This window comes from Mytilus edulis, chromosome 12 (genome assembly GCF_963676685.1).
Source record: "Mytilus edulis chromosome 12, xbMytEdul2.2, whole genome shotgun sequence".
Taxonomy (NCBI): Eukaryota; Metazoa; Mollusca; class Bivalvia; order Mytilida; family Mytilidae; genus Mytilus; species Mytilus edulis.
The window spans coordinates 290713-404004 of NC_092355.1; the positions used below are offsets into that span (position 1 = coordinate 290713).

At 33.8% G+C, this 113292-nt stretch overlaps 5 protein-coding genes and 1 long non-coding RNA gene across 10 annotated transcripts; 3 read left to right on the forward strand and 3 right to left on the reverse strand.

Annotated features, from left to right (window-relative positions):
* Positions 1-17441: 17441 nt before the first annotated feature.
* LOC139499359 (uncharacterized) lies at positions 17442-18457 on the reverse strand. The gene is made up of 2 exons (XR_011658168.1): positions 18256-18457; positions 17442-17754 (listed from the first exon to the last, which is right to left on the reverse strand). It is a non-coding gene; the product is annotated as an uncharacterized lncRNA (long non-coding RNA).
* A 1824-nt stretch (positions 18458-20281) lies between these two features.
* On the forward strand, positions 20282-31926 carry LOC139499363 (protein toll-like). 3 transcript variants are annotated; one of them, XM_071288045.1, is made up of 3 exons: positions 20282-20422; positions 23563-25682; positions 25745-25843. In XM_071288045.1, exons 1-3 carry the CDS (start codon positions 20387-20389, stop codon positions 25794-25796), a joined length of 2208 nt encoding a protein of 735 aa, XP_071144146.1. In that variant the 5' UTR covers positions 20282-20386; the 3' UTR covers positions 25797-25843. The 3 variants fall into 3 exon arrangements, 1 of the variants encoding a protein (XP_071144146.1); XR_011658169.1 differs by lacking the exon at positions 25745-25843 and adding an exon at positions 31827-31926 and having other exon boundaries at positions 20301-20422; positions 23563-23785; XR_011658170.1 differs by lacking the exon at positions 25745-25843 and adding an exon at positions 31827-31926 and having other exon boundaries at positions 20301-20422; positions 23563-23695.
* Positions 31750-48477, reverse strand: LOC139499361 (putative uncharacterized protein DDB_G0286901). Its single transcript, XM_071288044.1, has 6 exons — positions 48347-48477; positions 40860-40943; positions 39074-39214; positions 34607-36934; positions 32849-32941; positions 31750-31880 (listed from the first exon to the last, which is right to left on the reverse strand). The coding sequence occupies exons 1-6, from the start codon at positions 48393-48395 to the stop codon at positions 31867-31869; spliced, it is 2709 nt and encodes a 902-aa protein (XP_071144145.1). The 5' UTR covers positions 48396-48477; the 3' UTR covers positions 31750-31866.
* A 2953-nt stretch (positions 48478-51430) lies between these two features.
* Positions 51431-60985, reverse strand: LOC139499364 (uncharacterized). The gene is made up of 3 exons (XM_071288046.1): positions 60719-60985; positions 55309-55458; positions 51431-51767 (listed from the first exon to the last, which is right to left on the reverse strand). Exons 1-3 carry the CDS (start codon positions 60972-60974, stop codon positions 51613-51615), a joined length of 561 nt encoding a protein of 186 aa, XP_071144147.1. The 5' UTR covers positions 60975-60985; the 3' UTR covers positions 51431-51612.
* Positions 60986-65464: 4479 nt separating this feature from the next.
* Positions 65465-84052, forward strand: LOC139499365 (uncharacterized). Of its 2 annotated transcripts, XR_011658171.1 has the most exons (4): positions 65465-65885; positions 79009-79164; positions 80460-81045; positions 82837-84052. XR_011658171.1 is itself a non-coding variant. In XM_071288048.1 (3 exons), the coding sequence occupies exons 1-3, from the start codon at positions 65699-65701 to the stop codon at positions 80594-80596; spliced, it is 480 nt and encodes a 159-aa protein (XP_071144149.1). In that variant the 5' UTR covers positions 65494-65698; the 3' UTR covers positions 80597-84052. The 2 variants fall into 2 exon arrangements, 1 of the variants encoding a protein (XP_071144149.1); XM_071288048.1 differs by having other exon boundaries at positions 65494-65885; positions 80460-84052.
* A 7747-nt stretch (positions 84053-91799) lies between these two features.
* On the forward strand, positions 91800-102614 carry LOC139499366 (uncharacterized). Of its 2 annotated transcripts, XR_011658172.1 has the most exons (5): positions 91882-91992; positions 93989-94144; positions 96323-96468; positions 98010-101391; positions 101522-102614. XR_011658172.1 is itself a non-coding variant. In XM_071288049.1 (4 exons), exons 1-3 carry the CDS (start codon positions 92052-92054, stop codon positions 96463-96465), a joined length of 495 nt encoding a protein of 164 aa, XP_071144150.1. In that variant the 5' UTR covers positions 91800-92051; the 3' UTR covers positions 96466-96468; positions 98010-98584. The 2 variants fall into 2 exon arrangements, 1 of the variants encoding a protein (XP_071144150.1); XM_071288049.1 differs by lacking the exon at positions 101522-102614 and having other exon boundaries at positions 91800-92247; positions 98010-98584.
* Positions 102615-113292: the final 10678 nt, after the last annotated feature.

Here is a 113292-nt window from a genome sequence, read left to right on the forward strand (position 1 = left end):
AATTCATTTTTGAATAGCCGAGTATTAAGATAGTCTTCCTATTGGGTTTATATAACATCAAGGTTATATAATGTATGTAATTTAGGCTGTTTTCTGTATGACAGTCCGTATTTGTATGTCCATACTATACATTGGTTCGGCACTTATTGTAATATTTTTTTCCAACTTTTTGTCGCATGAACTTGCGATTAGATTTTTTTTATCATTAGGAAGATTAATGTCAACAGTTTCTAAAAAGATGCCACTCAGTTTGATCTAAATATGTGACATATCACAAACTGTCAGGTTTATATGACAACACAATAGAATATTGAAATATTGATTAAAGTAGATGATTAATTATCCGAACTTTTACATAGAAAAACAACCCCAAACATATCTCTATTATAATACAAAATCATATAAGACAATACAGTTAGCATACTATAAGACACATAATATTTTGTAATTTGGAAAATCTTCCCGTCATCTTTATTTCGCCATTTATTAACACAATATAAAATCGCGCCGTTTTGAAATCGCGATTGCCCTGTGAAATATATACATTTTTCAATGATAATTTAACAAGGCAACAGCTTTACCTGTATTGTAAACTAATGGGTAAAATCAATCAGAATAATTTTGTTTGCGATTCATTAATGTGAAGGTAGATTAAAAGTTGTATCATGTTTACCTCCAAAAATGTAAGCAATAATCAAAAGCAAAAACAGATTCAGAGTGAATTGAAATTAAATGCTGTCAGGAGAATAGCATAATTAATGGATCATTTGTGCTGATTTTTCCATGTAGAAGAATCAATGAAGTAGAAACTATTTGACAGGTGTCATTTACATAATATGTTTTACACGTGCTGTTTACATAACGATGTCCGCATTGTCCTTAAGGTTCTCTTGCTCAAGATGTAGTCAATTTCCTTAACGTCATGATTTCTATCATTGCTTTTCTTTTCGAAAGGACGTTAGAATTTGAGGTATAAATCGAGGAATCAGTGTTTATTCATTATTAGTTGAAAACAGAGGACATTTTCGAATTGCTTGCGATGGAAGACTTTGCCAAAAATATATTCCTTTAACCCATCAAAGGCAACACAAGTTAATAGACTAGAATCATTCATTAAACACGTTAATAGAACCGAGAATAGGTGACCCACCAACACCAATACAAGTGAATTGACTAGGCTCCTTTATTTAAAAGTCAATATTAAAGTTGACCCACCAACACAAACACAAGTGAATAAGCTAGAATCCTTTATCAAAAAGTCAATAGGATAGGAAACCTACCAACACCAACACACATTTATAAACTAGGATCCTTTATTGAAAATTCAATGGGACAGGAGACTAATCATCACTAACACTAGTGAATAAACTAGGATCCCTAATTAAAAAGTCAATAGGATAGGGGACCTACCAACACCAATTAAAATGAATAAACTAGGATCCTTTATTAAAAATACAATGGGACAGGAGACTTACCAACAATAACACTAGTGAATAAACCAGGATCCCTAATTAAAATGTCAATAGGATAGGGGACCTACCAACACCAACTAAAAAGAATAAACTAGGATCCTTTATTAAAAATTCAATAGGAAAGTGGACCCACCAACACCAACACAAAACTGAATAAACTAGGATCCTTTAATGAAAAAGTCAATAGGATTCACTACCCTTTATTATTTACTTGAACCGGAATATGTATATTGTGTAATATGATTATTGTCTTTAATTGTTTTTGGTTTATGTTATATGTGACAAACTGTTAAGTTTATATGGCAATAACATAGAATATTGATTACAGTGTCTGAATAATTGTCCGAACTTTTACATACAAAGTGTACACAAAAGCATAACTCTATTGTAATACAAAATCATTTAACACAAAACAGTAAACGAACTATAAAACAAACACTAGTTTGTAATCTGGAAAATCTTCGCGCCATATTTATTTCTCGATTTATTAACATAATATAAAATCGCGCCGTTTTAAATTCGCGATTTCCCTGTGAAATATATACAATTTTCATTAATACTTTAACAAAGCAACAGCTTTACATGTACAAATCGAAAATCCAGGGAAAAAATCAATCAGAATAATTATGTTTTCGATTCATTGATGTGAAGGAAATTTAAAAGTTATATCATGTTTACAAAGAAACATATAAAAGAAAAGAAAAAAAAACACATTCAAAGTGAAGAAATATCAAAATACAATGCTTTCAAGATAAAAGCAAAATAAATTGGTCATATGTGCTGATTTATCCTTAATTAATAGTCAACTAAGTCGAAACTGATTGACAGGTGTCATTAACATATGTATAACACGTGTTCTTCACATAACAATGTCCGAAATCTCCGTAACGTCCTCTTGCTTCAGATGTCCCCCATCTATTTATCAAGATGATTTTTATAATTGCTTTTTTTTGGAAACAAAGTTACATTTGAAATCTAAAGATAAAGATAAAAAAAAACACTTACACCAACAGCAGTGAATTAACTAGGATCATTTATTAAAAGGGCAATATAACTAAAGTTAGCTGACCTATATAAAAAAAATAATAGAACTGAAGATAGGGGACCCATCGACACCAACAAAAGTGAATAAACTAGGATCCTTTATCAAAAAGTCAATATTAAAGTGGACCAACCAACACTAACACAAGTGAATAAACTAGGATCCTTTGATGAAATAGTCAATAGGATTCAGTACCCTTTATTATTTACCTGAATCGGAATTTGTATATTGAGTAACTTGATTGATGGTTTTTGTTTTTGTTAAATGTCACAAACTGTTAAGTTTATATGGCAATAAAATAGAATATTGAAATATTGATTGCAGTATCTAACTAATTGTCCGAACTTTTACACACAAAATGTACACTCAAGAAAAACTCTATTATAATACATGTAAGACAAAACAGTAAAAAGTAAAATCACAAAAATACTGAACTTAGAGGAAGATCAATTGGGAAAGTCCATAATCACATGGCAAAATCAAATAACAAAACGCATCAAAAACGAATGGACAAGAACTGTCATATTCCTGACTTGGTACAGGCATTTTCAAATGTAGAAAATGGTGGATTAAACCTGGTTCTATAGCGCTAACCCTCTCACTTTTGTAATGACAGTCTCATCAATTTCCGATATTTTTACATTAATGCGTTAAATACACAGACACAATAAATATAATAGTCAAAATATAGGTACATCAGTCATCATCGTTTAACAATTTTAAAAGGAACAATTTAACAGAACACAAAAACATCTACTATCTACGAACACATTTATTGAGTGTCTGACGTCAGAAAATTTTATACGTCACATAAATTTGTCGTTCAATGTGCGTACAAACAATTTTAAAATTTTCATGGAAATGTTAGCATACAGGGTTAAAAAATCAAAAGTATGTAAGAATAAATTTAAGAAATAGACCGAGATTTAAACTAGTCCAAAAGTTATATATAGAATTTATAAGAATCCAAAAATAGTTAATACCACTACGCGATTGAATGATTTTGACGTTTGTGGTTCAACGTATATTGTAATTCATAATAGAAATATATCATAATGACATATAATAGAACAATATCATACTGACGGGATCTTTTAAAGTACAGAGTCACGTTATAAGAACAAAAGAAATACAAAAAGTCGCAAATACAAAACAAACCACAAAAAAATGAAAGCCAATACAAACACATTGACGAGATGTATAAGTACCGAGCCACGTGAAACGGATATCACATGAAACCATTTAACAGTAAAAGTAATATTAATAATAGAACAAAGACAAATGAAAGAACTATAAAACACGTTGTTAAGATGATAAACAACATCAGTACGAAGAATCTATACATCAAGACCATCGTGTATTATTTGAGAAGTTGATACGGAATATTTATCAACAAGGTCTTGGTACCTTCCGATGAACTTTTTTAGAAAAAGAACGAGACGTTCTTTGACATACCCCTGTTTCATCAACTTTCTACTCAGACACTGATGACGTATTACAAAGTCTGAGTAGGAGCTGCAAGCTCTTGAATATCGAATAAGTTGGGAAATATATATCCCATATGCAGGTGAAGTTGGTATATTGCTACTAAGGTGGGGGAAATTTATGATTTCAAAATTAAAATCGTCTCGTTTGTTTAAATGAACTATAAAACAAACAGTAGTTGGTAATCTGGGATTCTTTGTACCATCTTTATTTCTCGATTGATTAACATAATATAAAATCGCGCCGTTTTAAATTCGCGATTTTCCTGTGAAAGATATACAATTTTCATTCAAACATTGACAATACAACAGATTTACATGTACACATCGTAACTCGAGGATCAAAATCAATTAAATAATTAAGTTTTGGATTCATTGATGTGAAGGAAATTTAAAAGTTATATCATGTTTACATAAAAATGTTTACAACAATAGAAAAGAAAAAAAGAACATTTAGAGTGAATTAAAATAAAAGGCTTTCAGGTAAAAAGCAATTAGATTAGTCATTTGTGCTGATTTATTCTTAACTAATATTCAACGAGGTTGAAACTGATAGACAGGTGTTTTTTATATATGTATTATACGTGTTCTTTACATAGCATTGTCAGCAATCTCCGTAACGTCATCTTCCTAACGTGATGATTTCTATCATTGCTTTTATTTTAGAAACGAAGATATATTTGAAATCTATATCTAAAGATAGAAAACCCACTCACACCAACACAGGTGCATCAACTAGGATCATTTATTAAAAGGGCAATAAAACTGAAGTTAGGTGACCCACCAACACCAACACAAGTGAATAAAATGGGAACCTGTATTAAAAAATTATGAGAATTGAGGATAGGGGACACACCAACACCAACAAAAGTGAATAAACTATGATCCTTTATTAAAAGTCAATATTAAAGTGGACCAACCAACACTAACACACGTCAATAAACTATGATCCTTTATTAAAAAAATCAATATTGAATAGGACAAACCAACACTAACACAAGTGAATAAACTATTATCCTAATTAAAAAGTATAAAGCATTGGGGTCCAACCAACACAAACACAAGTGAATATACTAGGATCGTTTATTAATAATCCAATAGGATAGGAAACCTACCAACACTAAGAATACTCAATAAACTAAGAACCCGTATCAAAACATTAAGAGAACTGAGGATAGGAGACCCACCGACATCAACAAAAGTGATTAAACTACGATCCTTTATTTTAAGATCAATAGGTTAGGGGACCCACCAAAACCAACACAAGTGAATAGATTAGGATCCTTTATTAAAAGTCAATATAACTGAGGATAAGAAACCGAACAACACCAACACATTTGAATAAACTATAATTCTTTTTTAAGATATCAACAGGAAACGGGCCCACCAACAACAACATATGGGGAAAAAATTCAATAGGAAAGGAACCAACTAACATATACAACACAAGTGAATAAACTAGGATCCTTCATTAAAATTACAATGGGACAGGAGACTAACCAACACTAACACTAGTGAATAAACTAGGATCCCTAATTAAAAAGTCAATAGGATAGGGGACCTACCAACACCAATTAAAATGAATAAACTAGGATCCTTCATTAAAAATACAATGGGACAGGAGACTAACCAACACTAACACTAGTGAATAAACTAGGATCCCTAATTAAAAAGTCAATAGGATAGGGGACCTACCAACACCAATTAAAATGAATAAACTAGGATCCTTTATTAAAAATTCAATAGGAAAGTGGACCCACCAACACCAACACAAAACTAAATAAACTAGGATCCTTTGATGAAAAAGTCAATAGGATTCACTACCCTTTATTATTTACTTGAACCGGAATATGTATATTGTGTAAGTTGATTATTATCTTTAATTGTTTTTGTTTATGTTATATGTCACAAACTGTTAAGTTTATATTGTAATAACATAGAATATTGAAATATTGATTACAGTGTCTGAATAATTGTCCGAACTTTTACATACAAAATGTACACAAAAGAATAACTCTATTGTAATACAAAATCATTTAACACAAAACAGTAAACGAACTATAAAACACTAGTTTGTAATCTGGAAAATCTTCGCGCCATCTTTATTTCTCGATTTATTAACATAATTTAAAATCGCGCCGTTTTAAATTCGCGATTTCCCTGTGAAATATATACAATTTTCATTAATACTTTAACAAAGCAACAGCTTTACATGTACAAATCGAAAATCCAGAGAAACAATCAATCAGAATAATTATGTTTTCGATTCATTGATGTGAAGGAAATTTAAAAGTTATATCATGTTTACAAAAAAACATATAAAAGTAAAGAAAAAAACCACATTCAAAGTGAAGAAATATCAAAATACAATGCTTTCAGGATAAAAGCAAAATAAATTGGTCATATGTGCTGATTTATCCTTAATTAATAGTCAACTAAGTCGAAACTGATTGACAGGTGTCATTAACATATGTATAACACGTGTTCTTTACATAACAATGTCCGCAACTCCGTAACGTCCTCTTGCTTCAGATGTCCCACATCTATTTAATAAGATGATTTTTATAATTGCTTTTTTTTTAGAAACAAAGTTATATTTGAAATCTAAAGATAAAGATGGAAAACCCACTAACATTTATTTAACAGAAGTGCATCAACTAGGATCATTTATTAAAAGGGCAATATAACTGAAGTTATGTGACCCACCGACACCAACACAGGTGAATAAACTGGGAACCTGTATAAAAAATTAATAGAACTGAGGATAGGGGACACACCAACACCAACAAAAGTGAATAAACTATGATCCTTTATTAAAAAGTCAATATTAAAGTGGACCAACCAACACTAACACAAGTGAATAAACTAAGATCCTTTGATGAAAAAGTCAATGAAAATAGGATTCACTACCCTTTATTATTTACTTGAACCGGAATTTGTATATTGAGTAACATCATTATTGTCTTAAATTGTTTTTGTTTTTGTTATATGTCACAAACTGTAAAGTTTATATGGCAATAACATAGAATATTGATTACAGTATCTGATTAATTGTCCGAACTTTAACACACAAAATGTACACAAAATGTACACAAAATATACACAAAATAATAACTCAATTATAATACAAAATCATGTAACACAAAACAGTAAACGAACTTTAAAACAAACACTAGTTTGTAATCTGAAAAATCATCGTGCCATCTTTATTTCTCGATTTATTAACATAATATAAAATCGCGCCGTTTTAAATTCGCGATTTCCCTGTGAAATATATACAATCTTCATTAATACATTGACAATCCAACAGCTTTACATGTACACATCGTAACTCGAGGATTAAAATCAATTAAATAATTAAGTGTTTGATTCATTGATGTGAAGGAAATTTAAAAGTTATATCATGTTTACATAAAAATGTTTACAATAGAAAAGAAAAAAAAAAGAACATTTAGAGTGAATTAAAATAAAAGGCTTTCTGGTAAAAAGCAAAATAGATTAGTCATTTGTGCTGATCTATTCTTAATTAATATTCAACGAGGTTGAAACTGATTGACAGGTGTTTTTTATATATGTATTACACGTGTTCTTTACATAGCATTGTCAGCAATCTCCGTAACGCCATCATCCTAACGTGATGATTTCTATCATTGCTTTTATTTTAGAAACGAAGATATATTTGAAATCTATATCTAAAGATAGAAAACCCACTCACACCAACACAAGTGCATCAACTAGGATCTTTTATTAAAAGGGCAATAAAACTGAAGTTAGGTGACCCACCAACACCAACACAAGTGAATAAACTGGGAACCTGTATTAAAAAATTAAGAGAATTGAGGATAGGGGACACACCAACACCAACAAAAGTGAATAAACTAGGATCCTTTATTAAAAGTCAATATTAAAGTGGACCAACCAACACTAACACACGTGAATAAACTAGGATCCTACATTAAAAAAATCAATATTGAATAGGACAAACCAAAACTAACACAAGTCAATAAACTATTATCCTAATTAAAATGTATAAAGCATTGGGGTCCAACCAACACCAACACAAGTGAATATACTAGGATCGTTTATTAATAATTCAATAAGATAGGAGACCCACCGACACCAAGAACACTGAATAAACTAAGAACCCGTATCAAAACATTAAGAGAACTGAGGATCGGGGACCCACCGACATCAACAAAAGTGATTAAACTACGATCCTTTATTTAAAGGTCAATACGTTAGGGGACCCACCAACACCAACACAAGTGAATAAACTAAGAACCCGTATCAAAACATTAAGAGAACTGAGGATAGGGGACCCACCGACACCAACAAAAGTGAATAAACTAAGAACCCGCATCAAAACATTAAGAGAACTGAGGATAGGAGACCCACCGACATCAACAAAAGTGATTAAACTACGATACTTTATTTAAAGGTCAATAGGTTAGGGGACCCACCAACACCAACACAAGTGAATAAACTAAGAACTCGTATCAAAACATTAAGAGAACTGAGGATAGGGGACCCACCGACACCAACAAAAGTGAATAAACTAAGAACCCGTATCAAAACATTAAGAGAACTGAGGATAGGAGACCCACCGACACCAACAAAAGTGATTAAACTACGATCCTTTATTTAAAGGTCAATAGGTTAGGGGACCCACCAACACCAACACAAGTGAATAAACTAAGAACCCGCATCAAAACCTTAAGAGAACTGAGGATAGGAGACCCATCGACATCAACAAAAGTGATTAAACTACGATCCTTTATTCAAAGGTCAATAGGTTAGGGGACCCACCACTACCAACACAAGTGAATAGATTAGGATCCTTTATTAAAAGTCAATATAACTGAGGATAAGAGACCCAACAACACCAACACATTTGAATAAACTATAATTCTTTTTTAAGATATCAACAGGAAAGGGGGCCCACCAACAACAACATATGGGAAAAGACTAGGATCCTTTTAAAAAAATCATTAGAACTTAGGCAACGGGACCCACCAACACAAACACGAGTAAATAAACTAGGATCCTTTATAAAAAAAAAGTCAACAGAGGACCAACCAACACATACACAAGTTAAAAAACTAGAATCCATTAAAAAAAATCATTAAAACTTAGGATACGGGACCCACTTACACAAACACTTAACTCATCAACGCCAAAACAAGGTAATAGACTAAAATCCTTTATTAAAAAATCAATAGATTTGAGGATACGGGACCCACTTACACAAACACTTAACTCATCAACGCCAAAACAAGGTAATAGACTAGAATCCTTTATTAAAAAATCAATAGATCTGAGGATACGGGACCCACTTACACAAACACATGTCAATAAACTAGGATCCTTTATCAAAAAGTCAATAGAGGACCAACAAACACAAAAAAAGTAAACAAACAAGGATCCTTTATTCAAATGTCAATAGAGGACCAACCAACACAAACACAAGTGAATGAACTATGATTCTATATTAAAAAGTCATTATAAATAAGGATAGACGACCAACCAACACTAGCACAAGTCAATGTACAAGGATCATTTTAAAAAAAGTCAATATAACTGAGGAAAAGGGGACCAACCAACACCAACACAAGGCAATACACTAAGATCCTTCATTAAAAAGAAATAGGATACTTACGCCGAAACAAGTGAATAAGCTATGATCCTTTATCTAAAAGTCAATAGGAAAGGGGACCCTATACTACTGACATCAGTGAAAAAACTTGAATCCTTTTTTAAGATGTTTACAGGAAAGGGTTCAAACCAACACCAACTCAAGTGAATAAACTATGATCCTTTATTAAAAAGTCAATAAAAGGTAATCTTCCCATTTACTTAAAACATCATGATTTCTATCTTTGCTTTTTATTTTGAAACGAGACTATGATTTGAGGTACAAATCTTTCGTCTGTAAAATCGGTGTTATGTAATGCAGTTGTCCTCTTCATATCATGTCAAATACATACATGTATGGTCTTTATCTTATGAAAGATTTTCCAGGAAATTGTCGCTGTTGTTTAATCTTTGCTTTTCACTTCTTACCGCGAAACAAGCGATACTAAAACTGCCGCGAACAGTAGACATAATATATGGTTGCAGGTATTCTTATGAACAGTAAATGCTTATACATCTCATATATAATTTAACCCTTTTAAAAAAGTTACCTATTCATTAATTATACCTTGAATCGTGAATGAACTTTTTTCATATAAACTATTGTTACATTTACTAAATGTAATTATGACACAAGGTGAACGAAAAAGTTCTCATGAACACACTGAATACACGAGTGACACAATTCATAAAAAGTGTTCGTGTATGAAGTGTCAGTGATACACCCGATATTGAACTGTTTTGTTGTAGCTATTCTGAGCACAAAATGGCCTCATGTGCAAGTGTGCACGAAGGGATTAAGTAAGTAAGTAAGTAAGTATGCTGAGGACAAAGTCGTACAACGGATATATCTGTTAAGTGTCATACTGAAATCGCCATTGACATGTTTATGCGAGCAAATACATCATCCAAATATCGTAGAATGTTATTTATTTGCTGTATTAGATATTTTATTAATGGATATTTGCTGATTTTTGTTAAGTTGTAACAATACCGAGATAGGTAATTTGTTCATAGTTATAGATGTCCATTTGAATTCCAATAAAACGATAATCAAACGTTTTTCACAGCCTTAAAAGAACCCGCTGATGAATCAAGAAGATTATACATGCATTTAACATTGTTCTATATTTAACATATGTGTTATTGAGGACAATGCAACCAAGGTTCAAAGGAGAATAACTCTGATTCAATAATAGAATGTGACATTACTTGAAATAAAATAAATAAAATATCATACATTTATCAACCTCCATCAAAAACCAAATGACATAGACTTGTATAACTTAAGGAAACCATACGACCGTGAATAATTAATACGTCATAGTCAAGATAGCAACTCACGAACGTTAAAGGTCAATGATTCTATTGATAAACACCGGAGAAACTAACGATCTGGTGTATATACGAAAAATACACGCAAAAACAATTATGATATACACCAAAAAAGGAAACCACTGATATACCTCATCATGGACAGACGTCAAATCATATAAACAGTTATAAATAAATTCATCATAGATACCAAGATTGACATTTTAAAATTACGCCAGACGCGCGTTCCGTCTACAAAAGACGCTCGAATAAAAAAAAGCCAAATAAAGTACGAAGTTGAAGAGCATTGAGGACCAAAATTCTTAAAAGTTTTGCCAAATACAGCTACGGTAATCTATTCCTAAGGTAGAAAAGCCTTAGTATTTCAAGAATTCAAAGTTTTGTTAACAGTTTATTTATAATTAGGAAAATATAAATGATAATTCAAGTCAACACAGAAGTGCTGACTACTGGGCTAGTGTTACCCTCGGGGAAATAAATCTCCACCAGCAGTGGCATCGATCCAGTTGCTGTTGATGAATAAATTAAGCTAATTCAGATTCCTGCCTTAGGACAGGTGCAAACATTTGCAGCGGTATTACACGTTTTCATGGTACCAAACCTTCTCTCTTTTTCTGAAACAATATCATAACATCACAACACAGAAAAACACACGATAAAATATCAATTGGCAGACTTACTCAATCAAAAACCGTAAATTAACACACTATGAACGAATAAATATGATCTTCGATAAAGAGATCAAGTATTCAAAAATATTTAACTATATTCTGTTAGACTCATGGCGGTTATTTAGATTTTAGGTAACTAGTTAATAAGGATCTGCATGTCAATCAATGAAAATTATCACCAAACACTAAATGACGTAGAATATAACACCTATAGCTAATTGTTACATCCATTTACCAAAATTTGATTTTTACTTGAACTTAAATAGCTGCATTAAATTTCATTAAAATATCATCATGATAATTTAACCTATAGGCCTGCCTTTAACGAACCCACTAGTGACTAAATTCGATATAACATAAATTTGATATTGTGAAACATATTATGATTCCTTTCACGGATTTGGCTATACTTTTTGGACCTTTTGGATTATAGCTCTTCATCTTTTATATAAGCTTTGGATTTTAAATATTTTGGCCACGAGCATCACTGAAGAGACATGTATTTTCGAAATGCGCGTCTGGTGCAAGAAAATTGGTACCGTTAATTTTATTACTACCACTGGGTCGATGCCTCTGCTGGTAGACTATTAGTCCCCGAGGGTATCACCAGCCCAGTAGCCAGTATTTCGGTACTGGCATGAAAATACGGATTTTTTGTATTATTAAAATTTGCTGATACAAATATAGAAATTATTATAAATTAAGGAATGTATCTCCTTCATGCAAAGCTCTGATTCCTTTCAGGGATTTGGCTATACTTTTTGGACCTTTTGAATTATAGCTCTTCATCTTTTATATAAGCTTTGGATTTTAAATATTTTGGCCACGAGCATCACTGAAGAGACATGTATTGTCGAAATGCGCATCTGGTGCAAGAAAATTGATACCGTTAATTGTATTACTTTTGTACTGTATTTAACATATAACAAATCATAAGGTATTCAAACGGCAGTATACTTTTAAAAACAATACGACGTTCAAAGGAAAATAACTCTGATTCAATTATCGAATGTTGCATTTCTGTATAAATAAATTATCATACATTTATAATTCTCCACCAAAGACCAAATGGCAAATTATTGTACAGCTAGAGAAAACTATACGACTTTGAACGATAAACCTGTTCTGGAAAGCAACCCATCACAAAGGTCAAAGATGATTATGTGATGATTATTTGAAAACACAATCACAAGTTATTGACTGGGGCAATATCTGGAACAACTGAAAACGTAGCATTAACAATACAATTTTAGTCATTAATAATGACATGTTACAGAGTAAAAACTTAGCAGATCAGTGATTAGAAGTTTTTTCTGAGACTTGAATAGTATATTGACATTGGTAACTTCGATAAGAAATAATTTAAAAGAATAGAAAGCGAACTTCGGTTTTAAACTTGAAATCTAATTGTATTTGTAGATGTGAAACACTGCAATAAATATAAACCATTTGCTTAACATGATGTGTTCTTGTGAATAAAAAGTCGTGACAGTTGTTGTTTTGTTTCCTTTTTCTTTTTTTTTTACTTTTTTTACATTTATGTTTCTTTATAGCGTTATGGATTTGTTTTCATCATTTAAGGACAAAACAGTGATTGTTGTTGTTTACACATTAATCTCATCAAAATCAGATTCAGGACATTTTAGAGCTTTTTAGACTATTTCAAGAAGTACAAATATTGTATTAATATGTTGTCCACGCACACACGAGAATGTAACCAACTATAAGTCACCGTACGTTTTTCAGCAAGTAGATAAAAACATATCGTATAGTAAGATACAAAATGCCTTAAACAAACCTCCAATTATAAAAAGAACACTAACGCCGATTTTATAAAACGAAAAACCAATTAGAACAGACAGCACAAAACGACAATTAATTAATTACGTTCCTGACTTCGACAGGCACTTACAGAATGTGGTGGGTTAAACATGTTTGTCTGCGCTCAATCCACACTCAACCGTAACATTGGTATTGCAGGTAGAACATAGAAATACTAAACTTGAAACATCGGTTGGAAAGGGATGTTTACATCCGACTGGTACTAAACCACAACAACTAACACACATTTTTGTGTTCAAAAACATTGGTAGATATTTTTATGATCACCCCAATCTGATGATTGTTTACACTAAACGTAACAGTAAAAGTAAACTGCACCTTTTCATTCTGTAATAGTAATCCAGTGTCAGTGTAATATCATCCCAATGGCCGGAATATATATATGAGGCTGTCGATTTGGTATTGTGGATTGTTTCGAATTTAATCATGCCGAAGCCTTCTTACACTGTGTGGGGTTCTCTATTTGCTAAAGGTTGTAATTGTTTACGTTCTCGTTCTTTGGTCGGGTTGTTGTTTGGTTCTCGCTGCGTTAAAGACCCATGGGAAGCCTTTGACTGTTGTCTGCTAATTGGTCGGGTTGTTGTCTCTTTGACAATTGCCCTTTTCTATTCTCAATTTTATTTATCTCATTTGAATTCTTGAAATACTCGATCATTAAATAATATCGACAGCATTAAACTATGTATACTAGAGCAAACAAAATCGCAGAATAGCAAAGATCAAATTGTCAAAGAGACAACAACCCGACCAATGAGCAGACAACGGTCAAATGCTTCCCATATCTTGTTATTTTATTGCTTACTAAAAAGTATGGAGTTGGTCATTGTTGGAGGTCGTACAGTGACTTATAGTTGTTTACTTCTACGGTATTTTTGGTCTTTTGATGAAGAAATGATTCATGGCAATCATGTCACGTCTTCTTTCATTTTTACGTGTTAAACGCAGCAACCTTTTTACATAAAAACTCTTCTTTTGAACCGCAAGAATCTTACGAAACTAGTATTTACACATGTACAGTATAACACTTTACTTTCACTTTGGAATAGAGTAAAGCTGAGAGGTTGGTTATAAAGATAACAATTCAAAGGTCTTATTGGTGTAAAATATAAACCTTCATGTCTTATCGATTTGTAAAAACCAAAAATGTATTTAAATATTGTCCTTGTGTGTTAATCATAATATCTAATCTGAAAACGATTAAAAATTTACAATTGTTAAAAAGTACTTAAGAGTAACTTAATACTAGAGGGACAGTCACACTCATCAATCGAAAATAAACCTACAACGTCATGGCTAAAAATGAAAAAGACAATCAGACAAACAATAGTACACATGACACAATATAGAAGACTAAAAAATAAGCGACAAAAAACTAGGGTTGATATCAGGTGCTCCGGAAGGGTAAGCAAATCCTGCTCCACACATGGCATCCTTCGTCTTTTGATAAGCCTGCTGAGACTTTTCTGAGATCTCCAAATATTGTATAATTAAGCAGATGTGAAATGATTATAAACTTATCACACAAAACGATGATGTTAACAAATGTCACCGTAAGACCTTCAACAATAAGAAAAAAACGTAACGCATAGTAACATATAAATGTTATCCTTTTGACATAAGTAACATCACAAAAATACTGATCTCCGAGGATAATTTAAAACGGAATGATGCTAATCAAATGGCAAAATCCAAAGCTCAAACACATCGAACAAAAATGGGGGTTAGAACCTGGTGTTATAGCTAGCTTAAACTCTCACTTGTATGAAACTTATATCACGATGCGTGAAAAAAAAGATGATTTGTGTAAAAATGTCGAAAACAGAGGTACACCATTTTGTTATAATCTTATTCTCTATAAGACCAAACAAATATTTAACAAATGAGTTTGCTTTACAGGCGAATTTGATGCGACTGCCATACAAAGAGAGGTTCTACAAAAGAAAATGCCTGTAGCAAGTCAGGAATATGACAGTTGTTGTCAACTCGTTTTATGTGTTGTTTGTTCTATTGATTTTGCCATGTGATTATGGACTTTCCGAATTGATTTTCCTCTAAGTTCAGTATTTTTGTGATTTTACTTTTTATATTCTCTTAATCGGTTTATGACTTTTAAACAACGGTAAACTAATGTTGCCTTTATTTATGAGAACAACGTTTTGTTACATTTTTATCTCACAAAATAAACAGTTTGTTGTCTTACTGAAAATCATACCAAATCTTCCTTTTTGTACGAAATCGACTCCATCTGTCACTCACTCAGATTTTAGCTGTTATCATGGTTATAAGCTAAACATTACAGATTTTACAAGCCTTTTTTCTAAGGCAATGTATACAGTTTGTTTTGTTCAATTTTATTGTATATATTTATCATTATAAGAAAAAAGTAAAATCACAAAAATACTGAACTTAGAGGAAACTCAATTCGAAAAACACATCAAAAACGAATGGACAAGAACTGTCATATTCCTGACTTGGTACAGGCATTTTCAAATGTTAAAAATAATGGATTAAATTGTATTTTTTTCACGTGTTTGAAATGTAGACTGGTGACATAGCAATTTAATTAAAAAATAAAAATACCAAAAAAATATTAGTTCACTCTTTTGTGTGTCATTTGATTTGAAACGTACCACTGGCATACACAGATTACACAGATTACGGCCTGGTATTCATAGTAAGTGTATTGACTTTATATGTTATGGAAACAGAGACATTAACACCGCTACGATACATATATATTCATATTTTTAAATGTGCAAAGGTTTTGTAGTCATCGATGAATTGTAAAAGCATTCATATACATTGATTTGGGATCAGTTTAAAAATGTGATTGCCTCATGGGTCCTTATCTATGAACTACAGACTGTTGAATGTAGTATGAGATGTATAAATTGTAGACTGTTGAACTGTAGTATGAAATGTATGAACTGTAGACTATTGAACTGTAGTATAAGATGTATGAACTGTAGACGGTTGAACTGTAGTATGAGATGTATGAACTGTAGACAGTTGAACTGTAGTATGAGATGTATGAACTGTAGACAGTTGAACTGTAGTATGAGATGTATGAACTGTAGACTGTTGAACTGTAGTATGAGATGTAGGAACTGTAGACTGTTGAACTGTAGTATGAAATATATGAACTGTATACTATTGAACTGTAGTATAAGATGTATGAACTGTAGACTGTTGAACTGTAGTATGAGATGATTGAACTGTAGACGGTTGAACTGGAGTATGAGATGTATGAACTGTAGACTGTTGAACTGTAATATGATCTGTATGATCTGTAGACTATTGAACTGTAGTATGAGATGTGTTAACTGTAAACTGTTGAACTGTAGTATGAGATGTGTGAACTGTAGACTATTGAACTGGAGTATGAGATGTATGAACTGTAGACTGTTGAACTGTAATATGATCTGTATGATCTGTAGACTGTTGAACTGTAGTATGATATGTATGATCTGTAGACTGTTGAACTGTAGTATGAGATGTATGAACTGTAAACTGTTGAACTGTAGTATGAGATGTATGAACTGTAGACGGTTGAACTGTAGTATGAGATGTATGAACTGTAGACTGTTGAACAGTAGTATGAGATGTATGATCTGTAGACTGTTGAACTGTAGTATGAGATGTATGAACTGTAGACTGTTGAACTGAAGTATGAGATGTATGATCTTTAGACTGTTGAACTGTAGTATGAAATGTATGAACTGTAGACGGTTGAACTGTAGTATGAGATGTATGATCTGTAGACTGTTGAACTGTAGTATGAAATGTATGAACTGTAGACTATTGAACTGTAGTATAAGATGTATGAACTGTAGACGGTTGAACTGTAGTATGAAATGTATGAACTGAAGACTATTGAACTGTAGCATGAGATTGTCACGGACGGACGGATGGAGAAGTCTTTCAGTGCTATTTTACAATATTGACAAAAGAATCAACGATTAGAATAAATAAATTATTTAATAAACAAACAAAAAAAATAAACAATTAAGAAGAAAAATACATCAAATTATTATAAATATTAAAGTCCAAATAAATAGTCCAACAGCTTCAGTAGTTTGTATTGTATATCCAGATTACTTCCCTTTATATCGTTATGACGGTTATGGTATCGTTATGACGGTTATGGTATCGTGCACGACAGTTCCACTATAATATGTAGATATGTTGTTTGATGAATTATCATGTATGATTGCGTTCAATCTGTATGACCACTCCTTAACACCGCAGCATTGTATTACTCTGGTGCAGGCTGGAACCTGGTAATAATATAATTGTACAAACTCTTTAGTACGATTATCAATTTAGATATGCTTTTTACTTGCACGTTCATGCAACATAAACATGAACTCTATAATCTCACGTTCATAAAATGAACATATATATTCTATTAATTTACATAGATAAATACGCACATACATTTTATATGTAGCAAAATGTGTCATACTGTAATAAATATCATAACCTTGCATGATAGTATCACGTACATAAGGAAATTCGGAACCTTGTACACATAAATATCACGTACATTCAATATGTACCCGTAATTAACAATCTTGTTCTTGTTCACTAGTAAAACCGCAAATATCTGAATATAAAACATTGTTTTCATATCTTTAAATCCGTTTACAAAATATTCTAAATTATACAATTTACATAATGGAAAATTATCTGCAGAAGTCTGAAAGTTTCGGAAATTTGATAAACAAAGTAACATACAGAAAAGTATATATAAATATATGTAAGAATAAAACACTTACCTCGGAATTGATGCACTATATACAGTAGAACCATTGTAGGTTAAATTTAGCTAACAAATATGAAATGCTCTAACGAGTGTGGCATCCTTCCACACGAAAATCCCAAGCAGAAATGAAATGACAACGTGTCCAAAGAAATCATCTGACCACTGTTTAAAAATAGCCAAACTTGTCCGAAGAACTCGATTGACCACTATTTAAAAATAGATAGTCAACAGGTGTGTAAATAGGCCAAGCCTAATCAGTGTGCGTTTAAACACAGGTGAACCAAACTTAGGCCAAACGTACATATATACATAAAAGCGTATGTTAAAACTATGTATAAAATAAACCGTGAACAATAGGCGTCCTGCGCAAAGACTGCAAGTGCAATTCTCTGATCATGACGACAATTTCACAATCGTTATCTATATACAAGCTCGACTAAATAAATATGTGAATAACTCTATAAAATACATCTGGATCGTGACAGAGATGATGAACTATGGACTTTTGAACTGACGTATGAGATGTATGAACTGTTGAACTGTAGTATGAGATGTATGAACTGTAGGATGAGATGTATGCTCTGTAGACTATTTAACTGACGTACGAGATGTATCGTCGCTGTTATGCAAAAACCTCGTATCTCAATTTTTTGCGGAAATCTTTTTATCGAAGATTTAGAATTAAATATGTATGTTCCACTGTATGCGAGAATATCTGATCTTCTAACCAATCATTAACCCGAATTCTGACATGTGACGAAAAAGTGTAGTCGGATTGGTGGGAAATTTTGTTGTGCGAAAATATCGTATCTCAAAAGAAAAACACTTTGCACGGCAGCTGCCATTATCACAGGTACAGTTTTATCAATTTTAGGTTCTCAAAGCTAATATATTAGCTTAAAAATAATGAAAATACAATATAGGTGCAGAAATATTTGCTCGTCTTGGTAATTGACTGGTTAGAAGATCAGATATTTTCGCATACAGCGGAACATACATATTAAATTCTAAATAATCGATAAAAAGATTTCAGTTTTTACTGCCTGGTGTAAAATTATCAAAACCTTAGATACGAGGTTTTTGCATAACAGCGACGGTATGCTCTGTAGACTATTGAACTGTCGTATGAGATTATGAACTGTAGACCGTTAAACCATTTGATTAAATTAAATACCACTATTACTCATGATGTTGTTACTGAGAGAAACAACTAAGAAAAGAAATGTCATGATCTTTACAATGGATATTGTTATTCGTGACCGCCACTATACCTGATCACTATTTAACTATGGCAATTAGTTCACGAGTTGTTTTGAATATGCACTAATAAATATAAAGAGTGTATCCGTTGATATATATACTTCATAATATCATCCGTTCTTCATTTTAGCAATTCATTCATATATATTATATTTGTTAGTTGTATCCGCACTTGAAGTAGTCCCTAACATAAATAAATATTATATTTATCTTCAAGGAGGATTAAAAGTTGGATGTGTATATTAATGACGAATTCAACACATTGTTATTAATCTTCTTAATATTAGTCTTCGCTGCGGGTTTTCAACAAAACACAAAAGACATTATTACACTCTTAAAGGTGTCATTTGACAAGATATGCTATGGAAATAAAGACATATACATCATCACGATACATAAGTGTTTTAAAAAAAGTAATTAAAAGACACATATTGTCGTATCATTTCCTATTGTGATGCATACATGTAGCTCGCACTTATCCTAGATCAATGCGCATGAATACTATATCAATAGATAGATGCATGTAAAGTTGTATATTTATATTTTGATTGCCTTCATGATGCCCATACTACTAAAATAATTAAAACAAACGTTTCCCTCCGACAAAAGTATGTCACACCCACTTTTAGAAAACAGTACGGGAATATATAGTGAAAAACAAATTATAAAAAAAGGTTTGTGGGTTTTTTTCTGGATCTCGGTTTTTAAAACATAATGGATGACATAATGACGAAAATTGAATATAAATAAATATATGTATCGTTTTGTTATTGTAGGCTCGTTTCCTGTGTGTTAAATGCAAACAGTCACTCCTTATAATTGTCACTTTCTTATCCACTTTTCAGTCTAGATTTTGTGATTAACACAAAAACACGATACTTTTAATGATTTTGTTTTTGGAGACTAAATTTGTCATGGAGGTAAGACTAGTATTTAGCAGCATTATCGTCTTTGGAAATAGATAAAGCCTGAACATGTATAGGCCAATTAAACTGTTTAAATTGTTATTTGCAAAAAATCTAACAGCTTTAATCTATTAAACAATTAGATATATATGAAGTTACATTTTTCAGAGTAAATGCCAGTTGAAACTATGTTCCATACAAACAATAAAATGAGGTATGAATGCCAATGAGACATCTGTCCACACAATGGTTTGATTTATAGACAAACGACAACACTGAATGATTTGGAACATGAACATTCAGAATGTGGCAGGATTAAATATGTTTGCTGTCTTCAAACCATCCCATAAACCTAGGACAGTGATGTAGCAGCACAGCAAAGGACAGTGATGTAGCAGCACAGCAAAGGACAGTGATGTAGCAGCACAGCAAAGGACAGTGATGTAGCAGCACAGCAAAGGACAGTGATGTAGCAGCACAGCAAAGGACAGTGATGTAGCAGCACAGCAAAGGACAGTGATGTAGCAGCACAGCAAAGGACATTGATGTAGCAGCACAGCAAAGGACATTGATGTAGCAGCACAGCAAAGGACAGTGATGTAGCAGCACAGCAAAGGACAGTGATGTAGCAGCACAACAAAGGACAGTGATGTAGCAGCACAGCAAAGGACAGTGATGTAGCAGCACAACAAAGGACAGTGATGTAGCAGCACAACAAAGGACAGTGATGTAGCAGCACAGCAAAGGACAGTGATGTAGCAGCACAGCAAAGGACAGTGATGTAGCAGCACAACAAAAGAATAACCTATAAAACCAATTAAAGTACTAAACTAAACAGATCTTAAAGCACCTGTAGCTACTGAAAGCTATTTCACTGCCAATAGAAACTAATACAAAACACATATTTTAAAGTCAAATATCAAAACTACAAACTTTCAGAAAATAAGAGGTTTAGGTAAATATAACGTCAGGTTTAAACCACCGTTCTCTTAAAAAATGCCGGTAATCAATCAGTTGTTTCATCTGTTTCGTTGACTGACAGCGTTTGTTTTTTATCAGTTTTTATAAACAACCTTTTTGAAACTTCCTTCGAGTTTAGTATTTTTGTAATATAATATTTTCATCTACAATTTCAAACTCATTATCAAATTCAAGGATTTATTGAATAGACGATTGTTACAGTCAGATGGACGCTGACCTTTTGAAATGTCAAACAAATTTGGTAACGACAAATTGTAGGACCGTGGATGTATATATACGTATTACAATAACATTTTGTTTGGTTTAAATTTGTATATCCTAAGATAAAACTTCATAAACAAAACAACATCATTGTTAAAATTAGAATATGTCATCCTGTTTGAAATGAGTACAGTCAAACTTCCAAACAGGATATTAATATATATGAAAGAAATAAGTAAATGTTTAAGTAGTGTGTGGTATTCAAATCCTTGATTTAATCATTTACCAGTAATGCATGAATTACGTTCATTAAATCTAAATAGTGTTCAAAGGTACCAGTATAATAATTTAGTACGCTAGACGCGCGTTTCGTCTACATAAGACTCATCAGTGACGCTCATATCAAAATATTTATAATGCCAAACAAGTGCAAAGTTGAAGAGCATTGAGGATCCAAAATTTCAAAAACTTGTGCCAAGTACGGCCAAGGTAATCTGTGCCTACGATAAGAAAATCTTTAGTTTATCGAAAAAATCAAAGTTTTTTAAACAGGAAATTTATAAAAAATGACCACATTATTAATATTCATGTCAACACCGAAGTGTTGACTACTGGGCGGGTAATACCTAAAACGTCACTATAGCCATGGACGTAGCGAACGATTTGTATTATGTAAATACCGTTAAATGGTGCTAAAGGAATATCAACGTCCAAGAGAGGAACATCAACAACAGGGAACAAAAAATTGATTCTTCTGTCGTTATATTTTTGTGTAGATATAAAAAAGAAGATGTGGTATGATTGCCGATGAGACAACTCTCACAAGAGACCAAAATGACACAGAAATTAACAACTATAAGTCACTGTACGGCCTTCAACAATGAGCAAAGCCAATGAGCATAGTCAGATATAAAAGGCCCCGAAATGACAATGTAAACATTTCAAACGAGAAAACTAACAGCCTTATTTATGCACAAAAGATGAACGCAAAACTAATACATAAAACATAAACAAACGACAACCGTCGAGTTACAGGCTCCTGACTTGGGACAGGCACACACATGCATAATATGGCGGGGTTAAACATGTTAGCGGCATCCCAACCCTCCCCTCAACTGGGACAGTGGCATAACAGTACAACATAAGAACAAATTATAAAAATCAGTTGAAAATGGCTTTACCACAGGAAACAGAAATATCAACATCTATGACAAGACAGCTTTGATGTTGATATTCGGCTGTTGTCAAGTAGTTCCATTTGGTGAATATCATCAATACAATTGGTGCATTTCTGATCCTTTAACTAACAAAATAACCATAAAAATAACAGTAGGTGTTGTCAATGTAATCATTTCGAATTTAGACGGAACTTAACTGCATTGGCCATACCCTTTTCATTACAGTACAGTAATACATCTGATAAAAAAAGGGCGCAATTGGTGCCCATAGGAATACCTACAATGTGTTTTAAAAATAAATTGCCGAAACGTACATAAATGCTGTCATCATCATCTCGTTACTCTTTATATCGAGCATATTAACCTTTTCATTGGAGCAGTGAAGACGACTTTAACAATTCGTAAATGTTACGGACACCATCACGAGTTGATTAACCGCTATGGAATAACCGTTTCACAGATGATATCGGAAATTCTATCAACATCATAATCAGCCTGAATATGCATGCTTCATGTCATGTACATCATGTACATCATCATCCCTTCATTTCTATAAATAGTAAAGTAAATGTAACTTGTTCTTACATTGAAATACAGCTGACAATTGCACACAAATCTGCAAAGCAAAGCATGTAGTATATGCTAATACAAATGTACACGGAACACTTAAGTACAGCAATACTTTTGTGTATACGTACATTACTGTAGCCATCAAATAAAAAAATCAGGTACAAAAAGATCGGGACCAAATTGTTGCGCATTTCTTTTAAACTTTTGAATTACTTTTGTTTTCAGATTGCTATGCTACTACTTTTAGTGATACCATTGACATCAAATGCAACTATAGAGGATAAGATGATTGTACCAGGACATTTTAAGTGGATAACAAAAGCGGTTTCGAGTAAAAACCTTATGTGTCCAATTGCTTGTAAAACAACGACTGTACAATTCAGTCCATTTGGTGGTTCTCCTATTATCCAATGTTGTACAGACCGATCACTTCCCATTTGGAAGATCGGTAAATTTAGAAGTTCAATCTGTAATCTTTACCTCAATGGCAATGGTAAAACTAGGCATTGCTCTACGAAAACAACATTCTATAAGTTAATTTTCAAAAATACAAACTCCACATCTATTCCAAATGGTTTTATGTATTATAATGAGACCGTTGAAATAGATTTTAACAACAATGAAATTGAAAATATAACAGGATCAGATTTTGAATGCTTTCCTATTCTCGATACTTTGGATTTGTCATCTAATAAAATTTCAAAAGTGGTAAATACAACTTTCTTCAAACTTAGGAATCTGAGAAAATTAGATTTATCATATAATGTCATACAGTATATAGAACCGAGAACATTTAGTTACCGACCAGGTTCGATCCTGATTATCAATCTTCGTGGAAACATACTGAAAAGTATTGACGTTACAAATCTATACTTAGGTTACCGGTTTTCTGAAATTGATGTTTCCAGGAATAAAATTTCGAAAATTACAAATCAACTACAGTGGAAGAGTCCAAAATTAATAGGTGGCGGAAGCATAGATTTTATGAATAATAATTTTTCACACTTCCCGTATATTAAAAATGCAGGAATAACAAGTAAAACAATCTTAAGTGTATCATTCAGATATAGCCTCTATTTGGGAGGCAACCCTTGGTTTTGTGATTGCAAGTTTGCTTGGTTTATTCCGTCATTAAAATTAGCCAGCAAACATTTTAACGTAGGAAGTGACTGGGAATGCAAATATCCAATGAGTCTTAGGGGAGTATTGGCTGTTAATGTACCAGATGACCTTTTTGTATGCAATATATCAGTAGAAGAAAAATGCCCACTAAGCTGTAACTGTTTTGAACAACCTTCCAGAAAACGTGTTGTTGTGAATTGTAGTCGTAGTAAAAAGTACAAAATTCCAAGTGCATTCCCTCAACAGGCTAATTTAGATATTGATTTGAGTCATAACTTTATAACGATTTTCGAAAACAGAGCATATTTAAATCGCACGGTTGCGATCAATTTATCATTCAATAAAATTAAAGTTTTAGATCCTCTCGTCTATGGAATTCAAACACTGAAACTTATCAACGTTGAAAACAATCAAATAACAGACCTTCATCGAAATATACAGTTAATGAAAAATGGACGAACAATTGTCATAGGCAACATTACAATTGAGTGTTCCTGTAGAAAGAAATGGATTGCAAATTGGTTGGAATATCAGAACAGGTTACTAGTAAGACATGATCGGATCGTATGTCGACAGAGGAATGATGAGTTAATAACATTATATATGATCGATAACTGTAGTTTTCGAAAGAAGTATTTAGCCTACGAGCAGTATCTAATTGTGGGTTTATTTTTAATTGTACTTATAGCTACATTAACTCGACTTATTTTCAAATACGAAATATACTTATTTTTAAGGAAATGCAGACATAAATTTAGGTTTAATGTTTTCAATCCTGTCGATCAGTCGTCTACATTTGATATTTATATTTCATTCAGGGAAGACAAAGAAGACATCAGTAAATGGGTGATAGGTGTTTTAACGACACATTTAGAAACACGTGGTTTTAAAATTTGTTTACCGCCTAGAGATTTTGATTTGGGTGGAGTCCATGTTGATCAAATAATGACTCACACCGCCAGCTCAAAGAATTATGTAGTTGTGTTGAGTGATGATTATTTAAAAACACAATACCAAGTTATTGAATGGGGCCATATCTGGAACAATTACAAACGTAACATTAACAGTAACATTTTAGTCATTAATTATGACATGTTACACAGTAAAAACATAAAAGATCAGATATTAAAAGCTTTTCTGAGACTTCAATATTCCATTGACTTTAGTAACTTCGATAAAAAATTATTGAAGAAAATTGAAAACGAACTTAGAGTCAAAGCTCCGTGTTGAAGGTCGAACCTTGACCTATAATGGTTTACTATTATAAATTGTTACTTGTATGGAGAGTTGTCTCATTGGCACTCATACCACATCTTCCTATTTGGTGTAAGGGATGAAATGTTGTTATATCTTTAACATTTGCATTAAATATGTATCATTTTGATTGCATGAATTTTATTATGAATAAAAAGTGGTTTCAGGTGAACGTCAATCAGACAGTTGTTTTTCTTTTTCTCATTTTCAATTATTTATTTTTTTGACATTTAGGTTTTTTATTTTTTATATTCGAAGTTTATTCATCATTGAAGGCCGAACAGTGACATTAAGCTGTTATTTGGATCAACTGTATGTGTTATATAGCAGATAGTCATGTCATTGGCAAACACATAAGATTTTTTATAAACAGATGAGGAACATTTCTGATGTGATCTACCGAATGAGAATTTTCACTGAATTTGTACTCACATTACCAACACTACGTATGCCACATGTGGAACATGATCTGCTTGCATTTCCAGAGCACATAAGATCAATCTTAGTTTTTAGAAAGGTTCATTACTTTAGGAATATTTGTCAAAAAGTAGTATTTCAATATTCAGCCCAATTCTACTATTTAGTCAGCCATCAGTCCTACCCTGATATACCCTATCTTTTTCGGGTAATTAATACTGATAGCGTTTGACATTTTTAGCCGAACAGATTTATCAATTTTACATAACTTAAATTATTGTATGCTGGTTCATATTCTGGACGCCAGTCTTTGCTCCTTTATAATATAATTCACTAACAAAAAACAATTATGAAGCTTAGAAATGGAAAAAATTAAATACTAAACTTGTTCAAAGGGTATCTACACGTCTCAATCTTCAAAATCGGTTTTCGAAAAATACTACCATTGCTAACATTTTTAACAATAAAAATCGTGGTTACTCTTCTATCGATAAGTGTCATGCCAAAAAATGACTTACATGTCCCCGTCTTTCAGATCATAAAAAACATTTTATTAAAATAAAGTATGTCAATAAAGGTTTTGATTTTGTAAATATTGCCGGTATATTTAGCGACCATTATGTTAAAGAACAAATTCCTGGATATTTTGACAATACTGAGCTACCTCTTATTTGTTATATTTACAAGAAATCTACCCGGAAATTTGTGTTTAATTATAGTCAACTGTGTAAAGATGTTAATATCAGTGAAAATACACCTACTTCATGTAATTGTAGTACCTCCGAATATATTTATGGACCCATTTCCCATGTTATAACAGGAGATCTTAACATCGTTCAAGACCGAGAGTTAAAATCATTCCTCAGTAAAGGACCTAAATATCGTCCCCCGTCAATTATTAATTGGAATGAGTGTCGTAATATCATCCACGACTCACTCCATACTTACTGTATAAAATGGATAAAACGGGAAAAAGCTGACAAAAAATCTTTGGACTCTTTTTTTAATTCAGTAATGAAGATAGTTGATATACGTATTCAACATTTTAAAGAACATTTTACTATTAACAATAACCACAAAAAATCTCTCGTATCAAACATAAACTAAAAGAACTAGCAAAGAAATTTGTTTTTGTCCCGGTCGAAGCTGCTAATAATATTATTATTGTTTGACGTAAATTTTACATTGAGGTTCTGAAAAAAGAAATCACCAATTCACCAACATTCCAACTGACTCCATTTTCAGAAAACGACATCTGTAACAAACATAAAATTTTAGCTACCGCTTTACAAGCACAGCCAAATACAATGAAAGTCCCAACTATGTACTGGCGTCCGAAGCTACACAAAACACCTTACAAATATAGATTTATTTAGTCTTCAAGCCATTGTTCCACTACTAAATTGTCTATTCTTCTTACCAGCACACTTGGTACAATTAAAAACCTGATAATAAATTGTTCAAATAAGGCCTTCGAAAATAGTGGAATTAATTACTTTTGGAGTGTCAAGAACTCGTTGGAAGTACTTGATAAATTGCATGCTTATATTGGTGATTTTAAATCTGTTCAAAGTTTTGATTTTTCTACCCTGTATACCACATTGCCTCACATTCTCATTAAGAAAAAATTCACACACCTAATTAAATGGGCATTTAAAAAGTCAGAATGTGAATATATATGTTCAAACTCTTTTAGGTCATTTTTTAGTAGCAATAAACAAAAAAAACTATGTCAATTGGACATGCTTTGATACTATATATGCCCTTGAATTTTTACTAGATAACATTTTTGTTCGCTTTGGGGATTCCGTATATCGTCAGATTATCGGAATTCCGATGGGGACTAACTGTGCACCACTTATTGCGGACTGTTTTTGTATTGCTATGAGTTACAATTTAAGACAAAAATAAGCAAAGACCCATCGAAACAACATCTGATAAACAAATTTAATAATACTTTTAGATATTTGGATGATATTTTGGCTCTCAATAATGACGACTTCAGTATATATATATATATATATATATATATATATATATATATATATATATATTAAAGAAATTTATCCTGTTGAACTTACTTTAAATAAAGCTAATACTAACAATGACCACTGCCCTTTCCTCGATCTTGATATCTATATCACTAACGGAAAGCTGAATACTAAAATTTATGATAAAAGAGATGATTTTTCATTTCCTATCGTTAATTATCCATTTTTAGATGGTGACGTTCCCTTGTCACCATCTTACGGTGTTTATATATCTCAACTTGTACGATTCGCTCGTGTACGTAACAATGTTTTAGATTTTAACGAGAGAAATTTATGTATTACTGAAAAATTATTACACCAGGGTTTTCGATATCACAAACTAGTCAAAACATTTACTAAATTTTATCATCGGTATAAGGACATCATTCGTAAATATAGCTCAACATGCAGACTTCTTATACGTTCAGGTATTTCACATCCAATTTTTTTATGGAAATATTCTTTATAAAGCACAAAGGTGTCAGTATTCACCTCAAAAACTAACAAAACCTTTGAATAGACTTATTAAGAAGGGATATAGTTACGATACTGTTGTTAGGTCATTAAAGATTGCATATTTTGGCGTTAATATTGATTCACTTATAGGGTCTTTGCATCGGAACTAAACACATTTATTCAAAAACCAGTTGTTGGCATGACACGGGTTATGTTCTTCTCATATATGTTATGATGGTATGATACTTAACCCCTAACGGGAAGGATTGTGCCTGATGTTCATATGATGAAATCATAATCTTTCAGTCAGTTTAATTGAAGTCTGGAGCTGGCATGTCAGTTAACTGCTTGTAGTCTGTTGTTATTTATGTATTATTGTCATTTTGTTTATTTTCTTTGGTTACATCTTCTGCCATCAGACTCGGACTTCTCTTGAACTGAATTTTAATGTGCGTATTGTTATGCGTTTACCTTTCTACATTGGCTAGAGGTATAGGGGGAGGGTTGAGATCTCACAAACATGTTTAACCCCGCCGCATTTTTGCGCCTGTCCCAAGTAAGGAGCCTCTGACCTTTGTTAGTCTTGTATTATTTTAATTTTAGTTTCTTGTGTACAATTTGGAAATTAGTATGGCGTTCATTATCACTGAACTAGTATATATTTGTTTAGGGGCCAGTTGAAGGGCGCCTCCGGGTGCGGGAATGTCTCGCTACATTGAAGACCTGTTGGTGACCTTCTGCTGTTGTTTTTTTTCTATGGTCGGGTTGTTGTCTCTTTGGCACATTCCCCATTTCCATTCTCAATTTTATCATGTTGCTTAATGTTTGGTTTTCTATTTAATTCTTTTTGTTCTGTTCTTTGTCTGATTGCCGTTTTCTTATTTAGCCTTTGAGTTGGTAGTTTATTTTTGACTTTGGAGTTTGAAGGTCACTTAGGTATCCTTCGCCTGTTGGTAAGCCTTTTGAGACTATTCTCTAAATATTGTATAATTACGCTGATGTGAAATGATTGTAAATCAACCACAAAAAAACGATGATGTTAACAAACGTCACCGTAAGACCTTCAACAATAAGAAAAAACAAAACGTTTGGTAAGATATTAAAGGCATCACTTTTCCAAAAGTGCAAAATGTCAAAGGATAAACTAGTACTGATCTCTTCTAAATAAAAGTTAATGGAAAACAATTACGACAAAAAGCAGAGGAAAATTCAAAATGGAAAGTTCCTTATCAAACGACAAAATCAAAAGTTCATACACATCAAACGAATGGATACCAACTCTCATATTCCTGACTTGGTACAAACATTTTTTTATGTAGAAAATGGTGGATTGGACTTGATTTTATAGCTATCTTAATCTCTCACTTGCATGACAGTCGTATCAAATTCCATTATATTGACAACGATGCGTTAATAAAACAAACAGATGATTTGAGTAAAAATGTCGAAAACAGAGGTACAATATTGTGTTATAATCTTATTCTTTATAAAAACAAACAAATATTAAACAAATGTGTTTGCTTTATAGTGAAATTTAATGAGTCTGCCATACAAGTGAGAGGTTTAGATACATGTAGCTTTCAAACCAGATTCGATCCACTATTTTCTACACAAGAAAATGCATGTACCAAGTCAGGAATATGACAGATGTTGTCCACTCGTTTCATGCGTTGTTTGTTCTATTAATTTTGCCATTCGATTAGGGACTTTCCGATTTGAATTTTCATCGGAGTTCAGCATTTTTGTGATTTTAAAAGTTCTTTATAACATGTTTAACAATGTATATTTACATCAGGGTTACTAAAACCCTGTTTTTAATATTCATTGTTATACATTTTATAAAGAACTATTGTGTAAAAACAAATACTGTGTTAAGTGATACTTTAGTGTATAAGTGATACATAAGTGTATAAGTGATACATAAGTGTATAAGTGATACTTGAGTGTATAAGTGATACATTGTATACGCATTGACTAGGTATGAGTGGAATAGTAAGTTTATTGTCCCGAGGAACAACTATTGTCCTAAGGCGCAGCCGAGGGCAATAGTTGTATCCGAGGGACAATAAACTTACTATTCCACGAATATTCAGTCAGTAAGTGTTTTATTATATCGAAAAAGACAACAGACAATAAATGGCGGTGATAAATCAACTATCGTAATATTAAAAAGAAGAAACCAAACCATAACGTACGTTTACTTCATAGATATGTTCAAATGCTAAGGCTAGCACGTTTTGCACTGGTGTCAACTCTATAATAGATACAATAGGTAAAACGCGACGTCGTTACTCCCGCGTTATTTTTAAAATCCTGCAATCGCGTAGCTGCATTTAAAATTCCGCGAAATATTATGACGCTTGCGGTCAAATAGTTTCACCCAGGTCCAATAGTTGGAAATTTTTGACCGGTTCAATAGTTCAAAGCTTGTAATTTGCAAAATAGTGAAAATATTGTGTACTTATTTTATATAGAAAATGATAACTGAGGTATAATAAAAGTGTATAAGTGATACTTGAGTGTATAAGTGATTGTACACGGAAATCAGACAGGAGTAGGTTGAAATGCATTAAGTGAAGGAAATCCATTTTAATAAAAAAGACAATTGTTATAATGTCAAAAAACAGTTGAAATATAAAAATTTCTGGCCTGTTAGAACTTATCACAAAATGAAATGAAATGAAATATTACAAGGTTCAACCCACTATTTTTTCTTATAATGTCCTGAACCAAATAAGGAAATCGGAATTGTTATCTTATAGTTCGTTTCTGTGTGTGTTGCGTTGTCGTTTGGTTTATTTTTGCAAAATAGTGTTTCTAGTGTTTCGTTGTTTTCCTCTTATATTTGATGTCTTTCCCTCATTTTTAGTTTGTTACCCGGATTTATTTTCTCTTAATTGGTTTATGACTTTTGAACAGTGGTATACTAATGTTGCCTTTATCTATAAGAATTACATTGTGTTACATTTTTATGTCACAAAACAAACAGTGTGTTGTCTCACTGGAAATCATACCACATCTTCCTTTTTTGTACGAAATCAAACTCCATCTATCCCTCACTCAAATTTTAGCTGTAATAAGCTAAACATGACAGATTATCTTACAAGCCTTGAATCTAAAGCAGTGCATACAGTTTTGGTTTTTTTCAATTTTATTTTATATATTTTTCATTATAAGAAATTTCATTTTGTTCACGTCTTTGAATTGTAGACTGGTGACTTGTTGTACAACATGGCGCTACCACGCTACATTATGGTTTGGTTGCTGAAAGAAAATAAAACGAAATAAAAAAGTTAATGTTCTCTTTCAAGGATATTGTTACTTGTATCCATCAAAGGTTTTTATCACTTAATGTTAAACATTGCTATAGGCCTTTAATATAAAAAAATTAATAATGATAATATAAGTTCACTCTTTTGTGTGTCATAGGATTTGAAACGTACCACTGGTATACACAGATTACACATATTACGGCCTGGTTTTCATAGTAAGGGCTTTTCCAAAGGGAAGGAAGGCACTTTTATTTAAATTTGATGGGTGGTTGTTATTTAAGAAAGATTGCTTGAACATTTAAATAAAATATCCTATTTAAAATGTATAAAATAAAAAGTGCCTTCCTTCTATCCCCCCTCTTTCCCCCATTATATTTTTTTTTGGAACAGCCTTAAGTGTATTGATTTGATTTGTTATGGAAACAAAGACATTAACACCACTACAATACATACACTTTTTCATATTTTTTGATGTGCAACGTCTTTGTAGTCATCGATGTATTGTCAAGATATTTATATAAATTGGTGCAGTACAAACATTAAAATGTGTACTAGTATTGATCAAGATATTTATATAAATTGGTGCAGTACAAACATTAAAATGTGTACTAGTATTGATCAAGATATTTATATAAATTGGTGCAGTACAAACATTAAAATGTGTACTGGTATGTCTTTATGTTTTTGGAAGGGTTCTTTGTTTTTAGAGGCGTTGGCTTCAAACCGTTTTTGAACAGAATACATGACTTTATCTGTATCATTAATATTATACTAAATCGAAAAGTATAACAGTTTATATATACACATGATACAGTAATACAGTGAATCAGTCACCAATGAATCTTCGTTCATGACAGACACTTTTTCACATTCATCATGAAACTATGTTAAATTAAAGAATGCACGAATTTGAAAGACGGTGTAAAATTATGTTGTTGATGTTGTAGTATGGCTACTTACCACTACAAATAGAATAGTCACAAATTGGACAGAAATCCATGTCATATGACTGACAATCTGCTGGGCATGTGGCACCATCATACGGGGGACAGCCTAATTAAATAACAAAAACAATGTATGTTCGTTAGAGGTAAATGGCAGTTTGCTATTGTAACATATTTGCTGTTGATTTCACTTAATGTTATAAAATCTTGCTGTTCTATATTACATGAGTGAGAGAAGAAAAGACTTAAAGTCTCGTGGGGTGTTGGCAGTCATACCACATCTTTGTTTTCTTGTTAAAGTACTTTTCAGCCTTTGATTAGTATATATGTGTATTTATACTTTTGATTTGCATTACAACAAGTGTTCATGTCCTTCATTTTAAATTGCATCCTACCTTTGAAATGTAATAGAAATTTCAACGTAATAAAGTCTGCAGACCTTTATTATAAGAATGATGGTGAAATCAAAAATATGAAATAAAACGCGAAGCCGAATGGTGCACAGGGTATTGAATTATACCAGCCGTTCAGTCGATAAGTGTGACGATTATAAAAAAAAGTTATCTTCGATAAAATCTCTTTATGTTGGGAATTTTTAAAAGTATGGAAGAACCTCCGTAACAAAAGATTAAGAGGTCTGACTTTTTTTTCACTTTAGAAGGCATGCATTTCTGCTCATATGGTATGCATCGCTTCCTTTCCAATCAAGCCGACCTGTCTTCGTAAAATCAAATCAAGATAGGTAGTGTGAAAGCAACTTTATCGTATAGGTTTCAACTTTATTATTATAAAATTCAATATGAATACTCCAAGAGAAGTTACATTATTTAAGTATCAGCAAATACGTCTAAGAGATGAAAATGTAACTGATTAACTTTTATTTTAATAATCTACCTTTTATTCTTATAAAAAATAGAATGCGTAATTATCTTACATTTTCTAATAATTACATTAGATTATGTTTCTTATAATACTTTATTCTGATTGGCTAACAGCACATCACGTGTTATTCCGTAAGCAATTGCATCACTCAATAAAACTTTTCATTCATGATAACACGTGGTCCCACAATAAAGTGCACAGGTGAATTAAATAAAAACAATATAAAATTCGTTTTTTCTTGATCATAGCTAAAAAATGTAATTATAAGTATTGAATGCTTCTTTTTGTAACTTCATAACTTTCACAATCTACTTCGGTCAACGCTTTTACACCCCAATGAATTTACAAATTCTTAAATGTTTGTGCTGTTTTCACACTTCTTGAGCGTTGTGAGAAAAATATTTCTCCTCACTAGTGAAAAATCTGTTCTCGGCAAATGATTTGTAGAAATTTAATGGTGACGTTAAATTTTCTTGGTTTCTTCTGATATTCCCTATTGTGACGTCACGAAAAAATTGCGACCATGCCTGATGATGTCACATAAAATTACACAGCTGTCTTCAAATTGTTGAAAAGAAAAGGGTAAAAATCATTAGAGAAACAGATTCCATCACTATATCTCGTGTATTACAATATTTCTCCACTCTCAACAGTTAAATTTTAATTATTTAAAAAGCTCGTCAAGCCTCGCACTTTAAATATTAAAATGTAAATGTCTCAAGTGGAGAAATATCGTAACACACGTGTTGCAGTTGTCGAATCTATATTTAATCTTTCTATGTGTTTGATACATGATAATATTACTGTTAGTTAATTTTGACAAAAAGTGTCTTTCGCTATCTTATTTAAATATTTCCAAAAAAAAATTTCAGATCCTCATTTATATACTGACCTGGTGTTGTTGTTTTAAGGATAATATTTGCCATCGGTGTTGTAACTTTATTTTTAATTACTGCATCAGTATTTGTAACAACTGTAGGTGGAGTTGGTCCGGCGGTATTTCCAGGCATTGTGGGTGGTGTCGGTCCAGCAGTACTTCCCGGCATTGTAGGTGGCGTAGGTCCAGCACGTGTTGTTTGAGCTTGCGTAGTTGGGGGTATGGTTGGTGGCGTTGGTCCTGGGCGATGTGTTTTCACCATTTTATGTGTTGTAGACGGTGCAACGGTAGTTGGGGGTATGGTTGGTGGGGTTGGTCCTGGACGATGTGTTTTCACCATTTTATGTGTTGTAGACGGTGCAACGGTAGTTGGGGGTATGGTTGGTGGGGTTGGTCCTGGACGATGTGTTTTCACCATTTTATGTGTTGTAGACGGCGCCTTCGTCGTTGGTGGGATGGTTGGAGGTGTTGGACCAGGGCGGTGAGTTCTATGTATTTTATGAACTGCTGTTGTTGGTTTTGGTGTTGCGGTTGTAGGTTTGGTAGTCGTTGGTTTTGGTCTCTGAGTTGTAATTATTTTCTGTACAGGCTTGGTCCGGTGGATATGATGATGATGGGGTCTAGGTGTTGGTTTTTGAGTTGTTGTAGGCTTTGAAGTTGTTGTTGGTTTTTGGGTCGTTGTCGGTTTTGGTGTAGTTGTGGGCTTTTGTGTAGTAGTCGGCTTCGGTGTAGTTGTAGGCTTTTGGGTCGTTGTCGGTTTTGGGGTGGTTGTAGACTTTTGGGTCGTTGTCGGTTTCGGTGTAGTTGTGGGCTTTTGGGTTGTAGTCGGTTTCGGTGTAGTCATTCGTTTCGTTGTATGCATTTTTACAGCTGAGGTTGACGCATGAGCACTGCTCGATGATTGTTTGTTTAAATTGTTACTATTATTAGCTGTATTTGAATTTTGGTTGGTACTTTGGTTAGATGTACTATTCTTTGAAGCTGCATTTTGATTTGCAGTATTTGAATTAGAATTTGCGTTCTGTGCGGTTTGTTTGTTGTTATTTGACATTTGATTTGCTGTATTGCTGGTATTTGTATTCGTTGTCGTAGAATTGTTGTTAGAAGAGTTTGCTGAATTCGCAGTATTTGTTTTCGAAGAAGAATTGTTTGTATTTGTACTGTTTTTGCCAGAACTGCTGTTGCTCTGGTTGCCAGAATTGGAGTTTGTATTTTTGGATCCACTATTGTTCGTGCTTGATTGCGAAGCATTGTTGCTACTACCGGAATTATTAGCTGACGAATTGAGTTTACCAGAGTTATGAGCATTATTCTGCGTCGTACTGTTGCTATTATTTGAATTATTATTAGAAGAGGTCTGCTTTCCAGAGTTATTTCCCTTATTTCCATTGTTATTCAGACTGTTGTTAGTAGTACTGCTGTGTGTTTCAGTGTGTGTACTAGTATGTGAACTGGTATTGTTTCCTCCCTTCCCACCATGACCATTCGTGCCATTAGTATTTGTACTGCTGCTAGTAGAACTACTACTACTGCTGCTGCTGCTTGAACTACTGCTGGAGCTAGTTGAACTAGAAGAATTTTTACCTCCATGACCCCCTGCGCCACCAGTGTGTGTTTCTGTGTGTGTATTACTTGTATGAGTCTCCGTATGTGTGGTACCCCCATTAGACCCATTGGTATTTCCATTAGTGCCATTATGGCCGCTGGTGCCATTGTTATTAGTAGCAGTACTAATTTGACTACCATTTTGGTCAGTATTAGTTACAGTTTGCGTACTGTTGTTTCCATTACCCCCATTTCCACCCGTGTGTTTTCCACCGTTAGTATGGGTTTCAGTGTGTGAACTGCTGGTATGTGTCTCAGTATGACTTGTTGTTCCATTATTCCCATTGCCATTCTTAGTACCGGAAGTTCCGCCATTATTCGAGGACGAGCTGGAAGAGCTATGACTCTCGGAATGCGAACTGCTAGATTGAGAAGATGAATTCCCATTGCCACCAACTCCACCTGATCCAGTGTTAGAAGATGAACTATTATTGCTACTTGTGTTGGCCATGTTCGCTTTCGAGTTACTTTGGTTTTGCTTGCTTCCATTGTCATGTGTATTCATATTTTTTGTCGTGTATTGTGTCTTGGTTGTTGCTTGCATCGTCGTCGTCGGCATTGTTGTTGTTTCAGTCGTAGTCGACATTTTTGTTGTAACGGTCGTCGTCGGCAGTGTTGTTGTGATGGTCGTCGTCGGTATTGTTGTCGTCTCTGTCGTTGTCGGTACGGCTGTTGTTTCTGTCGTCGTTGGTAATTCTGTTATCGGTGCAATTGTCGTAGTTTGATCATTTTCTCTACCTACAAAAATAGAATAAATCTAATAATTTAAAAATATGATATCAGAGATTATATCTCTCTCTGGTGATATTTACATAATAATTTATAAAACACAATACTCAATTATTTAATCGGTTATCTATCTTTGTATATATATGTTAATTTATTTGCCTTACTCTCATTGATTTGTTCCTGTTTTAAAATGTTTATCTTTTGGTCTATTCATTCCTTTTACTTTCTATTCTTTAATTTATTTATCTTTTATTCATTTCGGTCAATATTAAACTAATATTCATTATACAAAGAATTCATTTCTTTCTAACCAGTTCGTAAACGTTATTTGCAGTTTGTTATAGTTTGTTAAACGTTAATTGTAAGTAGACAGAAATGCATCGTTTAATAAGTGTTTACTGGCTCAGTTTGAACTGTCACAAAATGCATGCACGTGCTATCTATACTATTAAACGAGAAGACCTCATTTTGTGTGTCGCTTCTCTTCTTTCCACAATAAATTAATCAACACGCCTCTGTGTCCTATAGGTACAGTACATAGTCGCATTTGTCATCCATTTCATATGATTATTCAGATTGAGTTATTTAAGGAGAAAAACGAGAAAAAGGGCATCCGGATATTATCCCGTCAATGGACAAAATTTTAAGTCAGATTAGACTTCCGGTTTGCGTTTTTCTTTATACTTTAAACTTACATATACTACGAATAAAGTGTATTTTCAGAATTTTATCTGCTATCATTTTCAAGTTTACTATCCACGGCGGTCACAGAGTTTATTAAATAAAGAGGGTCTGTATGTCTGTATACTATATCAATGATCACGGGTGACCATGGATCGATTAGTAAACTTAGAATTGGAAGTAAATACGCTTTATTTATAAATGTTCATAATATACAGATAAGCGCTAAAATTATTCATGTGAACTTTTGATACCTTTTCTGAAATTCTCCAGTCATTAAATCTTTTACAAAATTCATTGATTACAAAAAAAAAAAGAAGTTACATATTCTACAAATAAAGTGTATTTTGAGAATTTTATCTGCTATCATTTTCAAGTTTACTATTCACGGCGGTCACAGAGTTTATTAAATAGAGAGGGTCTGTATACTATATCAATGATCACGGGTGACCATGGATCGATTAGTAAACTTAGAATTGAAAGTAAATACGCTTTATTTATATGTAATGAATGCTCATAATATACAGATAAGCGCTAAAATTATTCATGTGAACTTTTGATGCCTTATCTGAAATTCTCCAGTCATTAAATCTTTTACAAAATGCATTGATTACAAAAAAAAAGATGTGACATGATTGTCATGTTGAGACAACTCTCCACAAGAGACCAAAATGACACAGGAATTAACAACTATAGGTCACCGTACGGCCTTCAACAAAGAGCAAAGCCCATACCGCATACTCAGCTTCAAAAGGCCCCGAAATGACAATGTAAAACAATGCAAACGAGAAAACTAGCGGCCTTATTTGTGTACAAAAAATGAACGAAAAACAAATATGTAACACATAAACAAACGACAACCACTGAATTACAGGCTCCTAACTTAAATGTTCATAACATACTACATGTATGTTCATATTGAAATTAATAGAAAACCAAAAATTGGCAACTTTGGAAATAAAGGTGGAGGGTAAAAAAAAAACATTTTCCTGTCCCTAATAACCTTTGACTTATGATACTTTTGCTGAAATTCTCCAGTCATTCTATATTTTACAAAATTCTTCCAACAACACTTTACATACTTTAAACTACGCTCTGAATGCCCGCGATGTCGCGGGTGTGTTCTAGTTGTTATTTAAACTTATTATACGGAATAACGCATATGTAGAAGATGTTACAGACACAGAGGAAATCGTTCCCCTAGGCATATCTAACTTCATTTTCAGTTCATTGTATTCATTAGATGGATGTATGAAGATACTGCATGATGATAAAGCCTTTTTTTTAAATTACAGCAATGAAATAAAGGAGGGCAATACCTAAGTTTGAGTAATTTTAGACATTATTTTGAGTTATTACAATCAAAAGCATACCTCTTTTTTAGTGGGAAAAGCATGTTTAGATAATAATAATAAAAAAAATTATAACGGATTCACAGAGTTATCTTCCCCTTAAATGACTACTTACCGATTGATTCTTTACACTTCATGCATCCTTTAAGAGGGTCTATAGTGACGTTCTTTGCTCCACATCTGAACATGGTAACTAGAGAGTTCATTTCACAGGGACTATTCATCATATTCATCAGAGATAACAATTCTAATATATCTGAAATGGAACATTAACATGAAAACACAAAAAACGGTTGTAAAAGTTTTAATTTCTTACAAAATTGTACTTGACTCTTTCTTTGAGTTAAATTCCCAGTTACCGCTCTCCAATTATCTATCCCACTTGGAATGCTGCAGCATTCGTTTTTCTTCAATGTTTTTACTGGTTAGTGTTCAATGCTAGGTCTCTGGCAAGACATTAATATCAAATACTGTGTCACTAAATAAACTGATAGTCAATTATGCCATTGTACTGTTACTACCATGGTAATTAATACATTTATTGATGTTGACCTCTTAATCATTTTTTGTTAGTAAGTCAATGTTCTTTAAATGCTTTTAAGCAAGTTCGCTACTTAGTTTCAAAATAAGAAGCTTTTCATAACACTAGTATATATAGGAGATAAATAAAGGAACAAAAAGGCCAATAAAATATATAATAGGTCAATGTGCATGTTTTCGAGATATAAGCCATTGAAATTTTTGCGGGAAAACGTTCTCTCTTGATTTTTCATTGTTTTATCATTGACAAGTCTAAGTTCCCAAAAACTATTAAAAAATAACAAAGATTTTATAAGACTTTTTTACAGATGTCTTTACCACTATATAATGGGGGTCAATGGGCAAAATTTTATAAGACATTAAAATAGATAAAACCAGAGGATTCCTAAAATCTGACACAAATCCCAAAAACATGACAAGCGAACATCCTTAATTGTGCAGCACATATTATTTACCGTGTAAGTAATTTGTATTTATGTAGGTGTCATACCACCCACCAATTAAAAGTCCCTATCTGTTCAACCAAATTTTGCAATTTTCACAGCTCTCTAAATATTTTACCTTAAGTTTAACTTCATAGAAACTAGGTATATCCTGAATCGTACATGTATCAGCTTTCTACATGCCAATTTTCAACAGATGTTTAAAATCATATAAAAAAGAAAAGGTCTTCCGAATAGAGGTACCACTAAAAATAACCCCTGGTTTTCTAGAAATCTTAAATTAGTATACTATTGAGTGCATTAATCCTCAATTTTGAATGCAAACTCATAAACAAGTAAATTAAAGCTCAAAATGGTCTTAACATATTTCTCTTTCGCCAAAAGGTTTATTTCTGCCAATTTGTTGGTTAGGTTTTAAGTAAACAATGACATCAAATGCACTATGTCTTGTCCGAGTAGGCCTACTTTCACAGAGGGAGTAATTGGTGGTGTGACACCTTTACACTCTTTCTCTCAGCTATTTGCAGCGGTGTTTTGGTTTATTTAAGGTGGTACCTAACACTACAGGGAGATAACTCTGTAAAGTCATCTAAACGTTTTAATTACGTTGTGTTGCAAAAGGAATATTAAGCTTCTCAATGATCAAAATTGGTGTTTGTCAAACTGCTATATAACCAGTGTAATTTTTCTGACAAAACGGTTGGTTCAAAATTTTTGAAATTTTTATATTTTTGTTAAAGGATCAAAGTTTAAATACTTTGACCAAATTTTATGAAAATTAAACGAGCCGAATTGATTTTAGTGAAAGTGTTGGGTACCACCTTAAGATACGGATTTTTAAAGATTTCCAGACATGCAATTAGAACATGTTAATTGTTCTGACAAAAGACCAAAAGATCAATATAACAACAAACGTACTATTATTATTATTGTTGCATCCACATCCACAACCTCCTTGAGGTTTCATCAGGTGACATAATACGTTACCACATAAATCCACTTCTGAAAAATAAAGTTATTCGTCAGGTGACATAACATATTACCACATAAATCCACTTCTGAAAAATAAAGTTATTCATCAGGTGACATAATACGTTACCACATAAATCCACTTCTGAAAGATAAAGTTATTCATCAAGTGACATAATACGTTACCACATAAATCCACTTCTGAAAAATAAAGATATTCGTCAGGTGACATAACATATTACCACATAAATCCACTTGTGAAAAATAAAGTTATTCATCAGATGACATAATACGTTACCACATAAATCCACTTCTGATAAAAAAAAAAATTTCAATGACTTAATTAGTAATCGTTATTTCATAAGTTGTTATAAGAATTGCATGTACACCACACTGATCATTAATTTGGTCATCAAAGTGTACATGCGCGTAGCTACGTTTACGTCTAAACGCCCGGGCGTACACTTGAATTTGGTAAAACAAAATATTTTCATCTAGATATTATTAAAAGAATTGGTTAACGTACAGTACGTCAACCTTCTAAGTAGTTCTTCAATTGCTTGTAATTTCGAATAAAAATGACAAAATTGGTGTCATATTTATATATTTGTTCATTTTCTGTCAAAGTCTATATCGACCGTGACTTCTATACTCGCTTTTCTTTTTTAAAGTAATTCCTGATGTACTTAGATTCGAAATGTGGTTTGCATTTTTTTTTTTAATTATAACTGTGTAGATGTAGGTTCAGTATGTGGTTAAAGTTTTAATATATCAATAACTTTGTCAAACAATCGTATGATTTTACGATAGCTGGACAAAAACTGTTTATGTTCAAAAGAGTATCCAGCGCATCATGACGAAATTATATATGAAGAATTTCCCGTAATTTATGGATTTTTAAAAGAAATTTCTTGAAGTATTTACATTCTGAGGTTAAAATTTGGTTTATATAAATTATTTGTAAAACCGTATCAAAGTTAATGAAACTCTCATGGAGGAAAACGCGTATAGCGCAAGAATAAATTTCCATCCTGGTATCTATGACGGTCCTACTAAAAACCGCCCGGGAAAAGAAAATGCGCCCGGGGAAAAGAAAAAGCGCCCATAGAAGGAAAATTAGCGCCCGGAGAAGAAAATATTTGATTTGTTTAAATCCTGTAATGGACTGATAAATGAATAAACTTTTCGCGGGGAGAAATTTCTATGAGCCTTGTCTCTTCGATTATTGTTTTTGTTATTTATTAGGAGAGACAAAATCCTAATTCGATCAGGATATCTGATTACAAATTAATGTCTGTCTATAATCCTAAGTCTAATTTATTTACTGATAAGGGTAAAATATGGATCAAGAATACTTGAAAATATATCAGTACAGATAAGTTTGTCAGTTTGTCGTGGACCACAGAAACTGATAGGAGTAAAATATGCTTTACTACGGAAGCCTTTTAGGGCCATGCTAGTCTACTTTTTACAATTTGATATAACAAATTATAAATTTGATATAACAGATTTTCGATTTTGATATAACAGATTATTCATTTGATATAACAGATTATCAATTTGAGACAACAGATTATTAATTTGATATAACAGATTATAATTATTTGATATAACAAATTTTAAATTTGATATAACTTATTTTAAATCTGATATAACAAAAAACAAAATTTGATATGTCAAATTAATTATGCATTGATTAGGGTTATCCCCCTTCTCTATTTAACATAAAGGATATATATATATATATATAAGTGAAACGTTTTACCGTTTAGAGATAAAGACCTAATGTTTTTGCATTACTCATGATCTGAAATCCTTCTTCTATATATACAACGTTATTAAGGTGCTCAGAGTATACTTGTGTGGTATTTTTTTAACAGAAATTGAAATTCCACAATCATTCAAAATCTCACGCAGGTTTATTTTTAATAAAATATTTCAAAATCAAAAATTAATTTTGAAACAAATTTATTCAAGACAATTGCAGTGATGAATTGAAGGATGTTTAATAAATCCTGTCATAAATGCAGGAAGGTGAACTTGCGTTAAGAGTCCCAATGAGACAACTCTCCATCCGAGTAATAATTTGTAAAAGTAAATTATTATAGGTCGAGGTACGGCCTTCAACATGGAGCCTTGGATCACACCGAACAACAAGCTATAAAGGGCCCCAAACATTGCTAGTGTAAAACCATTCAAACGGGAAAACCAGCTACATACCAAAAATGAGAAACGGGAAATACGTATAAATTACATAAACTAACAACAACTACTGTACATTAGTTTCCTGACTTAGGACAGGTGCAAACGTTTGCAGAGGGATTAAACATGTTCCTATTGAAATTAATAAAGCAACATGTCAGGGTTTTTTTAAGAAGAAAGAGCATTATTTTTATTCTTGCATGTTCCTATGTTCTTAAAAAACTAACATCTCAACAGAGCTCTTCGTTTCGCTTTGACATGAAAATATGTAATATAAATTGATCAAATAGACCCCCCTTTTCTCTCTTATATTTGTTCGTTCTAAGGCACCAGGTCCCATATTCGAAATTGAGAAAGAAGTCCCAAAAATTGTCTCAATTAAAAGGGAAAGATGGAAGGGGTTGGTTATAGAAACATGAAGAATTTAAAATCTTTGTCTATTTGTGTCCTTGTAAAAAGTAGACAAGCATGGCCCTACAAGGCTTCCGTAGTACACTTTACGAATACTTGTACATTTATCGGTTAATATAAGCGGTCAGCTAGTCGTGGACCACAGAAGCTGATTAAAGTAAAATATCCATCACGAAAAGAAACAACAATGAAGTGGAAAATTCAATTTTTATCACCAAATATAAATGTTGACAGAATTAGAGGAAATAGATCTAGAATGAAGTTTATTTGACAGTAAGTCACAGATACAAGGAGATAAGTTTATCTTCATTTGTTCCCACCTGTATCTTTGCACTCATGATGTACATCTAAAATTAATAGTGGTTGTCGTCTGTTTATGTGGTTCATAAGTGTTTCTCGTTACTCGTTGTTTATATAGATTATATCGTTTGTTTTCCCGTGGGAATGGTTTTACACTGGTTATAATTTTGGGTCCTTTATAGCTTGCTGTTCGGTGTGAGCCAAGGTTCTGTGTTGAAGACTGTACCTTGATCTATAATGGTTTATTTTTATAAATTGTGACTTGGATGGAGATTTGTCTCATTAGCACTCATACATATGTACCACAAATTCTTATATCTAATTGATAAGTTTACCACATATTAGGAATAGGTTTTGTTATGGTTTAAGAATGTAATAACAAGTGTGTTAATATGTTCGTTAAACAATATACTAGTATATGATGAACTTTGTCTAAAACATTAAATTTCATTCCCATAATACGTACACTCTTTATACATATATAATAATTAAATGAAAGACTTTTGAGGAAGACAACACATTATATGTATATAGACGGTCATGCATGCAGTTTGCTAAATCTATTTGTAATTTTAAAATAACAAATGTTTGGCGTAAATGTACACGGACGCAGACCTGTTCAGATTATATTGACCGACGACGAAGGCAATGTCATCTGAACAAGACTTTATTCACATTGTCAGAAGTCCTTAATTTATATAGCATATCAGCAGAGGCGGATTTAGGGGTGGGCAGAGGCCCGGGCCCCCCTTTTCTGGGAAAAATTTGGTTGATTATATACGGAATCACTGAAGCATGACCGGAGAGGACCCCCTCTTAGGCAGTCAGTGGGTCCCCACTTATGAACATTTCTGGATCCGCCACTGATCAGTATATGTAAATACTGTATTACGGAAATGGACTTTCATACTCTTTGTGTTTTTGATAGTAATTTCGGACCGGACCGTCTTATATCTGCGTCATTCTCTACCAAAGGAAGAGGCTGATTTCATTGAGCAGCAATCCCTCTAAGACATATTAATACAAATTTGAAAATATTTGTGTTATGAGGTATAAATGTAGTGTTGTGTACTTCCTTAAATTGTCTTTGAAACAATTTTTTTCCATAGAAAACGCCATTTTTCTTTTAATATCCAAATTTTGAGATCGTCATCAATCAGTGTCTCATACGATTTCGCGCATGATCAGTCGACGTGCGGGTGTTGTTTTTCAACATATTTTAATGGAGTTTTATTTACTGCTAATAAAGTTCTGTAACTTGAGTATGTCAACAGAGATTCTAGAGGGGTTGACTCCTAATGAATAAAGTGTTTTAGATTTTATAACCGGATTTTTGTGACAAAAATGTCGATTATTGATTTTGGGATGTACTGCGGTCGGTCGGGCGTTCGTGCGGGCGGCAACCAAATGTTGTCCGTGCATTTACTCATGAACCATTCATCCAAAGCTTTTAAAATTTAATATGTTGTTACTGACAACAAAATGAAGGTCAAGTTCAAGAATGTCGATTTTGACTTTTACCGTTCAGGAGTTATGGTTCTTGAAAGATTGAAAAATCTTGTTTCGAGTCGTGTCCGTGCATTTACTCATGAACTGTTCAACCAAAGCTTTTCGAATTTTAATAGTTGTTACTGATGACGAAATGGAGGTCAAGTTCAAGAATGACGATTTTGACTTTTACCGTTCAGGAGTTATGGTTCTTGAAAGATAAAAAAAAATGGCGTTTCCATTCATGTTGTTGCATTTACTCATGAACCATTCAACCTAAGCTCTTTCATATTTTAATATGTTGATACTGATGACAAAATGGAGGTCAAATTTGATATTGACGATTTTCACTTTCACCGTTCATCAGTTATGGTTCTTGTGATATTGCCCGGACACAAATAAATGTTTATAAATCCGGTTTGCTGTCGTTGTGACAGCCTCTTGTTTTTTATCCGATTAAGATGAGTGTTTTTCCATTGTGTTACTCATTTTTGTTCCAGTCGGTAAACGGATTGGAAGTTCCTCATACGGTTATTGAGCTTATAGGGTAAAAGTGAAAATCACACTCTGTCACACTTAATTATGGTATCTTGATATGCTATTTTCAAACAAAGATAAGTGGGTGTTTTTTGCATTATATTCCAGATTTTCATCTCTTTAATGCAAAAGAATTAAATGCATTAATCGTGTTCTAATCATTTAATTTTTTACTGTGTCCACCTTATTACTGTGCTCAACTCTTCGTTTCAACACATGTCTAATTGTATCGCGATTCCGCGGGCATCTTTTAGTATACTTTAAAAGAGAAGCAAACCTTCCAGTTCATGGAATACTCTTTGAACCACGTGATCGTAATAACCAAAACATGGAATACTCTTTGAACCACGTGATCGTAATAACCAAAACATGGAATACTCTTTGAACCACGTGATCGTAATAACCAAAACATGGAATACTCTTTGAACCACGTGATCGTAATAACCAAAACATGGAATACTCTTTGAACCACGTGATCTTAATAACCATAACATGGAATACTCTTTGAACCACGTGATCGTAATAACCAAAACATGGAATACTCTTTGAACCATGTGATCGTAATAACCAAAACATGGAATACTCTTTGAACCACGTGATCGTAATAACCAAAACATGGAATACTCTTTGAACCACGTGATCGTAATAACCATAACATGGATTACTCTTTGATCCACGTGATCGTTATAACCAAAACATGGAATACTCTTTGAACCATGTGATCGTAATAACCAAAACATGGAATACTCTTTGAACCACGTGATCGTAATAACCAAAACATGGAATACTCTTTGAACCACGTGATCGTAATAACCAAAACAAATGATGTTACATTGTGGACAATATTTGGTAGCTTATATGGGGAATCACTGATGTATGACTGGAGAGGGAGAGATATCCATATGCCATCGCCATCGATTCAATGTTTTATGTGACTGTCCATTGAGACTTAGAGCTACATGCCACTGAATTAGAATATAATTTGTGTAAGGACGGCATGAATAAAATAGGTTTTCGTGGATCTTGCGTCATGCTGTCAGTGAAAGTGTCAACCGATTGTTATCCTTGTCGTCTTGAACTGTTGCGTTAATATTGCAACAGAATATCGCAATCCTTCTGATTCGTGTAGTCTAGAAGCCCCAGTTTTGGGTCTATAGGTTCATGTAAGATTTGTGTAGTTTGTTCTTTATTATTAAAATATGAGCATGTGTGAATGTTTTATGTAAATAATTTATAAGACTTCGCAAAAAAATATTCGTGTGCATATCTTCATCTTAATCGTCAGTGTAAAATTGCGATACGTTATCATTCACGAATTCCTGTTATGAAAAATGTTTCAAAAATTGGGGCTGACCGTGCAAGACCCTCGTAGCAGAAGACTTATAGACGTTTACAAATGCAATTTAGAACAACTTTGAGACAAAATTAAAAATTAAATTAAACGTAGATATAAAAAAGAAGATGTGGTATGATTGTCAATGAGACAACTGTCCACAAGAGACCAAAATGACACATGCAGAAATTAACAGCTATAGTCACCGTACGGCCTTCAACAATGAGAAAACTACGGCCTTATTCATATAAAAAAATTTACGAAAAACAAATATATAACACATAAACAAACGCGACAACCACTGAATTACAGGCTCCTGACTTTGGACAGGCACATACATAGCCATGTTTTGCCCCTGAAATTGATAAAGCGTACATTCAAAAACTTTCAAATTTGTGTTAATTTGATGTAAATAGATATAAGAAGGGGGTAATATAAGAAGATGTGGTATGAGTGCCAATGAGACAAATCTTTATCAAAGTCACAATTTATAAAAGTAAACCAGTATAGGTCAAAGTGCGGTCTTCAACACGGAGCCCTGGCGTACAGCAAGCTATAAAGGGCCTCAAAATTGCAAAGTGTAAAACCATTCAAACGGGAATACCAAAGGTCTAATCTATATACAAAAAAAACGAGAAACTACTACTGAACATCAGATTCCTGACTTAGGACAGGTGCAAACAACTGCCGCGGGTTTAAACGTTTTAATGGGTACCAAACATTCACCCTTACCTGAAAAAAAATAGTGTTAACCTCACAACATAGAAAGACACACTATAAAATATTATTATTTAAAAAAACAAAGGTTTTTTTTAAGCAGTTAATTTATAATTATGACCATAGCTAAGATAGCAATGATAATTCATGTCAACGCAGAACACAACACAGAAGTGTTGACTACTGGGCTAATATACCGTATAGCGGGTTATTTTCGCGGAGTAAAAATTTTCACTTATTTTCGCGGACAGAACAAAATCGCCAAAATATATGCAAAATTAAATGTGTACATACAAGGTATTGATAAAAGTTTTGAATCCGCCAAAAATAATAGCCGCTAAAACATTACGTATACCTTATGCAATGAAAATCGCGAAATTTTACTCCCGACAAAATAACCCACTATACGGTATACATAATCTCTATTTAAAATTATATTTTTTCTTACCTTGCAACAACAATCCCGAAAAGAGAACAATTGCCAAAATCAACTTCATTGTTTCGATTTTTTGCAAAAACTGGTCTCTTGTTGGTCCAAGTTCCACTTGACGTTTGATCAGTTCACGTTTCTATCTCTATAAATATATCTCTAATGTTGACCGCAGTGTCGTAACGTTCAACAGGTGCGTGTAAAGATACAGGGGTGTATCTCTTATTGTCAGTGAAGATACAGGGGGTATCTTTATATTATCAATAAGTACTTCTATAGTACTTGTGTGCACTTTTATAGTTAGAGATGTAAAGGTCAGAAGGTGATTAAGGACAAAAAAATACTACATTACAAAAGTCAAAAGGCACAACCTGTACATCTTTTGTGAAGAAGCTGGCTTTTGTATTTCTCTCGGAACAAATTTGTATAAGACTTTCTAGTCAAAAACTCTTTATATATAAAAAAAAAACAGTTCGAGATTTGTTTTTGAAACACCAGGATAAAATTATATTTATTTTCCATTATTCTCACACAGGAACGTTTTGCATTTTTCATTTTCCTTCATTTTTGTCTTTTAATTTTTATAGAAAATATAGCTCAATATTTAATTCAGATCTTGAAAACTATAAATGAGGATAGCATGAGTACATTTCTTACTGTAGAAACGTAAGGAAAAGAGCAAAAACAAATTTTATAAGTTAAAGTTCTAAAGGATGGTACACAAAATGTACTAAAAGAGTACAAAAATGTACGAACAACCGTCTCCTCTGTAAAAATACACATACACACAAAGACAAAGACAAACAACAAAAAACAACATCAACTGATTTTTATAGTTCGTTCTTATGTTGTACTGTTATACCACTGTCCCTGGTTTTTAGGGGAGGGGTCCCGCTAACATGTTAAACCACGCCACATTATTTATGTATGTGCCTGTCCCAAGTCAGGAGTCTGTAATTCAGTGGTTGTCGTTTGTTTTTGTGTTACAAATTTGTTTTTCGTTCATTTTTTTTATTTAAAATAAGGCCGTTTGTTTTCTCGTTTTAATTGTTTTACATTGTTTTATCGGGGCCTTTTATAGCTGACTATGCGGTATGGGCTGTGCTCATTGTTTAAGGCCGTACGGTGACCTATAGTCATTTTGGTCTCTTGTGGACAGTTGTCTCATTGTCAATCATACCACATCTTCTTTTTTATATGTATTCGAGATAGCTAGATTTAGTACAAACACAGGCATATATCCTAGGAAATCGGAAAGTACGATCTCTCATTCACTATGAAACTGAATTAAGGACAGCCATAGACAATAATGAATGTAAATTTGAAAAAAAAATATTAAAAAATCTACTTATACTGATAAATGAACGTCTGTAGAAATGAGGTTAAACTAGCGATCATGCGTCAAATAAACCATCGCACATCAGCGTACGGACCATCGCACTTTGGCGTAGAACATCGCACTTCAGCGTGACCATCGCACTTCAGCGTCCCCATCGCACCTCCGAGTCCTACATATATACCATATGGAGAAATACAACACACCCTTTGCTTATATGTCTATATACACGAAACGCGCGACTGTCGTAACAAACAATAAGCATTAAACCTTTGTTTATTAACTCTCTTCTCGTACAATTTTGAAGGAAAAGGAACTCTTATGTGCTGTGGTATAACACGACTCACTGTGCACAGAGGAAAAGGACTCCAGTCAGTTAAAATACAATATAAAAACAATTTAAATATGTATACATTGTTTTTTAGCCCTGGTGTTGTCAGTTCATTTTCGATCTATGAGTTTGACTGTCTCTCTGGTATCTTTCGCTCCCCTTATATGATTTCCAATTTCCAACTATCCACCCAAACATCGATAAAGTGGATGTAAGCAATTATAGCAACCGCTTTGCCGTCTACAAACATGAAAAATATGTAACAATTTAAACGTGAAATCAGACGGCCAAATGTATAACGAAAATCACGTGACAGACAGGGACCAACAAATGACCTACAGGTTCCTAACTTGAGATAAGAATATAAAGAATGCGGAGGGTAGAACATGTTTGTGAGCGCTCAACGCTCCCTTAAACTGGGATAGTATTGTTACAGCACCACGTAAAAACAAACTACGCATCAGCAAGGGAAAACACAACATTATAAACAATTCAGAAAACACAACATTAAAAACAATTCAGAAAACACAACATTATAAACAATTCAGAAAACACAACATTAAAAACAATTCAGAAAACACAACATTAAAAACAATTCAGAAATCACAACATTAAAAACAATTCAGAAAACACAACATAGAAATTTGAAGACTGAGCAAAACATACCCTACCAAAAACCGGGGGGGGGGGGGGGGGTCTTAATTTCAAAATCTGAAATAATAAAAACAATGACGAAGTCCAATACAAAAGTCGCATGATATGGTGGGTTAAGTGTTTTGTTTGCAGAAATCATTTGTATCTTTATTGATATCGATAAGTGTTTTTCTTTTCTTATCATGTAAGGAGTTAACCTTATATATGACCCTGGAAAAATATTTAACCCTCTAAAGACACAGATATCATAAATAAAACGAGATAATTTGAACAGATATAGTTACGACTTATGATTTTCTTATCCAAAGCATAGATTACCTAAGTCGTATTCGGCACAACCTTTTGGAATTTTGGGTTTTTAATGCTCTTCAACCTTGTATTTGTTTTGGCCCTCTGAATATTTTTATCTGAGCGTCACTGATGAGTCTTATGTAGATAAGACGCGCGTCTTGGGCGTATCAAATTATAAAATATGTCAAACAAAGGCATCTAAACCTCAAAATCTAAACCTCAAAATGAGATATATTTTGATTGCCAACCATACGAGGGCTGTATATCCAGTCAAGGTCGTTAGAAACTTTCATATTTTAATTTAAAATGTAACTTATATCACAGTATCTTATGTTGCAATTCGCCGTTTTAGAATCTTATGCATTCTGGGTAATATTTTTAAAAGCGTACAGTAAAACGTTGCGATTGGTTTAAAACGTTCTAACAATGGAAATTCAACCAATGACGTTACGTTATTTGTATTTTGGTGTACGAACAATGAGATTACCCATAGTCCTTTATAATTTTATTGATCACATGTCAGCTGTACATATTCCAGGCGCCAAACCATAGGCATTTGTAAAGTATATATTAGGAATGTTTTATCTGAGACAATTCCCTGTGCGATAAACACATTTCGAGAGTTCTAAGTTACTAGTATTGTCTCCCTCTCTTTTGGAAACACTCAATTCGTCAAACGTCCTTTCTTCCCGTGATAAACGCAATCAATAGAAGTAAACCGGAAACGACGTGGACCGCACCACTAACCGTCACCATGACGAACGACCATGCTAGTCCCTCTTTTATAATGGCGCCATATATCATAATAGAGAGAAACGTACATCCAGCTGTAATGAAGAAAAAAAAAACCAATGTAAATATTTTTGGGAATTCATCATGTGATCTTTAGTGGAAGTGTCTAATGGGCAATCATACCACATATTCTTGTAATTACATACATGGAATCATTCTTACACGTTTCTGTGTGTGTTACATTGTGTTTTGGTTTGTTATTGCACTTAAGTGTTTCTGTGTGTATTGCATCGTCGTTTGGTTTTTTGTTGCACTTCAGTGTTTCTGTGTGTGTTGGATTGTCGTTTGGTTTTTTGTTGCACTTCAGTGTTTCTTTGTATGTTACATCGTACTTTGGTTTTTTTATTGCACTTCATTGTTTCTTTGTGTGTTATATTGTACTTTGGTCTTTTGTTGCACTTCAGTGATTCTTTGTATGTTACATTGTACTTTGGTTTTTTTTATTGCACTTCAGTGTTTCTTTGTATGTTTCATTGTACTTTGGTCTTTTATTGCACTTCAGTGTTTCTTTGTATGTTATATTGTACTTTGTTTTTTTATTGCACTTCAGTGTTTCTTTGTATATTACATTGGACTTTTGTTTTTTTTATTGCACTTCAGTGTTTCTTTGCATGTTTCATTGTACTTTGGTCTTTTATTGCACTTCAGTGTTTCTTTGTATGTTACACTGTACTTTGGTCTTTTATTGCACTTCAGTGTTTCTTTGTATGTTACATTGTACTTTGGTCTTTTATTGCACTTCAGTGTTTCTTTGTATGTTTCATTGTACTTTGGTCTTTTATTGCACTTCAGTGTTTCTTTGTATGTTACATTGTACTTTGGTCTTTTATTGCACTTCAGTGTTTCTTTGTATGTTTCATTGTACTTTGGTCTTTTATTGCACGTCAGTGTTTCTTTGTATGTTACATTGTACTTTGTTTTTTTATTGCACTTTTCAGTGTTTCTTTGTATGTTACACTGTACTTTGTTTTTTTATTGCACTTTTCAGTGTTTCTTTGTATGTTACATTGTACTTTGGTCTTTTATTGCACTTCAGTGTTTCTTTGTATGTTACATTGTACTTTGTTTTTTTATTGCACTTTTCAGTGTTTCTTTGTATGTTACATTGTACTTTGGTCTTTTATTGCACTTCAGTGATTCTTTGTATGTTACATTGTACTTTGGGTTTTTTTATTGCACTTCAGTGTTTCTTTGTATGTTACATTGTACTTTGGTCTTTTATTGCACTTCAGTGTTTCTTTGTATGTTTCATTGTACTTTGTTTTTTGTATTGCACTTCAGTGTTTCTTTGTATGTTTCATTGTACTTTGGTCTTTTATTGCACTTCAGTGTTTCTTTGTATGTTACATTGTACTTTAGTCTTTTATTGCACTTCAGTGTTTCTTTGTATGTTACATTGTACTTTGGTTTTTTGTTGCACTTCAGTGTTTCTTTGTATGTTACATTGTACTTTGGTCTTTTATTGCACTTCAGTGTTTCTTTGTATGTTTCATGGTACTTTGGTTTGTATTGCACTTCAGTGTTTCTTTGTATGTTTCATTGTACTTTGTTTTTTTATTGCACTTCAGTGTTTCTTTGTATGTTTCATTGTACTTTGGTCTTTTATTGCACTTCAGTGTTTCTTTGTATGTTACATTGTACTTTGGTTTTTCATTGCACTTCATTGTTTCTTTGTATGTTACATTGTACTTTGGTCTTTTATTGCACTTCAGTGTTTCTTTGTATGTTACATTGTACTTTGGTTTTTTTATTGCACTTCATTGTTTCTTTGTATGTTTCATTGTACTTTGGTTTTTTATTGCACTTCAGTGTTTCTTTGTATGTTACATTGTACTTTGGTCTTTTATTGCACTTCAGTGTTTCTTTGTATGTTACATTGTACTTTGGTCTTTTATTGCACTTCAGTGTTTCTTTGTATGTTACATTGTACTTTGTTTTTTTATTGCACTTCAGTGTTTCTTTGTATGTTACATTGTACTTTGGTCTTTTATTGCACTTCAGTGTTTCTTTGTATGTTATATTGTACTTTGGTCTTTTATTGCACTTCAGTGTTTCTTTGTATGTTACATTGTACTTTGGTCTTTTATTGCACTTCAGTGTTTCTTTGTATGTTTCATTGTACTTTGTTTTTTTTATTGCACTTCAGTGTTTCTTTGTATGTTACATTGTACTTTGGTCTTTTATTGTACTTCAGTGTTTCTTTGTATGTTACATTGTACTTTGGATTTTTGTTGCACTTCAGTGTTTCTTTGTATGTTACATTGTACTTTGTTTTTTTTTATTGCACTTCAGTTTTTCTTTGTATGTTTCATTGTACTTTGGTCTTTTATTGCACTTCAGTGTTTCTTTGTATGTTACACTGTACTTTGGTATTTTATTGCACTTCAGTGTTTCTTTGTATGTTACATTGTACTTTTTTTTTTATTGCACTTCAGTGTTTCTTTGTATGTTACATTGTACTTTGGTCTTTTATTGCACTTCAGTGTTTCTTTGTATGTTACATTGTACTTTGGTCTTTTATTGCACTTCAGTGTTTCTTTGTATGTTGCATTGTACTTTGGTCTTTTATTGCACTTCAGTGTTCCTTTAGTGTTGCATTGTAGTTTGTTCTTATAGAGATATGTATATCATAGGTGGTATAAACTATACTGACTAACAATAAACGAGGATATAGCCGAGGTCTGATAGAGATATGTATATCTTATGGTATAAACTGTACTTACTAACAATAAACGAGGCTATAGCCGAGGTCTGATAGAGATATTTATATCATAGGTGGTATACACTGTACTTACTAACAATACACGAGGCTATAGCCGAGGTCAGATAGTGATATTTATATCATAGATGGTATAAACTGTACTTACTATTAATAAACAAGGCTATGGCCGAGGTCTGATAGAGATATTTATATCTTATGGTATAAACTGTACTTACTAACAATAAACGAGGCAATAGCCGAGGTCAGATAGTGATATTTATATCTTATGGTATAAACTCTACTTATTAACAATAAACCAGGCTATAGCCGAGGTCTGAAAGAGATATTTATATCATAGATGGTATAAACTCTACTTACTATTTATAAACCAGTCAATAGCCGAAGTCAGTTAGAGATATGTATATCTTATGGTATAAACTCTACTTACTAACAATAAACCAGGCTATAGCCGAGGTCTGATAGAGATATTTATATAATAGATGGTATAAACTGTACTTACTTACAATTAACGAGGATATAGCCGAGTTCTGATAGAGATATGTATATCTTATGGTATAAACTGTACTTACTAATAATAAACGAGGCTATGGCCGGGGCCTGATTGAGATATTTGTATCATAGTTGGTATAAATTGTACTTTCTAACAATAAACGAGGCGATAGCCGAGGTCTAATAGAGATATGTATATCATAGATGGTATAAATTGTACTTTCTAACAATAAACGAGGCTAAACCGAGGTCTGATAGAGCTATTTATATCACAAGTGTTAAAACTATACTTACTAACAAAAAACGAGGCTATGGCCGAGGTTAGATAGAGATATTTATATCATAGGTGGTATAACTATACTTACTAACAATAAACGAGGCTATAGCCGAGGTCAGATAGAGATATTTATTTGCTGATAGTTTCTCTATAAGCATAAACAAGATGAGTGATACAGTCGCTATAAAGGATGACAAAACACCGAGGCAGGCGAAAAATCTCACTGCTTGCATCCAATCTGAAAATATAAAATATGAATATTCAAATAAAGTCAACAGTAGTATACCGCTGTTCAAAACTCGTAAATCCATGGACAAAAAAACAAAATCGGGGTAACAAACTAAAACTGAGGGAAACGCATAAAATATAAGAGGAGCACAACGTCACAACATAAAAATGTAACACACACAGGAACAGACTAAACATTAGACAAAATTAGACAAAAAGTTGTTTTAAGGAACGGTAATACATTTGTTCATTTACACCGTTGACTGCTCAGATGCGTCGTCAGCATTTAAAAGAATCTTCCAGGGAACGATATTCAAAATTTGTTCATCAAATGCGATTCTCGCTTATAGTTTTACTAACTTTTGTACATATTAAAATGATTTTATTTCTTGTAATTTCGTCTCCTTATTCATAAACGAAAATTCTTCAAGAAAAAAAAATGACCCATACGAAAGTCATATGTCATATTGAATTGTATGCATGCTGTAGATAATGCACTTTCTTTTGTAATTGATTATTATCTATCACTATCACTATCACTATCGCTAGGGCAAAAATAATCACGAATATAATGCCTACCCATAGTTTATAAAATTGAGAATAGAAATGGGGAATGTGTCAAAGAGACAACAACAGGACCATAGAACAGACAACAGCTATAAAGTATAGCTTGCATCAATTATTTCTTAAATAAATTTCGGATGTATATTCTGCTTTATTCAAAGTTATTTTCATAGTAGTTGTCAATCAAATTCTGTAGGCTTGACGCCTTACTAATATGTTAATTTACAACTCAGTTATATGACATTTTAAACACCTTTACGTTTATTAAAAAAGAAATAAGTAAATTGATGTAAATTGAAAAAAATAAACCAGTGTAAGTTTAATGATCTAGCAAATTTACATTTGATGTATAACATTTCGTTGTCCTCTTTTTCTTTAGGTACTAGTATTTCGCGAAAATAAGGCTCTGGTGCTTTTCTCAAAAAGACTCTTCGGTACCGTCAATCAGTAGTCAGAGCTATGATATTGAAATAACATTTTACCATCAGAAGGTTCCAAATCCCTCACACAAAGTTGAATTTGGACGACTTAAATGTTTAGCAGTGGATAATCTAAAAGGGGGAAAGGGGGGCAGCGGGATGGAACCCTTCATTTTTACAATCAATGCTTTTGAATGGGACATATGATTAGAGCCCGTTCTTTAATCTTGTCCCCCCCCAAAAAAAACCCCTTTCCTCTTTTTAAAAAATGGTTGGATTCTTGTTCTTCATATAGCTCTTAACTTGTTTCAGTACATCTATGTCGTTTAAGGTGGTACCCAACACTTTCACTAAAATTAATTTCGCTTGTTTAATTTTCATAAAATTTTGACAAAGTATTTACTTTGACCCTTTGACAAAAATATAAAAATTTCATAAAATTGTAACCAACCATTTTGTCAGAAATATTAGACTGGTTATATAGCAATTTGACAAACACTAATTTTGATCATTGAGCAGCTTAATATTCCCTTAACAACACAACGTAATTAAAACGTTAAGCTGATTTTACAGAGTTACCTCCTTGTAGTGTTAGGTACCACCTTAACGTTACATGTACCAGCAACGGCGATAACAATTAATGCTGCCACATAACGTACATTTACAATTATTATTATAGTTAATACATCCGAAAATTCGTTATCTATATAAAAAAAAATTGAGTCGGTCATGTGGACATCATCTTCGCTAGTCAAGGCGGTTACGATACACTCCCCCTTCTGGATGGTAACTTGTCGACACTAGTCAAGGCGGTTACGATCGACCCCCCCCCTTCTAGATGGTAACTTCGCTAGTCAAGGCGGTTACGATCGACCCCCCCCCTTCTGGATGGTAACTTCGCTAGTCAAGGCGGTTACGATCGACCCCCCCCCCTTCTGGATGGTAACTTCGCTAGTCAAGGCGGTTACGATCGACCTCCCCCTTCTGGATGGTAACTTGTCGACACTAGTCAAGGCGGTTACGATCGACCTCCCCCTTCTGGATGGTAACTTGTCGACACTAGTCAAGGCGGTTACGATCGACCTCCCCCTTCTGGATGATAACTTGTCGACACTAGTCAAGGCGGTTACGATCGACCTCCCCCTTCTGGATGGTAACTTGCCGACACTAGTCAAGGCGGTTACGATCGACCTCCCCCTTCTGGATGGTAACTTGTCGACACTAGTCAAGGCGGTTACGATCGACCTCCCCCTTCTGGATGGTAACTTGTCGACACTAGTCAAGGCGGTTACGATCGACCTCCCCCTTCTGGATGGAAACTTGTCGACACTAGTCAAGGCGGTTACGATCGACCTCCCCCTTCTGGATGGTAACTTGTCGACACTAGTCAAGGCGGTTACGATCGACCTCCCCCTTCTGGATGGTAACTTGTCGACACTAGTCAAGGCGGTTACGATCGACCTCCCCCTTCTGGATGGTAACTTGTCGACACTAGTCAAGGCGGTTACGATCGACCTCCCCCTTCTGGATGATAACTTGTCGACACTAGTCAAGGCGGTTACGATCGACCTCCCCCTTCTGGATGGTAACTTGTCGACACTAGTCAAGGCGGTTACGATCGACCTCCCCCTTCTGGATGGTAACTTCGCTAGTCAAGGCGGTTACGATACACTCCCCCCTTCTGGATGGTAACTTCGCTAGTCAAGGCGGTTACGATCGACCTCCCCCTTCTGGATGGTAACTTCGCTAGTCAAGGCGGTTACGATACACTTCCCCCTTCTGGATGGTAACTTGTCGACAGTTGCATTACAGTAATATCAATTATACAATGCAGTCTTGTGTTACTGTGTATCATATTTCATCTCCATTTCGTGTTTTTTTGTACATAAATTAGGCTGTAGTTTACTCGTTTGAATTGTTTTACATTTTGTTACGCCAACGCCTTTTATGATAGCTTGCTATACGGTATTGGTTTTGATCATTGTTGAAGACCTACGTCGAACCGCCCGTCAATCTAAGATTGCTAAGATTTACGTCATATGGTTTTTGTGGATAGTCGTATCATTGATAATGATACCACATCTGTTTATTTTAAATACACTGTATACATAGTGTTATCACACTCATAACTCAATATTCGAATGCTAAAGTCTTTTACAAGCTCTATAGATTAACAGTAATGCGTTTACTTTTCTACATTGGCTAGAGGTATAGGGGGAGGATTGACACATCACAAACATGTTTAACCCCGCCGCATTTTTGCGCCTGTCCCAAGTCAGGAGCCTCTGGCCTTTGTTAGTCTTGTATTATTTTAATTTTAGTTTCTTGTGTACAATTTGGAAATTAGTATGGCGTTCATTATCACTGAACTAGTATATATTTGTTTAGGGGCCAGCTGAAGGACGCCTCCGGGTGCGGGAATTTCTCGCTACATTGAAGACCTGTTGGTGACCTTCTGCTGTTTTTTTTTTCTATGGTCGGGTTGTTGTCTCTTTGGCACATTCCCCATTTCCATTCTCAATTTCATATCATCTCCATTCCGATAAATATAGTGCAATTTCTACTATTTTTAAATATATTTTCATTAGGTTTATACATTCATTTTTATGCCCGACCTACGATAGTAGAGGGGCATTATGTTTTCTGGTCTGTGCGTCCGTTCGTCCGTTCGTCCGTCCGTCTGTCCCGCTTCAGGTTAAAGTTTTTGGTCAAGGTAGTTTTTGATGAAGTTGAAGTCCAATCAACTTCAAACTTAGTACACATGCTCCCTATGATATGATCTTTCTAATTTTAATGCCAAATTAGAGTTTTTATCCCAATGTCACGGTCCACTGAACATAGAAAAAAATGAAAGTGCGAGTGGGGCATTCGTGTACTGAGGACACATTCTTGTTTATTATTAAATTTGTATGAAATAATCTAAATTTTCGAATACTTGAATCTAAAAATAAAGTTTATCAATTCGTATATTTTAACAAATTTGATTCGTTTATGGATAGTCACATGTTAAACTATATTTTTGAAGGTAGAGAAAAAACGGCGGAAAGCAAAAAGCATATTTCACAGCAAAAAGCATATTGCACGGTTATTTTCAGAACATCTAAAAACCGATACTTTGTTACGTCATGAAATGAATTTCAGGATATTTTTAAACGATCTTAAACGTTTTGAAACAAATGATATCTGTGATCGATTTGACCTAAACAATCTTCAAATACATTAGGTGACAAACAAACAAACAAATAACAACTAATATTTTGTTATTGTCAAGGAGACAATATGATATATATAAAATTCCAACAAAATCAAATGACGCTTGGTCCGAAATTAATAATATAGCCTTTGTATGAGGTCAATATACTTCTTTCAGGTCAATACATATATCCTTGTATCGACCTCATACAAAGGCTATATTTGTATAATATAATGTCTCTGAATGATTGTATAAAAAACTATAACACAACGGAACAAGAGAAACACTGAGCATTCGGCAATCCTCGGTAGAATCCGCTACTCTCCTTGTTAGATGAGGGTACGGAATCGGCCGAGTTGAGACGAATGAAACACTGAGGTGTAAAGACGTCGGAACTTTTTTCTCGTAGTTCTGATGTATTAACATAGTATCGCAATGTCCTCTAACTAAAAAATCATTTCCGAAACAATTTCAGCAGCCACCAAAACTGATGTATCTTGTTATACATTGGTTTATTACTGCATACTTTCACTGAACTTCAACTCTGATGGATAGTTGTCTCATTTGCAATCATACCACATATTCTTATTTTCAAATTATAAACTAGTGTAGAACACCGTCAAACGTAAATATCAAGGATAAGAAATCGGAAAGAGGTAGCCAATGTAAATGCTAAAAAACAATAGGATATGTGATAAAAAAAAAGTGTAAAAGAGGGGCGAAAGATACCAGAGGGACAGTCAAACTCATAGTTTGAGAACAGACTGACACCGTCATGGCTAAAACAAGTCTTACATACAAAGTGTACAACCTTTCCACACACAATGTAACCATACTTTCTCACAAACTTGACAGCATAACCTTCTTGCAAACAAAGTGTAACATTGTTTCACACAAAGGGTAACCTTCTTACACACAATCTTTTTGAAAGTGTAACTTCCTTTCACACAAAGTGTACCCTTCTTGCATGTACAATGTGTAACATTCTTTTACTCAAAGTATAACCTTCCGACACACAAAATGTAGCCACCTTAGATCACCTTAAACAAGGTGTAACCTTCAGTAATAATTAAACTCCCACCACCTCTTCATACCTCTTCCCGCCAAATCAATATCTGCACAGATACTATTAATACATCTTCTCCAGAGTCCTTCGTCAAATCCTTGAATCAGTAAACCAACTTCGTTCCTCGACTCGGCAACATATTCAAAATGTATAGCTCTCCAGTATGGAGTCGATAATCCTATTACAAGAATAAGGAAACCACATATTTGAAATATCAAAGATATTTTAACAAAACTTTGTACTTTCTCATGGTCGGCCATTTTGTTTCGGACAATTGTAAACATAGATTTATGAATAATAATGCAATTATTAGCACATGCATTGTCATAAGGCGTGATATGAATACAAAAAACTAATATATTGGCTAATAATTGTGTATATGTAAATTACATCCCCGAGGACATTAACGTGTCTTGTCGTTGGTTTATACTAATTATAAACACATCTATAGAAATCAATTTTATTGTGACAGTTATTAAATACTAAAGAATATAAAAAGAAACATGATGTTCATTAGGGAGCTACCATTTGATTTTGAGGGGGTGAGGGGGGGGGGGGGTGTGCGGGCTAGGATGAAATTTGAAAAAAAGGCAGGATGAGTAACTTGGCAAAAAAAAAAAGGCAGGATGAGTAACTTGGCAAAAAAAAAGGCAGGATGGCAATTGTTGTAAAAAAGTCAGGATAAGCTAAGAAAAAAAAGACAGGACCGAATAGCCTGAAAAATAAAAAGGCAGGACAGAGATTACAACTAAAAAAAAAGGCAGGACACAATTTTTCATCCTAGTCCCCCCCCCCCCCCATAAAAATCAAATTGTAGCTCCCTTACCGTCGCCTATATCGACAAAGTAAGAGTCAACTATAATAGTAATTGAAAAGTATTTGACAAAAAAAAGGTTCTTCTATATAAACATTCCTGGTTACATCAATTCTTTCATATTCTGACCATTTTAATTTGCATTCAACATTTAAACACAGAAATGAAAGTAATTGGTCTTCAACACTGCGAGAAAATTCTGTACCTAGTAGCGGACTACAAGTGTCCCATAAACAAAAATGTGTACTAGTCCAGTAAAAATGGATATCATACTAATCTCCAAAATATACAAATGAACTAAAATAAAATTTAGATAAAAACAAACATACATGCATGCACAAGACTAATTAAGACCAGATGCTCTTGACTTTGGACAGGCGCACAAAGGCGAACTTTTTGCAGTGGGGTTAAACATGTTTTGTAAAATCTCAACCCTCCCCCTATACAGATGTAGGATAAACAATAAACAGCAATACGCACAGTAATGCTCCACAGGCGCTTTGGTATATGAAGCAGATATTTTTTTTGTTTGTTGATTAAAATATTCAGTTTCTATAGTTATAATATTCCGTGCATGTCTCACCTTGCTAGTTGCAATTGATTTAAACGACTCAGAGAAAACCCCAAATGTTAACGTTATTATCCATACTAAGAAATCTGAGTTTCACTGTCCCTCTGATATCTTTCGTCCCTCTTTTACTGCTTACACTGATTCAGAGTAAAAATCCCGTGAAAGTAACACGTAATGATTTTACCAAAAATGGTCTTACTTAAACCATAAAATACTTAAATACTTAAATTATATAAATATTTTCAGCTTTCGTTATATGATTAATTTAATATTTAAGCTAAATCCTAATAAATTTGAATAAAATATCACTGAGAGTAGTAATTTTATTTTTCGTGTTGAAGATGATCTGTATGGTGCGGTATCTTTGGGTTTATCTTTGGGTACCATAAGAAACCATATTTTTTTTAACGTGACCACGAAGCTTAATACGACGACATTCATGATTGGAAAATATAATGGTTTTCCAAAAGTTTGCATACAAATATACCGTGTGTTATCCGTTTACTTAAACTCGTTAACTAGACGCCTTTTTCGATATACTTTGCACCCTACTACATGTAATTAGCTCCTGTAATGAATTGACAATACTACATGTATATTATTAACAAAATGAATTATTAAAACAAAACAAAAAACAAAAAAGACAGGAAAGATTTTGAAATTCACGTAAAATATATTTGTATTGACATAACTTAATTATTTAAAGTGTCAAAGCATGACACTTTCGATAAGCGGAAACACATTGATATGATTAAATGTCTGAGGTTAATTATGTCTCATAATTACAGAGGTCATATGAGGTCAAAGGATACTAGAAGGGGCGAAGGGGGTCAGGAAATAACTAGCCATTGTTTAGACGGAATCAAACAACATTTTAACCGGTATAAAAAGTTCCTTGTAAACGTTTGACCAATATTTCATACATGACACTCTTTAGGTAACATATTGATATAGTTAAAAGAATAAATGCATGAATAAACAAGAATGTGTCCATAGAACACAGATGCCCCAATCGCACTATCATTTGATATGTTCAGTGGACCGTGTAATTGGGGTAAAACTCTAATTTGGCATTAAAATTAAAAAGATCATAGCATAGTGAACATGTGTAATAAGTTTCAAGTTGATTGGACTTCAACTTCATCAAAAACTACCTTCACCAAAAACTTTAACCTGAAGCGGGCTAGACGGAGGGACGGACGGACGGACCAACGTACACACAGACAAAAAAACATAATGCCCCTCCTCTATAATGCAACTCGTCTAAACATCAACCCAACAATGTTTGATCTTTAAATACAGTACATGACATATAAGGCATGGAGATGTTATTGTTACAGATCAGCTCAATTTTGTTTGATCTAACATTGTTGGGTTGATGTTTAGACGAGTTGTATATACATAATGTACACAGCCATGTATCATCATCATTGCTGGTGATCCGATGGATAAATCTGTGGTAGAGTTGTCACTGATTCAGACGTACTTAAATATGATTATTTTCTGTGCCTGTATCTTGCATTAATTTGTAGGATCCTTTACTATAGATAATTGAGCTGATCTGTAACAATAACATCTCCATGCCTTATATATATCATGTACTGTATTACGACGCTAGATTAAAACTGACGAGGAAAGGTAACACCCGGCCACCGAAAGCTTTATTATTGTGAAGCCATGGTAGTCGTGTGGTCTAGCGCACCGGATACATTACAGGCGATTTGGTGTCACGATATCTCAGTAGCATGGGTTCAAATCCCGAACAAAAATTTACGAAAGCAAATTTACAGATCTAACATTGTTGAGTTGATGTTTAGACGAGTTAATTTCTAGTAAAGATATTTTTAGTACGAAAGAAATAAAAGAAGGGGAATTATACACAGTAGCAGTTGTTTCGGTTATATCAATTACACAATGAAGGACGATCACCTAAAGAAGAAGAAAGGAACTCCAAAGACCAAAACACTTCTGATTTGCCATTTGAGGATATAGGTGTTTTATAAATTTCCAGTTAACAAAACATTGAATTTTTGGAAAAACTGAGGATGTTCTTATCCCAAGAGTAGATTACCTTAGCAGTATTGGCACAACCTTTTGGAATGTTTGGTCCTTAATGCTCTTCAACTTTTTACTTGCTTGGCTTTTTAAGTTTTTATCTGATCGTCACGGATGAGTCTTATATAGACCAAACGCGCGTCTGGCGTATTGAATTATAATCAAGGTACCTTTGAAAACTATTTGATCGGCAAAAAAAACATGTTATTCGCGAAATATCTGTCTATGAATTTCTTGTACCAGTAATGTATAACATCGTTCAAAATATATTCGTCTTCGCTTGGCGGGAAATTATTTATCTGTTTCAAAGTTCGTATATCTGCTCCTTGGGGGATAGGACCTTAATCGGGACTCCGGGATCGGGTGTTTTTAAGCTCGGGATTTCGGGATTGACCCTTTCGAAATCCTGGAATTCTTTCTTCGAATTTCAAGATATCATTACGGGACCTTGGGATTTTGTTCTTTTTAAGCCCGGGATTTCGGAATCAGGATCCCTCCTATCGCTCCTGGTATTGTCCATGTTGTCACACAAAACGTATATATAGCATTATAATATGTAAAATTGTTTATTAACATATTGATATGAGATAGATTATATTTGTGTCACAAGTGGTAGTAGTTCAAGTGAATAAGTCGTCTCATCTCTTTGTATACATACACATCAAACGTTTTATATCTATACATAAATCATTCGCCATCTCCAGCATCACAATATGAGGTTCCGAATGGGGTTTATAGAATAGAATTTGTTTTTAGAGAAAATGGGTAAAACAAAACAAAAAAGAGAAAATAGAGTTGTGCCTTAATATATAGATTTAAAAATATTGGGCAGTAAAAAATAAAGAACGGTGAAAAATTGTACCAGAAAATGCTATGTACAGAGATGAATCGATAAATTACTTCCTCAGCGCTTATAAATTCCTTCATAGTTAACTCTCCGGCATATAAAAGTAGGAATATTTCATCTCATAACAAACAGATACATATATAAAATTGAGAAAAAAAGTTTACAATAACTGTTAGTACGGCTAGGACAGAACCACATAATTAAAATGACATCTGTAAAACTCAGCTGTAAACATGGTAAAATAAGTATACGTGTGTGCAAGGAATTGCATAATATTAAATATACAATTCCTTTGTGTGGGCAATGGCTTGTTATCTTTAAACTTGTCTTTATGTCCAGACAGATCAGATGTTTAGATAAATACTTTCCCAAACAAAAATTAAATAGTCTTCTAAAAGTTGATAGATTAATCATTTCTAAGAATGAAACTTGTTGCAAGTTAGTGAAATTTCAGTAAACAAATATATCATCAGCTACCTTTCGAATGCCTCTCTCTATAAACATCGTACAACAACACGAGTACCTTTGAATGCCTCTCTCTATATTAACATCGTACAACAAACACTAAAATCTGGGTCGAAATTAATGTGATTTTTGTAGTTGTGTGTAGGCTGTCGATACGTACGGTGTATTGGGGCGTCGGCTTCACATCGCTGTGTCAGAGAAGTGTGTGTGATATTACAATAATCGATTTGTATAATTCAGTTTTACATCTGACAACATGGGTCTCAGTGATGCAGCTTTGGCTATTAAATTATCTTTAATTTTTATAATCGTCGGATTTCTCCTGCATATAATTGGATTTGGAGCACCTTACTGGTCATCTAATTCGGTTGTTCACAGAGGATTATGGCAGTATTGTATTATGGATTCTTGTAGCTCTATTGACACAGATATCAAAGTTGGATGTGAGTACATTTAGACTGGTCAACTTAGAGGGGGTCCCGGGGTTAGATTACTCCTTACTTGTAGATTGGTCAATGTTTAGCGTGTCCCGGGTTTATATTACCCCTTACCTGTAGACTGGCCAAATTGAATGTAGACATGGTAGAGGGGGTCCCGGGTTTATATAACCCCTTACTTGTAGATTGGTCAATGTAGAGAGTGTCCCGGGTTTATATTACCCCTTACTTGTAGTTTTTTTTAGTTTTTAATGATTTAGATAATGATATTAGTAAAAAAGAAATTTCTGATGCTATTGCGAGCTTAAAATCAGGCAAGGCCTGTGGACCTGATTTGATTTCATATGAAATGTTAAAATATAGTCAGTCATATTTGATAGGTTGCTTATATAAATTATTTAATTTGTGCCTCAAGAATAGTGTCCAGATCCCCACCCTTAAACAATATATATTTTTGTAGGGGACAATAAAACAAATGAAATGATATAGAAGGGAAGTTGCTAGGGGGTCACCCCACCCCTCTTGTTTGAAAACTTGTAAACGGTCAACATCCCCACCCCTAAACCATATATATTCTTGTATGGGACAATAAAACTAATCAAATGAAATTAAAGGGGAGTTCCTGAGGGTCACCCTTACCCCGCTCAATTTGAGAATGTGCTATTATCTTGTAAACGGTCCAGATCCCCACCCCTAAACCATATGTATTCTTGTAGGGGACAATAAAACAAATGAAATGATATAAAAGGGAAGTTCCTAGGGGGTCACCCCACCCCTCTTGTTTGAAAACTTGTAAACGGTCAACATCCCCACCCCTAAACCATATATATTTTTGTATGGGACAATAAAACTAATCAAATGATGAAATTAAAGGGGAGTTCCTGTGGGTCACCCTTACCCCGCTCAATTTGAGAATGTGCTATTATCTTGTAAACAGTCCAGATCCCCACCCCTAAACCATATGTATTCTTGTAGGGGACAATAAAACAAATAAAATGAAATAAAAGGGAACTCCTGAGGGGGTCACCCCACCCCCTCTTGTTTGAAAACTTGTAAACGGTCAACATCCCCACCCCTAAACCATATATTTTTTTGTAGGGGACAATAAAACAAATGAAATGAAATAAAAAGGAAGTCCTGAGGGGGTCACTCCACCCCCTCTTGTTTGAAAACTTGTAAACAGTTAACATCATCAACCCTAAATCATATATATTCTTGTATGGAACAATAAAACAAATCAAATGAAATGTACGTAAAGTACCTGGGGGTCACCACCACCCCTTCCTGTTTAAATACTTGTAAATGGTGGAGATCCCCACCCCTAAGCCATATATATTCTTGTATGGGACAAAAAATCAAATCAAATGAATATGGGACCATATGAATGGCGAGTTATGGGAGCTTTGTTTGGGAGACTTCGTAACAGCATCCTGTTACAATTACTTCTTGTTTTACTTGTAAATACTGACTGTGGTGTTAATAATGGGCTGTTTTTGCTCAGCCTTCACCCATCATGCCCGCCCATATGGGTATATTACTGTTCAAATGAAATTATTATTATTAACATATTTTGTTGATGAAATTGAAATATTTCTTTTGCTCCCTATGCATGCTATGTATTTATTATTACAATGTAAAGTACAAGTATGTCAATAGGGATGACGCGTCTGGCATATTTATAAAAATAACACCAATATAAACGAATATGTTTTATGATGTTAATTTACTAATACTAATAAACATACCACAGCCTGTATTAGTGAGTAGTCAAGGTCATAGTACGCAGTTGTATATTATCAAAGATTGCGGTTTAATTAAATGTACACGATAGACTAATTTAGCGGTTTTTATCTATTCATTATTTTGTCAATGTTTTCCATTTATTTGAATTGTGACAAAAATAGAGCCACAGCTACATGTATGGCTTGCAAGAACCAACCTTTCAGTAAAACGAAAACGAAAAGTCCGACTTGGGTTTGAATTTTGGCAACATAAGATCCACAGCTACATGTATAAATTGCACTATTAGATGTTTATGTACTGAATGGATGTGACAAATTGCCCCGGTATTCATTACGAGTGGTTTAAATTACACCTTTATAAATAATAGCATCCGAATTATATATACTTATATATGGTATAAAAAGTGACATTATCTATATTTAATCTATAATGTATTATGATAACTATAATTGTTATATGCATCAGCCACGAAAAGCTAATAAAGGCTTACATGTACGTAATGATGAATATGATGCTGCTTCTAACAGGCCCGGAGACAGGGGATTCGAGGGGATTGTAAGAACCCCCCTTTGAAAACGAAAAAGCACTATAAAAGTCAACGTTGTGTTTGGATTGCGACTCTTAAAGTTAATGTATCGTTTGTTGCGAGTCGACAACAGTGTACAACCCCCCCCCCCAAAAAAAAAATTCCGAGCTACGATCCTGTATGGTAAATAGTCATGAACAAAAAATATTATGGTCAACTCAATATGTTTATATAATAAACTGTCCACGCCTTGTTTGAGCTGTTTTTGTCCTTGATTTCTTTGTCATGTTTATGGGTGTTATTTTTATTGCAAATGTTTAATATACTAATCATTGAATTTATTTTGCCCACTATTTAGAAATCAAATTGATCTATATCTAAAATTAATTTTTAATAAGATGTACATGATGGTAGCCTGAGATTGTGACCTTTTCCTAAATAAAGACAACAGTAGTATACCGCTGTTCAAAACTCATAAATCCATGGACAAAAAACAAAATCGGGGTAGCAAACTAAAACCGAGGGAAACGCATTAAATATAAGAGGAGAACAACGACATAACACTAAAATGTAACACACATAGACAAAATCCCACGAGAATAACAAATATAACATATACATGTGTTACGAATTTACTGTTTAAGAATATAATAATAGTTTTACAGTTATATATTTTCCGATATCTCTATTAGTTTCCCATTTAACCTTTTTATCGTTGAAAACTGTATCTAAAATCATCCCTTTATCCTTGGTTGCTATCAGACGCTTTACCTGTACAGTTGTTGCTAGGGTGCTCTCTTCGAGGTCCGCGTTAGAAGTATAAATAGTGGTTAGCTATCCAGTGTAAATTGTCATTCTTATCGGAGACGTTGATAGAAGAAGACTAGAAAGGTAGGACCGTTAATGTTTGAAGACGAGAAGCAGGATTTGTCAAACAAAGTGGAGTGTTTGAAACCTGTTGAGAAAATATAAATAGTTTCGGTTCCGTAGAAGTTGTATAAACAGGGTTAGTGCTAAGGTTTTGCGTTCCACATCTCTCACTATTGCAGTGAGTGTTTGCTGTTAAACCATACCTTAGTGCTACCCTGTTCCAACAGTTATATAAATATATTTTAATAAAGTTTCATACGTCGAAAGTTTACAACAGTTTGAATAGTTTCCATACATTCGTTTTATTCAGGTTTCAGCCTGTTTGATAAATTTCGGTTTCAAACTAGTTCCAAACATTTCGGTTTCAGACCAGTTCCAAACATTTAGGTCTAAGACTAGTTCCAAACATTTCGGTTTCAGACCAGTTCCAAACATTTCGGTTTCAGACCAGTTCCAAACATTTAGGTCTCAGACTAGTTCCAAACATTTAGGTTTCAGACTAGTTCCAAACATTTAGGTTTTAGACCAGTTCCAAACATTTAGGTTTCAGACCAGTTCCAAACCGTCAGACCAGTTTCATACATTTAGGTTTCAGACCCGTTCCATACATTTATGTTTCAAACCAGTTCGATACATTTAGGTTTCAGACTATAGTTTCAAACTGTTGGTTTTAAACAGTATTAGACTGAAAGTGTTTTAAACAGTTTTCAATTCAACAAGTTCGGGTTAGGTTGATAGGTGTTGAAATTCGTTTTATGTAGTATAGTATTTGTTTCATATTTGATAGTGATAGTGTAAACTTTTTATTGACTTTAGAACTTTTGAATTGCTTTTCAAATCCCAGGAAACTGGTACGAACCCGAGGATAAAAATATCTAAACGTCCCCGCCCGGTTACACGTTACAAATGGTGGCTTAGCGGTGGGATTTGTCTAGCATTTCTCAAGCGTATTTTGTACATGTACATATAAATTGTATTTTATCATGAATTCAAATAGGAAAGATAGTGTTTTATATGATCCTGACATAAGTTTAACTGAGGAACAGTTAAGTCAGGAAATAGATATTTTAACTGCCGAATTAGAAAAATATCGGCATGTTAAAGACAGATCAATTTCCCATGTTGATACACCCCGAACAGTGTTTAGACATAGTGATTCGGGGATAGGTTCAGTCAGGCGTTCCGAACAATTGTCAAAACAAACAAACTCTCCGATTTATGAAAAAAATGTAAGTAGTAGTGTAAATGGAGCCCGACCTAGATCTTCAGTCAGGTTTGAAACATCAACACCTGCTGCGGAAAAACAAACTTCGAAACATTTTACTGAACAATTACAATTCCCAATTAGTGACAAATTTGTCACAAAAAGAGCAAGTAAAACTGGTTTAACTCGTGATACCGAGTTTTGTGAAGATAAACAATCCTATGCTTCGGATGGATACAAAAATAAAAACATAGTTAAAACTGCTACCTATGATGGGAAAGGTCCTTGGCTTGACTTTAGGTCACATTTTGATGCCTGTTCCCAAATTAATAACTGGACAGACAAAGAGAAAGGTCTGTATTTGGCCGTTTCTCTCAGGGGTCAGGCTCAAGGTGTTTTGGGAAACTTAACCCAGGAGTCTAGACAAGATTTCAAAGAATTGGTTAAGGCATTAGAAGAGCGTTTTTCTCCGTCTAACCAAACGGAGCTGTACAGAACTCAGCTCAGAGAGAGACACCAGAGAGCTGTAGAGACGTTGCCTGAGTTGGGCCAAGACATAAGAAGGTTAACTAACCTTGCATATGCAACTGCACCAAACGAAGTGCGGGAGACTTTGGCGAAAGAACAATTCATAGACTCGTTAATAGATTCGGATATGAGGCTCCGAATAAAGCAGGCAAGACCTACTGACTTAAATGACGCTATCAGACATGCAGTTGAGCTTGAGGCTTTTAACAAAGCTGAAAGCAAAAGGATTGAAGGTCAGGGATTTTTACGAACTGCGTCTGAAAATAGACACAGTGCTGACAACATGACAAGTCAGTTTTTGAAAACCATGTCAGAGACATTAATAGAGTTGCAAAAAGAAATGAGAGACTTGAAACAAAACAATAAAGGTAGGAAGCAGGGTGGTGCCCCGCAGCCCTGTTCATTTAGGTGTTATGCTTGTGACGAGGTAGGCCACAGAGCATTTAACTGTCCTGCTTATCCAAACTTTCAATATAATTATCAGAACCCTAGATATCAGAACAAACCTAAAACAAGGTATACTAACCAAAACTATGAAAATTCAGATTCGACACCGGGAAAAGTGGGGGTTCATAAACTATTTCCTGATGCAGGTATGTTTCTGAAAGCAAAAGTAAACGGAATTATCACAGATTTGTTGATAGATACTGGAGCTACAGTTACAGTTATCTCCACTAAAATGTTTAAGAAAATGTCAAATATGCCTTATTTAACTCCAACTGAAAGGGATATACTTACAGCTAGTGGACATTCGTTGCATGTGTCAGGCAAAACTGAACTTGAAATTGAAACTGACACGTTCAAATGTGTAAGCGCTGCCATAGTTGCTGACATTAATGTAGATTGTATACTAGGGTTAGTTTTCTTGAGAACACATGAAGCTAACATAAATATATACAAGGGGACTTTAACTATTAAGGGACATGAAGTTAGATTCTATGTCCAAGGTCACATAGGCTGTGATAGGGTTGCTGTATCAGAAACTATCAACACACACCCTAGACGTGAGATTGTTGAAAATGGAGTTATATTCAATGAAGTTCCTGACTCATTTAAAACAAAACTTGTTCAACTTAGAGATCACTATAAGAGAACTGATCAAGCAATAGTAGGTAGGGCTCTTGTTGCAAAAGGTAAAAATCATTTACTTCTCTGTGTAGAAGGAAAGTCTGAGATCAGATGTGAAGACTGTGAAACAGTTTTTAAGAAGCAGGAGTATCTAAAAAGACACACGAAAAACATTCACAGAGTGGAGACTATTAAAAGGAGTAACAAAGTTGTTGAAAAGAAGGTTGGTGTTACAGAAAGAGGACAAGATGATTTTGATCAGTATGATCCTGAAAACCTGAAAGAAGATATTTCGGATGACATTAGCAGTGTAGATAATCCGGATGATGCATATAGCGATGGACAGGATTCTAAACTAAAAGCGTGCTATAGTGAACAAGGCACAGACGGATCAGTCAATGATAAGGATGAAGAGAAGGAAGCGGTTTATCATTGTACGGTATATTCTGAAGAAGACACGTCACAAAAGAAAGAAACTAAGAAGGTATATCAAACGCCGAAAGACAAAAGCAGTGGCCCTACAGTAAGGAAAAGGTGTGCCCCATTACTAGTGTTGGCACCAACAAAGAGAAAGTGTCAGTCCTTCATACGAAGGGACAATATTGAGAAAGAAGTAAGTGAAGAATTGGAACATCCGAAAAGACAGAAGTTTGTAACAAAACAACAGGCCACACAAACCAACGTAACAAAAGAATGGAAAATGGTGAAGATTGTAACAAAGTATGTTGAGAACGGTCACCAGATAGAAAAGGTTGAGGAGCATGAGACAGTTTGGATGGTTTAAGAAATAAATATTTGTTTATTGATGCAGGAAGCGTCATATATTTTGAAACTGTATTATAAAACTTGTTTTTGATTTCTGTTGTATATAAATGTATATGTCCGTCCGTCGGATGGGGACGTTAAATCCGAGGTCCCGTGTTCAGGGAGTACCACGCCTTGTGCACGTTAAAGAACCCTTTACAACAACTCTTATTGAGGGGTCCATAAGTGGCCTGTTGTGAGGCGAAATTGTTTTCAACCGGTTTTTGGCAACACAACTTTTCTAGTGGTATTCAAAATAGAATATTTGAAACGGTTATATCTGGTCAAAATTTAATTTAAGTTCAGTATTCAGTTGCTTGTACAAATGTGAATTAAAGTAGGATATTTTGAAAATAGAAACTTAACAAACAAAAGCATGGTGTCAGCTAGTGTTAACGAGAACGGTTTTGATTGTGTTTTGATTTACTCAGTACAAAATTGTAAACTCATGCGAGGACGCATGAAATCGGAGGCGTGGGTAGTGTTACGAATTTACTGTTTAAGAATATAATAATAGTTTTACAGTTATATATTTTCCGATATCTCTATTAGTTTCCCATTTAACCTTTTTATCGTTGAAAACTGTATCTAAAATCATCCCTTTATCCTTGGTTGCTATCAGACGCTTTACCTGTAAAGTTGTTGCTAGGGTGCTCTCTTCGAGGTCCGCGTTAGAAGTATAAATAGTGGTTAGCTATCCAGTGTAAATTGTCATTCTTATCGGAGACGTTGATAGAAGAAGACTAGAAAGGTAGGACCGTTAATGTTTGAAGACGAGAAGCAGGATTTGTCAAACAAAGTGGAGTGTTTGAAACCTGTTGAGAAAATATAAATAGTTTCGGTTCCGTAGAAGTTGTATAAACAGGGTTAGTGCTAAGGTTTTGCGTTCCACATCTCTCACTATTGCAGTGAGTGTTTGCTGTTAAACCATACCTTAGTGCTACCCTGTTCCAACAGTTATATAAATATATTTTAATAAAGTTTCATACGTCGAAAGTTTACAACAGTTTGAATAGTTTCCATACATTCGTTTTATTCAGGTTTCAGCCCGTTTGATAAATTTCGGTTTCAAACTAGTTCCAAACATTTCGGTTTCAGACCAGTTCCAAACATTTAGGTCTCAGACTAGTTCCAAACATTTCGGTTTCAGACCAGTTCCAAACATTTCGGTTTCAGACCAGTTCCAAACATTTAGGTCTCAGACTAGTTCCAAACATTTAGGTTTCAGACTAGTTCCAAACATTTAGGTTTTAGACCAGTTCCAAACATTTAGGTTTCAGACCAGTTCCAAACCGTCAGACCAGTTTCATACATTTAGGTTTCAGACCCGTTCCATACATTTATGTTTCAAACCAGTTCGATACATTTAGGTTTCAGACTATAGTTTCAAACTGTTGGTTTTAAACAGTATTAGACTGAAAGTGTTTTAAACAGTTTTCAATTCAACAAGTTCGGGTTAGGTTGATAGGTGTTGAAATTCGTTTTATGTAGTATAGTATTTGTTTCATATTTGATAGTGATAGTGTAAACTTTTTATTGACTTTAGAACTTTTGAATTGCTTTTCAAATCCCAGGAAACTGGTACGAACCCGAGGATAAAAATATCTAAACGTCCCCGCCCGGTTACACGTTACACATGTATATATCAAAACCAAATACATGAATTTGGGATAGACAAGTACCGTGACACGTCTTATCGCAATGTGAATTTACACTCAAAAATAAGAGAAAACAAACGACACAACGTTATAATGTAATACACACAGAAACGAACTATAATATAACAATGGCCATATTCCTGACTTGGTACAGGGCATTTTTAAAGGAAAAAATGATGGGTTGAACCTGGTTTTGTGGCATGCCAAACCTCGCACTTTTATGGCCATGTGAAATATAACATCAAAATGACAACGCAGGACTACAATATAAATAAATTGGAGAACACATTTGACAAAGAATTACACGAACAATAGCCAACAAAAGGCAACAAGTTCAAAATTTTAATACGCCAGAAGTGTATTTTGTCCACACAAGACCTACGTGTGACGCCCAGATACAAAAGTTTGAAAGCCGATCTAAGTTATACATGAACATGATGAACGCCTGTACAATATAATGATATATTTCGCTACAAATCTAAAATCTATTCAATGCATTTCTTCACATGCACATGTTTTCACGTTGTTTTTACAATCGAGTTAAGCCCAGCACAAGGCCATTACGCTGCACAGATTGTTGTTCCCATGATAACTGAAACATTTATTTGTGTAGATAAGGGATGCATGACAACTTCTTGAATATTTTATTATGCACAATACATGTATTGTGTGTAGTGTGTAGTTTGGAATGATTGATGAGTAACACATAAACCACTTTGACATAAACAAGGCGTGCACTTGTTTTTCTACAACTTTTAACTTAATTTTGATAAAAAGGCGAAGTTTGGTGTGGGTGTGAATTGAATCAGCGGATTAAATTGATTCTGTCGTTTAATTTATTTAAAACAGATGAGGGGGGGGGGGGGTAAATAATAGAGAAAAATAGTAAAAAAATAGAATAATGAGATGTTTAAATGTTATGAATTAATAACAGAAGGAAATTTTTTATCAAGAATATCTAGAGAAAAGGAAAAGCGTAACCAAAATAAAATAAAGAGTTAAAGGAACCTCATCCAGAACAACGCCGCGTAGCTCTTTGATTTCAAATATGATGTCCTAATCTTGGTCTTATCGTTATTCCTTATTATCTAAATTTTAACAAATGCTTATAATCATATTAATATTTATTTTAAATCAATTCCTATTCTGTATTTTATTTTGTCCTATTTTTCAGAGCCGTAAATTATTACTTGTTATATTGGAAGCAATATAATTGACGTGGAAAAGGGGGTGGGGTACGTCCGGCTATGTATACTTTATCATGTTCACAGAAAAATCATTATCCTTTTACTATAATTCCCAGATATTAGACATATTATCATTGACAATTGACATTTAAAGTAGATGTTATCGCCATGAATCATTCATAATAATTATATCACAAGATAAGGACATAGTTTTTACAGACAACTTAACATGAGATGAATATGTATGATCATGCGACATTTAAAACTCATTGTTATATTAGGGAGAAAACCATTCAACTTGAAGGGAGTTGTCTCAGAAATATTTTATATACTTTGATATATAACACCAAGGTTGTGGTTTGTTTTTTAGTCAGAAAATATAGATTTTTTCGTCGCGATTAATCACGTCTATCACATTATATTTTTACATCAAATTGGGGATCAGAATAATTAATATATAAAAAAAAAATACCCCCCCCCCCTTTGGAAGTTCAATGGTAGCTCCGTTATCACCCTGACATATACAAATGTACGCATACCTCGTTTGCGTTGATAAAGGGTCTGGGGCAGCCACCTCCTGAAAACAGTTGAGCGATTATCCAAATTAAAAAATGATAGAATTTGTTCATACTTTTAGTCTTTGCCAAAACGTTGTAAACATGATATTCATATGATGAAGACATACTTTTTCAATCAGTTTAATTAAAGTTTGAGCTGGCATGTCAGTTAACTGCTAGATGTCTGATGTTATTTATGTATTATTGTCATTTTGTTTATTTTCTTTGGTTACATCTTCTGACATCAGACTCGGGCCATAATAAATAATAGGTTTGTTTGCCCAAACGCTACCTACCCAGAAAAAAGCTGCCTACTCAAATTCTTTTATTGTCCTGATTTGAAGAAGTTTTTTTTAATCAAATAGGCATGAAGACTTATAAACATCTGATACTTCAATTTCTTCTTTTAAAAAAAAAAAGAAAATGCCTACCTACCTACCCACTGTCTCAACCTTTGGGTAGGGTTTGGGCAAACCAAAATATTTTTAAGTGTGGCCTCGGACTTCTCTTGAACTGAATTTTAATGTACGTATTGTTATACCTTTACTTGTCTGCATTGGCTAGAGGTATAGGGGGAGGGTTGAGATCTTACAAGCATGTTTAAACCCGCCGCATTTTTGCGCATGTCCCAAGTCAGAAGCCTCTGGCCTTTGTTAGTCTAGTATTATTTTAACTTTTAGTTTCTTGTGCACAATTTGGAGTTTAGTATGGCGTTCATTATCACTGAACTAGTATATATTTGTTTAGGGGCCAGCTGACGGACGCCTCCGGGTACGGAAATTTCTCGTTGCATTGAAGACCTGTTGGTGACCTTCTGCTGTTGTCTGCTCTATGGTCGGGTTGTTGTCTCTTTGGCACATTCCTCATTTCCATTCTCAATTGTATTGATATAGTAGACTTGATATATGTCAAAAATATAATAAAAATTTTAAGCCAGGCCAACAAGCATTAATTTTCCTCAACTACAGGTTGTGACACAATGACACATTTTGATTTTGTGTAGGAAAAAACATCATTATGAGATTAGAAGTAAACTAATTCCTGTTTTAAACCATGATACATCTTCGCTAGCCAAGGGAATTACGGTCCACTCCCGTTCTCTTCAAGAGAACGGGAGTGGATCATAACCCTTGGCTAGCGAAGATGACCATGATAGAATGAGAGGTCTTTCAAGTTGATTTAAGCAATCAATTGTGGTAAAAAGTTTCGAGAGAACATATAGTTTTAATTTTTTTAATTATTTTGCTCGACTATCTCAATTTGTCAGTGAACATTTATAAACTTGAAATACAGCATATGACAATGTATGAGGGAATCAAACAAACTAGCATATATGACATTTTATGTCCGGAATCATAGGTTATAAAAGGTCACAAATATCCTTTTCTGAAAGTCAGAGAGTATCAACAAGGAAGAATACATTTTCTTGGTTTTAACATACATTTTGTTGGTTTTAACATACATTTTGTTGGTTTTAACATACGTTTTCTTGGTTTTAACATACATTTTGTTGGTTTTAACATACATTTTGTTGGTTTTAACATACATTTTGTTGCACTAATTTTCTAGTTTGTGTTTGGAAATTTTTTTTTTTTTTTTTTTTTTTGTCATTACTATTCAAAACAGATTTATTGACGGATGATTTATCATCTAATTTGTTACTATGCCAGATGTTACTTGTGGAGCAGGAATACCTTTTCATAGCACACGAGATCGCCCCAGGTTTTAAGCATTGTTCGTCTTGCTCAATGTATAATTTTGTATGCAGGGTTGTTGTCTCTTTTGCACATTCCCCATTTCCATTCTCAATTTTATTTTGATGATTTGTTTGTCTTTATGCCTCTGAAATGTTCGTTTTGCCATGGTGTTTGTTGTTTTTTGAATGTTCCATGGCAGGAGCGGAGATTTAAAAACAATATACAAAGCTAATATAAATATGTAATCAGCACGTCTCTAATAATCTATAATTTTGCGCACCAAATTATTGTCTAATCATTAGCTTTAATTTTTCGGCCTATATTTGCCTATATTTTTTTACTCTTTTTTTTACTTTTTTTCTTCAATTTGGCCCATTGTTTACCATTATGATAGAGCTAATTTCCTAATGCTTTGAAAGTAAAACATAAGTTAGCTTACTTGTTTTGTTTGTATACTTGTCTTGTCTATAAATGTTTACTCAAGCTGTATATTAAGATTGACATCTTCAAACAATATACATGATATAAATATATTAAGCATAGTTTCGATTATCTGATTATAGCTGTTCCTCCTCTTAATAAGCTATTGATTTTCAAATAGTTTGGTCTAGATCATCACTTAAAGAGACATTTATTGTCGAAATGCATATCTGGTGCAAAATAAAATTGGTACCGTTTATGTTTTATTAAACCTTTATATATTATATTTAAATGTGATTGGATTTACAACTGTACAATATTCAAACAAAGAAAGATAACTTACCAAAGTCTTTCTCTATATATGCGTTAGATGTAACTCCATGATGGCATATACAACTTTATATATCATCTAAATGTATAAACCCATGCATATATATATATATTTATATTTCTGTGACTGTATCTTACATTAATTTGTAGGATCCTTTACTATAGATAATTTAGCTGATCTGTAACAATAACATCTTCATGCCTTATATATCATGTACTGTAGTACGCCGCTAGATTAAAACTGACGTGGAAAGGTAACACATGGCCAGCGAAAGCTCTTTTTTTGAGAGCCCAGGTGGTCGTGTGGTCTAGCGGGACGGCTGCAGTGCAGGCGATTTGGTGTCACGATATCACAGTAGCATGGGTTCGAATCCCGGCGAGGGAAGAACCAAAAATTTGCGAAAGCAAATTTACAGATTTAACATTGTTGGGTTGATGTTTAGACGAGTTGTATATATATATATATATATAAAGGAAACATTAAGTATAGTCATAGCAACATGATCAGAGATAATTAACTGATTGTATCTATTTCAGTTGGAGACTGGTTGACGGCCACGAAGACCTTCGAATGTTTCGGATTAATTGGATCTATTGCCTGTTTAGTACTCATTGGAATATTTATCTGCGTAGGGAGATGTTCCGGAAGTAAATGCATTGCCGTTTTCAATGTCATCGTATTATTAGGGACTGGTAAGTCTAATACGAATAGATTCATGTGTATTCACTCATGCGTAAAGAAATAAAAAAAAATTGTGAAGAAAAAGTCACTTTAACCCAATAGAACAACACATACAAATGGAAGACATTCAACGGACAACAAATGTTCAACGAAAGACAATTTCTATACAATATATCTAGAGCTTTACCAGAAGAAGGAGGCTATTAAAGTATTAAGTAGTGATTGATTTTAACGGAAGCAATCAAAAATATGCTAACAACAATCATATCTGTACATAACGATTCATATTAAGATATTCTAACAACAATTTCGACTATCATGACTTTATCAAACATTAGAAAGAATGGAAAAAAAAACTCATATTATTGGCTTGGTATAGTCATTTTCCAAACAAATGCAATAATGCAGTTGATAAAATATCTGTCATATTTTTCGCTTGGTATATTCATTTTCCAAATAAATGCAATAAGACAGTAGATAAGCTGACCGGAATGGAGGACACAAGTTCGGACTTTAATTTAAAAAAAATACTAAAACATCTTAAGGCTTTCATAATGTACTTTTCTTTGAATATATAAGATCTTCACCTAACATGCTTTTAAAGCACTTACATCTAATTAGCATGAATATGTACGCCCTATCAGTACTATTGGTACATTGTACAAGAAAATTTAAAAAAACGTCAGTATAAGTAGATTTAATTGCATATCTAAATTCATCATCCTTTTGAAGTTTTCCACCTTAAGCTTTAATTTTCGTATCAAATGCAACTGCATCCTGTGATGTAATATTCAACCTTTTTAAGTTATTTCTTGTCAAATATAAAAGTCAACGAGACATATCCTCTATCAAAGCTTTAAATGTACAAGGAATTGACGACTTCACACTATTCTGGTAATGATTAAATCAGCCAATGAAATGTAAGCCATCATTTAAGTTGTGTATAATATCCGACAAAACTAGAGTATCTCTAAATAGAAAAAAGAAAGTAGAACGTGTCGTTAGCTTAGATAAAGCATTTGTATTTTAATCAGATTCCACTAACTGCATTGTTCTTGTCTTCATCATGTTCATAAATCGTTATTAATATACTATTCTAGATATAAAAAAAGAAGATGTGGTATGATTGCCAATGAGACAACTCTCCACAAGAGACCAAAATGACACAGCAATTAACAACTATAGGTCACAGTACGGCCTTCAACAATAAACAAAACCCATACCGCACAGTCAGCTATAAAAAGCCCCGAAATGACAATGTAAAACAGTTCAAACGAGATTTATAGTCTGTTTATTCTCTTTGCAGGTGCTTGCATTCTGATTGCCATCATAATCTATGCTTCCGAGGCCGGTAACTTAGCCTGGGCATTTGGTCTAGCCACTACTGGAGGTGTTTGTTTCGCTCTAGCCGGAATATTCATGATCGTGTCTATGTGCCAGTAAGCACGTGACTAAGTAGGGAAGACAAAAATTATCATTTTAATGGTTTTCACGTGACAAATTTAATATCTAAGGATAAAAATATAGAAATAATAGTATGTAAATACTACAGATTATGTTTATAATCTAAACTTTCTTCAAAGATATAACCCTTTTTAATTGTTTTTCTTAAAATAATAATACATTTTACACAATTGTTTGCTTTTGTTCAACATGTTCTGTAAATTTCTAATAGATTTATATCTATAGTTTTGAAAAGATGTTAAAACTTCTGTGGCCTTCGTCAATAGCTAATTCTGCCTTACTTGATACCCATCATTCATCTTTTGTGTGGAGCATAATTAACAGATACATTTGGCAATCCTCGGGTGAATACGGTACGGAATCGACCGAGTTGTGACGAATTTGATAATTGCTTTCGACTCGAAAAAAAAAAGTCAATATCCCTTTTGGTGTCAGACCACCAATTAAAAATCCCTATCTGTTCAACCAAATTTTGCAATTTTCACAGCTTTCTAAATATTTTTACCTTAAGTTTAACTTTAAGGAAACCAGGTATATCCTGAATTGTACATGTATCACCTTCCTACATGCCAATTTTCAACCAATGTTTAAAGTCTTGTAACAAATTTCTGATTTTGAAAAGACAGGTACTACCAAAATAACTCCCGGTTTTCTGGAAATCTTAAATTAGTGTACTATGTAGCGCATTAATCCTGAATTTTTAATGCAAACTCATAGACAAGTGAATTTTGGCTCAAAATGGTCTAAATATATTTCCCTTTCACCAAAAGTTTCATTTCTGCAAATTTGTTGGTAAGTTTAAGTAAACAATGACATCAAAAGCACTATTTTGTGTCAAAGTAGGACTACTTTTACATACGTTCTAAATTGGAGGGAGTAATTGGTGGTCTGACACCTAAAGAGCCAAAAAAGTTGCTCAGAAATCTTTGCTTTGCTTTATTCTTAATCCTTAGTCAATTTGAAGTCAGAAACATCCTATCTGAGCATAATGTGACTTATATTACAAATTTCACAGCTCAATTTAAACTGACTGTAATTTATGACTTTGATAGAAAATACTTGAAAATTTCATTTTGGACTACAGGAACATAAACTTTCAATATCAAGATCAGTTTTGTTGATTTTTTTCTTGTTTGTTCTACTTCTTAAAAGACTTTCCACAATTTTTACAATGGGTTAAGTAAAAAATTCAAGGTATTGAAGAGTCAAGGAATATTGACCCCCCTTTTTTACACCTGGTGTAAGTAATGGGACTATTAAATGATCAAAAGTGCAGTCATGGTCATTTAAATGTTTTTATTTTCTATCAGTTAATACAACTTAAGGCATAAAACTTTCATTTGAGATAATAAATGGGATTTTTGTGTGTTTTTGCAATGTTTACATCAGGCTATGTTATCTGCCAAATTCATGCTATGACGCAATGATATAAGGGATAAAAATCAAATAATTTCATTAAATCTTGATGACAAGAACTTTTTTTGGTGGTAAAATAACCATGTTTTAATGTTAATACCACAGAAACATCTTGCTGTGCATTTATAACAATTTGGGACATTTTTTTATGTGAAAGCATATTGTCAGGGTGGGAAAAGCTAAAAATAGCACAAATTCAGGTCTAAGGCTCTAAATTTGCAATATGTGACTTTTTGCCCCCAAAAAGATTGAAATGTGACTACTATCACTTCATATGATCAGTTAAGTAAAAAAAATCAATTGTTTTCTGAATTTGGGGTTTCACCGCATTTCCCTTAAAGGTGTCAGACCACCAATTAAAAATCCCTATCTGTTCAACCAAATTTTGCAATTTTCACAGCTTTCTAAATATTTTACCTTAAGTTTAACTTCAAGGAAACCAGGTATATCCTGAATTGTACATGTATCACCTTCCTACATGCCAATTTTCAACCAATGTTTAAAGTCTTGTAACAAATTTCTGATTTTGAAAAGACAGGTACTACCAAAATAACTCCCGGTTTTCTGGAAATCTTAAATTAGTGTACTATGTAGCGCATTAATCCTGAATTTTTAATGCAAACTCATAGACAAGTGAATTTTGGCTCAAAATGGTCTAAATATATTTCCCTTTCACCAAAAGTTTCATTTCTGCAAATTTGTTGGTAAGTTTAAGTAAACAATGACATCAAAAGCACTATTTTGTGTCAAAGTAGGACTAAATTGGAGGGAGTAATTGGTGGTCTGACACCTTTTTAAAAAAGTTATTTATTTTTCTAAGTAATAAATGAAAATTAACATTTTTTTTTCATTTCTCATCTGAAACCGTATTTTAAACTGTCACATGTACAATCAAGTAATTTATTAAAAAAAAAATAAAGATACCACTATCCCACTAAAAATGAATGGTCGGTGACTTAAAAACTATTGTTGATTTGCATAGTTTATAGATTTTTTTTCTCTCCAGAAAACTGTTTATATTTTGTATATGTGTATAAATGGTACATAACTATCAATGCATATATAGCGCTATACGTTGTCTTGCCATATAACTGTATACTATTTTTGAATATATAATATTATTGAACATTGTTTTGCAGCATTTGAGTGCAATACTCAGTTCATTACCTCATACATGTGTAACATGTGCTTTAATGTCTGTATAGTGTGTATACATACATCATGTACACTCAGCGTATGTACAGGGTAACAGGTTGTATTACTGATACCACATTAATAAAGCTACTGTTTACTCTCTATTATTTTATCAAGTACACAAAGGAACCAGATTTCTTATCACCGCATTCACTTCTCTCCGTCAAAGATTTGTCATGTGTTTATCACAAATTTGTTATTTCCTAAACATTCTGTTTTTATTTTTAAAAAAGATCGTTTGAAACTGATTTTTTAAAGATTTAAAAGAATATGCTGGGGAAATATTATTTGTTTCTGTTTTGAACTATTTCTAATTGAAAATGCAAATTGGAAAAAAAAGATTTATTAACGAATTATAGCCCTTGGCCGCTCTAACATTGTCTAAACTGTTGTTTTCAACCTATCTGATTATAAAAATGTAGGCATTTTTGTTTTTGTTTACATGAGTTATACACTCAGGCATATTTGTGATAAAACGTTCTCTGTTTAATATTATTTTTTATAATGAAAAACATTATACGGCTTCCTATGTACGATTGAGAGCATGTTGGACGGAACGAACGAAAAAGAAAGGAAACCAGCTGAAATGATGTGTTTTTATATAGAACATGTATATTAGAAAGGTAAACTAAGTCCAAACGCCCTTTTTATTTTTGTGTATGTTGGTATATCGTTGTATTTTTTATTATACTTTTTAGTGTGAAATATAGTGTACAATATTTTTTATGATATATATATGCAATCGTGTTTTATTATTTTATGTAGGCATCTATTATATATGCATATTACTTTTTCTTACTTTAAAATAAAGGCTGATTAACCAAATGTATTTATTTACTGTTAACCACAAACATTGCCTTTTGCTTATCGAGACTATGTGTCGTAAAAATAAAACACACAAAAGAAACTGTACATATTGTGGCTATTATTAAGATGATCACTCAGTCTGACTCACATAAAGAAACATGCCGGTATACTGGTCAGTTATACTAGTGGACATCCTCAATATGTTCTACAAATTCATGTCAAGTCGGCATGACTGCTCGTTTTTTTTTGTCCAAGTGGTATTCGACCTTTATTAGCGCTTCCTTAAATTATATACATTTTACAGTATAAAACTTTGTGTAGTTTTTGCTTTATATAAAATTAGGAGATAATCACTGAAAATGAGACAACTATCGACTAGAGCTTTTAGCAACTATAGATTATTGTTGGACCTTTAAAGATGAGCAAAAACCATATCACATAGCAATCTATGGAAGGCTGTGATATAAGAACATGTAAAACAGGTTAAACTTTTTGTCCATCTGATGAGTTGAGCCTTTTTCAACTGATTTTTATAGTTCGTTCTTATGTTGTACTGTTATACCACTGTCCCAGCCAGCAGAGGCGGATTTAGGGGGGGGGGGGGGGGCCCGGGCCCCCCCCTTTTTGGGAAAAAATTTGGTTACTGATATAGGGAATCACTGATGCGTGACTGGAGCGCCCCCCCCCCTAGGTCAGTCAGTGGGCCCCCTCTTATGAACATTTCTGGATCCGCTACTGCCAGGTTAGGGGGAGGGTTGAGATCCCGCTAACATGTTTAACCCCGCCACATTATTTATGTTTGTGACTGTAATTCAGTGGTTGTCGTTTATTTATGTGTTACATATTTGTTTTTCGTTCATTTTTAGCTCACCTGGCCTAAAAGGCCATGTGAGCTTTTCTCATCACTTGGCGTCCGTCGTCGTCGTCGTCTGTCGTCGTTAACAATTTTTCAAACATCTTCTCCTCTGAAACTACTGAATGGATTTGAATGAATCTAACATGTTTAACCCCGCCACATTATTTATGTATGTGACTGTAATTCAGTGGTTGTCGTTTGTTTATGTGTTACATATTTGTTTTTCGTTCATTTTTAGCTCACCTGGCCTAAAAGGCCATGTGAGCTTTTCTCATCACTTGGCGTCCGTCGTCGTCGTCGTCTGTCGTCGTAAACAATTTTTCAAACATCTTCTCCTCTGAAACTACTGAATGGATTTGAATGAATCTTAAAATGATTGTTCCTTAGATTATCCTGCACAAAGTGTGTGCTTCGATTTTTGATCCGTCAAAAAACATGGCCGCAGTTACTTAAAATAGAACATAGGGGTCAAATGCAGTTTTTGGCTTATATCTCAAAAACGGAAGCATTTAGAGCAAATCTGACATGGGGTAAAAATGTTCATTAGATCAAGATCTATCAGCCCAGAAATTTTCAGATGAATCAAACAAACCATTGTTGGGTTTCTGCCACTTAATTGGTAATTTTAAGGAAATTTTGCAGTTTTTGGTCATTATCTTGAATATTATTATAGATGAAGATAAACTGTAAACAGCAAAAATGATCAGCAAAGTAAGATCTACAAATAGGTTAATATGACCAAAATTGTCAATTGACCCCTTAAGGGGTAAATGTCCTTTAATGACAATTTTTCACAATTTGTTCATCATATTTGCTAACTTTAAAAAATCTTCTCCTCTGAAACTACGGAATGGATTTGGATGAAACTTACCATGATAGTTCCTTAGATTATCCTGCACAAAGTGTGTGCTTCGATTTTTGATCCGTCAAAAACATGGCCGTCCTTACTTTAAATAGAACATAGGGGTCAAATTTTCAGACGAATCAAACAAACCATTGTTGGGTTGCTGCCACTTAATTCGTAATTTTAAGGAAATTTTGCAGTTTTTGGTCATTATCTTGAATATCATTATAGATAAAGATAAACTGTAAACAGCAAAAATGATCAGCAAAGTAAGATCTACAAATAGGTTAATATGACCAAAATTGTCAATTGTTTTATTTGAACTTGACCTCATTTTCACAGTCCATTGCTAAGTTTTAAGTGTTTGTGTTTTGGTCTCATTTTCTTTATTTATAAACAGTAAGTCATATATATTTGTAATATTGAAGAATTGTTAGCTGTACATGTTTGCCTGGCATGGTTCAATATGTTCAATAAGGCATTGTTTACCAGGTGAGCGATTCAGGCTCTTGAGAGCCTCTTGTTTTACATAAATAAGGCCGTTAGTTTTCTCGTTTGAATTGTTTTACATTGTCTTATCGGGGCCTATTATAGCTGACTTTGCGGTATGGCTTTGCTCATTGTTGAAGGCGGTACGGTGACATATAGTTGTTAATGTCTGTGTCATTTTGGTCTTTTGTGGATAGTTGTCTCATTGGCAATCATACCACATCTTCTTTTTTATAAACTAGAAAACATACGGCCTGATGTATGTACATAATCATAAACTGGAAATAATAAAACATATAAAGCAACAAACTACAGCCAAAGAAATACAGACTCCTAATTTTGGACAAGCACACACAGAATGTAGCGGAGTGAAGCATATTGTCGAGCACAAACCCTCTTCCATTATGGGTAAGCGATATAACAGCAAAATATAAAAACAAACTGTTTATAAAACAAAAAAAAAACCAAATGTATGATATTCAGCAACAAACGACAACAACCGAACCATTCGGCAATCCTCGGTAGAATCCGCTACTCTCCTTCTGAGGGTACGGAATCGGCCGAGTTGAGACGAATGCAACCGAACTACATGCTTCTGAATGGCGTATATAGAATGCTGCACTTGTTCATAATGTTTGCGGGCACAAAACTTTCTTTCAAGTCTGGGGAAGTGACATAACAACATAATAACAAACAATAACAAGAGGTTGTCAGAGTGACAAGCAAACCGACTTGGTTAACATTTAATTGTGTCCTGGCATTTTTTCAATAATACAAGGACAATAACTTCTGAATGGAGAACAAAGGCAATCATCAAAATTGAAATGTTTCTATATTTCACACAACTCTTAAACGGTGAAAATCGTCAATCGTCAGTCTAAAGACTTGTCGGAATTTCTATTTTTCAATGCTCATTTAGAGAATGAACGCATAATGCATATAAATTGTTAGTTGCCTCCGAATATTATCGATTCATTGATAGAATATGTAAATGTATGTACACAATTTACTTTGCAAATCATTTTAAAACTTGTATGTCGCTGCATGGGATAAATGGATACTTTATGTTATCAATATAGTCAGAGTTCTAAAATGTCAATCAATTATTTCTGAGTTATGATGTTGATATGTCAGTATATGTTTAAGAGTATTGTTTTCATTAAAGAGATCCATATAGGCAATAACTCAGATATATGTATATATATATATATATATATATATAAACGAGTCTAAATTGAAAACTACGTTCAAACCTATGATTGCGTTAGATAAAAACCGCAATTTTTATACGTGTGCATGTAAAACAAATTTCGTTGTAGAAGGGTCAAAATACAGCACAAACAACATTTTCCAAAAGACCAAAAAAGTGAAAACGCATTTGACTAACAGGTCGAACAACTGATGTTCTTAAACCCTGCTGACTGCCATTGGCGATTGCCAAATAAAATGGATCTTGATATAAATTTAATACTAAACAGAAAACGATAAACTTGTGGCCAAGATGTTATGCCACAAACACAAGGTGTCAATATTTTTTTTGTACACCAGATCTAGATTTCGACAATATATGTCTCTTCAGTGATGTAAGGGATCGAAACGGTATTTGGAAGGCCATATAATTTGGTGGGCACTTAAAGTTAACATAATTTACCCTCGATTTCAGATACACTTAAATTTTAAGAGTCAATATAGGATGAACGGATCATATAAACCGGAGGGAGAATGTGATAAAAGCCCAAACGAAAAAATATAAACGAGTCTAAATTGAAAACTACGTTCAAACCTATGATTACGTTGGATAAAAACCGCAATTTTCATACGTGTGCATGTAAAACAAATTTCGTTGTAGAAGGGTCAAAATACAGCATAAACAACATTTTCCAAAAGACCAAAAAAGTGAAAAAGTATATTTAAACAAAACGCATTTGACTAACAGGTCGAACAACTGATGTTCTTAAACCCTGCTGACTGCCATTGGCGATTGCCAAATAAAATTGATCACCGAGATGCAACAAAATGGATCTTAATATAAATTTAATACTAAACAGAAAACGATAAACTTGTGGCCAAGATGTTATGCCACAAGCACAAGATGTCAATATTTTTTTTGTACACCAGATCTAGATTTCGACAATATATGTCTCTTCAGTGATGTTAGGGATCGAAACGGTATTTGGAAGGCCATATAATTTACCCTCGATTTCAGATACTCTTGACTTTTAAGAGTCAATATAGGATGAACGGATCATATAAACCGGAGGGAAAATATGATACAAGCCCAAACGAAAAAAAATAAACGAGTCTAAATTGAAAACTACGTTCAAACCTATGATTGCGTTGGATAAAAACCGCAATTTTTATACCTGTGCATGTAAAAACAAATTTCGTTGTAGAAGGGTCAAAATACAGCACAAAAAACATTTTCCAAAAGATCAAAAAAGTGAAAAAGTATATTTAAACAAAATATATATATATATATATATATAATTGAGCAAGGAAATGGGGAATGTGTCAAAGAGACAACAACCCGACCATAGAGCAGACAACAGCCGAAGGCCATCCACGGGTCTTCAATGCAGCGAGAAACTCTCGCACCGGAGGTGTCTTTCAGCTGGTCCCTAAACAAATGTGTATACTAGTTCCGTGATAATGGACGTCATAATAAACTCCGAATTATACACAAAAAAATTAAAAATGATACAAGAATAACAAAGGCTCTTGACGTGGGGACAGACGCAAAAAAGCGGCGAGGTTAAACATCTTTTTGAGATCTAAACCCTCCCCCTATACCTCTAGCCAATGTAGAAAAGTAAACGCACAACAGTACCATTCGTCTCAACTCGGCCGATTCCGTACCCTCATCTAAGGATAGAAGGAGAGTAGCGGATTCTACCGAGGATTGCCGATTGATAACAGTACGCACAGTACAACCAGTTTAAGAGAAGTCCGAGTCCGATGTCATAATAGGAAAAAACCCAAAATGACAATAATAGTTTAGTTTAAACATATTTTATTTGATCAAGTACAAATTGGATAGGACACAAGTCAAACAGACTTATGAAGTCTTCTCCATTTAACATTTTAAGTAATATAATACAAAATATATGTATGTGCATGCATGTATATAATGGTATATCTATATTATATGGATTTATATATGTCAAAAGACAGAAATGAAAAAAGAAAGAAAAATAGTAATAATACAGAAAAAAATATATATATAAAAATAATGAATATTTAGAAAACAAAAACACAAAAATTAAAATGCAAGATAAACAAACGAAAAAAATAAAAATTGATACACTTTTACTTAAATGTTGATGTGTGTACGATCATTGTTTACTATCTAGACAATTTGAAATCTTTCCGAGCTTTTACAGACTTTCAAACATTTTATTTCGTATGTTTGAATATAATATACATTTAAAAAAGAAATGATAGGAATTTTCACTATTATCACCACAGCGGAAAGAAGGGTCAGAAATAATATTGACCCTACATAGATTATAAGGATGATGCAAAACATCGACGTTTGGTGAGAATTATATTCAGTTTTCGAATTCCCAAATCATACTGCTTCGGTTAATATGTTACTCTGAGGACAACCAAATTTTTCTAATATAACGAAAGGGGGGAGGGCGGGCCCCCAAAGGCCACCCCCTGGATCCGCCTATGGAGGATAAAGTTTGTTTAGTTCAGTTTTATGTTTATTAATTGATTCTGCATCACGAGTTGAATCATCAAGATTACTCCGCATCACGAGTTGAATCATCAAGATTATTCCGCATCACGAGTTGAATCATCAAGATTATTCCGCATCACGAGTTGAATCATCAAGAATATTCCGCATCACAAGTTGAATCATCAAGATTGTTCCGCATCACGAGTTGAATCATCAAGATTATTCCGCATCACGAGTTGAATCATCAAGATTATTCCGCATCACGAGTTGAATCATCAAGATTGTTCCGCATCACGAGTTGAATCATCAAGATTATTCCGCATCACGAGTTGAATCATCAAGATTGTTCCGCATCACGAGTTGAATCATCAAGATTATTCCGCATCACGAGTTGAATCATCAAGATTATTCCTAATCACGAGTTGAATCATCAAAATTATTCCGCATCACGAGTTGAATCACCATTCCAAAGACGTATTGTTGATGGTATAAATAACAACAGACTACAAGCAGTAACTGACATGCCAGCTCCAGACCTTAATACATAAATAACAACAGACTACTAGCAGTAACTGACATACCAGCTCCAGACCTTAATACATAAATAACAACAGACTACTAGCAGTAACTGACATACCAGCTCCAGACCTTAATACATAAATAACAACAGACTACTAGCAGTAACTGACATACCAGCTCCAGACCTTAATACATAAATAACAGCAGACTACTAGCAGTAACTGACTTACCAGCTCAAGATCTTAATACATAAACATGATAAATAACAACAGACCACTAGCAGTAGCTGACATACCAGCTCCAGACCTTAATACATTATAAATAACAACAGACTACTAGCAGTAACTGACATACCAGCTCCAGACCTTAATACATATATTATATATCTGGTCTGCATGACATGATATAGAATTCTTGTTGCTTTTTCGCTGAATGGAGGATATTTCTTGACCTTTCTCTGAATACATACTATTGTGTATTCCGGACTGAAATGGGCGTTTCTTGACCTTTCTCTGAATACATACTATTGTGTATGCCGGACTGAAATGGGCGTTTCCACTTCCTTTCTCTGAATACATACTATTGTGTATGCCGGACTGAAATGGGCGTTTCACTTCCTTTCTCTGAATACATACTATTGTGTATTCCGGACTGAAATGGGCGTTTCCACTTCCTTTCTCTGAATACATACTATTGTGTATTCCGGACTGAAATGGGCGTTTCCACTTCCTTTCTCTGAATACATACTATTGTGTATTCCGGACTGAAATGGGCGTTTCCACTTCCTTTCACTGAAATGCTTGATTGTTGACCGTTTACAGAAATGGGCGTTTCTTGACCTTTCAATGAGATGGGTGTGTGTCGATCTTACAATATTTAAGCTGCTAAATTGTTTTTAATTTTCCTGGTATGACTACTCGTTTGATTTTACACTGACAAAATTGTAAGTTGACCTTACATTTATATAACTGCTTCTAGACATTAACCTGACTTTCATTGCGAACGCCTAAAAACAAAAATAGAAAAGTCAAGGATTACTTAGTATATAAATACAAGAAGAGAGATATCAATTAAAAGCAGACACACGAACAAAACTGTTCAGTTAACCCCTCATCGGCCTCAATTAAATTGTATAAATTCCAGCCGGTGAAGTTGACCGTACGGTGACCTATAATTGTTAGTTTCTGTTTCATTTGATCTCTTGTGGAGAGTTGTCTCATTGACAATCATATATACCACATCTTCTTTTTTTATAATTAGAGTTCGACATTACGTTAAGATCTTTTTTGTTTTACAATGCATTTGTAATTATATAATTTAGCACGTACACCTCCTATTAGTACCATTGAGACGTTAAGAATCTACACCTATAGCTCGTTCAGGTCAATGTTAGCCGTGCAGACGATTGTTTGTACACTAATGTATGTAATGCAGTACTGTGTTCTAAATTTAACTTTCTATAACATACATTGTAAGATATAGTTGCAATTATGATGAAGTTTTAGACTTATATTAAATATTGATCTTACGTCACAGAATCGCAGGATTTCCCAGAATTGTCGTGTGTGGTGAGATACTTGTTGTAAACAACATAAACCATAAACCTTCACTCATACCACTGGAAAACATGGGGCTCACAGATGTAGCTTTCACCATCAAATTAGCTTTTTATTTTACATTATTTGGATTTGTTCTCCATACAACAGGATTTGGAGCACCCTATTGGTATGCTGGATTTAACACTCACGCTGGACTATGGCAATACTGCTCTAGATCTACAGGAGTATGTGTTACCGTAGATATCTCTGTAATGGACCGTACACGTAAGTAGATTTATCCCCCATGCAATTGGATGTGGCGCCCCCTACTGAGCTACAGGATATAACCGTCATGCTGGACTATGGCAATACTGCTCTAGATCTACAGGAGTATGTGTTACCATAAATATCTCTGTAATGGACCGTACACGTAAGTAGATTTATTCTCCATACAATTGGATGTGGCTCTCCCTACTGTGCTACAGGATATAACTGTCATGCTGGACTATGGCAATACTGCTCTAGATCTACAGGAGTATGTGTTACCAAAGATATCTGTGTAATGGACCGTACACGTAAGTATATTTATCCTTCATACAATAGGATTTGGAGCACCCTATTGGGCTACTGGATATACCACTCACGCTGGACTACGGCAATACTGCTCTAGATCGACAGGAGTATGTGTTACCATAGATATCTCTGTAATGGACCGTACACGTAAGTATAGATTTATTCTCCATACAATAGGATGAAGCGCCCCCACTGGGCTACAGTACTGGATATAACAGACATGTTGGACTATGGCAATACTGCTCTAGATCGACAGGAGTATGTGTTACCATAGATATGTCATTAATGGACCATACACGTAAGTATAGATTTATTCTCCATACAATAGGATGACGCGCCCCCCACTGGGCTACAGTACTGGATATAACGGACATGCTGGACTATGACAATACTACTCTAGATCTATAGGAGTATGTGTTACCATAGATATCTCTGTAATGGACCGTACACGTAAGTATAGATTTATCCTCCATACAATAGGATGTGACGCCCCCTACTGGGCTACAGGATATAACAGACATGATGGACTATGGCAATATTGCTCTAGGTCTACAGGAGTATGTGTTACCATAGATATGTCTGTAATGGACCGTACGAGTAAGTAGATTTATCCTCCATGCAATTGGATGTGGCGCCCCCTACTGAGCTACAAGATATAACCGTCATGCTGGACTATGGCAATACTGCTCTAGATCTACAGGAGTATATGTTACCACAAATATCTCTGTAATGGACCGTACACGTAACTGAGAAACGTAAGTATAGATTTATCCTCCATACAATAGGATGTGGCGCCCCCTACTGGGCTACAGGATATAACAGACATGATGGACTATGGCAATATTGCTCTAGGTCTACAGGAGTATCTGTTTCCATAGATATCTCTGTAATGGACCGGATACAGGATTTTTTTGAAGGGGTATGTGATTCCATAAATTAGTAAATAGTGCAAAGCGAAGCAATTCAAACAATATATAGGACGATTTCATGCCCAAAATCATATAGATGGAGTAAAACCCCATGTTATGATGACGTCGTCTTTTGACGATCTAAGAGGGGATAGCAAACGCCCTGTCCGCCCCTTGGATCCGCCACTGGCGATAATGCATGGGCTATCTTAACATGCTATTTAAACTGTACAAAAGTAAAGAGATAACTGTTCATATTACTTTCCAGCAACAGGTGTCATCAACTTTATATATTTAAAGTACATAAGCTAATTAAAGCCAAAATCTTACCGTGTCAATTTTCTCAAAGAAATGACTTGTTTTTCTTTATATTTTAATACTCTTATAATTAAAACGTTGGTTCGTCATGACATGATGACATAGCAGGTGTTGTTCTGTGGTTATTACACACACAGTACATGAAAATCATTTGAAAATGTACCTTTATAAATGAAAGATCCTGTTATCGCTTTTTCTTTTCTTTTCATTTTCTTTCTCTTTTTCAGAGGTTGACAAATTCTTAGCAGTAAGAGTGCTGGAATGTTTCGGATTAACTGGATCTGTAGCCTGTTTGATATCTATTTGTCTTTTGATCTTTGGTGGAATGTGTCTTGAAAATAGATTTATCACCATGTGTAATATGTTCTTATTCTTGGCTACTGGTAAGTACAATACATACTTTGATAGAGAGATATCGTTTGACACAGTTTAAACAAGAGTTACTTCCCTTTTACCGCCATGTTGGAGGGTAAGGTTTCAACTGACACATTTAAAACAATAGTTACTTCCCTTTTACCGCCATGTTGGAGGTAGAGGTTTCTACTGACATAGTTTAAACCAGAGTTACTTCCATTTTACCGCCATGTTGGAGGTTAAGGTTTCTACTGACATAGTTTAAACAAGAGTTACTTCCATTTTACCGCCATGTTGGAGGGTAAGGTTTCGACTGACACAGTTTTAACAAGAGTTACTTCTCTTTTACCGCCATGTTAGAGGTTAATGTTTCTACTGCCATGTTGGAGGGTAAGGTTTCGACTGACACAGTTTAAATAAGAGTTACTTCTCTTTTACCGCCATGTTGGAGGGTAAGGTTTCGACTGACATAATTTAAACAAGAGTTACTTCTCTTTTACCGCCATGTTGGAGGGTGAGGTTTCGACTGACACAGTTTAAACAAGAGTTACTTCTCTTTTACCGCCATGTTGGAGGTTAAGGTTTCGACTGACACAGTTTTAACAAGAGTTACTTCTCTTTTACCGCCATGTTGGAGGTTAATGTTTCGACTGACATAATTTAAACAAGAGTTACTTCTCTTTTACCGCCATGTTGGAGGGTAAGGTTTCGACTGACACAGTTTTAACAAGAGTTACTTCTCTTTTACCGCCATGTTGGAGGTTAAGGTTTCGACTGACACAGTTTTAACAAGAGTTACTTCTCTTTTACCGCCATGTTGGAGGTTAATGTTTCGACTGACATAATTTAAACAAGAGTTACTTCTCTTTTACCGCCATGTTGGAGGGTGAGGTTTCGACTGACACAGTTTAAACAAGAGTTACTTCTCTTTTACCGCCATGTTGGAGGTTAAGGTTTCGACTGACACAGTTTTAACAAGAGTTACTTCTCTTTTACCGCCATGTTGGAGGTTAATGTTTCGACTGACATAATTTAAACAAGAGTTACTTCTCTTTTACCGCCATGTTGGAGGGTAAGGTTTCGACTGACACAGTTTTAACAAGAGTTACTTCTCTTTTACCGCCATGTTGGAGGGTAAGGTTTCGACTGACACAGTTTAAACAAGAGTTACTTCCCTTTTACTACCATACTGGAGGTTAAGGTTTCGACTGACACAGTTTAAACTAGAGTTACTTCTCTTTTACCGCCATGTTGGAGGTTAAGGTTTCGACTGAAACAGTTTAAACAAGAGTTACTTCCCTTTTACCGCCATGTTGGAGGGTAAGGTTTCGACTGACACAGTTTTAACAAGAGTTACTTCTCTTTTACCGCCATGTTGGAGGTTAATGTTTCGACTGACATAATCTAAACAAGAGTTACTTCCCTTTTACCGCCATGTTGGAGGGTAAGGTTTCGACTGACACAGTTTAAACAAGAGTTACTTCCCTTTTACTACCATACTGGAGGTTAAGGTTTCGACTGACACAGTTTAAACAAGAGTTACTTCTCTTTTACCGCCATGTTGGAGGTTAAGGTTTCGACTGACACAGTTTAAACAAGAGTTACTTCTCTTTTACTGCCATGTTGGAGGTTAATGTTTAGACTGACTTAGTTTAAACAAGAGTTACTTCTCTTTTATCGCCATGTTGGAGGATAAGGTTTAGACTGACACAGTTTAAATAAGAGTTACTTTCATTTTACTGCCATGTTGGAGGTTAAGGTTTAGACTGACACAATTTAAACAAGAGTCACTTCCAATTTACCGCAAAATTGGAGGATAAGGTTTCGACTGACACAGTTTAAAAAGAGTTACTTTCATTGTACTGCCATGTTGGAGGGTGAGGTTTCGAGGTACTTTCCTTTTTTCGTCATATGTGTGAGGTTTATGTGCATAAATTCCTTCATGATTTCCATACATTGTTTGTTGTAGTTTTTAAATCTCATTTCATTGTTAACGTCTTATGTTGTCAGTCCCTTGTCGTAAAAGTTGATGCTCAGTCCCAGTTCTTATTAACATGTGAATAAGCACTAAACTACTGATATTCTATTAGACGTATTTCTTCTGATTTGCATTATAGTGTAAGAATTGTTGATGTTTTTTGTAGTTATTTCATTTCAGAAATTTTGAGTTGATTATTTTATTTTAATTTATTTTTTATAACTTTCAGGAACTGTAATCGTGATTGCTACTATAATGTTCGCTACCATGATAAGTGATTTAGATTGGGCATTTGGTCTGGCCACTGTTGGTGGCGTTTGTTTCAGTCTTGCCGGAATATGTCAGGTCGTTTACCTTTGCCAATATGAATAGCAAGTAAGTTATGAATTAATAGAAGAAAACTCGAAATTGTTGTACTGTAAAAATTACCATATGAAAATAATTACATTAGATGTATGTTTCATTAAAATACTTTAGTCTGATTGGCTTATTGCACATCACATGTTATTCCTTCAGCAATTGCATCACTCAATAAAACTTATCATCCATGTTTTTTTTTGTAATTTATTTCATAGGGTTGTAAAAGCGTTGACCGTGCGCACATTTTTAGTTTTAAATTTATCAAATATGAAAATGTACTGTACAGACTACACGGGGAGGAAACGAGAACAATCAAACATTTTTAAGGTATTTTCGTGCGCTTCGACCTATATAAATACTGTATGTGTCCCAACGCTCAGTGTAAAATATCGACAAATATAATGCCTACCCATGTTAAAATGCGCATAGAGGAACGTACCCCACCGAAAAATCAGAGGTGAGGTAAGATGCTTTGGAAGAGTAAACGTTTCCTGTTCCACTATATAGCATTTGTCTTGTTACTCATTACAACATCTGAACGGCAACAAACACACCATTGTGCTGTAATCGCCCTTATAAAAAAGATCCGTTCAATGCACTTTATACATCTTTTTATCTTATTTTTTTATAATCAATTTCATTCTATAAATACTAAAACGCATCAAAGATGTGAATTTGATCAGCAAAGTCCAATACATTTCAGAATTTCAAAATAGACAAGGGTGCCTTCAGACTGATTTCGTTAATTATTTTCTGCATATATTAATTCGTTAACAGTTTTCTCGTTTGAATTGTTTTTGTTTTACATTTGTCATTTCTGGAAATTTTATTGCCGACTATGCGGTATGGGCTTTGCTCAATGTTGAAGGCTGTACGGTCTGTGTAAGTTTGGTCTCTTGTCGAAAGTTGTCTCATTGAACAATCATATCACAACTTCTAGTTTATATGACATTCGTGTCGATTATACGATTTCGATGAAGAAAGTGAGAATATGCAAACTGTTGGATGAAATGCAGATCCGCAGAAATACAAGAAAATATCTACGCATGTGAAAGAACAAAAAAAAAAAAGAAATGCAAATCTAGCGCAAATAACTATATCATATAAAGCCTAAAAACTTTAATGAATTTTGTTTACCATATAATAAAAGTAAAGTTGTTACATTGCAAATATGACACACACCCGTTTAAAAAATAAGGCCTGTACGATCTTAAACAATACTCATTTTTATTGCAATTACAGTATACAGTAGTAAGAGGGTACCAAACTGGAAGTCGGAGAAAGGTAGACAACTCTGAAAAGATTTTTATCATTTTTTTTTATACTGATATTTATTTGCAGATTATTGTTTTTTTTTTTGCAAAAGTTTACTTTGAACAAATCAAATAGACCACTTTCGAGTTCATCCGTCACCGAAAAAAACTCGTTAATTTGACAATGCCCCTAAACGCACGAAGGATGTTCACTAAAACCAGAGTTTTTGACGGAAATGCATCGAACTCGAAAGTTGTCTATTAATTCACGATTAAGTAAATTTTCAATTATATATTTTTTAGGTAATTTGTTTGGTTGGCATCATTCTTCAGACATTAAGTTTGCTGTTTGGCGGAATTAAATGATCGATTACAATATATTCATATGGAAGTCTTAAGACGTATGCTCCGGGGATTATCAAGCATCATGAATCGGAAACCATCAAAGGAAAAAAAGACGAAAAGAAAATAGTCAACAAAACTCGACGAAACCCCTTATTCTTAAAGCCAGTCAGCGATCCCCATCTAGACTCTCAAGGATACGTTAATTCTAGAAAGAAAAACAAACATTCATACATACCAGTACATGTAAGACTGAGTTATCACATTCAGTTTTTTGGGGGAACTCAGTCTTGCTCGTGTGGATTGTTTTCTACCACATCTCCTTATTTTTACATACAAACTCAACAAAGTCAAATATATAACATTTCGTCATTTTGCTGATATTAGTTTTCATATATACTATATATATAGAATGCCTTTAGACTGCTCATACTGACGGAGGATCATGTGTTATCTGAAATATTTATTGACTTTTGTATGTATTGCTTTATTTTTGTATAATGGTTTTGGTGTTATTGTAAACAGTTTATACTATTTCTTTTATTACTTATATCTGACACCCTAATAAGAAGAATTATTGATTATAACATAGACTTTCTATACTAATGTAGGAACCGTAATGGCCACGCTGATTTCAATCTCCCATACAGACAGAGTTGTCGTCCTTTCCTCCTCAATCAATCTCCCATACAGACAGAGTTGTCGTCCTGTCCTCCTCAATCAATCTCCCATACAGACAGAGTTGTCGTCCTTTCCTCCTCAATCAATCTCCCATACAGACAGAGTTGTCGTCCTTTCCTCCTCAATCAATCTCCCATACAGACAGAGTTGTCGTCCTGTCCTCCTCAATCAATCTCCCATACAGACAGAGTTGTCGTCCTTCCCTCCTCAATCAATCTCCCATACAGACAGAGTTGTCGTCCTGTCCTCCTCAATCAATCTCCCATACAGACAGAGTTGTCGTCCTTTCCTCCTCAATCAATCTCCCATACAGACAGAGTTGTCGTCCTTTCCTCCTCAATCAATCTCCCATACAGACAGAGTTGTCGTCCTTTCCTCCTCAATCAATCTCCCATACAGACAGAGTTGTCGTCCTTTCCTCCTCAATCAAACTCCAATACAGACAGAGTTGTCGTCCTGTCCTCCTCAATCATACAGCCAGAGTTGTCGTCCTGTCCTCCTCAATCAATCTCCCATACAGACAGAGTTGTCGTCCTGTCTTCCTCAATCATACAGACAGAGTTGTCGTCCTGTCCTCCTTAATCATACAGACAGAGTTGTCGTCCTGTTTCTTTCAATCATACAGACAGAGTTGTCGTCCTGTCTTCCTCAATCATACAGACAGAGTTGTCGTCCTGTCTTCCTCAATCATACAGACAGAGTTGTCGTCCTGTCTTCCTCAATCATACAGACAGAGTTGTCGTCCTGTCCTCCTCAATCATTGAGGAGGAAAGGACGACAACTCTGTCTGTATGGGAAATTGCGCTGATGAACGATGGTCTGATGTACGATCGTTTTTTCATCACACTGAAGTTCTGTCTTGTTGAAGTACGATGGTGGTAACGTTAATGTGCTGCATAGTATAAAAAATAAGAAGTGGCATAATTGCTAAAGATATAACTCTTCACAAGAAACCAAATGACAGAGAAATTAACAATTAACAACTATAGGTCACCGTACTGTGTCCAACAACAAGCAAACCCCATACCACAAAGTCATATGTGTTATAAAATGCCTCGAAATGAAATATGTTTTAACAATTCAAACGAGAAAACTAGCGGCATAATTTATGTACAAAAAAATTAACAAAAAACAGATATGGAGCACAGCAAAAACGACAACCACTGAGTTACACGCTCCCGACTTGGGACAGACACATGCATACAGAATATGACAGTGATGAACATGTTAACGTGATCTCAACCCTCACTCTAAAATTGGACCGGGTGTAGCCGAACACCTTAAAAAAAAAAAGAACTATAAAAATCTGTTGAAAAGGCTTAAATCATCAGATATATATACAAATAGGAATATATCTAACAAAAACACAGAATGGACGTGGCCGGGTACTTATTCATTCCAACAACAAAAAGACACTAAGAACAGATCTAAGACATTATACATGAAATGCCAAGAGAAAGGTATATCGATACATTGTAGATCTATGAAAGTGGATATGTATATAATGATAATATTTAGTTTACTTTTGTTTAACTGATAACAAACTCGATAATATCAATAAAAAACACTTTTCAAAAGTATAGTTACAGTGTTGAATTGGAAAACTTTTAGAACTTGTAGAATAATCTTATATATATATATAAAGGATCGAAAAGTTCTACAAATATCGTTTTTAAATTTCTGGGCAAGGTAATCAATATCTCCGTAAGAATGTGCCTCACTGTCTGCTTGATAGACTTTTGATAGATACAATCATATTTCAAATCTTTATATCTATGAATACATTTAGTAAAGGTTTGAAGTAATTTGTGGTAATGAAATAGCTGACCAAATAATTGACATTGCTAGTATATGAAAATGACATATGAAATATATCATATTCCAAAATGACCTATATGTTACCAATTATAAGTCACTTTACGGCCTTCAACAATGATACACATCTGAAGGCCTTCTTTCGTATCACAATGGAAATTACACATGCACCGGCCCTCCTCGTCAAAAATATTATTTCAAAACATCAATTTTCCTTAACATCTAACTTGTACAAAGTTTTCTTTAAATTAAACAGAAGACGAAAAACACAAAAAGTATAATCAATAATGATTTTGATAGAATTTCGATATTTAAATCAAAGTACTGAAGTACTATACATCGGATGGCCTCAAGTTCTTGTGAATGGTCCGACAAGCACTTGTCTCAGAAAAAAAATTACATCTCTATACCTGAAAGTGAGGTCAGTGTACAGATATAATAATTCTTATATGGGACAAGTTTGTGGGTGGATGATAAATTAACTACAGGGAATTCATCCTCTCCGTAATAACTATTATATTGTAGTGATACCAATCAGTATACTCTGGTTTATTGTTAGATATTGTATTAATACTTGTTTATTACAGTTACATGTATATATAATAATAATGCATTTATATATCATTCTATTTTACTTATTTAACAAGTATTTTGCAAGTGCATGGTGACCCGGGTTCTGGATTCAGTTTCACACGAAAAACTTACGACTAAGATTGATCGTAAGTATACTGTATTGTTCATGACTTACGACCAATCTTAGTTGTAAGTTCTTTTGTGAAATTGACTCCAGGAGTGTATCGTAAACAATTAAAAAAAAGCCATCCTGTTCTAGATAAATACTTCAAAAGTAAAAACACAAAAATACTGAACTCCGAGGAAAATTCAAAAAGGAAAATCAAAAATCAAAAGGCAAAATCAAAAGTCCAAACACATCAAACGAATGGATAACAACTGTCATATTCCTGAAAGCCAAAAAGCGGCCCTGTTCTCCACAGCAGGGCATGAAAAAACGACCCTGTTTTGCGGCACCACACCCATACCACTAAAAAGATAGGAAGTACACCCCACCCCACCCCTGGACTGGGACATGCACATGAAGAATGTGGCGTGGTTAAAAAAAATTAGGAAGCCAAACTCTCAACAAACCTATAGTGGTGTTATTGCGCAACATAAAGGAAGAGACCCGTTTGCGTATTGTTCTCTGAATTCGTTTTAAAAACGTTCCCACTCAATTAATTCCTTGTAAAACACAGGATCTCAACGGTCATGTTATTTTAATTCCATAGAGGTTCATTTATTTACAGATTTTAATTTATTTATCTGATCCTTGATATATATGTGTATGCCCCATCTACGATAGTAGAGGGGCATTATGTTGTATGGTCTGTGCGTACTTTCGTTGGTTCGTTGGTTCTTTTTTCGTCTGTTCGTCCGTCTGTTCCGCTTCAGGTTAAAGTTTTGTGGTCACGGTAGTATTTTATGAAATATAATCAACTTGAAACTTTGTACACATGTTTCTTATTCTATGATCTTTCTTATTTTAATGCAAAATTAGAGTTTTTAACCCAATGTACAGTCCACTGAACAAAGAAAATGCTAGTGCTAGTGGGTAATCAGTGTACCATGGACACATGCTTGGATACATACTTGTTTATATATAAAATGACACATTTTGTGTTGCGTATATTTTTAAGGTGGTACCTAACACTACAGGGAGACAACTCTGTAAAATCATCAAGCTTCTTGATGATCAAAATTAGTGTTTGTCAAACTGGTATATAATCAGTGTAATTTTTCTGATAAAATGGTTGGTTCAAATTTTTTGAAATTTTGATATATTTGTCAAAGGGTCAAAGTAAATACTTTTTCAAAATTTTATGAAAATTAAACGAGCCAAATTGATTTTAGTGAAAGTGTTAGGTACCACCTTAATATAGTTTTAAAATCTACAAACCTGTTGCACTTAACATTTTATCTCAATTGAACAGTCGACATTATTTTTGGACAAGAATTTTTTAACGTGATTTTTCACTTGTTTTCATCTATAATTAAACTGTATCATTTGTCTTATTTGGGTTATGATTTTAACAATACGCATTGTTTATACTTAACACACTTGAAACAAGTATCAATAGTACGATTATATCGACTGGATAACATACACTTGTCTTCAGTGTGGTCAATTTTTATATTTTTTAAATAGTAAAACCATTATCAATAATAAAATAATGTTTGTATCTAACTGCAGTGTCTGAAATAAATAATTGGTTCAATGCCCCATACTTTTTCACAATTTTGTTTTTGGAGAGCCTCATTGGCGGACTTAGAATGGGATTTATGATAGAATATTTGATTGCTCGTTGATTATAGGTGCAAACTGTCCAGACGAATTATTAATTGAAATATAAGTGACAGACAACTTGTGACATGTTTCGTCTGTTTTTCGGGGTTTTATGCGATGACGTTGAAGTTTAGTTTCGAATTATGAGCTTGAAAATTTCCTAAGTGCCTTCCGTCTCTCTTTTAAATGTTACCCGAATGTGCTTTTGCATGACTTTTCGACTTGTATCATGTTAGGAATATGACAATTGTTTTCCATTCGTTTGAAGGGTTTGCGGTCTTGATTTTGCCATTTGATAAGGGAATTTCCGATTAAATTTTTTTTTTGACGGAATTTTATTATTTTACTTTTTCGCACCCTATGTCACAAGACAACAGTTGACGACTATGTGTCACGATATCACAGTAGCATGGGTTCGAATCCCGGCGAGGGAAGAACCAAAAATTTGCGAAAGCAAATTTACAGATCTAACATTGTTGGGTTGATGTGTGTTACTTAAACAGCAGGTCATGATAACGCTTTATCTACGCGAGGCTACTAAAGAAATATGGATAATGTCCTTACAATATATGACAGGCTGGATGGGATAATGTCCTTACAATATATGACAGGCTGGATGGGATAATGTCCTTACAATATATGACAGACTGGATGGGATAATGTCCTTACAATATATGACAGGCTGGATGGGATAATGTCCTTACAATATATGACAGGCTGGATGGGATAATGTCCTTACAATATATGACAGGCTGGATGGGATAATGTCCTTACAATATATGACAGGCTGGATGGGATAATGTCCTTACAATATATGACAGGCTGGATGGGATAATGTCCTTACAATATATGACAGACTGGATGGGAGGCTACTAAAGAAATATGGATAATGTCCTTACAATATATGACAGGCTGGATGGGATAATGTCCTTACAATATATGACAGGCTGGATGGGATAATGTCCTTACAATATATGACAGGCTGGATGGGATAATGTCCTTACAATATATGACAGGCTGGATGGGAATGTCCTTACAATATATGACAGGCTGGATGGGATAATGTCCTTACAATATATGACAGGCTGGATGGGATAATGTCCTTACAATATATGACAGACTGGATGGGATAATGTCCTTACAATATATGACAGGCTGGATGGGATAATGTCCTTACAATATATGACAGACTGGATGGGATAATGTCCTTACAATATATGACAGGCTGGATGGGATAATGTCCTTACAATATATGACAGGCTGGATGGGATAATGTCCTTACAATATATGACAGGCTGGATGGGATAATGTCCTTACAATATATGACAGACTGGATGGGAGGCTACTAAAGAAATATGGATAATGTCCTTACAATATATGACAGGCTGGATGGGATAATGTCCTTACAATATATGACAGGCTGGATGGGATAATGTCCTTACAATATATGACAGGCTGGATGGGATAATGTCCTTACAATATATGACAGGCTGGATGGGATAATGTCCTTACAATATATGACAGGCTGGATGGGATAATGTCCTTACAATATATGACAGGCTGGATGGGATAATGTCCTTACAATATATGACAGGATGGGATAATGTCCTTACAATATATGACAGGCTGGATGGGATAATGTCCTTACAATATATGACAGACTGGATGGGATAATGTCCTTACAATATATGACAGGCTGGATGGGATAATGTCCTTACAATATATGACAGGCTGGATGGGATAATGTCCTTACAATATATGACAGACTGGATGGGATAATGTCCTTACAATATATGACAGGCTGGATGACAGGCTGGATGGGATAATGTCCTTACAATATATGACAGGCTGGATGGGATAATGTCCTTACAATATATGACAGGCTGGATGGGATAATGTCCTTACAATATATGACAGGCTGGATGGGATAATGTCCTTACAATATATGACAGGCTGGATGGGATAATGTCCTTACAATATATGACAGGCTGGATGGGATAATGTCCTTACAATATATGACAGGTTGGATGGGATAATGTCCTTACAATATATGACAGGCTGGATGGGATAATGTCCTTACAATATATGACAGGCTGGATGGGATAATGTCCTTACAATATATGACAGGCTGGATGGGATAATGTCCTTACAATATATGACAGGCTGGATGGGAATTTAGTCATTTCTGTATTCTCTAAATTTTGTGACCATTCATATTTCCCCCTGTTTCGTCTACAGAATTTTAAAATAAAAAAATGCAGTATACTTGTAATTGCCAACGAGATAACTTTCCACCAAGCGAAGTTGATGTAATCAATTGTTACTTATAAACCCCAGTACGGCTCTCAACAACGTGGAAAACCCATAGCTTGTAGTTCGCTATAAAAGGACTGACTCGTAAATATGAAACATCAAACCGAAAAAAAAACCCTGACGGCCTAATCAAATCATTGAAATGTTAATTGTTAGTCAGAACATTACAAGATATCAAAGCAAAATACACATCAAGTTAGGAGAAAATATCTACTGGTCTAGATTTGATTTTCACTAAATGGAAACCATGCAAACCAAATGTTTTGTTAGAAACGATACGGAAACATGTTTCCAGAGAATATGTAAAACTTGGAAAACCACATCTTTTATTGTTAAAATCTATTATTGTGTGAAGCGGAAATTTTTCTCAAAAGTTCCTGCAATCATCACATGCTAACGGTGTCGTAATTTCTGGAAATCATTCGTTACTGATACATGTAGTGAAACAAAAAGTTGACGAAAAATTGCTCAAATGATTTAATCAACTAAAGATAACTGTCATGCTTAAGGGAGGTTCATATGCCTTTCTGGGTTTCTTTGATCCATATGACGTGGCTCTGTACTTATACATCCCGTCATTATGTTATTTTGTTTTTGTCAATTTTGTTTTCATAACGTTTATTTGGCTAATGTGCTTTGTCTATATGCCTTTTTTGGTGCTTCTTTGTTGCATATTTGTTTTCATAGTGATTAAGATTATAACACAATGCTGACTGATATACCCCTATTGTTGACATTTTTACCTATTGTGTCTATTTGTTTTGTTTACACATCAGTCAATATAACTGTCATACAAGTGAGAGGTTTAGCTAGGTTCAATCCTCTATTTTCTACATATTAGAAATGTCCGAACCAAGTCAGGAGTATGACAGTTGTTATCTATTCATTTGATATGTTTGAGCTTTTGATTTTGACATTTGATTAGGGTCTTTCCGTTTTGATTTTTTTTTCGGAGTTAAGTTTTTTTGTGATTTTATGTTTTAGATAGCTGTGACCGGCGTTTTGCATTTGCGCCGATCTGCATTTCATTTGCGACGATTTTTTCTTTCATTTGCGTCGATTTTTTTTTTCATTTGCGCCGACTTTTTACAGGTAAATTACAGGTGAAAAGATATAACGGAAGATGTGGTATGAGTGCACATGAGACAACTCGCTATCCAAGTCATGCTATTTTTCATTTATCATTATAGACCTCCTCCGTTAGTCAGTTGTACACTTTATTCACATACTTTTAAATAAAGAAGTAAAAACCTAAGATAAAAAGCACAAATACTAATATGACGAATTGAAAATATTTTTACAGCATTCATATCCATAAAAACGGAGTACATTAAAATCATAAATCTGTTCTTGCCGAGTATGTACTTAGTATAGGCAACACATCTAATATATTCCTTTCTTGTGATTTCGTCTCTTCTATATTTGTCGTAATTGTCAATAACGAAGTCATCATTTCTTAGTCTGGCTTACGTACATGTACTTATGTGTATGGCCGTCGATGATTATAGAATTGACTCCTCGGCTCGTTTCAGTGTGCATTTATGTCCATCGTGTTACAGCAAAGTTCCAGAACAATATGAATCAAAATTTACTTAAACCTATGTTTATAACCAGATTTTACCAAAAAACCTTCACAATATAGTACATGTCCTGTAAATCCAATTAGGAACAAATATAAAATCGGCGCAAATGAAAAAATGAAATCGGCGCAAATGAAACAATGAAAATTTTAAAAATCGGCGCAAATGTCATACGCCCGCTGTGACACCAGATGTTACCAACATTTCTTCGGCAGTTGTTTTCCAATTAATTTACCTTGACGTTTGATGTTTTTGTGAATACAATGGTCTGTTGCATTTTAATACTTACTGTAAACGATTATGTTCTGAACCTTTAACGCACCAAGTGGACTTTTCAGAATTTTAAGAAAATTTTGATGTAACTATGAATATTTATATCACTGATACTATGTTTTCTATTCATTGATACATGTACTATAGTTCCTGTTCATTGATACTATATTTTCTGTTCATTCATACTATATTTTCTGCTCATTCATACTATATTTTCTGTTCATTCATACTATATTTTTGTTGATATATTTTAATACCAATGAAAAGAAACGTGGTATCTCAACATGAAACATAATCAGAACATGCACAGCTAAAACACAAAAGAAAAGGAACAACGCTTTTTTGCCGTTTTCCTCAGTTGTCGTTTGTTTATGTAATTTATACGTGTTTCTCGTTTCTCGTTTTTTACATAGATTAGACCGTTGGTTTTCCCGTTTGACTGGTTTTACACTAGTAATTGGGGCCCTTTGTAGCTCGTTGTTCGGTGTGAGCCAAGGCTCCGTGTTGAAGGCCGTACATTGACCTATAATGGTTTACTTTCTTTTAATTGTTATTTGGATGGAGAGTTGTCTCATTGGCACTCACACCACATCTTCCTATATCTTTTGTTCAATATTCCGTTTGTACCGAAATAGCACTATCACACAGTATTGCAATGTAGGAAAATAAACAGATAATGTCTTTAAGGTGGTACCCAACACTTTCACTAAAATTAATTTGGCTCGTTTAATTTTCTTAAAATTTTGACAAAGTATTAACTTTGACCCTTTGACAAAAATATAAAAATTTGAACAAATTTGAACCAACCGTTTTATCAGAAAAATTAAACAGGTTATATAGCAGTTTGACAAACACTAATTTTGATCACTGAGAAGCTTAATATTCCCTTCACAACACAACGTAATTAAAACGTTTAGCTGACTTTACAGAGTTATAGTCCATCCGAATGTAAATAGTGGTAACAACAAAGTTTTAGACTCTTTCTAAATTCCACGTCCATAACACTGTATACTACTGGATTAATGAAAAACGATACCATGTATAATCTATAAACAGAGACCTTTGCTAGAACGTTCTGGTCGGTAAACTCTGTCAATAATGAATGTTTATACCAGAAATGGTCGTCCTCAACATCGAAAAATGACATCACGACCCGCGGTAAATATGTGACCATGACAATTATCGACACTAAAATAAACATACAGTTGATCCGTTTATATTTCTGGTTCTTAGCCCTCATTTTCTTATATGCCCTGTTAGTAGTTCCATAATTCATTGTTGTCACTGAAGCATCGTCGGCGGTTATATCATTAGTCGATGAAGAAGGCAATGTATAAAACAAGGATCGACCATTGGTCACGGAACTTTCGTCCATTGTGTCATTTGCGAGGTCCACATTAATTGTTGCTTTCCGTCGTGTGTGTTTAGAATTGTTTATTTTCTTTGCGACTTTCGCGAGTTTTAAGCCACATTTAAAATAAAGTACAACAATAGTTATAACAATCAGTCCATGCAATAAGTTTTCAATGATTCTATACACAAGCCGCCATATTTCCGGACTGTTCTTATATCTTCTGCATTCGTTAAACACAATTCCTTTGCCAGTTTCAGTTTTGTGTTCCTTTATACCTGCAAAAAGGGCAAATGGAACAGATTCAAACAGCACAAACATTACTGCACATATAATGAATAAATAGTTTGTAAATCTCGATATTTCTTGTTTAAACGGCCGACATATCCGAACGAATCTTTGACATGCGATGGCGACCAGAAACGTGACTGAAGTTGACAGGACAAATTTCGTCAAAATCCACACTGCTTTACAGGCATATTTGTCCGGCCACGTGAACCAATGAAAATTCTCTATCACTGATATACTGGTGCAGACAACGCTACCGACAAAATCCGAAAGAGCCAGAAAAGGAATGAACATTCGGAAGTTTTCAGATGAGTTTAGTTTTCGCCAATGAATGTGCATCACAACTGTGTTCCCGATCATTGCTAAACAGCATCCAATGATCAAGAGTATTGTATTCGGCAACAGAACATTCGCCATCTTCATGTCATAAACTTTTAAAGAATACAAAGAATCCGAAGAATTTAAAGAATTCGAAGAATCCAAAGTATCTGTTGAATTGTTCATTTTATGTCACAGTTGGAACTTAATTATTGCATGTGTACGTTTTCAAAAAATACTATCATTATCAAATAATGTATCACTGTGTATCAATCGTATTTATAATGAGAAAAACACTATATATATATATACGGCGCACTCATTGAAACTACATTGTTATACATCCGTCTTTGATAATTTAAAATAGATTATGAGAATATAATGGTCATTACTAAAACAAGGAAATAATACTGTACTTAAGGATGTATTCTTCTGACATTTCAGTCTCGTTCAGTCTTGTTGAGATCTCGTTCTGGAATTATTTCTAAAAAATGTGATACAAGTTAAAAATATCAATGAATTTTAAAAATGTTATAATCAAACGTAACTCTGTGAAAAAATTGGGTATTTCCAATGAGTAGTTTTTGAGCAATCAATTTTTCAAATGTTATTACCAATCAAGTCAGTCTTTTTAGCCAAAATTTTGAGAAAATGGTTGATGGATAAAAAAAATGATTTTACCAGAAACATGTACATTCCACTTCCCTTTTTTCTTTTCTTATTTCTTAGATATGTATTTTTTCAATCATTTATAACAAAGAAGTTGAAAAAATATGCAATTTGTACTTAAAACGGAGAAAAATCACAAATTTACCACATGGTAAACAAAAAAGCATCAAAATATGATAAAACTTTCTTATATTAACACCTACCTATAGTTTTTTTTTTAATTCAAATTTATTAAGATTGGTCCCCTTCATCTTTTTTGAAAGTATGACAAAAAGTTTAATTGTGGAAATGTGATTTTTTTTATGATTAAAACAAAAATAGGTAAAAATTGATGAAAAATGGGAAATTCATCACAATGGGGTACTTTCAAAGGACCGTAGCGAAAAAAGAAGTGCACCACCATATGATTTTTTCGTCACCAATTATATTTTTACAGTCATATAAACCCCCAAAAAAAAAAGGTTTAGAAAAAAAGTTTAATTCTAGAAATTTTTGGCTCCTCAGATGTGTACATCCTTAAAATTAAAAGTAAAATCACAAACAATACTAAACTCCGAGGAGAATTCAAAACGGAAAGTCCCCAATCAAATGGCAAAATCAAAGGATAAAACACATCCCAAACGAATGGACAACAACTGTCATATTCCTGACTTGGAACAGGCATTGTCAAATATAAAAAATGGTGAATTGAACCTGATTAAAACCACTTAAGATGCCAGATGTGTTTGGTAGAAAGAAAAAGAAACTTTTGAATTTCATGGAATTAAATTAGTGTCAAAGTTTTGGTTTGCGTTCAATAAATGTTAAAGACAAATAAGAATAGTCCAACATATGAGAAAACAATAAGATATAGCGATGTCACCAAGTACCACTTGATATCTGGAATTATAAAGGTCAAAGGTCACGTCCGTGTATGATTTTCTAAAAGTCCGTCAATTCTAACAAGGAAGGATGCAGGCATTTAACATTTTTTTCTTGTTTATACATAAATATTGTCTGTCCGATTTATTTTTAGAATTCAGTTATTTTGACTATTATATTTATTGTGTCTGTTTATTTAACGCATCAATGTAAAAATATCGGAAATTGACGAGACTGTCATTAAAGTGAGAGGGTTAGCGCTATAGAACCAGGTTTAATCCACCATTTTCTACATTTCAAAATGCCTGTACCAAGTCAGGAATATGACAGTTTTTGTCCATTCGTTTTTGATGCGTTTTGTTATTTGATTTTGCCATGTGATTATGGACTTTCCCAATTGATCTTCCTCTAAGTTCAGTATTTTTGTGATTTTACTTTTTAATATATTAGATAGAAAACTGAAAAATTTGCAGACAATATGTTGATAGGTATTTAAGAACATGTTAGTTCATGGCGAGTGTAGTAATATTATTATACTTACATGCACATGTTCCTAGCATAAAGGACTGTTTCGTGTTTTTTTTTTTTTTGGTTTTTTTGTTTGTTTGTTAAATAAATGTTATTTTATTTTAGAGAGACGGATTTATAAAAGTTTTTCCAAACTTGTTTCTGAATCCCATATTTGAACTTTATGTAACATTGTAATATATATCTTGTAAATTTTCATTAATAAATACTGTTTAAACTAAAGGAATGTAAGAGGTAAATTTCCCTTGAATTCATTTCTCATGAGGGCCATTTAGAAGGACTTTACATCTTTCATATTCCAACGTGTAATCGATTAATGATTTTAGTCATTTAAATGTTTTCCTGGTAGTTTTTTTTAAATGTTGGAATTTTATATTTTGCTACTAAAAATGGTTTAATGACATTCGCTTGATGTGTTTGAGCTTTTTAATTTGCCATTTGATTAGGGATTTTCCGTTTTGAGTTTGGTATTTCTGTGATTTTACTGTTTTTTTTTTAAATTGGTAAACATTATCATTTTCGACCAACAACTTTAATAAATTGTAAACTAATCAGTAAGTTATGTTGACCAATATGTATTGCTAATTAAGATTGCGCGGACAAGTTTCACTACAAAAGAAAGACGAAAGATACCAGAGGGACAGTCAAACTCATAAACCGAAAATAAACTGACAACGCCATGGCTTGAAATGAAAGACAAACAGACAAACAATAGTACATGTAGTACACATGACAGAAATTTTCAAACGTATGTTTCCATATTTCTTTTTGCTGATTTTTCAGCTGTTTGCAATTTCTCTCTATCTTCTTATATATTTACACAAAAAAATCAAACAAAGGTAAATTCTTGATGTATTAGACCTCCCGACGGTTGGTGGCTCTCTCAGTTGACACTCATGTTTCCCACGCAAACACTAACCGGCCGTTTAGACATATAAAATAATGCTGAAAGATACGATAAAACACCAAAAAGCCAATCATTCTATTCACTGATATGTGAACGTAGTCGGTACAAAAGAGGGTCGAAAGATACCAGTCCGACATTCAAACTCATAGATCGAAATAAAACTGACAACCCCATGACTAAAAAAGAAAAAGACAAACAGACAAATAATAGACACAACATAGAAAACTACAGACTAAGCAACAGGAACTCAATCAAAAACTTGCGGTGATCTCAGGTGCTCTTGAAGGGTAAGCTTATCCTGCTCCAAGTGCGACAGTATTCAAATTATATGTGATTGTAATCCAGACTGGTATCATGTTGGTTAATTAACAGTTACTCACACTCAGTACAAATTCTATCTCTTTTGCTTGAATCCCCCTGTTTTAAAAAAGTTATCAAAGGTACCAGGCTTACTATTTGATAAACCAGACGCGCGTTACGTCTACATACGTCTCACTAGTGACGCGCAGCTCAAAATAGTTAGAAAGAGAAAGCCAAACAAGTTTAAAGTTGAAAAGTATTCAAGACTGAAAATTCAAAAAAAAAAATGTGCCTGAAAAGACCGGTATATGCCTAGCTTAGAAAAGAAAATCATGTAGTAAGTATTTCGAATAATTGTTACATTGGAATAGTTTTGTTTTGAATGTATAATGTATTTCATACATACACATATATAAACTATACGTGTTTATCACAAACCGCATTCTGGCATGGCATTCTTTTGGATCCCGTTAACATGTTTAACTACGCCACAATATTTATGTATGTGCCTGTCCTAAGTCAGGAGCCTGCAATTCAGTGGTTGTCGTTTATTTTATGTGTTACATATTTGTTTTTCATTCATTTTTTGTACATAAATAAAACCGTTAGTTTTCTCGTTTGAATTGTTTTACATTCAATTTGTCATTTCGGGGGCTTTTATAGCTAACTATGCGGTATGTGCTTTGTTCATTGTTGAAGGCCGAAAGGTGAACTATAGTTGTTAATTTTTTCATCATTTTTCTCTCTTGTGGAGAGTTGTGCCATTTGCAGTCATACCACGTCTTCTTTTTTTTTATATATTTGTTAAAAACTGAACATAATTAGTTTTTAACTAACCAGTAAAATGAATTTAAACAATGATAGGAAGTTTGTGTATGTAACTAGCACTTGACGGATATTCACATGAAGTACTATGAAATCATAATTGTAATTGTCCCGGATGAGTAAAATTCATTTGTTAGAAAATATATGGTCGATTTTCATTGTAAAAACCGATGCTATTGCGAAGGACATTAAAA

Excerpts from the sequence above, each read along its gene's own strand:
- LOC139499363 (XM_071288045.1), top strand. The coding sequence starts at position 20,387 with ATGATTTTGTTTTTGGAGACTAAATTTGTCATGGAG. Across the intron at positions 20,423-23,562 it reads AGACTAAATTTGTCATGGAG|ATTGCTATGCTACTACTTTT; the intron begins GTAAGACTAGTA and ends TTTTGTTTTCAG. Across the intron at positions 25,683-25,744 it reads GAACTTAGAGTCAAAGCTCC|AGTTGTCTCATTGGCACTCA; the intron begins GTGTTGAAGGTC and ends ACTTGTATGGAG.
- LOC139499361 (XM_071288044.1), bottom strand. The coding sequence starts at position 48,395 with ATGAAGTTGATTTTGGCAATTGTTCTCTTTTCGGGATTGTTGTTGCAA. Across the intron at positions 39,215-40,859 it reads ATGCAACAATAATAATAATA|ATATATTAGAATTGTTATCT; the intron begins GTACGTTTGTTG and ends GTTCCATTTCAG. Across the intron at positions 36,935-39,073 it reads GAAGTGTAAAGAATCAATCG|GTAGAGAAAATGATCAAACT; the intron begins GTAAGTAGTCAT and ends CTATTTTTGTAG.
- LOC139499364 (XM_071288046.1), bottom strand. The coding sequence starts at position 60,974 with ATGTTTACAATTGTCCGAAACAAAATGGCCGACCATGAGAAAGTACAA. Across the intron at positions 55,459-60,718 it reads TATTGATTTGGCGGGAAGAG|ATTGGATGCAAGCAGTGAGA; the intron begins GTATGAAGAGGT and ends TTATATTTTCAG. Across the intron at positions 51,768-55,308 it reads TATAGCCTCGTTTATTGTTA|CTGGATGTACGTTTCTCTCT; the intron begins GTAAGTATAGTT and ends TCTTCATTACAG.
- LOC139499365 (XM_071288048.1), top strand. The coding sequence starts at position 65,699 with ATGGGTCTCAGTGATGCAGCTTTGGCTATTAAATTATCTTTAATTTTT. Across the intron at positions 65,886-79,008 it reads CACAGATATCAAAGTTGGAT|TTGGAGACTGGTTGACGGCC; the intron begins GTGAGTACATTT and ends TATCTATTTCAG. Across the intron at positions 79,165-80,459 it reads CATCGTATTATTAGGGACTG|GTGCTTGCATTCTGATTGCC; the intron begins GTAAGTCTAATA and ends TTCTCTTTGCAG.
- LOC139499366 (XM_071288049.1), top strand. The coding sequence starts at position 92,052 with ATGGGGCTCACAGATGTAGCTTTCACCATCAAATTAGCTTTTTATTTT. Across the intron at positions 92,248-93,988 it reads CTCTGTAATGGACCGTACAC|AGGTTGACAAATTCTTAGCA; the intron begins GTAAGTAGATTT and ends TCTCTTTTTCAG. Across the intron at positions 94,145-96,322 it reads GTTCTTATTCTTGGCTACTG|GAACTGTAATCGTGATTGCT; the intron begins GTAAGTACAATA and ends TATAACTTTCAG.